Genomic DNA, 144179 nt, shown 5'->3' on the forward strand with positions numbered 1-144179 from the left:
AGTTTTGGTCTACCTCGTTTTCTTCTAGTCGGTGGAGTCCATTTTTCTAATTTTTTTGGCCATCTATTTTCAGACATTCTCTGCAGGTGTTCATACCAGCTTAGTCTTTTGGCTTCGATCGAGTCTATTATGTCTAGGTGAATTAACATTTCTCTCCTAATGTGTACGTTTCTCACTTATTCCCTGCTTTTGATATTATTTGGAGTCCCAAGTATTTAAAGGTTTCACTTGATTTTATAGTTTCCATTTCAATTTGTAACTAGCTTCCTGGTTTTTCTCCTGCAAGTAAATACTGGGTTTTTTAATATTAATTGTAAGGCTGAACTTGGTGTACCCCTCTTTCAGTTTTAGAAGCATATAGTCGATATAACTCTTGTCTTCAGCTAGAATGACTGTGCTAGATGCTTCAATGCTAGAATGAGTATACTTTTTGTTTCTTTGTATCGTTCCGAGTGCTTCATAAGCTTCTTGATTAATTTTATATATGATCTCTTGGTAATTATTCTGAGCTGAGGGGTAAATCTGGTTTGTAAATTTTGTTTTTTTCCATTGTTTGTCCATTGTTTTTAACTTAAAATGGGAATTATTCAATATTATGAAATTCTAGCTATTTAATTGAAATTTTCGGCCTTTTCGTTGGAATTTTCAAAGTACTATTAAAAAAAACTTCCAATAATTATTTTATTTTAGCTGACAGACTTTACTGACAGTTAAGTATAATATGTTTTTTTTAAGTGGAATACTTTATTATCGAACCTTTGAGGTGCGTTCGTCAGTCAATTTTATTAAAAGATAGTTCATTTCATTACAAAAATTTAATTTTATTTAAATAATGACAGTCAGACAAATAATGGTAGACGAAAAGCTTGTGATACTATACCGATACTATAATTCTCTCCATCACTTACTTTATCATCAATATCGATATCAAATTCTAATAAAACTCTTCATAATATTTGCTTTTTTTTGCACTGGTTTTTATTTCTTTTAACAACTTTAGATTGTTAAGAATACGAATAATTCGATTCTACTATATATATTTTATTGAGTAATTTCCTATGCAATTTTATTTATTTATTAAAATATAAGACCAAAGGTAAATAATCTTGGGAACGGAAACACTGGATAACATATGAAACCCTTCAAATAATTGAGAATAGAAGAAATTTTTGTCAAAGTTATGTACATAGTAAAAGGGAAAAAGCTAGTTTAAGAGACCTTAACAAAGAAATAAAACAAAAATGCAAGGCTGATATACAACAATACTATCACAATATATTTAAAGAAATTAAGAACCACAATCAAAACAACCAGTCAAAAGATTTATTTAGCAAAATACGCTACATAACAAAAGACTTCAGCCAGAACTTGGGCCGTTGAAGACCTCATAGGAACCTTGAGAACCAACAGAGAAGATATAGCAGAAACAGGGAGATAATATTGCCGGGATCTATATAAAATTATCAATACTAGGAACTTGTTCGCCAAACTCCTGAAGAAATCGAAGAAGAACCTAAAGTACTGAAGAATAAAATAAAACTGGCGACTAGTAAACTCAAGCATAACAAACCACCAGGTCTAGATATAACAACACCAGAAAATTATCACAAACCATTCGACAGGTTCAAATGGTAACACTTATGACACATACCACAGATATAGACATACCACAACAGTTAATTTGGCTTATAACTGAACTATACAAACACACAACTGGAACAGTTTAAGTGCTTGACACACTATCAAACAAATTCCATCCAGCATAGGTTGTCAGGCCAGGATGTATACTGTCTCCACAATTATTTAATATATATTGAAAGCGTACTATATACGTTTACATACGTTCATATTACATACGTTCTTTAAACTACCACCAAGACGTTTGCATACTTGGATATCTCCGCAAGATGAACCAGGAAACATAATAAGGAATCAAACTGATTACATAATGGTTAACAAGAGATTCCGTTGTCAGATCATATTCTTGTTATTGGTAAATTAAGGTTTAGATTTAAAAAGGTTACAAAAAAGGATAGTAACAAAAAATGTGATATGAACAGGAGACATATGAAGAGACAGTCGCAAGGGTTCTTTCAGAAATGCTATGTAACATGGAGCAAATATATAACCAAAAAGAATCACTCCAGAATATGTGTGAAATCCTTAACAAGATCAGAGAAGAACGTCTAATAAAATATAAAGAGAAGAAGAATAAAGAAAAGTTGTATGAATGACATTATACTGCAACTCATGAAAGAAAAAAATCAAAGAATAACAAAAGAATGTACAAAAATATTCAGAAACAAATAAGAACCGAAATACGAAAGGCCAAAGAAAATTGGTAAAAATCACAGTATGAAGAGATAGAGTTATTGGAACAAAAACACGATACATTTAATATGCATATAAAGGTAAAACAATTCAAAAATCCAACACAGCTAGCAAACTGCAAGATCAACAGGGACACATTATCACAGATAAAAATCAAGAAATATGCATATGGACCAAACACATACAAGAACTCTTTAACCGATAATAGGTCCGAACAACCTCCCTCCTATATATGTAATGACCATCTACCAATCACGTCAGATGAAGTGGAAAAAGCAATATCACAACTAAACGATGGCAAAGCTCCTGGACTTGACAATGCATATGCTAAACTCATAAACCTATTTAAAACAGACGGTACTCAACAACTAACAAAAATATTCAATGACATATATTTAAACGGAGTAATAGCAAGATCATGGCTGAAGTCAACGTTTATTGCTCTACCAAAAAAACCACAAAAGCCACATTTTAAAGTTATCTTGCCTAAAAATCATACATCAAATGATATATAGAATATGCGAAGAAAAAATCAGCCGTACACAGTTTGGTTTTCAGAACGCAGTGATGCATGCTTTATTTGATTACCATAAAGCGTTCGACACAGTAAAACATGACAAGCTGATGGAGATATTAACAAATATTGGAATAAACACCTGTGATCTAAGAATTATTAGCAATCTTGACTGAAATCAAACATCGTCTATCCGTACAGAGGCAGGAGAATCTGATGATATCAAAATCAAACTTGAGGTCCGATAAGGATATATATTATCACGCTTGATGTTTAACATATACTCTGAGGAAATCTTTCAAGAAGCAGTAGAGGATGTTGAAGCTGGAATTCGAATTAATGGAGAATATATCAATAATATCAGATACGCGGATGACACGGTGGTATTCGCTGACAATTATAAGGCCCTCCAGAAGTTAATGAATAGAATCGCAAAATTGAGTCAGAGATATGGACTTTCACTGAACATTAAGAAAACAAAATGTATGATGATCTCTAAGAAGAAACAGCAAATTGAAAGAATCTATGTGAATGGTCAACCAATAGAAAGAGTAAAAAAATACACCCAACTTGGTACGAACGTCAATGAAAATTGGGACCATTCCCTAGAAATAAAATGTAGGATTGAGAAAGCAAGATCTGTATTTTAAAAAATGGCTAAACTATTCAAATGACATCATTTATTAGTACCAATAAAAATCAGGTTACTACAATCTTATATCTTTTCTATACTGTTGTACGGAGTTGTCGTTTACTCCCGCAGACGCTACCTGCAAAAAAATTGAGGCTTTCGAAATGTGGCTTTGTCGTCGAATCCTGAAGATATACTATACCGACTACGTTACTAACCAGGACGTTTTATTAAGAATTCAAAAAGAAAAAGAGTTGTTAACCACAATAAAAACAGCCAAAATCAAATACCTCAAAGACCATGATGGTCACCAACAACCGAAACGGATAGGCACTACAAGAGAAAGAAGGAAGCATATTGTGATAAGAGCGCAGGACTTAGATCTGGGATCATTGACTAGAAACACAGGGTTACTACGGGAAGAAGTAAAACGTAGATGTGACGTAGCAAAAGTCGCCGTAGGAAAGATGGCCAAAAAAAATATGGAAACAATCTCAAATTTCACGAACTCTAAAAATGAAGTTGATCAGCTGTTTAATATTCCCAATACTGACATACAGATTTGAATCCACTACAAAGTTCTGTTGGAGAAGAATGTTAAGAATGCCATGGACCGACTACAGGAAAATCATTTAAATGAGCTAAAGGTCTACAACCGGCTTTCAAGAAAAGTTAATCTCCAACAATTAAAATACTTTCGACATGTTATGAGAGCTTACACAAAGAACATGGAAAGACTTATTATCCAAGCAAAGGTAGAATGCCAAAGATCACGAGGAAGATCCGCAACAAGATGGATCGATCAAAGTACAGGAATATGCAAAAGACCTATACATAACATCACGATGACTAGTACACTCCCTCCGTGGGGTCAGGATTGAAGAGGGAGATTAAGATATGGGCAGCTTTCCCATTTTTTTTGCTATGGATTTCACTCAAGACTATTCAACTCGTAAAGACATTTTCTAAAAATATATAAATCTGTGATCGCATGCAGTCATATACAATCTCGAGTATCTTTTTATATATCAGATAAATAAATTCAATCTTAATTTTACAAAATTATTGTATCATATTGTGCTTTTTCCCATACATTGATAATATCATTTCCAATGCTAAATTATGACGCTTTGTTTTTCAATATTTTTTGTTTTTAAGTGTTTATTATGTTAAAGAGTTGTAAAGTGGCAATGCATAAAAAAATAAAATTCGTTATTTTTATATAATTATTTATTAAGATATTGTTGACTAAATTTCAAGATAAGCTACAATTTTGACTAATAATAGATAATTTTGAGAAGTTTAAAAATTGTTTCAGTTGCTATGCAAGTAAAAGAATTTAATAATCACTTTTAAGATATACAGCATAAAATCACTATGTACGTTTCCAGTAGGATAATTTTTAAATACGTGTTATGAAAAACTTCTGTACTGTGAGAAGTTGAATACAGTGTGACGGTTTGGATTGGAAACCATAAAATATCTCTTTTCAAGTAAAAAAAACCACCGGTCAGGTCGATTTTTGAATTTAGTTTTGGTTTTATTTTGGTTAATCGCAACTGTGATGACCATGGCGACATGTGTCACCATGGCGCGACGATGACGACATTCATTTGTTTTTTAAATGGAGAGTATATTTTTTCTATCAAAATTAAATAACGGAGAATATTTATAACGATTGCTCGTATGAAATTAAGATGGGTCTTTTCTATACCAAAATTTCCTCAGCCTTGATATCACCCTTAAAAGGTGATTTAAAATTGAGTTTTTATTTATTTTTTCTTAATTTCAGTATTAGAAGCTTGAAATTCTGTAATTTTCGTGCACCGGAAAGCACTAACCACGGGTATTTTTTCAATATTCCTGTTATAATATACGGGGGTGAAATAAGCAATTCTAACTTTATACATATCAAAACTTTTTTCTAGATGAAGTTGTATGAAATAAAATTTAACTTAAAATCCTAGTTTTGTTTAAAACTTTTTTTTATTCTTAAATTTTTTTTCTAAAACCAATAGCTGCAGAAAAAAAACAAAAATTATAATTTATAATTTTTTAAATAACAGTAAAGATGTCAAATGTAATTCATGCTGGAAATGACCACCTCTACTTTAATGTTTTTAATTACAAAGTTTTAGAATAGTAGGCTGTTGTCACTTTGACAATTCATTTACCGAATTTTTTTAATGTTTAAATTTTAATAGGTGGATGTCAAACACTGTTGTTGGTAGTTACCAATCGAAGTTGGTAACTACCAACTTGGAAGTACTTGTAAGTTTTTGGGTTATTATTTTTGCGTTATCTGTGTATCGTTTTTTTTATAATATGTACATAAACGCTCAAATGGTCGACATGTATTTGGGTATTGTATGGCAAGTGTTAAGTCTCGATAAGCTAGACGTCTCTATGCTGAAAAATGTCAGCCATTCATCTGTTTGGCGAGTTTTAAAAGAGTAACAGTTACATCCTTACCACATCAAATAAACTATAAGCTTATGCGACATTTGTAATGGGTCATTTGACCCAGCATGAATCAAATATAAACCGCCAATATATGCCGCCAATTCTAATCGGGGTACAAATTAAGGGATGCGCCTTAGAATTTTTACCCCTGTCCCAGCCAAAATGTACGGCGTTGCAAAAAAATTAATTTTTATACCAAATAAAAACTTTGTGTATGAATACCGTACTGTATCAAATTACCGAAAATGGGAAAAAAATTTTCCGAGAATAAAAATTTTTCCATGCTTCTGGTACCAATATTTTTGTACGGCATTAGGTCGCAGATCATTATTTTTGTATTACCTACCTTAGTTATAAATGTCATACCAAAATGTTTGCCCAAAAAAAAAAACTTACCCCCTTCAGTAGTAACTTTATCTTACCTGTGACTTACATGTACCGCTAAGAATTGCCGGCATAGTTTCTATAGTTGTCATTACATATTTTATTATTGTTACCCAGATAGAAGTACATATAAGTACTTCTATCTGGGTCGAATGACCCAGTAAAAATCTTCCACGGGCTTGTAGACTACAACAGGTCAAGCTCCTGAACGAGCTAAATTTTGTGAATAGTTAACACACGAAATGCCACAAAATCCTTAATTTTTAAATAATGCATTGTTTACGAACGAGGCACATTTTTCAAGAGTAGCTATCATAAATTTTCACAATAATCACATATGGGTAGACGAGAATCCCCATGAGTTTATAGAGCAACATTTTTAAAATGTTTTTTCAGTGAACGTATGGATTGGTATTCTAGGTGATATCTTAATTTTTGTCATTATTTCTGCCTCAGGTATTGAATGGAGCTTATTACACCAGTTTTCTACAAAATGATCTCCCTATACTTCTTGAAGACATCGCACTCAATATTAGATAAAACATGTGGTTCATGCACGATGGTGCTCCAGGACACTTCAGTCGGACTGATAGGCAACATTCAGATGCAACGTTTTTCAATCGTTGAATCGACCGAGGACGGACCCAACATCTAGCCTCTTCGATGTCCAGAGTTAACCTTGTGATTTTTGTTTTTGGGGTTACCTTAAATAGTTATTAGTCTACACGACACCCATAGTTAAATATCAACGATTTGAAAAATCGTATTCAAATAGCGTATGACACCATTAGAAATACACCTCAAATGTTTGAACGTTTACGGCAATCCATGACACGTAGGCTACGTTCATGTATTTTGGCTAGATGTGGTTATTTCTAGCATCTATTATAAATCGTATTATATTTTAAATCTTTACTGTTTTTTTCTCAATTTATTTAAAAAATTATAAATTATGATGTTTATTTTTTTTCTCTGCAGCTACTGGTTTTGGGAAAAAATTTTAAGAACAAAAAAAAGGTTTAAATACAACAAGAATTTTTTTCCTTCAACATAAATAATGATACAATAATAAGTAATACAATTTGAATTAAAACAGTTGAAATAAGAAGTTTAATATGAGTCACCTCACTTCTTGGCAATAAGTAAACCTTTGCTTGAGTTCTCGCAGCACGTTTTCAATAGTTTTAGGTCAAAATATGGTTAATTTGACTGCTGACTTTTTTTAGTAGATGTCCCAATTATTAAATTGAGTATAGTTAATAATAACCAAACGCTTGTGACATGGCTATCTTGTTTTCCTTAAACATTTACCTTGCTAATGCGTCCATATTTTTATATTCCACTAAGTTACTTAATGTAATGAAGGGTTTTGCATTTATTTAATATAACCTAATTTTCTGTGTCATATGTTTCCTGACAGGTTTTATCTCACCATGGTTTTGGAATGTGTATTTTTTTGTAGTATTTGTGTATTGTGGTATTGCTCTATTGGTGGATAAGTAGTGGTTTTCAAGTAGATCGCTGTAAGTCCTGGGTGGGATTAGAGATTTTAAGAGTGATGAGTACAAATTACAATTTGCCTCCAGATTTCATGTGATTTCTTGGTTTCTTTTTTCTTTGAATATGCATTAAAAAGATCATTGTTAAATAGTTTGATCGGTGGTGATCTTGTAGAACATTCCAATTCATTAGTGTTATAATATCTTAAGTGTACATTGTGAGGTCTATTGCAGATGATCGTAAATGAGGTGTTAATGGAACAAGAGTGGGTGAACCGTCACTTAAAAATACTAAGTTAAACTGCTCACTATCATTTAGCAACTATTTACCAGATGTGTCATCAACTTTATAACCCAAGCAACACTGTGCGCGTTAAAGTCACCTCCCAAACTAAGGGGTTTTGGAATAATTTTAAAAAAGATAGCCTTGCTGAGGTGATGAGCTGTTTTTCGATTCATCATAGGGATACAAGATGAATAGTTTTATTTATTGACAATAATTTAAAGGAAATACATTCAGTAAAAGTCAAATTTTTTGAGACAATTAAAACAGATTAAAACCTTTTGTATATAGTGTTCCACCTCCTAAATAACATTATTTGTTGATGTATCACGTGGCAATAACTGGGATCTAAATAAAACTATACACGAGTTTTTGGAGACATAAAATAGGGTAAAGGGAGGAGAGATGGACCAGGAGGATAGTCAGAGCAGGGCAAGTCTATCTTACCCTGCTGTATCGTTTAACGTTAGTTGCTTAAGAGAAGCCAGTTGTAACGCATCGATGCGTACTTGTAGGAGTGTTATTTACGATAATTGAAACTGCCACGTGTGATAATTTTATTTGAGTTTTTTAAATGTTATTTTTTTGTAAAAACATGAGTTTGACCGGTAATTTGTTAGTTTATTATTGAACTATATTTAAAATGTGTATTATAAAGTAAGAACTACTGCTGTTATCTGCTTATTTTAAACAATACGGATCTGTCCTCTTATTTGAGAATAGATGGACCAGTTACGGGGAAGAGAGTTGGACCAGTATGTTTTGTTTTAGAATTATGCCCAATAAATATATTCGCAAACAAAATACACCTAAGAGAGGTAACTGGACCTCTAGGGAGCTAAGTGATGCTGTAGATGCTGTAAAGAATGGTGATATGAGTTTTAATGTAACAGCCAAAGCTTTTGGAATACCCAAAACGACTTTTAAACGTCGAATAAAAACAAACAGTATGGATAAGATTAACCGATTGAGTCCAGATTGTTCATTAGGAACTGCTGTCGAAGCTAAAATCGTTGGCCATAATAAAAACTACAAAAAGCAGGCTTTGCACCAACCAGAACTGAAGGAAGAATCATGGCCTTTAATTTAGCTCAGCGATTAGGAATCCCAAATAAATTTATTGTAAAAGAAGGTAAATTTTAAAATTCATAAATCTGATACAAGAGTTACTTATTGTCTACTTTTAGGTACATCTGGTAAAAAATGGTTAGAACTCTTTTTGAAACGAAGACCTGAAATTTCAAATATAAAATCTGAGAACACCTTAATTGCACGAGCTTAAGGAATGTCCAAAGAAACAGTCGATAACTAGTTTTCTAATCTCGAGAGAATTATGACCGAATATAATTTTTATGATAAACCCGGATACATATTTAATACTGACGAAACAGGACCTCAACTGAATAATAGAGCCGGTCAAGTTCTAGCAGAAAAAGGTTCAAAATGTGTTCCTGGCGTAAGCCCTGCTGTAGTGCAGAAGTGATTTTATTGCCCCCATATTGCAGTTTAAAGGGAAAAATAAAAAAGACGAGTGGCAAGATTAGGATGTCGGAAAAATCAGAAGACGTTAACAGTGACATTTTCTTAGAATGGTTACAAACACACTTTTTGCCGAGAAATCCTCTAGGTGAAACCTTTTTAATATTAGATAGCCACACATCCCATAGAACCAACTAGAACTACTACAATTTGCAGACCAAAACGAAATAATTTTATTTTGTTTGCCATCCCACACAACACATTAAGTCACTTAAAAGTGAGTTAATGTGTTTTTTTTAGGTCACTTAAAAGCAACTTTTATGCTGAATGCCGTTTTATGGTACAGAATAACACAAACAGGGTTCTAAAACGCCTTGAGTTTGGTAAACTCTTAGGTCGAGCATGGGGAAACTCAGCAACTGTCCAAAATGCGGCTTCTGCGTTTAAATCCACGGGAGAAACAATATATTTTCCAGTTAGATCAGAATCTCCTCAACCAGGTCCCTCTAAAATCAGTGGTAAAATATCTTTGCACGGTAGCCCAAACAAGTCATCAATTACTGATAAAGATATAACTCCCGGAAATGCTCTTGATGAGGTAACGCCCGTGCCTATATTGGGAGCAGCAGTAAAGGGAGTTCGTAAAAAAATAACTGGAGGGATTACTGCTCAAGACTTTATTAAAATGAAGAAGTATGCCTTGATTAAAAAAAGCTCAAAACCTATAAAAAAACAAAAATGTGTGTGTTGGGTGAGTGTGTTGGGTGCAACGAGGGCTATCGCCAAACATGTACAAAAGATGACTGGTTACAATGTATTTTTTGTAAGCGCTGGTTACATGAAACTTGTGCTGGCTTCGCAAATCTCTGTAACAAGTGCGGAAAATCTCTTGCTATTAAAAGAAAAAGGTTTAGCTTGGTCCATCTCTTCTACTCCTAGAGGCCCATCTCACCTTCACACTTGAGGAGAAATGGACCGATGACGTGCCAGTGCATTATATATTTTTTTTAGGATTAAGAATTATAATTTCTAGTTTTTACTCATACCAAAACAAATACCACATCTTTAAGAGCAACATCCCGATAGCTATGAAACGGAAGACATTTGACCAATGCGTTCTTCCTATTATGACATACGGAGCAGAAACTCTCACGCTCACAAAAAGAACAGCACTAAAAAGGCGAGTGGCACAAAGGCGCATGGAAAGATCAATTCTCGGCGTGACAAAAAAAGACAAAATAAGGAATCAAGACTTAAGGAAAAGAACAGGTATCAGTGATGTCGTCGAACGTATAGCCAAGCTGAAATGGAATTGGGCAGGTTACATAGCGAGAAGGAAAGACACAAGATGGACCAGAAAACTAATTGACTGGCGCCCACGAGAAGACAAACGCAGCAGAGGACGACCACCAGCACGCTGGATGGACGACATTAGACGAATATCGAAAAAATGGCAACAAGAAGCACAGAACCGTGAAGAGTGGCGAAAAATGGGAGAGACCTATGTCCAGCAGTGGACAGAAGAGGTTGCATGATGATGATGAAAACAAATACCAGTGTTAAGTTATGTTATACAATTTTTTTCTATTCTGATGTTTATTTAATAAAGAAACAGGCTTCAGTTTTCTAAAAGGTGGTCCATCTCTCCTCCCTTTACCTTATTTGTTTTTAATTATTTTTAATTATTCTCTCTTTATGTTTAATTCGCCGAACATTTACAACCTCATAGTTACAATGTATATCATATTGTGTAATTTTTGATTTTATATAATTTTTAGAAAATTCTGTATCAATATCATTAATTATCTCTTATCTGAACAAAATAAATTTAGGAATGTACAATTTTTATGGTTTATTAAATATATTTCATTGTTGTAATCAATTATTTTAATTTTAATCGTTTATAAAATACAATACGTTTGTATTTTGAGAACGATTTCCGAAGTGGATACCGAAACGTCAAAAAGAAATTTAAATTGTGGCTTATTCCTAATAAAAATAGTAATTGCATTAATATGCCACCAAGAGAATAGCTTCAGAACCCTACCTTAATACAATAAGAATAACAGCACAGGTAATGTGTTTTTCAACAGGCTAGTACGCCTGTCCAGTCTGGAATTGATCAGTCTACGTAAAATAAGTTGATCTAGCTTTAAATAAGACAGGCCGGATAGTAACCGAATGTATAAAGCCTGTCTCACTTAACATCCTGTATAGGGAGACAGGTTTCTTCTTAGCAGAAACAACGCCAAGCACTGTAAAACACGGAAGCCAACCGTTGGAGGCTAAAATTTAGAAAACCTCGACCCAGCAGAAAACTAACCTTTATTTCAAAAGAGAGGTCGCCCGAAACTTGAAGGACAATAAACTACATTACAACTGGCGTAGATCCAGTAAAAACCAACAAAATATGGAGCTTCTTCTATCATACCCAAATGCCTCAGCATGTACCCTCATCGATATATGGTTCGTCAGTGATGCAGCAATCGACGTTGTCCGTAATGAGTCCGAGAATCTCAACTATTAGAGTTAAATGGGAGTCCGGACTGAAAAAACTAAAAAAAGTAAGTATTGTATGGTAACGCCTCACGTAGTTGAAACAGTTAGGACCTTTTTAACTAAACAGTATATGGATGGTCTAGTGCACATATCTTGTAAATGTATTTTTAGCAAAATTGAGTTAAAACTTACATGTGGAGTTCCTCTATTTTCTCTCTAAACACCATAGTTAAGAGAGAAAGTGAAGACAAAATGTGAAGAAAAGAAGAAAGCCTTTTTACAATACAGGACACAACAAACACAACAGGCATATAACCACTAAAAACGATTTAAAAATGAAACAAATACTTTAGTTAGACAAATAAAAAGGGAACACTGACAAAGCTTCTCAAAACAGATGAAACACGACTTCTACGGAACACAAAAAGAAGTATGGAGAATAATCAGAGGACAAAGAAAAGAGATAAACGAACTAATAAAAACGAAACACATTCAGAAGGAAACACGGGTAGACTACTTTCGATCCCTATTTGCTAAAGATGACGATAATGAACAACCAACACCAGAGTTGACGACAAACAAAGAAATAAATATTGAGGAGAAAGAGATAAAGAAAGCATTCTTCTTCTTGTAGTTCCTTCTCCTGTCGGAGGTTGGCTATCATCACAGCTATCCATACCTTATTGGCGGCTACTCTAAAAAGATCTACTGAGCTGCAACTATACCACTCTCTCAGGTTTCTCAGCCAGGAAATTCTTCGTCTTCCTATGGATCTTTTACCCTTGATTTTACCTTGCATTATGAGCCTTAATATCTCATATTTTGCACCTCTGGTAATGTGGCCTAAATATTCCAGCTTTCTTGTTTTGATGTGCTTTATGACCTCGCAATCCTTTTGTAGCCTTCTTAACACTTCTGCGTTTGTATCTCGTTGGGTCCATGGTATTTTCAAAATCCTTCTATAGCACCACATCTCAAATGATTCCAACTTCTTTATATTATCCACTTTTAGTGTCCAGCTTCCCATTCCATACAACAAAGTCGAGAACACGTAGCATCTTAAGACTCTTATCCTCAGATCCAGAGGAAGGTCTCGATTAACAAACATTGTTTTCATTTTTATAAATGCTGGTCTTGCAATTTCAATGCGTGTCCTTATTTCTCTACCTTGGTCATTGTTCTTATTTACCCAGGTTACCAGATATTTGTAGTTATTCACTCTTTCTACTTGTTTTCCCTCGATATCTAGCCTTCCTACTGTATGTTGCTTAGAAATAATCATTAACTTGGTTTTCTTAATGTTCATTTGTAGTCCATATTTGATACTGACTTGATGTAATCTATTTACTAAGCATTGCAATGCTTTTAGAATGTCTGCAAAAATAACGATGCGTCTGCGAATTTTATGTTGTTTAAGATTTTTCCGTTTAATGATATACCCTGTTGTTCCTCCGATATTGCTTCCTTAAAAATAGCTTCGCTGTACAGATTGAATAACAATGGGGACAACACGCAACCCTTTCTAACACTTCTTTTAATTTCTATTGTTTGTGTTTCGACATTTTCGATTCTACCCTTTGCTTTTTGATTTCAGTACAGATTGACAATAACCCGTATATCTCGATTATCCACATTCTTTTCTTTTAACAGTTTTTCGAGTTTCTGATGTCGTACTCTATCAAAAGCCTTTTGATACCTCTAGGAATAATCAAAATAATGTAAAATATTTACCAAAACAACACAATAAAAGTAAAAGTGGAAGAAAAACTAATCGATCCTATTGAAGCTGGCAATGGGATAAGACAGGGAGATTCCCTGAGTTCTCTATTGTTCAACTTGATTATGGATGAAATAATAAAAAAAGTAAGAACTAAAAAAGGATACCAAATGGAAGAAAACCAACTTAAAATAATCTGTTATGCAGACGACGCAATACTACTCTCACCAAGTGAAGACGGTTTACGACGTATGCTGCACCAATTTAATATAACCGCCAGAAAATTTACTATGTTAATTTCCACAAAAAAGACAAAGTGCATGGTTACAACAGCAAATTTACTAGGATATAAATTGGAGCTGGAAGGTCAGATAATAGAACAAGTGATGGAGTTTAAATATCTAGATATCACATTATCAAGCTACCTAAAGCTCGAAACTGAAGTGGAAGATCAAGTGAATACAGCAAACAGAGTTTCAGGCTGCCTGAATGAAACAATATGGAGAAATAAAAATATCGGGAAATAACTGAAAGGCAGAATTTACAAAACAGTCATCAGACCAATAATGGCATACGCAGTACGGATATACGACGTAGATGCAAGGTGGAGAACATCAAGAACTGGGTAAGAAATAGAATGTAACGATCATATAAGCCGAATGACAACAAATAGAGTAGTAAAGACGACAAGAGACGGTTTCCCAATAGGAAGACGATCAGTAGGAAGACCACGAAAACGATGGAACAACTTACTGGAAGCACATTGAAAAACAGACAGAGTCATGTCTACATAAAAAGAAGTAGTACAAGAAGAAGATGATGTAAGAGTACTTAATACAGACAGTGTGTCCGTAAAGTATGAAATAAATTCGATATTTCCTAAATGAAAAGCCTTTTTAAAAAAATCTTGAAGACGTCAATTTTTAAGTTTAGTGTTCTACATTCTACAATAAAATTTCATTATAAAAGGTGATACACATTAAGGTGGTGACGTCATCGGCTCTTTTTTTAAATAGAACACCCTGTATTTTATGACATTTTTAGATCGATAAAAATGAGCTGATTCCAAAAAAGTATAATACTCGGGGTCTAATCGATATAATTTGAAAGATATACGCTCATAAAATAAATTATTTATTACCAATTGCAAAAAAGTAGCCTACTACTAGTTTTTAGCGAAATGTAATTATTTTTAGTAACGTTCAATAGTAATAAAGTAGTACAATAATTGTATTGATTGGTGAATGTTCTGTTTTATTGTTTAGAATTAATTTGAAGTAGAAACTAATTTGAGTATAAAGCAAAGAATTGAAATACTCATGATGATTGGGTATCAAATCGCGAACTCAGATGGAAGTGTATAATTTATCTAATAATAAATATCCAGAAAGACCCATAACGCAGTCAACGTTAAGAAAGATGAAAAAGAAATTTCGAGAAACTGGTACGGTTGAAAATGCACGCAAATCAGGTCGTCCCTTTGTAAATTATGTTACATTAGATGTTCTACTTGCTTTTGAAGAAGATGCGCACACTTCTGTTCCTAAGGATAGTCGTGATCTCGATGTTTAAAAAACAACGGTACACAAAGTAATAACGAGGATGTTCCAGATAAAAGAATACAATTTTTCGAAACAGTGATGGATAACTGCCACCGAAACCCTCTCTTGGTTCAAAATATTTTCGAACAGGCGGATTGGAAGACGTCGACATATTGAATGGTCAGCGAGGTCACCAGACCTCAATCCTTTGGATTATTTTATGTGGGATCATTTAAAGAATGTTGTTTATAAAACGAAACTTGCAAATATTGAAGACTTAAAAACAAGAATTTGTAAAGAAATAAACAATATTTCTCAAGAAACCATAAAGAAGAATATACAAGAATTTGTACGTTTGGATTACTGTCAAATACAACAAGGGCTACAATTCGAACATTCAAGATAAAGTCATGTCTTAATTACTGGATTACTTTTAAGTTATTTATTATAATTTATTAATATTAGAAATCAGTAAAAATTAATTTTCCCAGTGCATATATTTTAAATTATTTCTGTTACACCCCCAGTATTATACTTTTTTGGAATTAGCTCGTTTTTATCGATCTAAAAATGTCCTAAAATACAGGGTGTTACATTTAAAAAAAGAGTCGATGACGTCATCACCTTAATGTGTATCACCTTATATAATGAGATTTTATTGTAAAATGTAGAACATTAAACTTAAAAATCGGCGTATTTTAGATTTTTTTAAAAAGGCTTTTCATTTAGGAAATATCGAATTTATTCCATATTTTACGGACACACTGTATGTGCGCTGAATTAGATAGCATTAATGCAAATAACACATGTATGTCCAGTAAAAAGTAAAGTTAGTATTGCTTTAATTCCGGTGCAATTATGTCGTTTTGTAGGGGTAAAAAATTGATCAATATAGTATTATCCGGAAATATAAACTATAATAACGGTAAGTTTTCTTTTATTTTAGTATTTTAGAAATAGCTTCTGAGTTTTTGACTCCGGACGATTTTAACTTGAGGGCGATAAAGTTAGATAAAGAGAAAGGTTTATTATGCATACTATTTTTGTACCAATAAAATTATTTTTTCTAGCAGAAGGAATCGAAACCATTATACTTAACGTACCGTTCCAAGTGAAAAACATAACAAACTATCGGAAGGAAAAAGACAGCTCTTGTTTTCTGTTGAAGGTAAAGGTTAGCAATTAATTTAATGTAAACCATATTTTAACAATATCTTTTTAGAAACACCTGAACAAAAAAGTAGTGAAGTTACTATTTCAGAACCCTCAGTTGTTGAAGAGGTTGCAGAGTCTGAAGAATTGAGTGAATCCTTCCTAGGAGTCGTCAAGTTCTTACAATCCTTCTTTATACGCTAATGACTCCTTGACTAAGTCTAATAAGGAAATACTTGCAAATGTCGCGAAGTAAATGAAAAAGAAACAAAATTAGAAAAAAAGGGAACGAAAAGCGAATAGAATCAATTGGCACCGATCCGTTGTTAAGAAATTGAAATTAAATGGGAAAAAGTATATTAAATGAAGTGGGAAAGAAGTACCGCATAAAAAACCTAAGAATGTGGATTAAAGCAAATACAGATATAAATATAGTGAACATTTTTCTGGGAGTGGACAGGAATGAGGAAAGCTGAGCAACTCTTTAAAATAGCTTAAGACAGAGACAGTTTCGCCATGTTAATCGCCAACGTCAAGGGGACTTGATAGGGCACGTTAAGAAGAAGAACATTTTTCGCAAGGTGATAGAGAGTGTGTCAAAATATTACAGTATGGTTAATAATGTTCATCAGAAAATTCATTTAACATTGTTAATGCAAAAGGTACCAGTTGTTAAAAAATTAGATAACCCAAAATCTAAAAATCGACAAACATTCCAAGTTTATTATTTGAAAAACTCTGTAGAAGAAACTCACAGGGTATGTTTAAAATTTTTTGTGGTACATTTACGATTTCGCATAAAGTAATCGAAAACTGAGCAAATAGTATGATTGCAAACGGCCGTTATATCCGACGTAATAAGAAAATTGTCAAATATCACTCCTTCATCCACCTAGTACAATTAGTGAAAGAGCACATTTATTTGTTTACAAGAATAGAATCACATTATTGTAGGATTGTAGACGTGATTCACAGAAGCAGTACCTATCACCTGATCTGAATAATTGTAAAATACATAGATTATACAAGTACGATTTTTGTATACAAAACAATGTTAAAGGTGTATCACTTTCTGTTTAATAAAAAACATTTCAGGAATATGATCCGAGATAGGATTTTTACAAACCTAAGAAAGGTCAATGTTCGTTATGCAATTCGTACAATATTGCTAATGACAAAGGACAAGAAGATTACAACAGCCACAAGCAACGCAGAAAAGATGCTTTTGCAGATGAAAGAGGACGATAAACAAAGATCACGCGCAGACGAAGGCAAAGCTTTTAGGTCAATATCTTTTGACATAAAAGTAATTTTGCCTATTCCTCACGCAGGTGACAATTATTATTATAAACACCAGTTAAATGTTTATAATTCCACCATTTATGATACATCCAATTCTGTTGAGCACTATTTTGTTTGGGATGAAACACATGGAAATAAAAACAGTGTTGAAATTATTGGCAGTTGCTTATTTTAAAATACATAATGAACTTACCGGAAACTGTGACATAGTTATCTAATACATGCGCTGGTTAAAATAAAAAAAAAATTGTGACCGCAGCCATGTTATATGCTGTTAATAAGATCGATAATTTGAAGATTGTTGACCTAAAATTTATGGAGATTTGACACTCATATTTAGAGGCAGACTCGATGCACTGCACGATAAAGAGGGCCAAATGCCACTAGAAAATTTATTGTACACGTGGATGATGTTTATTAATTTCGACGGCCAGACTAAAACCTAAGGCTAAAACCTTTGCAAAAACTCAATAAAGATACTGTATTTAACACAACGCTAAATACAAATAAAGAAAAAGTTAACTGGTTCAGAATCAAGTGGCTTGGTTTGCAGAAGGAAACTCCTATCATTATAAAATACAAGTATAACCTTATATGTAGAAGAAAGCTTTTTTTAAATCGATATTTCAAACAAAGGCAACCAGGGAAGAAAAAAGAAATGGAAATCGGTTATTTTAAATAGAAAATATATATATCGCGTTTACCAAAACCTAGTGTTTCTTTTAGAAAAGAAATTTATCCCAGAGAACTATGAAAACTTTAAAAAAAAAATTCCACAAACGAAGGAACCCATGGTTCTAAATGCAAGTGACCTTGAAAATAGCGATTATTGTTTCAGAATACTTTATTAAATTTTGTTTATTTATTTACATAAAAGTATAAAATAATTGGCTCCTGTCGTTTTTTTATCAAAGAATTGTGTTACGCGAAACGTGATAAGTGCAATTAAAAAAAATAAACAGAATTGTATTACACCAAATGTGGTAAGTACAAGATCTGTGGTAAGTTTCAGATAATTTTTCAAAATTTTTAATACTGTTTAATCAAATATCACAAATTAGCATTTTCATGGTTAAGCTTATTGATTCTCTTTCACTACTACCTAATTTAGGAAAGCATATTAGATGTCCTAGAATATTACTGTGGATTATGGCCAACTAATAAATTTTTAATAATTCCAATCATATATTTTTGTAATGACAATAATTATGGCAAACTAATAAACTTTTGCATTTCCGCTTCATTTTATATGAGATATTTTATAAAACTATAACTTAACATTTTGTAGAGAATAATCAATTTGTTTTTTAAACTTTTTCCAATTACTTCTAAATATATAATATTATAGTATTAATATATAAAGATTCTTATTTATTATATTTGAGGACCTTAGAGGACAAGGGGTCTAAGTAACATTTTTGAAAAAAATAAGTTAGGTGCATGAATGAGTTGTGAAAATACTAATCTATTTGGTGGTGAATAGATCCAAGTGATTGTTTTGATAGGTGCTGACATCTATCGTGGTGCAAACCACTGAGTATTGATACTTGGAACGCTAGGGGTCCAAAGCACTTAGATCTATTCACCACGAATCCACAAACCATCACAGTTTAGTTGTAGTTGACACAAGTGTTATTAAAAACAATTTGGATCATATTTTTTTGTAAATGGTTACAATATACGTTATTTTACTGCTGGTATTTTTCAAAATAAATATATAAGTGTGTTACAATAATAAAACAATTTCTAAAACTAATACTAAATGGAAAAAAGTGAAGAAGAAGCTCAATCTAACCTACAATATGCAGATAAAGTGTAATTACTAGCTACTTTAGCTTTAGTATTTTAATAATATGGAAGAATTAATATAGCAGTAATAATAAATATAACAATGACCTATACATTTTTTTACAAAATTATTCATTTTATACATCTTATTCACAAGGAAAGTAATGAACAGGGTCATGAAGATGCAAATGATAACAATATCAGTTTTCTAAGTGGTAGCAGTGAGAGACCACTATTTGGAGATGGCCACGATTCTGAAATAGACAGAGATTATAATCCTAAGGATGATGGACAATCTCGTAATTCTTCTTTGGGTAAGCTAAAAATTATTATTTAATAAATCTGTGGTGGAATGATACACTTCGTTGTCTTATTAAATTTATATTATAAAAATATAACATTTACATGTATGATACGATTTAATTTTTGTTTTGTTGATTAACGGCGAATACTTTTCAGATAGTACAGAAGGAGAAGGGAGACCTGGACCGTCCAGTACTTTTCCTCTTAAACCTCAACAACGAAAAAAAAAGGCTAAGAAGAGAGGAAACATGGAAATGTTATAAGAAATAGAAATTAAGAAACACAGGGCATGCTTATCTGGATCGTAATATGAGGCAACACGAGTCAAAAAAGTTATGTGAATATAATCACCGGTGTAGGTTTCATTGCAACGAAAAGATTCCTTACGAACAGAGGGAATCAATATTTCATAAATATTGGGAGCTAGGTAACTGGGAGCTTCAGACATCGTTTTTAAATGGTGACTTAGAATTGCAACCTGTCATGAAGAAGAAAGCGACAGCCGTCAGTCCTAAAGACATATCATAACCTGGCTGGTCATAGAGTGTGCAAGGTTTTTTTTTTAAACTCTTGACATTTCTAACAAAAGGATAAGGAATGTTATTATCAAAAAAAAAAGATAAATCCATCTGGCGTATCACGACGGCGTGACAAACGAGGAAAGAAGGAACCGAAAAACAAAATTCCAACAAACAAAGTGGAGATAATTATAGAGCATATAAGAAACTTCCCGACTTACTCAAGTCATTACAGTAGGGCTAAATCTCCAAACCAAAGATACCTAAACCCAGGCTTGAATGTGCCAATTATGTATAAACTGTACGAAAAATTTTGTAGTAAAGAAAAAAATGTAGAACCTGAAAAAGAAAGTTTTTAAAGATTTATATTTAAAACAAAATTCAATCTAAGCTTCCTCAAACCTCACAACGACACCTGTGTCACTTGTGACAAGTTACAAATGTAAATTAGCCACGGCATCCCAGGTGAGAAGCAAACAGCTGAAGTTGAAAAAGAACTTTATTTAAGGAAGGCAGAGGCAGCTAAAGAAGCTAAAAGAATGCGCAAATTATTAAAGAATGAAAGTCAAGTTGCGATATGCTTTGATTTGCAAAAGATGATGCCGACACCTTATGCGACAAATTCAAAGGCCTATTATTTGCCCCAACTCTGGACGTAGAATTTGAATATTCACAACCTAGTAAGTGAAACCGCCCACATGTACATGTAGCATGAAGGACAGGCAGGTAGGGTCTGCCAGGAGATAGCTTCTTGTTTGTTAAAATTAGTTCAGAGTCTTCCTCTAACTGTGAAACATATCTCTGCGTTCAGTGACAACTGTGGAGGGCGAAACAAAAGTCACCTTATTGTCAAATTTTGGCTTTATATTGTTAAGAATACTCAAATTGAAACTGTTGATCACCACTTTCTAGTGGCTGGACATTCTTTTAATGAATGTGATCAAGATTTTGGAATCATAGAAATTAAAAAGAAGAAGAGCCAACGTGACATCCATGTACCAGAAGACTAGATAAATCTGGCTGCTTCAGCAAGTAGAACATTTAATGTGACTAAGTTAATGGATGCAGACTTTATTGATCTTCAATTACTAAATCAGTACTTCCAGAAAAATGTGCCAAGGATACGAGGAATCCAGATACTGCATTATGACAGACACTTTTTTTTATAAGACATCAGCAGAGGGTATTATGCCTTACGAAAAATTGCCAATGAAGAAACAACGAGCAGGTATAATTCCTTATTAGCTTCCCATGTTTCAACCGGTAATTGAAAAGCCTAAGCTTTAATACAAAAAGTATAAAGGTCTCATGGAACTCTTGCAATTCGTCCCACTGATATACCATGAATTTTACCTAAGCCTACCTCACGAAACACAGACTGGAAAGCCTTTAGCTATATGTACTTTTGTAGGCAATGAAAATGATGATAATCACTTTGGTAACAACATGTAACAGCAAATAAATAGTTTTCAAGTGCCAACATCTAATATTTTCTGATTTAATACTGTCATGTAAAAATAACATACAAAATAATTTTTTTAAATAATAATAAAACTACTTATGTATTTTTGTGCACATTGAACGTTTTCATTCTCATAAATTAATGAGAGTTAAAGGGATCCATGTACGCACCATCAATTATTTTTTATACATAAAACAATAACCGAATATTGTAATACTTTCTGCTATTGGCAATAACAACTCCTGATTATCCTTCTTACATGGTCAAAATAATGCAATTTTAAATTTCCTTCTTACAATAATCTTCCGACTTTGACTTGAGTTTTCTCAAAATGTTGATTTTGTTACTTAGACCCCTTGACTTCTAGGGGCCTCATATATTAAAACCGACTAATAAATCTTTGAACTATACTTTGAATTTTTCGATAACTTGAATTTTGAATTTATCTTTAATCTCGATCATTTTAAAAAGAACACACTTTATACCGATAAAGATCTAATTCGCAGTTTTATTTTATAAATAGATAGGTGTTTTCGTGTTTATGAGTATTCGGCAGAAGTTTTTTAATAGGGTAGATAGCAGTGAGTGACCAGCATGAAAATTGTGATATTGTTTTGCGCCTTGAGCGTTACTGTTTCCAATGTAATTGGACAGAAGGATAATCACTTCGCTGAAGGAAGAAACACTATTGTTCACCTATTTGAATGGCATTGGGATGCTATTGCTAGTGAATGCGAGAACTTCTTGGGACCTAAAGGATTTGCTGGTGTTCAGGTATTGTATACTTTTTAAACAAAATCGAAAGTTAAATATGAAGTTACATTAAAAAATACTCTAACGTTATATGTGATCAAAAATACATAATATTCGTTTAACTTAGTTTTTAGTTTTTTTTAGATATATAAATGATTCCTTTGAAATATTTTACCGGATATACCGAATAATATACATGAAAATTTAAAATAAAATAAAGACACCACAATTTCTTTATTCTATCGCTTCTACAGCTTCATATCTTGTCATATCCTAAGTGTACAGACAAATCAATGTTTGTAATAATTTCTTTCTTTTCTTCCTTATATATGATCTTCTTTAAGATTGGCAGTTATCACAGTAATTCATATTTTTAATGCCGATGCTATATACAGTTACTACAACTATGTTGGGGCCAAATACGAACAATACGAAGGCAACAAAAATATGTACAAAATAAGAAATAAATATGAAAACATTACTACGGATAGAACCAAAATCGTTGAGGTTTTCGAATCCTTTTATCGCGAAATGTATGAAAGCACCGACGAAAGACAAGATGGGCCCCTGTCCAAAGTTTGAATTTGTATATATACAATATATATATATATATATATATATATATATATATATATATATATATATTTATATAAATTTTTCGATAAAAAGCGACTCTTAAGATCTGTCATGTTTTGATCCAAAAATCTTTCCTGAATTAAAAATAGATATACAGAAAATGCCTTTATTTATTTGCTGATCAATAGCCAGATATTTCTTTATCGCTGAATAAATAATATGTGAATGAAGATTCAGATCAATCGGAAGGTAATAGTTAAAATGATTCAGAAAATAAAGATCCAATAAGGTGTTTTACAGAAAATCCATGTAAATCTTCCAATAAATGAGGTTATAAACTTATTTATCAATATAATATGTACAGTATCTTGTATACAGAGCTTATCAAAGCTTAGTCCTATAAACAATCCCTTTCACCCAATTAATTTGAGAACAAGGTTTTTGAAATTAAAACTATTAAAGATCAGATGTTTCGATCTTAAATCATAAATGATAATCTGGAGGGTCTTCTTATGATGAACCTCCAGATCTCCGGACCCTCCAGATCTTATTAATTCAAAGAGAGTATTCAATTTTTTTTCTCTTTGGGGTAACATTTTTTTCTAAATATTCCTACACGTAAATCAAAGTATTATCTCATTCATAAAATCCACAAGGAAACAAAGTTCCTGTATTTGGCTGTATACCATATATTAAAAAAAATTGAATAAAATCCTTTATAAAAAGGTATATAAAAAACCCAGTTGGGCTATGTTGCATTGACAAAACGTTTTCGGAATAAATATTCCATCATCAGTGTCTAGTTAATACATGGATGTAGCCACTAAATATGTGGGTAAAAACCCTTTAAAAATTATTAAATAAGATTTGATTTACATTATGCTTTGTCAGTTGCTTTGACAAAGTCCTCGTAGACATACCGTCTCAGGACTCGCAACTAATGTAGAGTCATATGTCGCCATGTTACCAATCCAACGGTAACTTTAACATCTTAACTGTAAATTAGACATAATGTAAATCAAATCTTATTTAATAATTTTTAAAGGGTTTTTACCTACATATTTAGTGGCTACATCCATGTATTAACTAGACACTGATGATGGAATATTTATTCCGAAAACGTTTTGTCAATGCAACATAGCCCAACTGGGTTTTTTATATACCTTTTTATAAAGGATTTTATTCAAAATTTTTATCTCATTCATCTTATAAAAAATAAAATTACTTCGGTAAAAACTATTTTTAGATAATGTAAAATACTAAAATACTTCCATTTATTTAAAACACCAATCACCATATTTTTTTGACATTTTTTAAACGACTAGATGATTCTGTATAAGCAGTTGAAAAATTACTCACACTATTGAAAATATTATTTGAGTCCCAGAGAGTACAAAAGAGTGTAACAGAGTATAAGGGACAATGAGGAACTTCTCTCCTGGGTTGATAAGTTTTATAATCAAAAATAAACCAAAAAAAAAACTCACAAATAATATTGATTTACTTACATTACATTTACATACATTAGAATTTCAAAAAATTTGGTTTTGGCGTCTTCCATTTAGAGTTAAGGTTGGCGCCTTTTTATTAACCTGGCAGAAAATTCTTTATGGTTAAAAATAGATTACTGGTGTAATAATATTTTTATGCCATAAATATTCTTTTAGGTGTCTCCACCAAATGAAAATTCCGTAATAGGGGACAGACCGTGGTGGGAACGATACCAACCAGTAAGTTATCAACTCACTACCCGATCCGGAGATGAAAGTGCGTTTGCTAATATGGTACAACGTTGTAACAACGTGGGAGTCAGGTAAAAATACGACTTAATTTTGATTTTTTCAATACAGTTATCTGTTGGTTAGTAATGTTTTTGTAGTAATGTTTTAAATCGACCGGTTTGCGCTTTGCAATTTTCATAATAGAAATATCTAACTACTATAGTTTCCTTAATCGACCGATTTGCGTTCTCTTGCAATATAATTTTAATTTCATTCTACAATAATAGTCTGGTGAACCTGCAATGAACAAACTAACATGTCAAATAAACAGAAACATCTTTTTCCTTTAGATTTTAAAAAAAATGTCAAATCAAAACTAGCAAAATTATTAATTTTTTCTAATACTGTCGAACAACAGAGTGTTCTTTAATACCTCTGTTTATAATCCTTCTACCTGGAAGTTAATTGTTTAGATATAATTAGTAACTAGAAATCCCAAAATGAGAGATCGCTGGAGGGATAGATTTTGGTTAACAGTAAGGACACTGTATTTATGGATGGAACATTCAAAAGCTGCAGTAAGCAATTTAGTCAAATATATACCGTTCATATCCATATTGGTAGTATGTCAGAGGAGACAAATACAATTTCATTGATATTTGCGTTACTTCCTAACAAAACCAAAGAGACATATGATATTTTATTTTCATCAATGAAAGAGAAACTATCTCTTATAAAACTGGATTTTGAACAGGCAGTGATTTGTGCCTTAGAAAATTATTTTCCCGAAGCCAAAATTTCTGGTTGTAATTTTCATTTCAATCAATGTATATGGAAAAATGTTCAAAATATTGGACTTGTTTCTGAATATACTGACAACGAAGAGATACGTTTGCACATAAGAATGTGTGCTGCGTTAGCGTATCTACCCATAGAAGATATCGATGATGGCTGGTTATGCATTCAAGAAACCTCTCCTATTTCTGAAAAAATGGAACAGTTTTATGACTACTTTGTCAAACAATGGTTAGAAAATAATCACATTATCAAAGAAATGTGGAATTGCCATGATCAAAGACATCGCAGTAATAACGTTTTAGAAGGTTGGAATCATCGTCTGAATACATTAATAAGACCACATCCCAATCTATTCCAATTAGTGAAGTGCCTGGTTAAAGAAGCAGAATATTGTGATCATCTTTATGATCGATTTACTTTCAATCTAGAAGGAAAGCGGCGCAAGAAAATATATAATAATCTTGATGAAAGAATATCCAAAACTTTACAGAAATATAAAGATACAAGGGACTTAAGATTGTGTTTAAGGACATTGGCATATATCCAGAAGCTGCAATAAATAGACAATTTTTTATTCTCAAGAATTTTTTGTATTTTACTGTACAAAAAGTTTGAAAAAAAAACGAAAAAAACAAACAAAAAAAAATAAAAAAAAAAACCAAAAAAAATTACTTAACAAATTAAAACAAAAAACGAAAAAAAATGAAAAAATAAAAAACACATCTTCTAAACACGCCAATGTTTATATTATGTATAAACTAAGCATGAATGAAAGTGTGAAGGGAAGATGGTTTATTTTTATTATTTTATGATTTTTTAAAACTAATTTTACTAGCCTAACCGTTACCTGATCGTTATCGTAGAATAAAATTAAACGTCGATTACAAGAGAGCGCAAAACGGTGGATATAAGAAAATAATTAGCTATACATCTCCATTAAGAAAGTTTTAGAACCGGCCGATTTCAGGTAAGGGCGCAAAACGGTCGAGCGCATATCGGCCGACACCGTTCTAAACCAACCTCGGAAGGGCAGGTTGACATGCTAAAGCCTACCTCTGTCTCCAGAGGAAATCACAACAAACTTGTACCAACAAAAATTTGGTCAATTATACTTAGCGAGAAAATCTTAATGATATTCTTTAAATGTATATCACATTTTTCCTTATTTCGTAGAAATATAAGGAAACACTTTTTCTGCCACGAAATCATCTAAATAAATTTTAAATTTTGATTAATTTGCCGCTGCCTTTCTTTTTTAATCCTAAGTATTTCTTTCTATTGTAAACATTTTGAATTAACGTTTCTTATAGTTCTAGTTTGTCTTTTTTTCTATTTTCCTCCCATCATTCTATCATTTTATTACGAAGTTAAAGTACAAAGTATTTGTTAAAGTAGTAAAAAATTAGGATTTGTATTTAAATAATTCATTTGTTTGAGTTTTTCTCTTCTTAACCATTTTTATAGTTTATGTAAGCTATTTATTTTAAGCTACACTCTGGACCAAAATTAACCGGCCACGTTAAAAATGGGTAATGTTTGATGTCTTATATCTCCTAAATCTGTTGTCCGATTTATGTGATTTTCTTAATATGTTATAGCCTTATGCCTTGACAATATCGTTATAATAATATGCTTGCTAAACAGGTAAATTTTCATTGTATACCGGGTGTACGAATTAAACTGTGTTTTTTTTCTTTAAGTTTGCATCACCCTGTAGAATATTCTAGCATTTATAAAATATTGAAATTAAAACCTAACTACAGCCTTATGTTTTCTCAACATTATATTGCTTGATTCATTCGCTTATGTTGGATAATACAAAAGTTAGGTAGTTTAATCTAAAATTTGTTTTGTGTACATTACCTGTGACAGTTTGTTTCCTAAATTTTTGTCATCGAAGGATTTTTGACATATAGCCGTTGTACAACATTGTTGCAAATCTGTTTCCGTGTTAATAACAATTCTTGAACAATTTGTAATTAAAATTAAAATTGTAATTAAAATTAACAATTAAAATTGTAATTTTGTATCACTGTGAGCGAATATTGTTTAAGTTGAAATTTTAGTGCTTATTTATTGTTTGTGATTTTAAAAATGCCACTCGTTCCAACAGATGCTGCTAGGGCAGTGGCTTTAGTTGATGCTGGTTACAGTCAACGTCATATCGCTGGTATACTCGATGTACCCAGAACTATGGTACAAGATGCCATCAGACGATTGCGGGAGACAGGATCGTACAACCGCAGGCCCGGTCAAGGCCGAAAACGATGTACTTACGGCAAGATCTACCCGTGAGTAACTTAATGAGTTCGGAAATTAAATTCTACCATGGCCAGCATACAGTCCCGATCTTAACCCAATTAAGCATATCTGGGACAACCTCAAAAGACGGGTAAGAGCAAGAGTACCAGCACCTGCATCCTTTGAATAGCTGAAGACAGCTGCGGTAGAGGAGTGGCACAATATCCCCCAATCTGATATCCAGGATATCATGAATGGATTGCCAAACCGGCTCCAAGAAGTCTTAAGGGCTAGAGGCGGCAACACTCATTATTGATACCCAATTTTTTTTCAATTAGACTTTAATTTCCAAAATATTGTTAATTTGAATTTTCTTTGAAGATTTTATTCATTGGATTTTTACTGTAACAAATGAATTTTTTTCAAAAAGATTATTTTTTCTCCGATAAAAATCGATAAATAACATGTCTAGTTGTTAAAGCACCTAACTTTTGTATTATCCAACATAAGCAAATCAATCAAAAAACAAAATATTGAGAAAGCATGAGGCTATAGTTACGGTTTAACTTCAGTATTCTACAAATGCTAGAATATTCCACAGGGTGATGCAAACTTTAAGAAAAAAATACAGTTTGATTCGTACACCCGGTATACAATAAAAATTTACCTGTTTAACAACAATATTATTATAAAGATATTGTCAAGGAATAAGGCTATAACATATTAAAAAAATCCCTTAAATCGGACAACAGGTTTAGGAGATATAAGAAATCAAAAATTACCCATTTTTAAGGTGGCCGGTTAATTTTGGCCCAGAGTGTATTTTAAGTTTAGTATTTTAAGTTCCTACATGGAATATATTTATTTTTAAATCACATCTTTAAATAATTTAAAAACTTAAGATTCGAAAAAAAAACCACTTATATAAACCGAAAGGACACATAATCCTCGTAATGCTGTAATTGTCTTTCCATTTTTTGTGAAGATCTATTAGTCCAGTCATCATATAGTTGACCCCTAAAAATCATATGAATAAGCTGAATCAAAAAGGAAAAGAGAGTAGCTTTCTTGTGCAGTTTTTGTATTTTGCCACGAATAAACTCAGTTTTTATAAAGGTGTTAAATAAATAAACGTGGCGCGATTTTTGCCATTTTTGATAATTCTTACGAGATCAATAAAATTGATCACTTTCATCTTAAGTTGTAGTAAAATTTTTATTTGTAGAGATCAATCTTTAAAACATATAATATGAAATTTCAATTTTGGTTTGTGGCAATAATTATGAGGCATTTGAAATATGAATAAAAAACGCAGAATTTAATATTTTACATTACAAACAATCGCACGTCACGGGAAATGCTTCCAAGAAGACGATCTTAAATAAAGTTTATAGTAGAAGCTTGGTTCCTTTGGAAAACGTACTAGTATTTTTGGAAAAAAAAGTTTTAAATGTTTTAGATCGTTTGTTATGTGAAAGTTTCATTTGAGCGTTTCTTAAGCATATATCAAATGCCTCACACTTGTTGCTAAAACTCAAAACTTAAATTTCATGGTATACGTTTTAAAGGTTAGTCATGAGAATCATAAAAATGGAAAAATCGAGCCTTGTTTATTTATTTAACACTTTTATAAAATCTAAGTTTATTTGCGGCAAAATACAAAAATTGCATACGAAGGTTGAACTCTTTAACTGATATTCAAAATCGACGGTCGCTTCAAGCGTTGTTTGTGATAGAACGGTTTATTCTACATAAAAAGTGCTAATAAATATTTTTATTTAATTTTCTCAGCTACATTTTTTATTTAAAATATTTTTTTCTACGGCGAACAGATTCTTGGTAAATCGATTTTTTGTAAAACGAAAGACTTTCATAGGAAATTTTATTTGTCTATTATCAACGTTTAAATAATATGAAATTCACCGTTTTTAATTTTCCTAAATTATTATGTCTATCTTGAAGATATTTTCTTCAAGAAAATATCTTTTCAGCTTGTTAAAATTAATAAATTACTTGTTTTCTACAGAATATACGTCGATGCTGTCTTCAATCACATGTCAGCGACATCTGGTGGTGGTACTGCAGGAGGTTCATGTGACGTTTGGATCAAATGACTTTCATTCTCAATGTGATGTCAACAATTATCAAGACGCGAACAATATTAGGAATTGTTGGCTCAGTGGATTACCAGATTTGGACCAGGTTTGTGCATGTTTACTATAGTATACTACAATTCCTATGCTAAAGAATGAAATAGCTAAGCCACTCTACTATATTTATCGTTTTAATAAAACCAATATTTTATGCTTCTATCATTAAACGCCATAGACTTTTATTCTTCCTCATTGCTTTTTTATCCTACCATGACTCTTCGTTCAAATGATTCTACTCCATAACTTCGGTAATACGTCATCTCAACATCATTCTTCACTTTAAATTTTTATATATTATCAAAATTTCCGCCCCATTAATTGTACTGTTTAGTTTAGTCTATAGAGTTGCCGAAATTTACCATTTTAATTTTCGTTTATTGTGCAGATCCAAGACACCGCAGACAGCAACCTTAGCAAAGACTCCTATTAACTATATACTGTGCGGATATAATATTTCCTTACTTAACTATGCTTTAGTCCTATATAGTCTATCTACATAGTCATTTGTAGCACATTAATCTTGAAACAATGAATAGTATTTTTTTTCTTTAAAAAATCTTTGTGATATTTTAATATCATATGTAATATGTGATATGATTATAGTGATATTTTTATACTATTCTGATTATAGAGTCATGATTATGTTCGTCAAAAAATTGTTGAATACCTGAACCATTTGGTAGACTTGGGAGTAGCAGGATTTAGAGTGGATGCTGCCAAGCATATGTGGCCCGCTGATCTAGAAGCTATTTATGGCAGCGTTAAGGATCTGACAGGAAACGGTTTGAGCGGAAGACCTTTCTTCTATCAAGAAGTTATAGATTTAGGTATGAGACCACAGAATATTTTTTAAGTTTATTTAAAATATTTGTGTGTGTATGTATAATTATAAACAAACGTAGATTTGATCTAAACAAATTATGCGTTATTTCTTCTCGTTAGAAATACAGATTAAAGATTACAACTAGGGTAGCCTTCGATATGATCCAGTGCCTATTATTCAGCCCTATTCTCTTAATGAGCTTTCACGGCCTTAAGAAGAGTCATTTTCATATAGAATGATGCTTTTGGTTTTTCCTTTCGAAACCGTAGCCTTGTGTTTTGTTTAGACTAATATAGGAAGTTTAGAGAGGTTTCTTCCTCTTCTAGATAGAACTAACAACTATCCTCTTCCATCAAGTTCATGTGGCTCAAATGCTTATTGAGCCTTAAGTGTCTAGTCATCACTTTGTTTACTCTATTTATTTAATCCATTCAGTCTACAGGCATAAGCAGAACATTAATCGGCTCCTTTTTTATGGGAGATTGAATCTGGATTAGCCTGTGTACTGTTAACCTAGACTCTTCCTATATGTGCAACGGTTGCAAGTTTAGCAACACCGCTAACGCATCTGTAGGGGTAATTATCATGACTCCCATGACACTCAAGCAAACAAGCCTTTGTGTGCAACTAAGCAGTCGAATCGTTTCAAATTGTTGCATCTTTGTTCACCACGCTACTAAAATGTAAGTCATCATGGACCTTATAACCCGTGTATATAACCGTGTAAAGGTTAAATTTTGAACTTAGTCCCATTTCTTTTCACATAGTCACCTACATCTGCCAAGGGTCATTGTAGCCTTTTGTGTTATAGTTTTATTGTGTGATTCCACGTCAGCTTCTGGTCAAATATTAAACCTAAGTAGTTGGTCAGACACACAGATGAAATCTCTACTTACCTGAGCACCGGTGGATGTAATTCTTGTGGTACCTTTTTCTAGTAAAAGTAAGAACTGATGTTTTTTGCAGGTTAACGGACTTCAACTTTACACTAGTTATCCACCTCTCTCAGAACAATTTATATTAGTCTTTAGACTGTCGTGGCAATACGGTCTTTGTGTGGTACTGCCAGGTAATCCACATAGCGCAGGTAGTAAAACCTATATGTCGACAGCTTTGTTCACATCTAAAACTTCTTTTTAAGTGGCTGTGACAAAATTAAGTTTTGTTTTCTGTATTGGCAATTTCTAACCTGGTACTTAAAATAAATTATAAAACGACTTACCTGTACTGTTGATGTTTGTACTTCTTTACACCAAATGATAAGCGTTAACATCTCTTTTCAGTAAAAGTTGAAGATTGTCCTTTTGGCTGTAAGCATTTATATTTTATAGTATGCCTAAAGGACAGGCTTATCTCCTACAAAGTAGGCAGAGCAGACCAACCATCTTTTAATGTTTGGTCCGTGCATACGTTCAGGATACCTGTAATAAAATCTCCGGTAAAAAGCGCTGGAATTAGTTTATAATTTTACATCATTATGATATACTAGGCAAGCTAGGGGTTAGGAATTACAAAGGAAAGAAAAGGGCAAAGGAATTACATAGTACTTCACATTGTTTTGTCGTCAGGCTTGCAATCTTTTCATTATAAAGATAAGCTTTCTGAAGTAGGGCTAAACGTAAGTTTTATTCGTCAAACCTTTTGCAAAAGCCGATGCAGCCTTGGCGTGATAACTACTGCTCGGTGAAGACTACTAATCTACCTCAATTTAGAATTCTACCTCTTCCGTGGCGATGGTTACCTCCTTAGTGGCCTCCGACCTTTTGAGCAGACTAACACTATCTCCAGTTCTAACGGTACAGACCTTATGCGAAAGATCTGCAGTATTCTTAGCTTGTACGCTCTCCCCGGACTTGGTTCCTTTAGGGAGGCCCTTTTTACTTAGAGTTTTACTTGTCCCGAATGCTGCCTTAGAGCTTTGAATTTCGAACATCTTTAGCCTATGTTGTTTGGCTTGAACCGTCAAAGTTGTAACTGCAACAGCTTGCAACATTAATGTTTCTGCGTCACTAACCTTCATACGTTTTTCGTCGTTTTTGGTATGGAAATAAATTATTTATATATCAAAATACGGACGTACGTCAAGCCTCTTGACCTTCTTAAAGGCTTTTTGTCCATAGAAAAAATTAAGAAGTGTCCTTTTTTCAAAGGAGTCATTCTCCAAATAGCTTATAGTTGAGTATTACACTAATCCATAATCGGCTTAGTATCCGCTCAGCCTTTAACCTCACTCCATTTTTATCTGCAATATATACTGTGTAAGCGCACATTTTAAGGATTTCGCTCTCGTCATTGGCCTGGAGGCGGAAGCTTGCGTTGTCCCAGCTGATTCAGACTAGGATCTCTTTGTGAGCCCTATTTATGGGTTTACCCTTGTTGCTCTCATCAAAGTTTTGAAAAAGGAAGTTTCCCCATCCTTAGGACATTAATAACAATTACAAGTAAAATTTTCGAACAGTGACTGTTACTTTTCAGGCTACTGGCCGATTGCTTAATCATAATTGAGGAAAATGCGAGTAAGTGAAATACCTGTTTATGACTATTTAATTACATTAAAAAAATTACTGAACAATAGTCACAAGTCGCTCAGATAGCCAAGCGGGGTAGGCGGTCGACTCGCATTTCGCTTCACTGCTAAAGAATCTTAGATAAACAGAAAATGAAATAACTTACGTAGTAGTTTAAAATATAAAAAGTAAATAAAGTGAATTAAATAATGATTAAATACTATACCAGAATAATTAATCAATAAAGCTCAAAATGTATCAACTCTTCCACTCTGTTTTAAACTACATTATTATTTTATATGCATAATATTCTAACATTTACTGTTAATTGTAGGAGGAGAGGCAGTGAAGAAAACTGAATATAACAGCTTTGGAGCAGTGCTAGAATTCAAATACGGTACCGAATTGGGTAATGCCTTCCAAGGCCACAACCCTCTCCACTATTTAGAGAACTGGGGTACAGAATGGGGTTTATTAGCAGGAACTGATGCAGTTGCCTTTATTGACAACCATGACAACCAAAGAGATGGATCATCAGCTATTCTTACGTATAAGAACCCCAAACCTTATAAGATGGCAATAGCTTTCATGTTGGCCCATCCATATGGTACTACGAGGATAATGTCAAGTTATGATTTTAATGGCCATGATCAAGGTAATATAAATTATATATTATAAATAGTTAGAGTATAGGGAAAAATCTGTGTCAGTATTTCTACTTCGATCTATCTTATTCCAAATAAAATGTCTTTTTGACATATTTGACCAAAATACGTAGCTGGTTTGTTAAGTGTATTGGTAATTTTGTATATTTCTCATTAATTAATTGAATATAAACTAGCCATCTAAGACCTTTTGACTCCTATTATAGCATGATAATCTTCGTAATAATAATACACTTTATCTTCATAGATAGTTCCATAGATGTTTTTAGCACCTTTGGCTCATAGGTATTTCATCATATCAACTTTAAAACACTAAAATCCCTCGTTTAAAACTTACTCTTACTAAAAACAAAAAAAAAATAAAGATAAATAATGAAACAGAATTAAAAATAGGAAAATAGGTTTTGCATATTCTACAGATATCATTTTCAGTTGCTTTCGAAACTTATGTCTTCTTAAAATTTATTTTAACCTTTATTTTTATGTCATAATGTTTTGTTTTTCGTTCTAATACTGTTTTGTGCTTAAGTTTCCCATGTGGGAGTACCTGGAAGTATTTATTTATTTTTTGGTACCGTGCGGTTTTGTGTTTTTGTAAATCTTTTTATCGCATTTGATTCTTATTCCAAAGATACATGTCTTGTCCATTATAGATAGATTTAGTTATTTGTTGTATAATCTTTTCAGGGGTAGCGAGTAGACACTTTTCTACGATCCCAGTAGGTCTACTTCAGGGAAGCGACCCTGCCCACGCAAGCCATGCTTTTCTTTTAATCCTCACTGAGAGCAAACATGTCCGTTTTCTTTATCCTTCCAAAATCTAGTGATCTTTTTCCTATAATCATCAGTATCAGCTCAATGCGCATAGGAAATGATTCTGGATCGGCTTGAAACCATACTATTACAAGCATGGATGGATGTTTAAGGTTGAGAGTTTAAATGGTTGAGAAACTGTGCTGGGGAAGACAGCGGGAAACCACCCCATTACTATACATTCATTACGTTCATACATTCATTCATAATGGCATTGGCATATAATAAGGAAAGGTATACTGATCATGGTCCTCGGAGAACAAGATGCGGCAGGAGAAGACAAGCACACAAGTCTTCCCAGGCCGTTATTTAGCGAAATCTCTGTGAAAATAGAAAAACAGAATAAGAATAAAATCAGGTATGAGAATAGGAACATGGATCGTGAGAAGTCTCTACGGACCTGGTAAGATAAAAAACACCATACGTAAAATAATAAAGCTCAATATACCAGTTCTTGAGATAAGCGAGATGCGCTGGCCGATAACTGGTAAATGTAGCATAGACGTATTCTACTTCAGAGAAGAAGGCAATAACCATCGGAATGGTATAGTATTTATTATACACAAAGAAATCTGTAGATAAATCTGTAAGTTACATTTCAGACAGAATAATGTAATTAAACTCAAACCCAGCAGGTATTATTCTGGTCCATGTTAATGCACCTAGAGCAAGCAGTAGTAAAGATGACATTTATGACAAAGATGAAATTTTGTAATAATATAAAGATGGTAATAAGTCATCTGAAAAATAAAGACATTATTATAATACTGGGGGACCTCAATGCCAAAGTCAAAAAAGGTAGACAAAAAAACATTCGAAATTCAATCAAGATAACTAAAACACTACCAGTAGCAGATGTCCCCTCAGATCATAACTTATTAATCAGCTATATAAAACTCAAACTTAAAAAAGTAAAACGCCAAAACCGACTAACCGAACACACTGACTGTATTCGAGATAATAGCCAAGCAATCATACACGAGATAAAAAAGAAGTTCGAAAAATCGGAGGAAACACATAAGATCGAAGACCACTGGAATCAGATCAAAACCATCATGCAAGTAACAACCAAAATGTATAAAATTATTAATAAACGCAACCAACAATGGTTTACTTATGAAATATTAAGACTAATGGAAATCCGACAAAAACAGAAAAATATAAACATTGAGAAATACAACAAAAGCAGTAAACAAATCAGAAGGAAAATCCGGGATGCAAAAGAAAAATGGTACTGGGGCAAATATATTGAAAAAGAAGAACTGCAGAAACAGAATGACACGTTTAATATGTACAAAAAGGTGCAAGAAATAAGTAGACCATATAGGTCAACTTCAAGTAGTTTACTTGATAAACAAGGAAATATCATAGTTAATGAATAAGACAAACAGGAGAGGTGGAGGGAATATATTGAGGAACTGTATAATGATGAAAGAACAGAAATACAAATCAAAAATATATCAACTGGTCCAAACATAACCTTCGATAAAACAAAAAGAGCTATACAACTATCAAAGAATAGGAAAGCAACCGGTCCAGATGAAATTTCCACCGAAATAATCAAATTACTCGACGATAAAGGCAAACATTCGCTTTTAAACCTCTTCAATAAAATATGCAAAATAGGGAATATACCAACAGACTGGCTACTGTCAACATTTATATTGATTCCAAAAAAATAAACGCTAAACAATGTAGCGATCATCGCACTATCAGTCAAATGACCCATGTACTAAAAATTTTCTTAAATAACTGCACTCGAGAGTTTACAACAAAATAGAAGTACCGGGTTACTCACGACATAGTGATAGGTGTCTTGAAACATGTAGGAATTGATGACCAAGACCTATGTATTATCAAACATTTGTTCTGGCATCAATGTGCGAACATACGAACTGGTTAAAATACAACGGAAGCAGTGGAAATACGAAGTGGAATGAGGCAGGGGTATATTTTATCGCTTCTACTTTTTTATATCTACTCCGTATTCATTTTCAAATAAGACTTAGATAAAGATGTAAGCATTAAAATCAACAGGATTAGTACCAACAAACTCAGATACCCAGACCACACGGTACTAATTGCGTCCAATGAAAAAGAGTTGTAACTGCTTACAAACAGGGGACCGAGACAGGTGTTGAATATGAGTTAAAGCTTAACAGTGTTAAGACAACACTTATAGTTTTCAGAAAAACAGAGTTACAACCAATGAACATCAGAGCGTATGAAATAGAGTTAGAAAGAATCCACAATATTACCTATTTGGGCGCCAATGTTAACGATAACTGAGATATAAGCGAAGACATAAAAATTTGCATTGAAAAGGCCAGAGCTGCCTTCTATAAACTAAAGAAAATTCTGATTAATAGAGATATTACATTAAACCTTGATCAAATAAATTAATTTTAAGCTGAATACAAAAGAGCACAGAAATAACAAAAAAAAAATAGAAATAAAAATTCGAAAATTACAATATTTTGGCCATGTAATGAGACGTCCAGAGAAATATAACTTTCTACACCTCATAATACAGAGCAAGATCGCTGGAAGAAAAGGCCCGGGCCAGAGAAGAACAACTTGGCTCCGAAATCTCCGAGAGTTGTACCAATAGATATCTGCTAATCCGTTTTGAGTTGCCGTAAACAAAGTTATTATTGCCAATATAATCGCAAAAGTTCGATAATCGGACAGGGTACTAAAAGAAGAATATCTTTTCAACGAACTATTTCTGTAACTTAAAGTTATTTTTGTGTCTTAATATTCTATCTTCAGAACGGCTGTAAAGATCCATTCTCTGATACATAGGTTAGAACCAGGACTATCAACGCCATGTACAGTCTTAATTGTGCTTTTTGAGATTTTAGTTTGCGACTATGTTACTTATTTTTATTTATCTAATTAGTTAATATTGGCATGGCTGGGATCAAATAAACGAATTTTTTTGAAGCCATAAAAATTAATGAGTTAAGTAAATATGAAAACAAAGAAAAATAATACAAGACAAATATTGCTTGTTCTCTTCCTTGTGCTATTATTCTTTCTAAACCATCAAACACTTTTGTTATCGCAATTTATAGCTTTCGGATAGGTTCGTGAGAACACTTTAGATATCCTGTACCTACATATAGAATATTTTTTCCTATTTGCCTTACTTTGCGATTCGTTTCAGATTTTGCCTCCTTTTCCTATTTCTCTCTGACTACTGTATGGCACTGATTGATTATTTTACGTATCCTACCTCTAAATCTTTTTCTTTAACTTATCTTTCATATTTTAATGTTTTGTCTAGTTTTAGTTTCAGTATTTTATCTTAACACTAGATCTCATTACTAATGTCCTCGTATGAAATTTATTAGTTTTTCCTAAAAAAATCTTGTATATTGTAATATTTAATAGTGCACTTAAATTTTAGGTCCACCTGGTCAACAACCTGGTTTCAATGCTGATGGCACATGCACAAATGGTTGGGTCTGTGAACACAGATGGCGTGAAATCTTCAATATGGTCGGCTTCAGAAACGCTGTAGCTGGTACAGACGTCACTAACTGGTGGAGCGACGGCAACCAACAAATCGCTTTTGGAAGAGGAAACAAAGGCTTTATAGCTTTTACTTTACAAGGAGACATTAATCAAAGCATTCAAACCTCATTACCGGCTGGTACTTACTGTGATGTTATTTCTGGTAGTTTGGAGAACGGATCTTGTACAGGAAAAACTGTAAATGTTGATGGAAGTGGTAAGGCTGCTATTTCTTTATCCACGAATGAAGATGATGGTGTTGTTGCTATTCACGTTAATGCAAAATTGTAAACTGATATTTTTTTTAAATATATTTTTTAGGAATATAATATAGTTTCATTTAAGATTATTAAACCATGCCAAATAATTAGCTACAATTTATCAAAATTAGGAATGACTTTGAAAATCTTGCAATCGTCACGCCCACTTGATGCGCCGGAAATTATTTTAGTAGGTGAAAAAACCACGACCTTTAAAAATCACATAGTCGAGTTCCCGCGTTCAGGCAATAAACGTTTTTATTTTTATTTTTTATTTTTATTTTTATTTATTTATCCCGCGTTCATTCATCTTGTTCTCGCCGAATACTTACTTCGTCTTCTGACTGCGCTGACGGCCAAAATTTCGTCATTCTTAGTCATCACGAGTACTAATTTTTCTTGTATCGTAGTTGTTAAAAAATGAGTATTTTACAGTATTAAATTCAATGGAAAAAAAAATGTCTGGCGTATTTTTATTGTAATAAAAAGTTTACCAACGTATATAAATAAAATTACATCTATTAACACATTCACTGCCTGCGCGAAAAATGTGTCAGACTAGGTGCCACGTGAATTTTTCTTATACTAAACATAATACGAGTGAATTGTGATTTAAATGATGTTTGTAAAGTTAGCATATCCATTTTATAAAGCCAAATTTAGACCAAAACTATAATTTATTGCTAATTTATTACGGAAAGAAAAAAAATTATTGCTGTAGCCGTTTCCGAGAACAAACATTCTATTTTAAACCTCTTCAATAAAATATACGAAACAGTGCATATACAAACAGACTGGCCACTGTCTACATTTGTAATGACATCGAAAAAAATAAACGCTAAACAATGTAGCCACCATCGCACTATCAGTCTAATGAGCCATGTACTGAAAATTTTCTTAAGAATATTGCACTCAAGAATTTACAACAAAATAGAAGTACTTTTAAGTGAAATACAGTTTGGTTTCAGAAACAATTTTGGAACCACAGAAGCATTATTTAGTTTACAGGTCCTGGTTCAAAGATATAGGGATATAGAAGAACCAGTATATATGTTTTATCGACTTTGAAAAGGCCTTTGACCGGGTCACCCACGACAAACTCATAGGTATCTTAAAACAACTGGGAATTAATGAACGCTAAAGCTAGCATAGCCATAGCCATATCCCGGCAAGGAAAAGGGGTATATGGCCCATCTTGGAGGCATATTTTATTGCTTAATAATTGCTGTTGATTGGTATATTAATTAATCCCCAAAAACTACCCCATCATCCCTTAGCTCAAAACACCCCCGGAAAATCGATATATCGGCCAAAAGGCGAACCGCAAATATTTAATTGCTAATTTATTGCCGAAGTTTTATTTCAAGAAGTAAGATGTTGTTGCAACTGTTACCGAGAAACAACGATTACGCTAACTTTACAGCAAAGCTAGCATAGCCATAGCTATATCCCAGCAAGGAAAATGGGTACAGGGACCATCTTGGCGGTATGTTTTATTGTTGGCGGTATGTTTTATTGCTAATTAATTGCTGTTGACTGGTAAATTAACCAATCATCAAAAACTGCCCCATCATCCCCAAGCTCAAAACACGAAAAACCAAGGTATCGACCGAAATAAGAACCGCAAGAAATTGATTGCTAATTATTGTCAAAGTTTTATGCCAAGAAACAATTTATTGCTGTAACCCCTTTCGAGACACGATGATTATGCTAACTTTACGGTAAAGCGAGCATAGCCATAGCTATATCTTGGCAATGAAAAAGACTAAAGGACCCATCTTGGTGGCATGTTTTATTGCTAATTTATTGCTACCTCATCATCCCATGAGGCAAACGTCACCACGTGAAAATCAAGATATCGGCCAAATATTTTGTCTTATTCTATCGACCCTTGCTAAAGTTACTGCAAAAGTTAAAGAATGCAATAAATTTCAATTTGATGGTTGATATACACCAAAAACTATACAGTTCTTCCTTGATTCGCCACTGATATGCCTACACAAAATTTCATTAAAATCTATGTTTATTTTTGAGTTATTGCGCCTGAAGGAAAATACTGGAAATCAAGCTGGATCAGACAAGTAAGCCTTACGCTACGCTCAGCAGAATAAGTAAATTATTGCTTATTCAATAAGCATGATTTTTGAAGGATTTTTAGTCAGTAGTGTCAATTAGTGTAAATATCACCGATCATGTTCAAAGTACTGCATGTATGCACAAAATAAATACGTACAATGTATGAATAATAAGTATTATGTTAGAGTATTTAAGATAATAGACACTATTGCTGTCTTGTACTTTTGCGTAAATTATGTTGACAAAAATTTTGACAATTTTTTAGTTTAAATTGTCTCTTGATTCTTCTTCTTTTGTGCAAGATGCATAATTAGTGTTATTAATGGGTTTTTTAATATTTATTGTTATATTAATTTTTTACTTTAGCATTACTAATTACTAGTTTTCGTAATGTCTCTTTAAAGCTTCGCAGATCCAGATTCTTGGCGTAAAACTTTGACAATAAATTAGCAATCAATTCCTTGCGGTTCGCTTTTTGGTTAAAAAAACAGTTGGCTGTATATACGGCTTTTTGATCTAAGGATGGTAGTATAAAGGTTAAAAGACTAAGATGAGCAGGACATGTAATATAAATTAATGTCAATCGCTTTAGAAACAATGTATTTTGGAAAAGACCAGATAGAAGAAGGTCTTGGAACGACCTAGAAAAAGGTAGAGAATGATATATTTTATTTTTTCCTCATTTATTTTTAATCGCTACACTCTGGCTTCTTTCTAGTGTATTAAATTTTTTTATTGCAGCGTGTCCTCTTGTGATTCAGACAAATGTAAATATTATCCTGGTATTTACTCTTTACGCGTGGTATTTGCTAGTATATGTCTCTCCTAGCATCAGAGTCTACACAACTATTATCAGACTAATAGTATGTTGTGGATGCGAGACATGGGTAATAAAAGAAAACACAAAAATAAAACGGAGTCTAGAGATAAAGGTACAACCATGAAACCTACCAAACATCTATGGACTGGTCATGGATGGTGGGAGGATGAAATACCAGCGGACGCTCAAAAATTGCTACACGTGAAATACTGAATAAACTCGGCGCGAAACCATCAAGGTTGGAGGGAGAGTTAGAGATAGTGCAAACACTACTGACCACGGCGCAGTAGACGAAATTTGGTTTACAATAGAATCTTTCTGCCTTTACGTGAATTTTGACTCCGCCTTCGTGCAGCTCCATGGTCAGGAGTGTTTACATTATCTTCACCTACCAATCTTCTCGTTTAGCATCCTGTAATAATTTCTGCATAATATGATAGTATTTTATGGTACATTTTTTAATTTGTTCATAAAAGTTATCTTTAATATCTTTATCCATATTTTTAGTGTTTTTTGGTAGCTGTCCGGTATAAACTTATCCTACTGCAACTAATTGGCTTTTTGTACAACGTTCATTTCTTCATGCTACACATTCCAAAATTCTGGACCTCTGTACCAGCTTGTAGAGCTCTAATGAATAAGTACCTTGTCATTTGAAGTCTTTTGGTAATCTGATATAAGTAGTTGCCATCGGCATCTAATGTCTCTGCATCTTAAAATGAATAAAGATGTGGTTAACTGTTTCAGGATCTCTGCTAGGAGCCTGTACATTAAGTTTTCATGAAACAGCTTTATTTTCTGTGTGGTTTTTTTCATCATTTTGCCACTGTCTTAGTTTTCTGTCATAGTTTCCTCCGTAAATCAAGAATTAAAAAAAGTAATCGGGATCAAAATTTTCTTCGCGACACTTTCTGTCTACTGCTCATTATTTTAGAGCAGAATGTGGTCAATTTGGCTTTCATTGGTTTTTGGTACTTTTTAAGTTCGTTACAGTTTCAGTCCTTTTAATTGAAAAAGAAGAAGAATAATTTAACATAAATGTAGTTATTTATAAAACAGCAGCTTACCAAAATTAACAATTATTTCGGCCGTTTATGACATCAATAATAAATGAGAGGACCTTCCGTAATACGAAATTTAGTTGTTCGTTGGAATATAGAAACATATTTTTGAGCAGACTTAAATGACGTGAGCTCCCAGCGCATTTGATTGTAGACTATTTTATAGCAACGCCGGGTGACCGATGTCTCGACAGCAGAACCATATTTTAAAAAACATTTCAACCCTTTGTTAGTATTCCTGTCTTTGCTTTCTTGAGAAGGGGTTAAAAAAATCAATAGTGTCTTGCGAATTAAAAGATGTGTACAAATAATGTACACATGATGTGTAATAGAGGTGTTACAAATTATAAAGATGTGTAGGCTATTTAACAATATAAACATAATGTAATGTAAATAAAAAAATATAGTCAGTGTTCTTCGTATATAGTATTTTACTGTTTATTTACACATTATATATATATATATATATATATATATATATATATATATATATATATATATATATATATATACATTTATATATATATATATATATGTATATATATATATATATATATATATATCTATATATATATATATATATATATATATATATATATATATATATATATATATATATATATATATATATAGAGTGGACAATTCTATACGCCTCGGTCTTTTTATGGAAAACGATTTAATATCCAAAGCTTTTTTCTTCACAGAACTATACGAGGCCATTAACACTAAAATTTAAAAATAATAGTGGTATATCAAGGTTATTACACAAAACATTCTTAATCTGATGACATTTTTGAATTGTCTATAAAAAGTAAGCTAAACTCTTATAAGGGTGTTTTAATTTATATCGATTTTTCTAAAAATTTAAGGTTTTAGAAAAAATGAAATGTCTATTAATTTAGGAATTGGAAACAAATTTTGTCTAATGCCATAGTAATAGACTATTTATCATATTTAAACAAATGTTTATTGTAACAAAATTCTTTACAAAGTGGTCAAAATATTAGATTGTTTTAGTAGCAAATTCAAGCGGTAATAACGTACTTATTTTAAATAAAACACCCTATATTTGATTAGTCTGTCGTGTGGAAAATTTACTTAGCTTTCAGTCTATATTAGGATTTTCTATACCTATCTTCCTTCATTTTTAAAATATTTAAAGATTTCCTAATGTGTAATCTTTAACAATTATAATCAAGTATGCCGTGGTACATATCACCAAAAATCGACGATATGCCTAGCCTAGATACTGTTGACAATAAGATTTAAATTATATCTCTTTAATACATAGGATGTTTTATTATTTTAGTTGAATTTGGTCTACATATCATATTGAATACTATTCTTATATCAAATCACATCATATATAATATGTTCTATACCGTTTTCTGGAAGACATTCAGCCTGTTTTTTCTTGCACGTACTAGTACAGTCTAATTTATTACATAGAAATATCATACTGAATGTTAGTCATAATTGTACATACAATTAAACTCAGTGAACACTTTCATGGAAACGATCGTCTTAACTAAAATATATCTGGACAAATATACCGTCAACTTTCACTTATTGTACCATGGAACACATATCTTAACGCCGCCAATTCAATTCACTGTCAATTTTTCTTTTACCGAAAAAAAAACTTTCTGTAAAAAAAGTTTCACATTGTACCTAGCAATGAAGTTTTCAAAGTTTCTATAATAATATAAAGTTTTTTAAAAGTGTCCTGTGATAATATTATTATTCATTTCTTAAATCAATGTTTGTTTTTTCAAAAAGAAATTGTAACTCCGCTTAACATGGTGGTTTGTTTTTTCAAGGATTTTTTTACATACCACTTCAATCTAATGGTCGTAATCTTAAATCTGTAAGTTAAATCTTTGCTTATATAATGTAACTCATCATAAACTTTTTAGCTATCACTGATTATGGTATACATCATACCGAAATATATTTGATTACTGAAAAAAAGAGTACGCTTGGCTTTATTAATTCAGCTGCATACTCATTTAACACTACGGAATCGTCTTAAAATGCCGGAGCTACGTTCTGAGGCTTAAATTAAAACTACATTTATTTTTTTCTAGAGTTCGATATTTCGTTGATTCTTTTATTTTTGTAACTTCATCAGGAACATAGAAATACTGTACATTATTTTAGGAAACAAATAATTGTATCGGAGAGACACATGCTGTTTTACAAACGTAAAGATGTGAAGAACTGGTGGTACAGGATAATAATAATAATGACAACAATAATCAATCAACCGGGACCTATTTCGAGGAGACTCGTTGAGCCCACTGTGGTTTTGTCTAGCGATGAACCCCCTATTCCAGCTACTGAAGTCAACTGACACAGATTTTAGCATAAAAAATAACAGTACTGTTGTGGCAAAGCTTAATCATCTATTGTATATGGATGATTTAAAAATATTGGCTTCTACTCGATGCCACCTGGATCAAATGCTGAAAATAGTGGAAAATTTCTGTAATGACATTAGTATGCACTTCAGCCTTGAAAGTGCCGTGTCTTAAATATAATCAAAGGAAAGGTTCAGCCAGGTGGATTCGATATGCAAAATGGCCAGAACATCGAGGCCATGAGTGAAAATGATATGTATAAATACCTCGGAATAAAGCAAGCGCGGAAGATTTACCATAAGCAAATGAAAACTGAGATAAGTATTGAGTTTATGCGAATGGTAAAACAGCCGATTCGTTCACACCTTAATAGTAAAAATTTGTTTAAGGCACCAAACACCTATGCATGTTCCGCTCTTAGCTACTTATTTGGTATTGTTAAGTGGACAAAAACGGATATAGAAAATCTTCAGCGAAAAGTACGAACACACCTTAGAAAGGCACAAAAACACCATCCTCGAAGTGCAGTAGAAAAAACGACATTACCGCGCTATTTAGGAGGACAAGGACTTATGGATATAAGTGAGCAACTTGAAAAACACATTACTAATTTAAGAACTTATTTTCAGGTGCAGGCTGAGACATCTACTCTACATCGCGCGATTTGTGCAGTAGATGATACAACACCGATCAAACTAAGGAAACCAGAAATGCGCATAAACCATCTTACTAAGGACGAAAAAATGCTCACCTGAATAGGTAAACCTCTTCACGGGCGACATCCTAATGAGATCAGCCAAGACCACGTCAATAAAGCGTCGAACTATTGGCTGACATCAGGAAAGTTGTTTCCTGAAACAGAGGGTTTATTACTCGACATTCAGGATCAGGTTATACTAACTAAAAATTACCTGAAATATATCGTCAAATATATCAAAATCTCCCATATTATCAATACGTTCCTGAAAGTTCCTTGAGAATGATAACTACAAGCTATACTGGGACCGCACTGTGCTCACAGACCAAACAGTGGCACATAATGGACTAGATTTCATACTAGTTAATAAACTTAAAAGACAAACAATACTAATTGATGTGGCGATACCCAACAACAATAATCTTTGTGTTAAACAGAACAAAGAGATCGTCAAGTACAGGGATCTGGAAATTCAAATACGAAGACAGTGGAGAGTGGAAAGTACCCAGACAATACCTATTGTTCTCTCTACTACTGGAGTCATTCCGAAGAACCTCCTAGAAAACATAAGAAAGCTAGGTCTGAATGAACATCTCTACAAGACCATGCAGAAAGCTGTAGTTCTCTCAACGTCCAGATGTGTACGAAAATTTTTGGGAGATACTCCAGCCTACCAAGTCACCTAGGGCTCGATAACACGGAAAGAGTCCCATCAGAGCTCAATCCTTTTGATACCGTAGGTATCTGGCATGAGTGAATTTTCCCCTTAGAGGGAGTGTGAGCCGTATGGCTAAATCTGGAACAAGAATAATAATAATAATGGATGAGTAAACCTCTGCATGGGCGAGATCTCTCAATGAGATCAGCCAAGAATATGTCGACAATACAGCGTCGAACTATTGGTTGACATCAGGAAAGATATTTCCCGAGACTGAGGGAGTCCTACTTGCCATTCAGGATCAAGTTATTCCAACTAAAAATTACTTAAAATATATTACTAAAGATTCTCAAGTCCAAAATGACAAATGCCGAAATGGATGCCAAGCCCAAGAAAGCATCCAACATCTTACCGGTGGCTGCCAGGCATTTGTCGGTACTGATTACAAAGAACGCCATGACTCAGTAGGAAAGATTATTCAGCAAGAACTAGCTGACCAACTGGGACTTCTCTAAACCGACCATCTTCCTTATTATTAATACGTCCCTGACAGAATGCTTGAAAATGACAACTACAAGCTATACTGGGACCCCACTGTGCTTACAGACCAACAAGTGGCGCGTAATAGACCGGATCTCATACTAGTTAATAAACTTACTAGACAAACAACACTTATTGATGTGGTGATACCCAACACCAATAATTTAAGTGGTAAATACAACGAAAATATCGCCAAGTACAGAGATCTAGAAATACAAATCAGGAGACAATGCAGAATGGAAAGTACCCAGACAGTACCTATTATTCTATCTACTACTGGTGTTATTCCCAAAAACCTTCTAGAGAACATAAAACAGCTGGGTCTAAATGAACATCACTATAAGGCCATGCACAAAGCTGTACTCCCCGCGCCGCCCAGATGTGTACGAACATTTTTGGGAGATATTCTAACATAATAAGTCACCTAGGGCTCAATAACACGAAAAGAGTCCCACCAGAGCTCAATTCTTTTGATACCGTAGGTATCTGGGATGAGTGAATTTTTCCCTTAGAGGGAGTGTGAGCTGTATGGCTAAATCTGGATAATAATAACTGATTACAAAGAACGCTATGACTAAGTAGAAAAGATTCTTCACCAAGGACTAGATAGTAAACTGGAACTTCACCAAGCCGACCTTCACCCTTATTATCAATATGTCTCTGACAGAATGCTTGAACACGACAACTATATACTTACTCGGACCACACTGTGCTCACAGACCAACTAGTGTCACACAATAGACCGGATCGCATACTAGTTAATTAACTTACTAGACAAACAACACTAATAGATGTGGCAATAGGCAATACCTAACAATAACAACCTGAGTGTTAAATACAACGAAAAAATTGTAAAGTAAAGAGATCTAGAAATAAGATACCTATTATTCTCTCTACTACTGGAGTTATTCTAAAGAGCCTCTTAGAAAACATAAAACAGCTAGGTCGGAACAGAGGAATTAATTTATTAATCACAACACTAAAATTAACAACCAAAGTGATAACAAATAAACAGAATGAAATGAAGGTTTCAGGTCGGGAAGATCATGCACCGACCCTGTATTTATAATGAGGCAAGTGCAAGAGAAATCATTAGAATATAACAAACCGGCATATCTGTGTTTTGTGGACCTTAAGAAGGCATTTGACCTGGTCAATTAAAGGACAATATTCACTTATTCTACGCAATAGAGATACCTCTAGGAATAATCAAAATAATGTAAAATATTTACCAAAACAACACAATAAAAGTAAAAGTGGAAGAAAAACTAACCGACTCTATTGAAGCTAGCAATGGGATAAGACAGGGAGAATCCCTGAGTTCTCTATTGTTCAACTTGATTACGGATGAAATAATAAAAAAAGTAAGAACTAAAAAAGGAGACCAAATGGGAGAAAAACAACTTAAAATAATCTGCTATGCAGACGACGCAATACTACTCTCACAAATTGAAGACGGTTTACGAAGTATGCTGCACCAATTTAATATAACCGCCAGAAAATTTACTATGTTAATTTCGACAAAAAAGACAAAGTGCATGGTTACAACAGCAAATTTACTAGGATATAAATTGGAGCTGGAAGGTCAGATAATAGAACAAGTGATGGAGTTTAAATATCTAGACATCACATTATCAAGCTACGTAAAGCTCGAAACTGAAGTAGAAGATCAAGTGAATACAGCAAACAGAATTGCAGGCTGCCTGAATGAAACAATATGGAGAAATAAAAATATCGGGAAAGAACTGAAAGGCAGAATTTACAAAACAGTCATCAGACCAATTATGGCATACGCGGCAGAAACACTACCTGATACAGAGAGAACAAAAAAGATGTTAGAAACAGCAGAAATGAAAACACTTAGAAAAATTGATGACAAGACACTATGAAACATAATTAGCAGTACGGATATACGACGTAGATGCAAGGTGGAGAACATCAAGAACTGGGTAAGAAATAGAATGTAACGATCATATAAGCCGAATAACAACAAATAGAGTAGTAAAGACGACAAGAGACGGTTCCCCAATAGGAAGACGATCAGTAGGAAGACCACGAAAACGATGGAACGACAACTTACTGGAAGCACATTGAAAAACAGACAGAGTCATGTCTACATAAAAAGAAGTAGTACAAGAAGAAGATGATGTAAGAGCACTTAATACAGACAGTGTGTCCGTAAAGTATGGAATAAATTCGATATTTCCTAAATGAAAAGCCTTTTTAAAAAAAATCTTAAAGACGTCGATTTTTAAGTTTAATGTTTTACATTCTACAATAAAATTTCATTATAAAAGGTGATTCACATTAAGGTGGTGACGTCATCGGCTCTTTTTTTAAATGGAACACCCTGTATTTTATGACATTTTTAGATCGATAAAAATGAGCTGATTCCAAAAAGTATAATACTCGGGGTCTAATCGACATAATTTGAAAGATATAGGCTCATAAAATAAATTATTTATTACCAATTGCAAAAAAGTAGCCTACTACTAGTTTTTAGCGAAATGTAATTATTTTTAGTAACGTTCAATAATAATAAAGTAGTACAATAATTGTATTGATTGGTGAATGTTCTGTATTATTGCTTAGAATTAATTTGAGTATAAAGCAAAGAATTGAAATACTCATGATGATTGGGTATGGACACAAATCGCGAACTCAGATGGAAGTGTGTAATTTATTTAATAATAAATATCCAGAAAGACCCATAACGCAGTCAACAGTAAGAAAGATGAAAAAGAAATTTCGAGAAACTGGTACGGTTGAAAATGCACGCAAATCAGGTCGTCCCTCTGTAAATTATGATACATTAGATGATCTACTTGCTTTTGAAGAAGATGCGCACACTTCTGTTACTAGGGTTAGTCGTGATCTCGATGTTTAAAAAACAACGGTACACAAAGTAATAACACTTGAAAAATGGCACCCCTTTAGATGCACACTTGTACGTGAATTAAACGAGGATGTTCCAGATAAAAGAATACAATTTTTCGAAACAGTGATGGATAACTGCCACCGAAACCCTCTCTTGGTTCAAAATATTATTTTTTCTGATGAGGCTACAGTCACATTAAATGGCGAGGTCAACCGTCAGAATTATAGATACTGGGCAAAAGAAAACGCCAACCGGATGCGTGAACATCATACACAATACCCGCAAAAGATAAACGTATGGGCTGGCATTGTAAGAAATAGAATCATCGGACCCTACTTTTTTTAAGGTAATTTAAACGGGCCAGCATACCTTCAGATTTTAAGGGGGTATTTTGTACCTACTTTAGTTAATTTATTCCCCAGTAGAATTAATCCTGGAGGTTTTGATGAAAGTTTATGGTTTCAACATGATGGTGCGCCTCAGTATTATGCTGTAGATGTTCGAAGGTACATAAACGAAATTTTTTCGAACAGGCGGATTGGAAGACGTCGACATATTGAATGGCCAGCGAGGTCACCAGACCTCAATCCCTTGGATTATTTTATGTGTGGTCATTTAAAGAATGTTGTTTATAAAACGAAACTTGCAAATATTGAAGACTTAAAAACAAGAATTTGTAAAGAAATCAACAATATTTCTCAAGAAACCATAATCAAGGTTCTACAAGAATTTGTACGTTGACTGTCAAATATAACAAGGGCTACAATTCGAACATTCAAGATAAAGTCATGTATTAATTAATGGATTACTTTCAAGTTATTTATTATAATTTATTAATATTAGAAATCAGTAAAAATTAATTTTCCAAGTGCATATATTTCAAATTATTTTCGTTAGACCCCCAGTATTATACTTTTTTGGAATTAGCTCATTTTTATCGATCTAAAGATGTCCTAAAATACAGGGTGTTACATTTAAAAAAAGAGTCGATGACGTCATCACCTTAATGTGTATCACCTTGTATAATGAGATTTTATTGTAAAATGTAGAACATTGAACTTAAAAATCGGCGTGTTTTCGATTTTTTTAAAAAGGCTTTTCATTTAGGAAATATCGAATTCATTCCATATTTTACGGACACACTGTATGTGCGCTGAATTAGATAGCATTAATGCAATTACCACATGTGTGTCCAGTAAAAAGTAAAGTTAGTACTGCTTTAATTCCGGTGCAATTATGTCGTTCTGTAGCGGTAAAAAATTGATAAATATAGTATTATCCGGCAATATAAACTCTAATAACGGTAAGTTTTCTTTTATTTTAGTATTTTAGAAATAGCTTCTAAGTTTTTGACTTCGGACGATTTTAACTTGAGGGCGATAAAGTTAGATAAAGAGAAAGGTTTATTATGCATACTATTTTTGTGCCAATAAAATTATTTTTTCTAGTAGAAGAAATCGAAATCATTGTACTACATAACAAACTATCGGAAGGAAAAAGACAGCTCTGGTTTTCTGTTGAAGGTAAAGGTTAGCAATTAATTTAATGTAAACCATATTTTAACAATATCTTTTTAGAAACACCTAAACAAAAAAGTAGTGAAGTTACTATTTCAGAACCCTCAGTTGTTGAAGAGGTTGCAGAGTTTGAAGAATTGAGTGAACCTTCCTAGGAGTCGTCAAGTTCTTACAATCCTTCTTTGTACGCTAATGACTCCTTGACTAAGTCTAATAAGGAAATACTTGCCAATGTCGCGAAATAAATGAAAAAGAAACAAAATTAGAAAAAAAGGGAACGAAAAGCGAATAGAATCAATTGGCACCGATCCGTTGTTAAGAAATTGAAATTAAATGGGAAAAAGTATATTAAATGAAGTGGAAAAGAAGTACCGCATAAAAAACCTAAGAATGTGGATTGAAGCAAATACAGATATAAATATAGTGAACATTTTTCTGGGAGTGGACAGGAATAAGGAAAGCTGAGCAACTCTTTAGAATAGCTCAAGACAGAGACAGTTTCACCATGTTAATCGCCAACGTCAAGGGGACTTGATAGGGCACGTTAAAAAGAAGAACATTTTTCGCAAGGTGATAGAGAGTGTGTCAAAAGTATTACAGTATGGTTAATGATGTTCATCAGAAAATTCATTTAACATTGTTAATGCAAAGGGTACCGGTTGTTAAAAAATTAGATAACCCAAAATCTAAAAATCGACAAACATTCCAAGTTTATTATTTGAAAAACTCTGTAGAAGAAACTCACAGGGTATGTTTAAAATTTTTTGTGGTACATTTACGATTTCGCATAAAGTAATCGAAAACTGAGCAAATAGTATGATTGCAAACGGCCGTTATATCGGACGTAATAAGAAAATTGGTGTTCCACTATCAAATGTCTATCCTTTATCCACCTAGTAAAATTAGTGAAAGAGCACATTAATTTGTTTACAAGAATAGAATCACACAAAATACATAGATTATACAAGTACGATTTTTGTATACAAAACAATGTTAAAGGTGTATCACTTTCTGTTTAATAAAAACATTTCAGGAATATGATCCGAGATAGGATTTTTACAAACCTAAGAAAGGTCAATGTTCGTTATGCAATTCGTACAATATTGCTAAAGACAAAGGACAAAAAGATTACAACAGCCACAAGCAACGCAGAAAAGATGCTTTTGCAGATGAAAGAGGACGATAAACAAAGATCCCGCGCAGACGAAGGCAAAGCTTTTAGGTCAATATCTTTTGACATAAAAGTAATTTTGCCTATTCCTCACGCAGGTGACAATTATTATTATAAACGCCAGTTAAATGTTTATAATTCCACCATTTATGATACATCCAATTCTGTTGAGCACTATTTTGTTTGGGATGAAACACATGGAAATAAAAACAGTGTTGAAATTATTGGCAGTTGCTTATTTTAAAATATATAATGAACTTACCGGAAACTGTGGCATAGTTATCTAATACATGCGCTGGTTAAAATCGAAAAAAAATTGTGACCGCAGCCATGTTATATGCTGTTAATAAGATCGATAATTTGAAGATTGTTGACCTAAAATTTATGGAGATTTGACACTCATATTTTAGAGGCATACTCGATGCACTGCACGATAAAGAGGGCCAAACGCCACTAGACAATTTATTGTACACGCGGATGATGTTTATTAATTTCGACGGCCAGACTAAAACCTAAGGCTAAAACCTTTACAAAAACTCTAAACGCTAAAGATACTCTATTTAACACAACGCTAAATACAAATAAAGAAAAAGTTAACTGGTTCAGAATCAAGTGGCTTGGTTTGCAGAAGGAAACTCCTATCATTATAAAATACAAGTATAACCTTATATGCAGAAGAAAGCTTTTTTTAAATCGATATTTCAAACAAAGGCAACCAGGGAAGAAAAAAGAAATGGAAATCGGTTATTTTAAATAAAAAATATATATTGCGTTTACCAAAACCTAGTGTTTCTTTTAGAAAAGAAATTTATCCCAGAGGACTATGAAAACTTTTTAAAAAAAATTCCACAAACGAAGGAACCCATGGTTCTAAATGCAAGTGACCTTGAAAATAGCGATTATTGTTTCAGAATACTTTATTAAAATTTTGTTTATTTATTTACATAAAAGTATAAAATAATTGGTTCCTGTCGTTTTTTTATCAAAGAATTGTGTTACGTGAAACGTGATAAGTGCAATTAAAAAAAATAAACAGAATTGTATTACACCAAATGTGGTAAGTACAAGATCTGTGGTAAGTTTCAGATAATTTTTCAAAATTTTTAATACTGTTTAATCAAATATCACAAATTAGCATTTTCATGGTTAAGCTTATTGATTCTCTTTCACTACTACCTAATTTAGGAAAGCATATTAGATGTCCTAGAATATTACTGTGGATTATGGCGAACTAATAAACTTAAATTTTTAATAATTTAAATCATATATTTTTGTAATGGCAATAATTATGGCAAACTAATAAACTTTTGCATTTCTGCTTCATTTTATATGAGATATTTTATAAAATTATTACTTAACATTTTGTAGAGAATAATCAATTTGTTTTTTAAACTTTTTCTAATTACTTCTAAATGTATAATATTATAGTATTAATATATAAAGATTCTTATTTATTATATTTGAGGACCTTAGAGGACAAGGGGTCTAAGTAACATTTTTGAAAAAAAAAAGTTAGGTGCATGAATGAGTTGTGAAAATACTAATCTATTTGGTGGTGAATAGATCCAAGTGATTGTTTTGATAGGTGCTGACATCTAGCGTGGTGTAAACTACTAAGTATTGATACTTGGAAAGCTAGGGGTCCAAAGCACTTAGTTCTATTCACCACGAATCTACAAACCATCAGAGTTTAGTTGTAGTTGACATAAGTGTTATTAAGAACAAGTTGGATCATATTTTTTGTAAATGGTTACAATATACGTTATTTTACTGCTGGTATTTTTCAAAGTAAATATATAAGTGTGTTACAATAATAAAATAATTTCTAAAACTAATACTAAATGGAAAAAAGTGAAGAAGAAGCTCAATCTAACCTACAATATGCAGATAAGGTGTAATTACTAGCTACTTTAGCTTTAGTATTTTATTAATATGGAAGAATTAATACAGCAGTAATAATAAATATAACAACTAAACATTTTTTTACAAAATTATTCATTTTATACATCATATTCACAAGGAAAGTAATGAACAGAATCATGACGATGCAAATGATAACAATATCAGTTTTTTAAGTGGTAGCAGTGATTCTCTTTCACTACTATCACCTCTATTTACTACTTTCTCCACTATTTGGAGATGGCCATGATTCAGAAATAGACAGAGATTATAATCCTGAGGATGATGAACAATCTCGTAATTCTTCTTTGGGTAAGCTAAAAATTATTATTTAATAAATCTGTGGTGGAATGACACACTTCGTTGTCTTATTAAATTTATATTATAAAAATCTAATATTTACATGTATGATACGATTTAGTTTTTGTTTTGTTGATTAACAGCGAATACTTTTCAGATAGTACAGAAGAAGAAGGGAGACCTGGACCGTCCACTACTTTTCCTCTTAAACCTCAACAACGAAAAAAAAAGGCTAAGAAGAGAGGAAACATGGAAATGTTATAAGAAAAAGAAATTAAGAAACACAGGGCATGCTTATCTGGATCGTAATATGAAGCAACACGAGTCAAAAAAGTTACGTGAATATAATCACCGGTGTAGGTTTCATTGCAATGAAAAGAATCCTTACGAACAGAGGGAATCAATATTTAATTTTATATTCTATCACTCTTTATCATAGAGTGTGCAAGGTTTTTTTTTTAAACTCTTGACATTTCTAACAAAAGGATAAGGAATGTTATTATATAAAAAAAAAGATAAATCCATCTGGCGTATCACGATGTGACAAACGAGGAAAGAAGGAACCGCCAGACAAAATTCCAACAAACAAAGTGTAGATAATTATGGAGTATATAAGAAACTTTCCGACTTACTCAAGTCATTACAGTAGGGCTAAATCTCCAAACCAAAGATACCTAAACCCAGGCTTGAATGTGCCAATTATGTATAAACTGTACGAAAAATTTTGTAGGAAAGAAAAAAATGTAGAACCTGAAAAAGAAAGTTTTTAAAGATTTATATTTAAAATAAAATTCAATATAAGCTTCCTCAAACCTCACAACGACACCTGTGTCACTTGTGACAAGTTACAAATGAAAATTACCCACGGCATGCCCGGTGAGAAGCAAACAGCTGAAGTTGAAAAAGAACTTCATTTAAGGAAGGCAGAGGCAGCTAGAGAAGCTAAAATAATGCGCAAATTATTAAAGAATAAAAGTCAAGTTGCGATATGCTTTGATTTGCAAAAGATGATGCCGACACCTTATGTGACAAATTCAAAGGCCTATTATTTGCCCTAACTCTGGACATAGAATTTGAATATTCACAACCTAGTAAGTGAAACCGCCCACATGTACATGTAGCATGAAGGACAGGCAGGTAGGGGCTGCCAGGAGATAGCTTCTTGTTTGTTAAAATTAGTTCAGAGTCTTCCTCTAACTGTGAAACATATCTCTGCGTTCAGTGACAACTGTGGAGGGCGAAACAAAAGTCACCTAATTGTCAAATTTTGGCTTTATATTGTTAAGAATACTCAAATTGAAACTGTTGATCACCACTTTCTAGTGGCTGGACATTCTTTTAATGAATGTGATCAAGATTTTGGAATCATAGAAATTTAAAAGAAGAAGAGCCAACGTGACATCCATGTACCAGAAGACTGGATAAATCTGGCTGCTTCAGCAAGTAGAAAATTTAATGTGACTAAGTTAATGGATGCAGACTTTATTGATCTTCAATTACTAAATCAGTACTTCCAGAAAAATGTGCCAAGAATACGAGGAATCCAGATACTGCATTATGACAAACACTCTTTTTTATAAGACATCAGCAGAGGGTATTATGCCTTACGAAAAATTGCCAATGAAGAAACAACGAGCAGGTATAATTCCTTATTAGCTTCCCATGTTTCAACCGGTAATTGAAAAGCCTAAGCTTTAATACAAAAAGTATGAAGGTCTCATGGAACTCTTGCAATTCGTCCCACTGATATACCATGAATTTTACCTAAGCCTACCTCACGAAACATAGACTGGAAAGCCTTTAGCTATAGGTTTTTTTGTAGGCAATGAAAATGATGATAATCACTTTGGTAACAACCTGGCAAGGTACGGTTAAGTTGTACTGATATCGTACTCCTAGTTTTTAATAAAAACAAGTGGTTTTATCAAATAGTTTTTTAAAATTAAAGTGTTTATCTACTAGATACTACTACGTAAGTCATCTATACGTAATTAATATTTTATTATTGTGAAAAGAAAACGTCAAATAATAAATATACACTACCGTACAATCATTTTGTGAGGTTAGCTGCTATAAGTAGCTGATAGTAGCATGCGATTGGTTTTTCATTTACCAGAGTCGGAGTAAGGCCTTCGCCACCGCAGCTTAAAATGACTTCACACAATGTAAACACACCTTCCGATCTAACCAGTCCAGTAAATCAACGTTCGAATATCACAAACAGTTATGCTTCAGCCGCTTCACATTCTTTTCCGAGTAAGACCCAAGCAATTGTATTTAGTTGTATCGATAATGCTAAACTGCAGGATTATCTCATTCCTTTGGGTACAATCATCAACCCAAAAAATATTATTTTTTCATTTAGATTATCTTATAATAGAATCTGCATGTATTTGGCAAACAAAACCATAGTAGATAACTTCATGACACAACATGGCTCTATAGAAGTACTCGGCGAAGTTGTAACAGCACGAAGACTTGTCTCTCCAGCAGAAAGACTAGTTTTGTCTGGAGTCTGCCCGTCAATTCCTCATCAAGTATTAGTTGAAGAATTACAGAATATCGGTTTAAAGCTTATTTCCCCAATAACATTTCTGAAAATTAGCTCGACTCTTCCCGAATATAGTCACATATTGAGCTTTCGGAGGCAAGTTTATATAAGCCCTATAACATCACCAATTCCAGATTCTATTCTAATAAATTTCGACCAAACACCTTACCGCATATTTTTGTCACAAGGTACACTCACCTGCTTTATTTGCAAAAATGCAGGACACATATCATCCCAATGCAAAACCAGTTCAGTAACGGAATCAACTCATATTGAGTCAAACAATGAAGTACCCAATCAAACAGCTTCAACAAGTATACTACACAAGGTACCAAACACCCAGCAGTCATCAAGTTATCCATTATCAAATCCGAGCATATCACCTACACCTACAAATCTCCACGACAAAGAAACTACTAATACTCCTACTCATAGCAACACTTTTAATCAACCTCCTTCAGCGGCAATATCGTTTTCACAAACTTCGGAAGCAATATTTTCCAATCTATCAGCTCCTTTTCCATTAGATACAACTGCAGAAAATTCTAATAAAACTGATACATCATCACAATTTTTTGAAACAACCATTTCAACCAATCTTACAAATAAAACTACAAGCTCGACTTCTGTCACTACCAATGAGTTTGCTCCAGTACTTCCAAATGTAATAAAGCCACACCATCTAAGTGAAAACTCTAATAGCAATTGCGAAAACGCAAGTTCTTCCATAAAACGCAATATTGGTGAGATCGACACGCCTCCTTCAGATTTAGCAATTTCATCAGAAAATCTGTTTGCAAAACCCAAACTCTCTAAACCAAAAAAACCACGCTCATCTAAAGTCCAATCTACACGGGAAACTCTTGAAAATTTCATTGATAATCATACCCCACCATTCGTTTTAAATTTCCACCAATTGTCCTTACTGATTGATAATGTCCAAGGCTCCCCCGACACTATTAGCGTCGTAAAAGAATTTACAACTGATATGGCTGGTTTACTCCATCTTTTACAAAGCAGCTATCAATATGCAAATGATAGATCTACAAAAAGCAAGTTTACAAAACTTCAAAAGAAACTACACAACCACTTAGGGAAAGAGATTTCTGACTTAGATAGTGACTCTTCTGTAGACAATCGTTCAGCATCATCTAACTCTCAGGTGTGAGGTTCCCTCACACGTCGGAATAACAGGAAATGAAGAAGCTGACAGGATTGCACGAGAGGCAATTTTAAGTGATTTGTCGGAGCCGATAGACAAGTGTGTTTCCACGTTTCCAGTGACTTAAAAGCTTATTTTAAAAAGTGTTGTGTTTGTGGCGAAATGAGTGGTCTCAAACTAATTCCAATTTAAATGAAATCAAATAGACGAGAACAAATTGCGGTTGCGCGTTTACGTCTATGACAGACCAGATTAACGCACTCCTACCTTTTCACAAAGAAAAATCCACCTATATGTGATCATTGTAACGTTCGATTAACAGTCGAACACTTTTTAACAATTTGTAGTAAATATGACCAAGAAAGACAGCGCTACAAGATCCACTCGCTCTACCACAGGCTTTAGGTCAAAACTGTTCCTGTGACAATATAGTAAATTATCTTAGATCCATAAACATTTTGTATAATCTGTAGGTGTTTAACTTTGTTATTTATATTTTGTTCCTTCGCTAATAACCTTTTGGTGGATGCGACATCTTTTTCTAATAAAAAAAAAACTTTGGTAACAACGTTTATGACACATGTAACAGCAAATAAATAGTTTTCAAGTGCCAACATCTAATATTTTTTGATTTAATACTGTCATGTAAAAATAACATACAAAATAGTTTTTTAAATAACAATAAAACCACTTATGTATTTTTGTGCACATTGAACGTTTTCATTCTCATAAAATTAATGAGAGGTAAAGGGATCCATGTGCGCACCATCAATTATTTTTTATACATAAAACAATAACCGAATATTGTAATACTTTCTGCTATTGGCAATAACAACTCAAAGACCTGATTATCCTTCTTACATGGTCAAAATAATGCAATTTTAAATTTCCTTCTTACAATAATCTTCCGACTTTGACTTGAGTTTTCTCAAAATGTTGATTTTGTTACTTAGACCCCTTGACTTCTAGGGGCCTCATATATTAAAACCAACTAATAAATCTTTGAACTATACTTTGAATTTTTCGATAACTTGAATTTTTATCTTTAATCTCGATCATTTTAAAATGAACACACTTTATACCGATAAAGATCTAATTCGCAGTTTTATTGTATAAATAGATAGTGTTTTCGTGTTTATGAGTATTCGGCAGAAGTTTTTTAATAGGGTAGATAGCAGTGAGTGGCCAGCATGAAAACAGTGATATTGTTTTGCGCCTTGAGCGTTACTGTTTCCAATGTAATTGGACAGAAGGATAATCACTTCGCTGAAGGAAGAAACACGATTGTTCACCTATTTGAATGGCATTGGGATGCTATTGCTAGTGAATGCGAGAACTTCTTGGGACCTAAAGGATTTGCTGGTGTTCAGGTATTGTATACTTTTTAAACAAAATCGAAAGTTAAATATGAAGTAACATTAAAAAATACTCTAACGTTATATGTGATCAAAAATACATAATATTCATTTAACTTAGTTTCTAGTTTTTTTTTAGATATATAAATGATTCCTTTGAAATATTTTAACGGATATACCGAATAATATACATGAAAATTTAAAATAAAATAAAGACACCACAATTTCTTTATTCTATCGTACAGCTTCATATCTTGTCATATCCTAAGTGTACAGACAAATCAATGTTTGTAATAATTTCTTTCTTTTCTTCCTTATATATGATCTTCTTTAAGATTGGCAGTTATCACAGTAATTCATATTTTTGATGCCGCTGCTATATACAGTTACTACAACTATGTTGAGGCCAAATACGAACAATACGAAGGCAACAAAAATATGTACAAAATAAGAAATAAATATGAAATTATTACTACGGATAGAACCGAAATCGTTGAGGTTTTCGAATCCTTTTATCGCGAAATGTATGAAAGCACCGACGAAAGACAAGATGAGCCCCTGTCCAAAGTTTAAATTTGTATATACAATATATATATATATATATATATATATATATATATATATATATATATTTATATATATATATATATATATATATATATCCGTGATAACGAATTTTACTGATTTTAATTCAAAGGTTCGAAATGAGGTAAATAGCCAACTTCAGATGTTTGCTTCTTTTAAAATTATTCTAACTACCATGATGTTTCTCTTGATGTATAAAACAACCATTCTTCTATTAGATTATTTACAAACAAAATTTTGGATTATGCAAAATCATGGAACATGGTGTATAATGCACAAAATAAATTAAAATATTAGAAATAGTTTTTCAAAAGTGCTAGATGCTGCACAAAACTTTGTTGAAGCATAGTAGAACTGCTTGACACAGAAATTATCGTAATAGTATCTTCAAAATCACATAAAATTTTCATCGAAAACAAACTACCATGCAGGAGATGAGTAACTCCTAAGATGAGTAAAAAATATAGTGAAAATCCTTATAATGATATTGAATTCAATGCTAAATTTTTTTTCAGAATCAAAACTTTTAATGTTGTCAATAATGAGATAAACACTAGCACGTCAACAAAGTTTTCGATAAAAAGCGACTCTTAAGATCTGTCATGTTTTGATTAAAAAATCTTTCCTGAATTAAAAATAGATATACAGAAAATGCTTTTATTTATTTGCTGATCAATAGCCAGATATTTATTTATCGCTGAATAAATAATATGTGAATGAAGATTCAGATCAATCGGAAGGTAATAGTTAAAATGATTCAGAAAATAAAGATCCAATAAGGTGTTTTACAGAAAATCCATGTAAATCTTCCAATAAATGAGATTATAAGCTTATTTATCAATATAATATGTACAGTATCTTGTATACAGAGCTTATTAAAGCTTAGTCCTATAAACAATTCCTTTCACCCAATTAATTTGAGAAAAAGGTTTTTTAAAATTAAACCTATTAAAGATCAGATGTTTCGATCTTAGGAGAGGTTTGTCCTATAAACAATTCCTTTCACCCAATTAATTTGAGAACAAGGTTTTTTTAAAATTAAAACTATTAAAGATCAGATGTTTCGATGTTTTCGATTAAAGATCAGATGTTTTAAATCATAAATGATAATCTGGAGGGTCTTCTTATGATGACCCTCCAGATCTTCGGACCCTCCAGATCTTATCAATTCAAAGAGAGTATTCAATGTTTTCACTCTTTGGGGTAACATTTTTTTTCTAAATATTCCCACACGTAAATCAAAGTATTATCTCATTCATCTTATAAGAAATAAAATAACGTCGGTAAAAACTATTTTTAGATAATGCAAAATACTAAAATACTTCCATTTTTTTAAAACATCAATCACCTAATTTTTTTGACATTTATTTAAACGACTAGATGATTCTGTATAAGCAGCTGAAAAATTACTCACATTATTGAAAAATTTATTTGAGTGCCCAGAGAGTACAAAAGAGTGTAACAGAGTATAAGGGACAGTTTTAGTTCTAGTTAATAAAAGTTTTATAATTAAAAATAAACCAAAATAAAAACTCACAAATAATATTGATTTACTTATATTAGATTTACATACATTAGAATTTCAAAAAAATTGATTAAAAAATCTTAGGAGAGGTTTGGCGCCTTCCATTTAGAGTTAAGGTTGGCGCCCTTTTTTAACCTGGCAAAAAATTCTTTATGGTTAAAAATAGTTTACTGGTGTAATAATATGTTTATCCCATAAATATTCTTTTAGGTATCTCCACCAAATGAAAATTCCGTAATAGGGGACAGACCGTGGTGGGAACGATACCAACCAGTAAGTTATCAACTCACTACCCGATCCGGAGATGAAAGTGCGTTTGCTAATATGGTACAACGTTGTAACAACGTGGGAGTCAGGTAAAAATACGACTTAATTTTGATTTTTTCAATACAGTTATCTGCTGGTTAGTGATGTTTTTGCTGTAGTAGAGACGTTCTAAACCAACCTCGGAAGGGCAGGTTGACATGCTAAAGCCTACCTCTGTCTCCAGAGGAAATTACAACAAACTTATACCAACAAAAAATTGGTCAATTATACTTAGCGAGAAAATCTTAATGATATTCTTTAAATGTAGATCACATTTTTCCTTATTTCGTAGAAATATAAGGAAACACTTTTTCTGTCACTAAATCATCTAAATAAATTTTAAATTTTGATATTCGCCGCTGCCTTTCTTTTTTAATCCTAAGTATTTCTTTCTATTGTAAACATTTTGACTTAACGTTTCTTATAGTTCTAGTTTGTCTTTTCTTCTCATCTCATTTTCCTCCCATCATTCTATTATTTTATTACGAAGTTAAAGTACAAAGTATTTGTTAAAAAAGTAAAAAATTAGATTTGTATTTAAATAATTCATTTGTTTGAGTTTTTCTCTTCTAAACCATTTTTATAGTCTATGTAAGCTATTTATTTTAAGCTAAACTCTGGACCAAAATTAACCGGCCACGTTAAAAATGGGTAATGTTTGATGTCTTATATCTCCTAAATCTGTTGTCCGATTTATGTGATTTTCTTAATATGTTATAGCCTTATTCCTTGACAATATCGTTATAATAATATGCTTGCTAAACAGGTAAATTTTCATTGTATACCGGGTGTACGAATTAAACTGTGTTTTTTTCTTTAAGTTTGCATCACACTGTAGAATATTCTAGCATTTATAAAATATTGAAATTAAAACCTAACTCCAGCCTTACGTTTTCTCAACATTTTGTTGCTTGATTCATTCGCTTGTGTTGGATAATACAAAAGTTAGGTAGTTTAACCTAAAATTTGTTTTGTGTACATTACCTGTGACAGTTTGTTTCCTAAATTTTTGTCATCGAAGGATTTTTGACATATAGCCATTGTACGACATTGTTGCAAATCTGTTTCCGTGTTAATAACAATTCTTGAACAATTTGTAATTAAAATTAAAATTGTAATTAAAATTAACAATTAAAATTGTAATTTTATATCACTGTGAGCGAATATTGTTTAAGTTGAAATTTTAGTGCTTATTTCTTGTCTGTGATTTTAAAAATGCCAACTGATGCTGCTAGGGCAGTGGCTTTAGTTGATGCTGGTTACAGTCAACGTCATATCGCTGGTATACTCGATGTACCCAGAACTACGGTACAAGATGCCATCAGACGATTTCGGGAGACAGGATCGTACAACCGCAGGCCCGGTCAAGGCCGAAAACGATGCACTTACAGCAAGATCTACCCGTGAGTAACTTAATGAGTTCGGAAATTAAATTCTACCATGGCCAGCACACAGTCCCGATCTTAACCCAATTGAGCATATCTGGGACAACCTCAAAAGATGGGTAAGAGCAAGAGTACCAGCCCCTGCATCCTTTGAATAGCTGAAGACAGCTGCGGCAGAGGAGTGGCACAATATCCCCCAATCTGATATCCAGGATATCATGAATAAATTGCCAAACCGGCTCCAAGAAGTCTTAAGGGCTAGAGGCGGCAACACTCATTATTGACACATATAACACAAATGAATTTTTTTCAAAAAGATTATTTTTTCTCCTCCGCGGAAATAAAAATCGATAAATAACATGTCTAGTTGTTAAAGCACCTAACTTTTGTATTATCCAACATAAGCGAATCAATTAAAAAACAAAATGTTGAGAAAGCATGAGGCTATAGTTACGGTTTAACTTAAGTATTCTACAAATGCTAGAATATTCCACAGGGTGATGCAAACTTTAAGAAAAAAACACATTTTGATTCGTACTCCCGGTATACAATGAAAATTTACCTGTTTAGCAACAAGATTATTATAAAGATATTGTCAAGGAATAAGGCTATAACATATTAAAAAAATCACTTAAATCGGATAACAGGTTTAGGAGATATAAGAAATCAAAAATTACCCATTTTTAAAATGGCTGGTTAATTTTGGCCCAGAGTGTATTTTAAGTTAAGTATTTTAAGTTCCTACATGGAATATTATATTTATTTTTAAATCACATCTTTAAATAAATTAAAAAGATCCGAAAAAAACACTTATATAAACCGAAAGGACACATAATCCTCGTAGTTAATGTAATTGTCTTTCCTTTTTTTGTGAAAATCTATTAGTCCAGTCATCAGATAGTTGACCCCTAAAAATCATATGAATAAGCTGAATTTTGCCGAAATTATTAACTTTGATACCTCAAAGCAATGCAAAAAAGGTTTACAATTTTTACCTCGGGGCTTATTTAATCTTTTCAGCTAGATTTTTTATTTAAAACATTTTTTTCTACGGCGAACAGATTCTTGGTAAATCGATTTTTTGTAAAACGCAAGACGTTCATAGTAAATTTTATTTGTCTCTTATCAACATTTAAATAATATGAAATTCACCGTTTTTTATTTTCCTGAATTATTGTGTGTATCTTGAAGATATTGTCTTCAAGAAAATATCTTTTCAGCTTGTTTTAGCTGTACGTCTTGGAAATCTCTTTTAATACATCGATTTTTTATTTGAGCAAATACAAAAAGGAATCATTTTTATATTAACAGAAATTCTTGGAATAAATTGGCAAACAAACTTCTATACTTTTTCAAATATTGTGCTAAATTTATAACTTTGCACCTTGTTCAGTAAGGGTTCTGCTGTCATCAAATCTTTTTTCTTTCTTAATTGCCTAATTTCTCAATTCTATTATCCGACGACTTCTTGGTCTATCTATCTACTACTTCCATATGGATTCCAACTTCAACTTCAGTCCAGTTATTGTCTTGTTTGCCTTTTAGTTTTCATTCATCGTATACATAATAATTTATTTTTGATTTCCTATGTTATTTATATCTTATTACTTTATTGTATTGTAATTATATCATAAAGTTTTCTTTTACATTTTATATCTATCTGTACACGTTTCAATAGTTTTTTCATAAAATTAATAAATTACTTGTTTTCTACAGAATATACGTCGATGCTGTCTTCAACCACATGTCAGCGACATCTGGTGGTGGTACTGCAGGAGGTTCTTGTGACGTTGGTTCTTTATCTTACCCATCAGTACCATTTGGATCAAATGACTTTCATTCTCAATGTGATGTCAACAATTATCAAGACGCGAACAATATTAGGAATTGTTGGCTTAGTGGATTACCAGATTTGGACCAGGTTTGTGCATGTTTACTATAGTATACTGCAATTCCTATGCTAAAGAATTAAATAGCTAAGCCACTCTACTATATTTATCTTTTTAATAAAACCAATATTTCTATTCTTCCTCATTGCTTTTTTATCCTGCCATGACTCTTCGTCCAAATAATTCTACTCCATAACTTCGGTAAATTTTTATATATTATCAAAATTTTTGCCCCATTAGTTCTACTGTTTAGTTTAGTTTATAGATTTGCCGAAATTGACTATTTTAATTTTCGTTTATTGTGCTGATCCGGGACATCGCACGCAGCAGCCTCAGCAGACTCCTATTAACTATATACTGTGCGGAAATAATATTTCCTTACTTAACTATGCTTTAGTCTTATGTAGTCTATCTACGTAGTCCTTTGTAGCACATTAATCTAGAAACAATGAATTGTATTTTTTTTTTCTTTATAAATCTTTAATATTTTTTATGTGCTATTTTAATATCATATGTAACATGTGATATGTGATAATTATAGTGTTATTTTTATACTGTTTTGATTATAGAGTCATGATTATGTTCGTCAAAAAATTGTTGAATACCTGAACCATTTAGTAGACTTGGGAGTAGCAGGATTTAGAGTGGATGCTGCCAAGCATATGTGGCCCGCTGATCTAGAAGCTATTTATGGCAGCGTTAAGGATCTGACAGGAAACGGTTTGAGCGGAAGACCTTTCTTCTATCAAGAAGTTATAGATTTAGGTATGAGACCACAGAATATTTTTCAAGTTTATTTAAAATATTTGTGTGTGTACGTATAATTATAAACAAACGTAGATTTGATCTAAACAAATTATGCGTTATTTCTTCTCGTTAGAAATACAGATTAAAGATTACAACTAGGGTAGACTTCGGTATGATCCAGTGCCTATTATTCAGCCCTATTCTCTTAATGAGCTTTCACGGCATTGAGAAGAGTATAGAATGATGAATTTTCCTTTCCAAACCGTAAGCTCGTGTTTTGTTCAGACTAATATATGTAGAAAGATCAGAGAGGTTTCTTCCTCTTCTAGATAGAACTAAAAAGTATCCTCTTTCATCAAGTCCATGTGGCTCAAATGCTTATTGAGCCTGCAGTGTCCAGTCATTACTTTGTTTGATATTACTGGAGGACCTATATTTGAGTCTTCCCTCTTTGATACTATGATATTAAAATGTTTATCAAATCTATTTCTTTGATCTATTCAGTCTACAGGCATAAGCAGAACATTGATCGGCTCCTTTCTTATGGAAGATTGAATCTGGATTAGCCTGTGTACTGTTAACCTAGACTCTCCCTATATGTGCAACGGTTGCAAGTTTATCAATACCGCTAACGCATCTGTAGAGGCAATTATCATGACACTTAAGCAAGCAAGCCTTTGTGTGCAACTAAGCAGTCGAATCGTTCCAAATTGTTGCATCTTTGTTCACCACGCTACTAAAATGTAAGTCGTCATGGATCTTATAACCCATGTATATAACCGAAGGTTAAATTTTAAACTTAGTCTCATTTTTTTCCACATAGTCACCTACATCTGTCAAGGGTCATTGTAGCCTTTTGTGTGCTATTTTTAATGTGTGATTCCACGTCAGCTTCTGGTCAAATATTAAACCTAAGTAGGTGGCCAGACACACAGATGAAATCTCTACTTACCTGAGCATCGGTGGGATGTAATCCTTGTGGTGCCTTTTTCTAGTAAAAGTAAGAACTGCTATTTTTTGCAGGTTAACGCTTATTACTTCAAATTAACACCCCTTATCCACCTCTCTTAGAACAGTTTACATTTGTTTTCAGACTGTCTTGGCATTACGTTCTTTGTGCGCTTCTTCTTCTGCTAGTGCCTATCCTCTATGGATGTTGGCTACCACAATGGCCCATCGTATTTTATTAGCAGCTGTTCGAAGTAGGTCTGTGGTGGTCATACCTGTCCACTGTCTCAAATTCTTAAGCTAGGATATTCGGCGGCGTCCTGGTCCTCTATTTCCTTCTATTTTCCCTTCTAATATCAATAGAAGGATTCTGTATTTATTTTCATTTCTCACTATATATCCGAAGTATGCTAACTTTCTTTCTTTAATGGATTTTAAGACTTCAGGTTCTTTTTGTAAACGTTGCATTACTGCGTCGTTAGTTATATGATATACATTTGAGATTTTGAGCATGCGACGATAGCACCACATCTCGAAAGACTGCAACCATCTGCAAGATGCATCAGTAAGTATCCATGCCTCTGCTTTATACATAAGAACAGAAAACACATAACAATTAATCTTTGTGGGCTACTGCCAGGTAATCCACATAGCCCAGTTAGTAAAACCTATATTTCGACAGCTTTGTTCACATCTAAAACTTCTTTTTAAGTGGCTATGAGAAAATTAGGTTTGGTTTTCTTCTGTATTGTCAATTTCTAACCTTGTACTTAAAATAAATTATAAAACAATTTACCTTTACTGTTGATGTTTGTACTTCTTCACACCAAATGATAAGCTTTAACATCTCATCTCAGTAAAAGTTGAATATTGTCCTTTTGGCTGTAAGCATTTATATTTTATACTATGCCTGAAGGACAGTCTTATCTCCTACAAAGTAGGCGAAGCAGTCTTTTACTGTGTTGCTCCGTGCATACGTTCAGGATACCTTTAATAAAATCTCCGGTAAAAAGCGCCGGAATTAGTTTACCATTTTACGCCATTACGATATACTAGGCAAGCTCGAGGTTAGGAATTACAAAGGAATTACAAAGGAAAGGAAAGGTCAAAGTCATTAGATAGTACATCACCTTATTTTGGCTTTAGGCCTGCAATCTTTTTATTATAAAGATGTGATTTCTGAAGTAGAGCTAAACATAAGCATAAACATTTTATTTGTCAAACCTTTTGCAAAAGCCGATGCAACCTTGGCGTGATAACTACTGCTCGGTGAAGACTACTAATCTACCTTAATTTAGAATTCTACCTCTTTCGTGGCGATGATTACCCCCTTAGTGGCCTCCGACCTTTTGAGCAGACTAACACTATCTCCAGTTCTGACGGTACAGACCTTGTTCGGGAGATCTGCAGTCTTCTTGCCTTGGGCACTCTCCCCGGACTTGGTTTCTTTAGGGGGGCCCTTTTTACTTAGAGTTTTACTTGTCCCGAATGCTGCCTTAGAGCTTTGAATTTCGGACGTCTGAATCCTATTTCTTTGGCTCGAACCGCCAAAGTTGTGGCTGCTACAGCTTGCAACCCTAATCTTTCTGTGTCACTAACCTTAATACCTTAATACGTTTTTCGTCGTTTTTGGTATGGAAATAAATTATTTATATATCAAAGTATGGACGTACGTCAAGCCTCTTGACCTTCTTAAAGGACTTTTTGTCCATAAAGAAAATTAAGGGGTATTCTTTTTTCAAAGGAGTCATTCTCCAAATAGCTTATAGTTGAGTATTGAGCTCGCGGTCACTAATCCATAAACGACTTAGTAATCGCTCAGCCTTTAACCTCACTTCATTTTCATCTGGAACATATGCTGTGTAAGCGCACATTTTACGAATTTCGCTCTCGTCATTGGCCTGAAGGCGGAAGCTTGCACTTTCGCAGGGGATTCAGATTAGGATCTCTTTGTGAGCCTTATTTGTGGGTCGTCCCTTGCTTCTCTCTCCAAAGTTTTGAAAAAGGAAGTTTCCTCATCCTTAGGACCTTAATAAACTACAATTACAAGTTCAATTTTCGGACAGTGACTGCTACTTTTTAGGCCACTGGCTGATTGCTTAATCATCATTGAGGAAAGTGCGAGTAAGTGAAATACCTGTTTATGACTATTTAATTACATTAACAAAATTACTTAACAATAGTCACAAGTCGCACAGATAGCCAAGCTGGGTAGGCCGTCGACTCACATTTCGCTTCACTGCGAAAATGCTTTAGTAAAAGTAAGTTAGAATCTGAGGTAAACAGAAAAAAGCTTACGTAGTAGTTTAAAATATAAAAAGTAAATAAAGTGAATTAAATAATGATTAAATACTATACCAGAATAATTAATCAATAAAGCTCAAAATTGATCAACTCTTCCACTCTATTTTAAGCTACATTATTATTTTATATGCATAATATTCTAACATTTACTGTTAATTGTAGGAGGAGAGGCAGTAAAGAAAACTGAATACAACAGCTTTGGAGCAGTGCTAGAATTTAAATACGGTACCGAATTGGGTAATGCCTTCCAAGGCCACAACGCTCTCCACTGGTTAGCCAACTGGGGTACAGAATGGGGTTTATTAGAAGGGACTGATGCAGTTGCCTTTATTGACAACCACGACAACCAAAGAGATGGATCACCAGCTATTATTACGTATAAGAACCCCAAACCTTATAAGATGGCAATAGCTTTCATGTTGGCCCATCCATATGGTACTACGAGGATAATGTCAAGTTATGATTTTAATAGCCATAATCAAGGTAATATATAAATAGTATAGAGACAAATCTGTATCAGAATTGACAAAAGCTTTCTACTCCGATCTGTCTTATTCTAAATAAAATGTCACATTTGGCTAAAATAGGTAGCTGGTTTATTTGGCGTATTGGTAATTTTGTATATTTCTTATTAACTTATTGAATATGAACTAGCCATCTAAGACCTCGCGACTCCTATTATAGCATGAGAATCTTCTTAATAATAATACACTTCATGAATTGTTCTAATACGCCGGAAAACATCTTGATCGACAGCTCTATAGGTTTTTTAGGCGCCTTGGGCTCACAGGTATTAAACTTGTTCTAAATATATTTTTCAAGAAATATGAATGAAATAGAACTGAATCAAAAATTAGGTTTTGCATATTCTACAGATATCCTTCTCAGTTGCTTTCGAAACTTATGTTTTCTTAAAATTTATTTTAACCTTATAGAATATTTTTTTCTATCTGCCTTACTTTGCGATTCGTTTCAGATTTTGTCTTCTTTTCCTATTTCTCTCTGACTACTGTATGGCACTGATTGAATATTTTACGTATTTTACCTCTAAATCTTTTTCTTTAACTTATCTTTCATATTTTAATGTTTTCTCTAGTTTTAGTTTCAGTATTTTATCTTAACACTAGATCTCATTACTAATGTCCTCGTATGAAATTTATTAGTTTTTCCTAAAAAAATCTTGTATATTGTAATATTTAATAGTGCACTTAAATTTTAGGTCCACCTGGTCAACAACCCGGTTTCAACGCTGATGGCACGTGCACAAATGGTTGGGTCTGTGAACACAGATGGCGTGAAATCTTCAATATGGTCGGCTTCAGAAACGCTGTAGCTGGCACAGACGTCACCAACTGGTGGAGCGACGGCAACCAACAAATCGCTTTTGGAAGAGGAAACAAAGGTTTTATAGCTTTTACTTTACAAGGAGACATTAATCAAAGCATTCAAACCTCATTACCGGCTGGTACTTACTGTGATGTTATTTCTGGTAGTTTGGAAAATGGATCTTGTACAGGAAAAACTGTAAATGTTGATGGAAGCGGTAAGGCTGCTATTTCTTTGTCCACCAATGAAGATGACGGTGTTGTTGCTATTCACGTTAATGCAAAATTGTAAACTGATATTTTTTTTAAATATATTATTAAGGAATATAATATACTTTCATTAAAGATTATTAAACCATGCCAAATAATTAGCTACAAGTTATCAAAATTAGGAATGACTTTGAAAATCTTACAATCGTCACGCCCACTTGATGCGCCGGAAATTATTTTAGTAGATGAAAAAAACACGACCTTTAAAAATCACATAGTCGAGTTCCCGCGTTCATTCATCTTGTTCTCGCCGAATACTTACTTCGTCTTCTGACTGCGCTGACGGCCAAAATTTCGTTATTCTTAGTCATCACGAGTACTAATTTTTCTTGTATCGTAGTTGTTAAAAAATGAGTATTTTACAGTATTAAATTCAATGGAAAGAAATGTCTGGTGTATTTTTATTGTAATAAAAAGTTTACCAACGTATATCAATAAAACCACATCTATTAACACGTTCACAGCCCGCGCTAAAAATGTGTCAGACTAGGTGCCACGTGAATTTTTCTTATACTAAACATAATACGAGTGAATTGTGATTTAAATGATGTCTGTAAAGTTAGAATATCCATTTTATAAAGCCAAATTTAGACCAAAACTATAATTTATTGCTAATTTATTACGGAAAGAAAAAATTTATTGCTGTAGCCGTTTCCGAGAAAAAACATTCTCTTTTAAACCTCTTTAATAAAATATACGAAACATTGCATATACCAACAGACTGGCTACTGTCAACATTTGTAATGATATCGAAAAAAATTAACGCTAAACAATGTAGCGATCATCGCACTATCAGTCTAATGAGCCATAACCTGAAAATTTTCTTAAGAATATTGCACTCGAGAATTTACAACAAAATAGAAGTACTTTTAAATGAAACACAGTTTGGTTTCAGAACCAATTTTGGAACCAGAAAAGCATTATTTAGTTTGCAGGTCCTGGTTCAAAGATATAGGGATATAGAACTACCAGTATATATGTTTTATCGACTTTGAAAAGACCTTTGACCGGGTCACCCACGACAAACTCATAGGTGTCTTGAAACAACGGGGAATTGATGAACGGTAAAGCTAGCATAGCCATAGCTATATCCAGGCAAGGAAAAGGGGTATATGGCCCATCTTGGCGGCATATTTTATTGCTTAATAATTGCTGTTGATTGGTATATTAATTAATCCCCAAAAACTACCCCATCATCCCTTAGCTCAAAATACACCTCCGGAAAATCGATATATCGGCCAAAAGGCGAACCTCAAATAACTAATTGCTTATTTATTGCCGAAGTTTTATTTCAAGAAGTAAGATGTCGTTGCAACTGTTACCAAGAAACAACGATTAGGCTAACTTTACGGTAAAGCTAGCATAGCCATAGCTATATCCGAGCAAGAAAAATGGGTACAGGGACCATCTTGGCGGTATGTTTTATTGCTAATTAATTGCTGTTGATCAGTAAATTAACCAATCCTCAAAAACTGCCCCACCATCCCCAAGCTCAAAACACGAAAAACCAAGGTATCGACCGAAATAAGAACCGCAAGAAATTGATTGCTAATTATTGTCAAAGTTTTATGCCAAGAAACAATTTATTGCTGTAACCCCTTTCGAGACACGATGATTATGCTAACTTTACGGTAAAGCGAGCATAGTCATAGCTATATCTTGGCAATAAAAAAGACTGAAGGACCCATCTTGGTGGCATGTTTTATTGCTAATTTATTGCTACCTCATCATCCCCTAAGGCAAACGTCACCACGTGAAAATCAAGATATCGGCCAAATATTTTGTCTTATTCTATTGACCCTTACTAAAGTTACTGCAAAAGTTAAAGAATGCAATAAATTTCCATATAATGGTTGATATACACCAAAAACTATACAGTTCTTCCTTGATTCGCCACTGATATGCCTACAAAATTTTATTAAAATCTATAAGTTTATTTTTGAGTTATTGCGCCGCCACTGATATGCCCACAAAATTTCATTAAAATCTATAAGTTTATTTTTGAGTTATTGCGCCTGAAGGAAAATACTCGAAATCAAGCTGGATCAGACAAGTAAGCCTAACGCTACGCTCAGCAGAATAAGTAAATTATTGCTTATTTATTAAGCATGATTTTTGAAGGATTTTTAGTCAATTAGTGTAAATATCACCGATCATGTTCAAAGTACTGTATGTATGCACAAAATAAATACGTACAATGTATGAATAATAAGTATTATGTTTAGAGTATTTAAGATAATAGACACTATTGCTGTCTTGTACTTTTGTGTAAATTATTTGACAAAAATTTTGACAATTTTTTAGTTTAAATTGTCTCTTGATTCTTCTTCTTTTGTGCACGATGCATAGTTATAGTGTTATTAATAAGTTTTTTAATATTTATTGTTATATTAAATTTTTACTTAAGCATTATTAATTACTAGTTTTCGTACTATCTCTTTAAAGCTTCGCAGATCCAGATTCTTGGCGTAAAACTGACAATAAATTAGCAATCAATTCCTTGCGGTTCGCTTTTAAAAAAATAGTTGGCTGTACGGCTTTTTGATTTGAGGATGGTAGTATAAAGGTTAAAAGACTAAGATGAGCAGGACATGTGATATGAATTATTGTCAATCGCCTTAGAAACAATGTATTTTGGAAAAGACCAGATAGGAGAAAGTCTTGGAACGACCTAGAAAAAGGTAGAGAAGGATATATTTTATTTTTTTCTCATTTATTTGTAATCGCTATACTCTGGCTTCTTTTTAGTGTATTAAATTTTTTTATTGCAGCGTGTCCTCTTGTGATTCAGACAAATGTAAACATTATCCTGGTATTTACTCTTTACACGTGTTATTTGCTAGTATATGTCTCTCCTAGCATCAGGGTCTCAGACTAATAGTATGTTGTGGATGCGAGACATGGGTGATAAAAGAAAACACAAAAATAAAACGGAGTCTAGAGATAAAGGTACAACCATAAACCCTATCAAACATCTATGGACTGGTCATTGATGGTGGGAGGATGAAATACCAGCGGACGCTCAAAAATTGCTACACGTGAAATACTGAATAAACTTGGCACGAAACCATCAAGATTGGAGGCAGAGTTAGAGATAGTGCAAACACTCCTGACCACGGCTCAGTAGACGAAATTTTGTTTACAATAGAATCTTTCTGCCTTTACGTGAATTTTGACTCCGCCTTCGTGCAGCTCCATGGTCAGGAGTGTTTACACTATCTTTACCTACCGATCTTCTCGTTTAGCATCCTGTAATAATTTCTGCATAATATGATAGTATTTTATGGTACATTCTTTAATTTGTTCATAAAAGTTATCTTTAATATCTTTATCCATATTTTTAGTATTTCTTGGTAGCTGTCCAGTATAAACTATTCCTACTGCAACTAATTGGCTTTTTGTACAATTTTCATTTCTTCATGCTACACATTCCAAAATTATGGACCTCTGTACCAACTTGTAGAGCTCTAATGAATAAGTTCCTTGTCATTTGGAGTCATTTGGTAATCTGAAAAAAGTAGTTGCCATCGGCGTCTTAAAATTCATAAAGATGTGGTTAACTGTTTCAGGATCTCTGCTATGAGCCTGTACTGTGAGTTTTCATAAAACAGCTTCATTTTCTGTGTCGTTTTTTTCATCCTTTTGCCACTGTCTTAGATTTCTGTCATAGTTTCCTCCGTAAATCAAGAATTAAAGAAAGTAATGGGGATCAAAATTTTCTTCGCGATACGTTCTGTCTACTGCTCATTATTTTAGAACAGAATGTGGTCAATTTGGCTTTCATTGGTTTTTGGTACTTTTTAAGTTCGTTTCAGTTTATTTCCTTTTAATTGAAAAAGAAGAAGAATAATTTAAGATAAATTTAGTTATTTATAAAACAGCAGCTTACCAAAATTAACACCTATTTCGGCCGTTTATGACATCAATAATAAATGAAAGGACCTTCCGTAATACGAAATTTAGTTGTTCGTTGGAATATAGAAACATATTTTTGAGCAGACTTCTTTTAAACTTGTAACAAATGACGTGAGCTCCCAGCGCATTTGATTGTAGACTATTTTATAGCAACGCCGGGCGACCGATGTCTCGACAGCAGAACCATATTTTAAAAAACATTTCAACCCTTTGTTAGTATTCCTGTCTTTGCTTTCTTGAGAAGGGGTTAAAAAAATCAATAGTGTCTTGCGAATTAATAGATATGTACGGTGTTACAAGTCATAAAGATGTGTAGGCTATTTAATAATATGTGTTAGAATATAAACATAATGTAATGTAAATAAAAAAATATAAAAATATAGTCAGTGTTCTTAGGATATAGTATTTTACTGTTTATTTATACATTATATATATATGCGTATATATATATATATGTATATATATATACATATATATATATATATATATATATATATATATATATATATATATATATATATATATATATATATATATATATATATATATATATATATATGGTGGACAAACCTATACGCCTCGGTCTTTGTATGGAAAACGATTTAATATCCAAAGCTTTTTTCTTCAGAGAACTATACGAGACCATTAACACTAAAATTTAAAAATAATAGTGGTATATCGAGGTTATTACACAAAACATTTTTAATCTGATGACATTTTTGAATTGTCTGTAAAAAGTAAGCTATACTCTTATAAGGGTGTTTTGATTTATATCGATTTTTCTTAAAATTTAAAATTTTAGAAAAAATTAAATGTCTATGAATTTAGGAATTGGAAACAAATTTTGTCTTCTGCCATAATAATAGACTATTTATCATATTTAAACAGATGTTTATGGTAACAAAATTCTTTACAAAGTGGTCAAAATATTAGATTGATTTATTAGCAAATTCAAGCGGTAATAACGTACTAATTTTAAATAAAACACCCTATATTTGATTAGTCTGTCGTGTGAAAAATTTACTTAGCTTTCAGTCTATATTAGGATTTTCTATACCTATCTCCCTTCATTTCTAAAATATTTAAAGATTTCCTAATTTGTAGGCTTTAACAATTATAATCAAGTATGCCGTGGTACATATTACCAAAAATCGACGATATACCTAGCCTAGATCATTCCTAGATACTGTTGACAATACATATCCTAACGCCGCCAATTCAATTCACAGTCAATTTTTCTGTTACCGAAAAAAAAATTTCTGTAAAAAAAGTTTCACATTGTACCTAGCAATGAAGTTTTCAAAGTTTCTATAATAATATAAGGTTTTTTAAAAGTGTCCTGTGATAATATTATTATTAATTTCTTAAATCAATGTTTGTTTTTTCAAAAAGAAATTGTAACTCCGCTTAACATGGTGGTTTGTTTTTTTCAAGAATTTTTTTACATACCACTTCAATCTAATCGCCGCAATCTTAAATCTGTAAGTTAAATCTTTGCTTATATAATGTAACTCATCACTAAACTTTTTAGCTATCACTGATTATGGTATACATCATACCGAAATATATTTGATTACTGAAAAAAAGAGTACGCTTGGCTTTATTAATTCAGCTGCATACTCATTTAACACTACGGAATCGTGTTAAAATGTCGGAGCTACGTTCTGATTCTTAAATTAAACCTACATTTATTTTTTTCTAGAGTTCGATATTTCGTTGAGTCTTTTATTTTTTTAACTTCATCAGGAACATAGAAATACTGTACATTATTTTATGAAACAAATAATTGTATCGGAGAGACACATGCTGTTTTACAAACGTAAAGAGATGAAGAACTGGTGGTACAGGATAATAATAATAATAACAACAATAATCAATCAACCGGGGCCTATTTCGAGGAGACTCGTTGAGCCCACTGTGGTTTTGTATAGCGATGAACCGCCATTCCCAGCTACTGAACTCAACTGACACAGATTTTAGCATCAAAAATAACACTACTGTTGTGGCAAAGCTTAATCATCTATTGTATATGGATAATTTAAAACTATTGGCTTCTACTCGATGCCACCTGGATCAAATGCTGAAAATAGTGAAAAATTTCTCTAATGTGATTAGTATGCACTTTTGCCTTGACAAGTGCCGTGTCTTAAATATAATCAAAGGAAAGGTTCAGCCCGGTGGATTCGATATGCAAAATGACCAGAACATCGAGGCCATGGGTGAAAATGATATATATAAATACCTCGGAATAAAGCAAGCATGGAAGATTTACCATAAGCAAATAAAAACTGAGATAACTATTGAGTTTATGCGAAGGGTAAAACAGCTGCTTCGTTCACACCTTAATAGTAAAAATTTGTTTAAGGCACCAAACACCTATGCATGTTCCGCTCTTAGCTACTCATTTGGTATTGTTAAGTGGAAAAAAACGGATATAGAAAATCTTCAGCGAAAAGTACGAACACACCTCACAAAGGCACAAAAACACCATCCTCGAAGTGCAGTAGAAAGAACGACATTACCGCGCTATTTAGGAGAACGAGGACTTATGGATATAATTGAGCCACTTGAAAAACACATTACTAATTTAAGAACTTATTTTCAGGTGCAGGCTGAGACATCTACTCTACATCGCGCGATTTGTGCAGTAGATGATACAACACCTATCAAACTGAGGGAACCAGAAATGCGCATAAGCCATCTTACTAAAACGAAAAAATGCGCAACCTGGATAAGTAAACCTCTTCACGGGTCACATCCTAGTTATACCAACAGGTCAGGTTATACCAACCAAAAATTACCTGAAATATATCGTCAAAGACCCTCAGGTCCAAAATGACAAATGCCGATATGGATGTCAAGCTCAAGAAACCATCCAACACCTTACCGGGGGCTGCCAGGCATTTGCTGCAACTGAATATAAGGAACGGCACGACTCAGTAGGAAAGATCCTTCATCAAGAGACAGCCATCAAACTAGGACTTCTACAAACAAACTATCTCCCATATTATCAATACGTTCCTGAAAGTTTCTTGAGAATGATAACTACAAGCTATACTGGGACCGCACTGTGCTCACTGACCAAACAGTGGCGCATAATGGACTAGATTTCATACTAGTTAATAAACTTAAAAGACAAACAATACTAATTGATGTGGCGATACCCAACAACAATAATCTTCGTGTTAAACAGAACGAAAAGATCGCCAAGTAAAGGGATCTGGAAATTCAAATACGAAGGCAGTGGAGAATGGAAAGTAGCCAGGCAATACCTATTGTTCTCTTTACTACTGGAGTCATTTCGAAGAACCTCCTAGAAAACATAAGAAAGCTAGGTCTGAATGAACATCTCTACAAGACCATGCAGAAAGCTGTACTTCTCTCAACGTCCAGATGTGTACGAAAATTTTTGGGAGATACTCCAACATACCAAGTCACCTAGGGCTCGATAACACGGAAAGAGTCCCATCAGAGCTCAATCCTTTTAATACCGTAGGTATCTGGGATAAGTGAATTTTCCAATTAGAGGGAGTGTGAGCCGTATGGCTAAATCTGGAACAACAACAATAATAATAATGGATAAGTAAACCTCTGCATGGGCGAGATCTCTAAATGAGATCAGCCAAGAATATGTCGACAATACCGCGTCAAACTATTGGTTGACATCAGGAAAGATGTTTCTAGAGACTGAGGGAGTCCTAATTACCATTCAGGATCAAGTTATTCCAACTAAAAATTACTTGAAATATATTACTAAAGATCCTCAAGTCCAAAATGACAAATGCCAATATGGATGCCAAGCCCAAGAAACCATCCAACATCTTACCGGTGGCTGCCAGGCATTTGTCGGTACTGATTACAAAGAACACCATGACTCAGTAGGAAAGATTATTCGCCAAGAACTAGCTGACAAACTGGGACTTATCCAAACCGACCATCTTCCTTATTATCAATACGTCCCTGACAGAATGCTTGAAAATGACAACTACAAGCTATACTGGGACCCCACTGTGCTTACAGACCAACCAGTGGTGCATAATAGACCAGCTCTCATACTAGTTAATAAACTTACTAGACAAACAACACTTATTGATGTGGCGATACCCAACACCAATAATTTACGTGTTAAATACAACGAAAAGATCACCAAGTACAGAGATCTAGAAATATAAATCAGGAGACAATGCAGAATATAAAGTACCCAGACAGTACCTATTATTCTATCTACTACTGGTGTTATTCCCAAAAACCTTCTGGAGAACATAAAACAGCTGGGTCTAAATGAACATCACTATAAGGCCATGCACAAAGCTGTACTCCCCGCGACGTCCAGATGTGTACGAAAATTTTTGGGATATACTCCAACATACCAAGTCACCTAGGGCTCGATAACACGAAAAGAGTTCCACCAGAGCTCAATCCTTTTGATACCGTAGGTATCTGGGATGAGTGAATTTTCCCTTTAGAGGGAGTGTGAGCCGTATGGCTATTTCTGGATAATAATAACTGATTACAAAGAACGCTTTGACTTAGTAGAAAAGATTCTTCACTAAGGACTAGATAGTAAACTGGAACTTCACCAAACCGACCTTCACCCTTATTATCAATATGTCCCTGACAGAATGCTTGAACACGACAACTATATACTTACTCGGACCATACTGTGCTCACAGAACAACTAGTGTCACACAATAGACCGGATCGCATACTAGTTAATTAACTTACTAGACAAACAACACTAATAGATGTGAGAATAGGCAATACCTAATAATAACAACCTGCGTGTTAAATACAACGAAAAAATCGCCAAGTAAAGAGATCTAGAAATAAGATACCTATTATTCTCTCTACTACTGGAGTTATTCTAAAGAGCCTCTTAGAAAACATAAAACAGCTAGGTCTTGATGAATATCTCTAGAAGACCATGCAAAAACCAGTATTACTCTCAACATCTAGATACGTAAGAACATTTTTGGGAGATACTCCAGCATACCAAGTCACCAAGGGCTCGATAACACAGAAAGAGTCTCACCGGAGCTTAATCATTTTGGTACTGTAGGTATCTGGGATAAGATGCAAGGACCATGCAAAAACCAGAACTAGTCTCAACATCTAAATACGTAAGAACATTTTTGGAAGATAATCCAGCATACCAAGTCACCAAGGGCTCGATAACACGGAAAGAGTCTCACCGGAGCTCAATCCTGTTGGTACCGGAGGTATCTGGGATGAGTGAATTTTCCTCTAAGACGGAGTGTGGACCCTATAGCTAAATCTGGATAATAATAATAAAGTTCTTTATTCATCACATAATATTATATTAACATAATTAATATACACATAAATTAATATTTAAAAAATTCCCATGGTAATCTTCTAACCTATAAACCTTTCCTTTTAAGCGATTCACAAAATATCCAATAACAAGATAATTTTGTAATCTTTTTTAAGTCTTAAGTAAAGTACTAAGTTTAAAGTAATATTGATATTAAAAAAAAATTTTGTTCGTTCACATAAAGAATATATAGGAGTCTAAGAAGGTGAAGACTCTCTATTCATGTTTTATTTATTATCATACATAGTCCAACAATATATAATTATGTAGTCGCTTCTTTATGTCAAACGTTTATTGATACGCCAATGGTGTCAAAGCCCTATTCCATTATCCCTTTTCAGACCTCGCAGCAATTTTCGTGGAAGGTCTCCATCCTCAAAGGATATCTCAGATTGCCTTGACGCTATCGCAACACCAGTTCGTTACTGTATCTCTACGGAGGTGACTAATTCGTCCAAACTTTTAAAAAAAATTTCTTTTATATGAAATACTACTTAAATTAAACACAGAAAACTATACAAAAATGTATTAAACTTATTACAGTTATTCCGGAATATATTTTAATAAGTGTAAATTTTAACAAGATGTACACATTTACTCGCAACCAAATTTACCTATATGGAATTGGCATGTATTTCAAACCAAGATTTAAATCCTTCGAGAAAAGTTGCTATTGTTACCAAGGATAAAGGTTTTTATTAAAAATAAATAAACCGATAAAGCAATTAGGCAACACCGCTCGGTACATTATGGATTATTTTCTTTAGTTGTATACCTTATGTAATGTAATGCGGATGGAACAAAATGACCCAGCTAGAAAAACGCTCCTGATAGACCCATTGGTTAGAGAAGAAGAGGAAGACCCAGAACGAGGTTCCTTAATAACATCGATGAAGACATCAAAAATATGGAAATACGTGCTTGGCAGAGGAAGGCGATGGATAGGGACGACATAGACTGAAGAGAAATTCTTAAGGAGGCTGGAACCCACGCAGGGTTGTAAATCTAGAATGATAATGTATACCTTATGTGGGGTTAACAGACGTGCAAAGGGGAAACATAATTGGTTTTGTAGAGCAAAGAATATCTTAGAGGGAGATAGCTGCAATGGTAGGAGTAACACAGGAGGTTGTGTCAAAAAATTATGGTAGGTATCAGGAACAAGGAACGCTAAAAATAAACCAAGACAAAACGCCAAGAAGTAACAAAGGCTCCTCACGATCATTTCATTATACAAGTAGCTAGATAACAACCAACAGTTTCTCATCCACAACTCAAATGGCAGCTTTTGGGGAAGCTACAGATGTAAGTGTTTTAGTTGAAATGATAAGAAAAAAACTTCGTGTCCAGGAACTATACAGCAGAAGACAGTAACTGTCGAAGGCGTCTGGAGTTGCCTGTTTGTAACTCCAGTTAAAGAGCATTGTGAAATATGCTTAAAAGAAGAATCCACAAACCACCGCACTGCTAGTACAAGTTGCTCTTGAAGAATGGAACAATCTACCACAACAAAATGTTGACAATTTGATCATGCGAACTAAAGATTACATTGCAGCTGAAGCTTATGATAGGGTAGGTGAAATTGTCTACTAAAAAAACCTAAACAAATAAAACAAATTTAAGTATTATTTGTTTTGCACTGACATCTTTTATGGTATTGACTAATAATTTTAAATTAGGATTTCAAGAATTTGTCATATGGTAATTTTTTCTCTTTAATTCGCTGAAAATAATAAGAAATATCAGATAATTTTGATATATATGATAAATGAAAAATAATAAGAAATATAAGGTTGGTGGTGTATATGCATCAGATAGTAGGTAAATACGTACCATCGATGATACGGCACTGCAACGTACGTTGAACAAAACATAGAAAACGCCGTCCTTGTTTTCACGTGTACTAATGATAAATTGGAAGCATCACCGTTACTTACACCTACAAACCACCAGTTATATCCTGGCCAGCTCAAGTCATCCACACACATCCGCACCCGTCAATATACGTGGAGGACTACAACAAGTCACCATGAGCAGTGGAAATATAAACAATGCAACAGCAATGGGAATGCACTAGTAAAATGGGCCGAGGACGAACATCTATCACTTAAGTTTGATGCCAAAGACCGACCAACATTTATGTCAGCAGCATGGAAGATGGATTACAATCCTGATCTATGTTTTGTCTTTACTAATAAAAACGAGCAACCTCTAGCAGTCTCTCGAAAAGTATTGGACAACTTCCCACACAGCCAACAATGCCCTGTGATCATAGAGGCAGGAACTCAGATTCCTATAATCCCATCCATCCCTCGCCCACGGTGGAATCTAAAGAAAGCCTTGTGGGGTAGCTTTTCTGCGGAACTGGACAAGACTCTAGAGTGGATACCCCTACCATCAGACATTACAAAAGATTCATTGGTGCCGTAATAAACATGGCCAAAAATCATATACCAAGAGGCTACCGAAAAGAATACATTCCCGGTTGGTCCCATAACAGCGAATAACTGTACTAATGTACTAATAGTCTGGAGAGAAGGTATGATATACAAGCTCCTTCGTACAATCTCCTGTAAATTCACCGCTCGAATAATCAACAGCATGCTAGCCGACCGAACTATTTAAGTAGTCATGGGAACTGACATCAGCACCCTAAGAAAACTAAACTGAAGAATGGACTGCCTCAGGAATCTGTCCTAGCTCTTCTTCTCTTTAGCCTGTACATTGCTGATATACCAGAAACTAGATGACTCCGATGACTGGGTCTTCGCAAAAATGTGTAAGTTATTTGAACAAACAGAAGAAATCCTTACGGCGGTCTTACACACAATGGGATAGTTTTTACCGTAAATGGAGGCTCCAACCAAACGCTACCAAAACATAAGCTTCCAGCTTTCCCCAAAACAACAAGCTTGCAGGAAAAACACTCAATATACAATTCGAAAACACCACACTCGCCTACAATAAAACACCAAAGTACCTTGGGGTGACTCTTGACAGAACTCTATCTTTCAAGGAACATCTGTCAAAAACAGCGGAAAAACTTAAATCCAGAAACAGCATCATCTAGAAGTTGTGCGGCACAGCGTGGGGAGCATCGGCTACCACCTTGCGATCATCTACCCTGGGCCTTCTCTTCTCTACCGCGGAATACTGCTCTTCACCCTGGCTTAACCGTCCACATATACACAAAGTAGATGCCAAATTGAACAATACAATGAGAATGATTACTGGTGTTATCAAATTCACCACTACTTTGTGGCTTTCAGTACTGAGCCACATTGCACCACCCAAACTACGGCGCATACGCTTCCCCACTAGTTAGTACAGAAAGATAATTAGTAACGAGATCCTGTTAATCCATCAAGGTATAGATGCTGCTAGCGGTAGTGTTCCAGACGACCGCCAAGGAAAACAGCACAGACTGCTGTGGAAAATGAGTTCAACTTAACGACCACTTGGACTCCAGAATGGATGGAACAAATAAATAGCAGCTTATCCTTCACACAAAAATCACTAAGTTTTGACTTACCACGCAACTCATGGACTATGCTGAACCGAATCAGAACCCAACACGGCAACACATGATGCACAAATGGGGTAAACGACCATCCCCACTCTGTGATTGCGGACAACCACAAACCATCTGTCACATTACAGAATAGTGTCCCACAAGATCCTATCAAGGCAGGTCAGAGGATTTTCTAATGGCGACTCCAGAGTCGATAGACTACATAAACAAGTTAGATGTTCGTTTATAAACATATATGTATTATGTCTTATACAAAATATATGTAAATTTAAATGTAAATATGTCAAGTGGCATACGATAAATAAAATAAAGTAGGTAAATTTATGACACGACAGACATCTTTGTTTCGAGCTAATCATTAAGATTAGTATATTATTCTTCTTTAAATATTATATTTTTATGAGATTAAGCCACAATTATTTGTTGTGATTTTGATAATAATCACATTTTTAAATAACTAATGTTTGACGTTGAGAAGAAGAACATTGTTAAGCAGGATAAGACTCACAAAGAGTTGACGTTCCGATTATTACTCCGAAATCGTTCTTAAAAAGGTGTTTTATACAAGTTGTGAAAAATGTCTAACCAAAGTTTTTGTTATTGGTTATGTCATTTCAAAATTAATACGCTTGACCGAGATTTTGTAAGCCTACAGTACATAGTGACTGCAACAAATTGGCGACAAACGGCGATGTTTTTACCCTTGCAATATTAAATTCCGAGTATTATTTGTCTATTATATGTTTAAGTTTTTTGTGAAAAAATTGTATTCTATAGTAGAAGCCACAGATAGAACGCAGTGTTATTCTTCAAGATTCATCGCGCAACGATGCCGTTCATGCCGGCACAGTGGTAGGTGTGTGGTAGTTTGTTGATAGACTGAGAAATCAGGACGGTACGCGCTTTGTTTCAAAAATTGTTACCCATAAATTAATCTGAGTTAAATAAGAGAATAAACAAAAAAAAAACAAAATAATTTTATAAAAATGCCTGTATACATAAAATAGCTAATATATATATATATATATATATATATATATATATATATATATATATATATATATATACATATGTATATATATATATATATATATATATATATATATATATTTATATACTAAAGCGTACACAGTATATATAATAAAGATTTTCAGTTCGTAATCCATCTGATTTACTTTCAGATAAGAGATAACAAAAGACTCAATTTTGTAAGACTCGTTATTTACAATAGAAAATTTAGTCGAGAAAAGAGAAGATAAAATTCTTATATTTAAAAACTGCGTTGCGGTGCTATTTATTACCATTTAGATACCACGATCGACGCCATTTCCTTATGTGTACCCTTTTGTGTGTTACTTCTTTTAAAGTGAACAAGTGAAGAATACCTATCTGAGGACCCTTTTAGAGCTATAATCTGTAGTTGGTTTTATTTTCTTGCAAGGTCTTCTTTATAATTCTCTTTTTGCTTTTCTCAGTTTTTAATATAATGTTTAGTCAGAGCTTTTTGATATTAGCTCCACGCACGAGATCTTTTATTGAAATTTAAGTTTCATCTGACTTCCGTTTTTTAATTTGCTAGATTGCCATTCCACAAGGGTAGTTTAGTGTTGGAATTCCTTACTATATTCAAACATTAAAAGTGAAACTGGAACAAAACCATGAAGAGGAGATATTCTAGAGTGGCTAGTATACCTGTTGAATACCAAGCATGTGGTGTTCGTGTGTATCAAGGTATAAAAATGCTTATTAAAAGCTTGAAACTTTTATTTTAAAGAAATCTTTTCGGAATTGAATCATTCCATCATCAGTTTACTAAAAGAGAGAGTAAATATACCAATATTAAAAACACGTAAGTTGAAATTTAAATGTATAGAAAGAACACGTTGGTTTTTTACTACTTACATAAAAAGTTATTAAAAAACATTGTTTGGTCACAGAAAAACACTGGAAGGACATCAGTAACAAAAACAATCCTCATGGAATTTACAAAGGTAAATGCAATAGACCGTTAACTTCGGTAATTAATAAAACCTAAAAATGGAGGCATCTAACATGACCACCCGGAGCTGGTGAGATTTTGTCGACTGAGAAGTCACAGTTTTAACACATTTTATTTCTATACAGTAGGTGAACTACTGTTTATAATATCAGCCGTAACGTATAAACAATAACATTATCCACCTACGCTAACTGTTATGAAATAATATTCTCATATCCTCTTACGATCCGATATATACCGTATTTATACCTATAAATATCTAAATACTTTTTTCTTTTCAATATCAGCTTAAATGTTATTCTGTATGAACCGAAGACATTATCTATGCCGCCAATATGTACTTTCAACTCCGATCAATAGATCAATTGTTAATAATATATTTATTTTTAAATTAATAGTGAATTCCTTTTGAACTGGAGAACAGTTCAAAGGATCCGTGTGTGTCAAAGGACGATGGAGCGTGCTATGTTGGGCGTTTCACTACGAGACAAGATCCCAAATCGCCAGCTACGACAAAGAACAGGAGTGGCTGATGCAGTAGAGAGAGTAGCAACACTAAAATAGAACTGGGCAGGTCACGTGGCTCGAATGACAGATAATAGATGGACAAAGCGGATACTGGAATGGAGACCAAGAGATGATGCCTACCGAAGCAGAGGTCGTCCACCAACACGTTGGACTGACGATCTAAAACGTTGCCATAGGAATTTGATGCAAGAGGCACAATATCGAAATAGATGGTAAATTATGAGGGAGATCTATGTCCAGCAGTGGATAAGCGAAGATTGAATGATGATGATGATGATGAGTAAATTCCTTCTATTATAATTTAAAAATATTTTCAGTTTTAATACTTAGGGGGTAAAACCCTACTACACTATCTCTGTTGAGAATACTAAACCAACTATCACATAAACATAACTATAGAAATATGAATGTGATATACAATACTAAATTAAAAAAATAAGAAAAGTATATTTGAAATAAGTAAAACAAACAACCATAATTTTTTCTGAAATACATATTTTATTAAAATATACAAAACTAAACTTACAGATACAAAATACATTAACTATATACAAAAATATTTGTTCAATGTATTTTTTACGATTTTATTAAGTCTTTTGCCCTAAATTAGAGTCATAAAATATGAATTTTACATCGTAAAGGCATATTTAGAAACAAAATTTCTCAAAATATATACATGTTTTTCATTTATTTTGCTTTCGTCATGAACCATGTAGGATGCATCGCTAATAAAAGGCAAGAATCAGAATTATTTATTTTATTAGAAAAATAACGAATCTGTGTTGTCAATACTATGGCGCTGTAACAATAATAATGAAAGAAAGAAATAAATATCTAAAGAAAAAATTATCCACTTTTTAGACAAGGTGAAAAGTTCAGAGTCGTTCGGAAAAATATTCTCATGAAATTTTTTTGCATAAACACTTTCATGAGATACCCCAAAATAAAGTTCAATAGGTCGCCCAGTTGTTCTTCAAGATTTGTTTTCACTTCACATAATATAAAACTAAAATTGAGACTTTAACTTTTATTTTACTGCATCTACTAAATATATATCCATATTTTGTATGTACCACTGGTGTTACCAGATGATTATGTCCAAAGAGCAACATTCATTCCTAGGGCCATAGGTGATCGGGCTGGATTATGTTGCTCTGCGGGCGTAATCATTTTAATAACACCCTTGGTGCATAAGTAACTATTAAACCATTGTTTTCTAATTAATGATGAAGCTCATATGGCAGGCCGAGCGCCCATTTGTACAATGAGAGTTTAAACCAGCAAAAATTTGTTCCATAGATCTTACTTCTCTCTTCTATAGAGCTGCGGCGCAGCTCGAGCGCCCATCCTCTCATAAGTGCTTTATTAACGAATAAAAAAAAAATGGCTTAAAATAAAATACGCCGAAAATACTTTTTACTTGTGTTTTTGAGCCTTGAAAATCGTAATTTTGCGATTTTATCAGTTTTAAATTATTTATAACTAGAAAATGATCAAGTTTACAGAAACACTACAAAGAAACTATTTTGTAAAGAATGATTAAAAAAATTAAAAAAAAATTTGCCCGGGCTGAAAAACTTGATTGTTACAATTTGTTTATAAAAAAACTTATTTAAAAAAATTTGAATAACTTTTCGCCTGATCCTTATTTTGGGGTATCTCATAAAAGTAATTATACAAAAAAGTCTCATGGGAATATTTTTCCGAACGAACCCGAATTTAGATGATGTAAATTAATTGAATTATAAATTCAATTGTTGGTTATAAAAGACGTGACCGGTTTTGTATTTTACAATATTTGCTCTCTCATCAGACCCATTAGTACAAAGTTTACAAGCTAAAATGATACTTTATTTCATTTTATATGATAATGGTCCAGCATATTCTGTTGTAATTGTGTTAGAATATTTATAAAAATAATTGTAAAAATAAAACAATATTTATAAGTTACACATTAGTACAAGAAAAAAAATATTTTAAGAATGTCCAGGGAACACACGAATCCTCCAGAGAAACCAACCTTCATTGATAAGGAAGTAGTTGAGTAGAGGAAAAATAGTTTTTAAAGTTAGAAAGGTTTTTTAGACTTAATTTTAAGTAACATATTTTTTAAGGGAATTTTTTGTCAATAAATATTACCACAGGAAATCAAAAAATACATTCACAATGCATATAACGTCAACATATTAAGAAAGAGATGTTGGAAAGATTTGAATTTAAAACATATGAATCATGTTCCCCCCGATATTTTTGTCGATTTTTTTTATTTAACAGATTTATAATCTATCAGAAAAGGGAGTTATTTTAGAAAACTAGCGATAAGTAAATAAATAATTCAAAAATAAAATATAAATATATTTTGATAGGTTTCTGTGTTATAATAATGTTATAGGCATAAACATATAATACAAATAGATTTAGTTTTGTAATACAGTCACGTTCTCCCAGTGCGACAGAGAAAACTGACGTTAAGCAGTCCCTGTGTCTCTCTCTAAATTGGCATGTTTGTCGACCTCGTTACCTAAATGACCAATGAGATGGTCACGTGGTCGATACAACCAACCAATTAGAAAGAGATTCAGGGACTGCTTTGCGTCAGTTTTCTTTGTCGCACTTAAGAAACGCGGCTGTATGGCAGTAGTGAGTCTATTTATATTATATGTCTATAGTTATAGGCATAAACATGTAATACAAATAGACAGACTGTGGCAATACAGGCCCGTTCCCTCAGTGCGACAGAGAAAACTGACGCAAACCAGTTCCTGCACATCTTTCTGATAGACAATGTTTATCGACCACGTGACCTGCCCATTGTTGGTCATTTAGATCACGTGGTTGATAAATCCGTCCCATAAGAAAGAGATGAAGGGACTGCATTGCATCAGTTTTCTCTGTCGCATTGGGGGAAATGGGCCTGTGTTGCAACAGTCAGTCTATTTGTATTATATGTCTATGGTTATAGGTAAGTATAGGTTATTTCATGTTACAATGACATAAAACTAAGGTAAGTTTCTTAGCAAAAAAACAGGGGAGGTTCATAAACAGCAGTGAATTCAAAATTTAAACCAATATGTCAAATTTTCTTTAAAAAATTGTAATTGTTTAATGTTATACCATATGTTCCCCTTTTTAATAGGTTATTTCTTAGTATATAATAGTCTGTCTACCTTTCTTAATAAATTTTTAACAAAGCTAACGAATTGTAAATAAATCATTGAAGAGAAGTTGAAAGATCACATAAAATAAAATAAATTTTGAAAAATTCCACAAAATATATTATAATTTATTATCAATCCAGCTATCTTGGGAGAGTGCCTTACTCAAGTAAGTGATCTATTTTTGGCATGAATTTACACTTTATAGTCTTCAACTGAATAAGTTGAGGAGGGGAGAACTGTTTGTCTCAAGTTAGAATTCTGAATTATGTCTATATTTTTTAAATTGTTAATTTCCACAGATTTTCATAAAGATAGCGTTGTGTACATACTATGTGCACATAAAAAAGAAAAAGTAACACCAGCTTACAAAACAAACAACAACTTAGGCAAGTATATTAAGAACAACAAGAACCAAAAGAAAAAGCACTTACACAGCGGTTTATGCAAACTTAAATATGGCGACTATCCAAAAACTTACATCGGTCAAATTGGTAGAACTTTTACCAAACGGATAGCAGAGCACAAAAGGACTTTCAATACTAGAAAAATAGATTTTACGTAGACACTTCACCTTCTAGACTATAATTATTCTTTTAATGACCAATTTAAAATTCTTTACTTTATTCTTAAAAATATAGGCCTTAAGCTATCTTTATTAGCATCTATAAAAACTTGAGACGAATAGTTCTCCCCTCCACAACTTATTTAGTTGAAGACTATACAGTGTAAATGCATGCCAAAAATAGATCAGTTGAAAAAAGTACTCTGCCGAAACAGCTGTAGTGATAACAAAGTATAATAAATTTTGTGGAAGTTTTGAAACGAAAAGTTTTCAGTATTTTACAACTTAATAAAAGTATTTTTACCTGGAAAAAGACTTAATCAATTTATCTTTGGCTTTATAAGTTTATACTTTTAAATATGCTGCAGTTTTTGAAATTCACTTAAAACAATTTATAACATTTGATGATTAAGCACATCTAAAAAGATATTTGTCTTTTACTTAACTGATGTATAAATTATTATGTTTGACATATAAGTAACATATTTAATAAAAAAAACACACTAACGAATTTCTTACAAACATAGTGGTCGTCATGACAAATTCATTGTTTCCCACTGAAAGTTACTGAGTTTGGTCTGTCATAAAGAAGCAAAATTTGTTCCTCAGTTTCACTACTAGTAATAGTGGACGATCCTTCGTCCGCTGTTTCAGTCTCACTTGATGCCTTTGTTAGTTGTGATTCTTCGTCTATTATATCATGAAAATTTAAAGCGTTGCCAGCATTCAAACATCTTGTGAGTCCATCTGAACAGGTTTGTGCACACTGATTATGCTCATAGTTGGAAAACCTCTGTATTGCCTCTCTTCTATATTTTTCTACAGCTTGTTCAAATTTCTGCTTTTCGAAATACCTCCTATACCGAAACTTTTTATGGATATACTCTTCATCCATTATGCTTCTTTTTTGTCTTTTAGTAAGTGGAGAAAATGGTATTCTAGATGTTATAGATGTATATGAGTAGCTAAAAAGATAATTGCTTTATAAGTATAAAACCTATTAAAATGAATAAAATGAACATATAAAAAAAGAAGTATGTACAGCCCGTTTCATGACGATCTTACATCTATATACCGGAAACCAGTTTCGGAAACGATATTTATGAAAATTTGTTTGTGGGAAATACAAGTTTAAATTGACAAATTAAAAAAACTATTTTGATAGACATGCCAGTTCCGGTTATACGGAAAATGAACAACAGCTTTGTTATTAAAAAAAAACACCCCGTATATTATTACATTTTTAGATTCTACGTAAAATTTTAGACAAAATTTGTAAAAGATACTCAAGGTTAACACTTGATATTTTTTTAATTTTTCAGTAGTAATAAGCAGTGAGCAAAAAGATGCGACGAATAGAACTTAATAAATCTGATGAGCCGCTCATTAAAAATTTTTCTTCGTATTATTCATGGAAAAATAAGAAATCGTTACGAAAGAGACCTAGATGAAACTCAGTTTGGATTTAGGAATGCGCTGAATCACTCGACAAGAATCTTTTAGACTATTTCCTGTGAGATCACTTAAAAAACATCGTTTATAAAACAAAACCTGCCAATATTCAGGAATCAGAAAGATAAGAATGCCACAGAGATAAGAAGAATTGAGCAGTCAGGGATAATGTAAAATTTATTGCAAACTTTTAAAAGTCACATGGCTTGTTGTATTGAAGTTAACTGACAATACTTAACACTGACAGAAACTCTGCTGTAATCACCTTTACTGGTTTTCTAAAATTCTTAATTTTTCTACTACTCAAATATTGACATGCCTCGAACATGAATTTGTTTTTAGCTGCTGTATGTTTTCTGTGTTATAATTTGGATAAACCGTTTACTGCACCAGTTTTGATAAATTTTTTGCTAATTTATTGTCAGTAGACCTTGTTATGATATTATTAGGATAAAAATTATAAAAGATTATTCAAATTTAATGAGTTTATTCGTCTAAACATATTAATTTAACTTCGGCGAAGATTATGTAAATGTAGCAATAACTTCGAAATTATGGCATTTATCTATAGGGAATATTATTTAAAAAAATATAAAAAAGAATCACTATTTCTTGAGTACTACAAAAGATAAAAATATACAGCGATATCGATTTAAAATAAGAAAGTTTATTAGATTTTCAGAAAGACGAAAGATCTAACAAAAATGTAAATACCACCATAATATTGGCCCCATCACAAGACTCTTACACACCAAAATCTATTAAAATCGTGTAAGCTGTTTTCGAGATAATTAAGGCTTTTCATAATTAAAACTCACCGTATAGATTGAGAATGAAAAAACAAAAACATTATTTTAAAACTATAAAGGAGCTCCATGTTTTTTAAAAGGTTTGTAGATGCTTTCGAACAGATTCTACAATGATTTTAAGTCAAGACATTTTTACACTACCAAAACACTATAATGTCGCTTATTCAATTTCTGAGATTTCGTAATTAACCTTGTTTCGGGTGATGGCACTATTTTTTCCTAAAGTTTTAGTCACAAGACTCTTTCTTACAGACCAAAATTTATAAAAATCGTGCAAGCCGTTTCCGATATAATTGAGGCTTTCTGTACTTGAAACTCACCCTGTAGATTGTGAATAAAGCGATAAAAAAAGGATCATTTTAAAAGTGTAAAGAAGGCCTTCATTTCTGGTTTTTTTAAGGTTTTTAGGTGCTTTTGAACAGATTCTACAGTGATTTAATTCGCGACATTTTTCACTCCAGAATCACTATAATTTGGCGCATTCAATGTTTGAAATATCACAAAAAAGGCACGATTATCCTTGGTATGAGTAGCGACACTACGTTTTTCTTTAGTTTTAAGTACCTACTAAAGAATAAAAAAAATTGGTTAAGGGTGTGTTCTCAAATTTCAAAATCAATGTTTTTGGCATTAAAAAAGTGGATATTTTCTGTAGAATTCGTCACATATGCGGAAATATTAAAAGAACTTAGGAAAGAAACACCTGAACACAAATGCAGAAGTTAGCAAAAAACACTAAAGCTGGAAAAATCGAGTCTACGTTAAAATACTAACGTTAAAAACTACTTAAATGCAGAAAAGTATATTATTGGGTTTATTTCACATATTATTTTTATTTATAATGAGGGCCTAAAGACAAATTTCACATATTATTTTTTTTTAATAAGGGCTTAAAGACAACTATAATAACTATAGAAGAATTGCATAATAAATGGGGAAATGAACTTAAAATAAAAAAGAGGTTAAATACCTATTGCAAATACTAAAGTTTGTTTATAATAAATTATCCAAAATACTAAGAAACGTTGTTTAATACATACTCTTTGAAAATTTCACCGATTAAAACATCAAAATCTTTCCAACTCATTTTAAAAAAAACTTTAATTTTAATACAACACACAAACAAGTTTAAAACATATAATAGACGAATAATTGAAGTGTACAAAATATTTTTATGTTTTAGTAGCTTTCAATAGACGACTTTTTGTGTAGTTTTAATTTAAAAAGTTCATTGGCGTACTTGCAAGTAACTTAGAGAAAATTTGATGTTTATTAACATTGTTACTGATTGGGCCTAGATTCTGAACACGTTTATAAAAAGTATATAAACCACTAATTCGTGTCTGAATATATTTTTGTAGTTTTAAAGGAATTCTGGGTTTTTTTTAACATCTAGATTTTATTTCATAAAATTTGTGGGGATACCATTTAACAGGCTTACCACAATCATCAACTAAAATATATTGAGGTACTTTGGACACATTACCAGACAAATGGAAGGCATGGAGAGGTTGGTGGTTGAAGGCAAGGTAGATAGTAAAAGAACCCGAGGAAGATTGCCACTCCGATGGTCAGATCAAATAAAGTGCGCTACCGGTTACTCTCTGTCTGAGGCAGCACACCGCGCCCAGGAGAGAGAATTTTGGAGAGCAACCATTCGTCAAATACCATAACGTCACCACATCCTTACGAAGGATAAAGAGAGGAGGAGGACCATTTACCATAAACATAAATACAATGTATGTAAGTTTTTACGTATTAATGTAATACATACGGTATTAGTTTTGATCTAATAACGCGCTCCTGTCGTCTCAGTTTGGAGCTCTGTTTGCACGTACTAGGTCTAGAATTACCACGCTTATCCAAGTAAATGTGAGTACGATCTAAGAAACCATAACTGATTTAATGAGCCTTTCGCGGTTTTACCTTAATTTAGCTTCTACTGAGACATGAATACTTAATAACATTGAAGAAAATAATATTTAACGAAGCCTTGGAAGGGCAATGTGGAGTTCGAATTGGGAGAGAAACAACTATAAACAACATCAAATATGCAGATGACATAGCGATCATGGCTAAAAGTATCGAAGATCTTTAATTCATTATAGATCAAGTCACTAGAGATTACTTCAATAACGGCCTTGGCATAAATACATCAAAGACTAAGTTACTTGTGGTTAGTTAACAAGATGTTAGCTCTATGCAACTAATTGTCAACAATGAGATGATTACAAAAGTTAACCATTTCATAAATGAAACACTAAATCCTTATGAAGAAATTAAAACTCGTATAAAAATTGCAAAAGCAGCATTTATGAAACTTCTAGGAAATCTATACTGTGCACTTCTCAACGGAACTTACAACTAAGAATCAAGTTCCTAAAATGTTATGTTTATCCTGTATTACTATATGGATGTGATACCTGGATCATGAAAGTTAATATGATAAACAAATTAGAATAGAGTAGAGTAGAGTATTTATTTAACTACATAACAGATACAAATATTGTTTGTAGCAAGTCAAAAAAATACATAGCATATAATAAAAAGAAGATAAAACGTAACTTAAATATATGCAAACCAGAACACATATTAAACAGAAAAATATTTATGGCAAAGTTACGGTAAGCAGTTCAGTGGATGTTCTGCAACGAGTCATATATTCTTCTAAGCAGTAAGAACAATGTTTTAGAAGATATATTTTGTATAATTATTATTTAAATGGGAATAAGCCACAATTAAAGGTTAAAGTACGTTTATTGACGTTTCAATTTCCACTTTGAAAATCGTTCTCAAAATACAAACATTAGTGATGTATTTTGAAAACGATTTCCGACACACCCGTTTTTTTATAACTGTTAAGGTAATAGCACTTCAGATCTGCCTGTCTTTAATGGCCAAGGTGGTTTTCTTTATCTCATCTGTCAATTGTCTTGAGACACTCACCAAATATTACCTAGCATTGATTGAAATCATACCTACATTCTTTCTTATTAGAATATTTTTAATACTGAAAATAGTCTCTTTTCCTCAAGCTAGACAGCGTTAAGGAAACTCCCTTCATTTTGTTGTTTGGATGAGTACAATATTTAGATTAATGTATTGTTTCACGCTTTATGTAATGTGTGTCATTGTCTTCAACTTGTAAACATTCTAGTGATTTTATATAATCACTAGTTTGATTACATACATCTTTTTATATATAACACCATTTTAAAAGTTATGACTATTTTCATTGGATGATGGGCGAAGTGGGTGTTTACCAATTCCCTTACAGTTGTTGTCGTGAATATCCTAGTTTCTTTCTTGTTAAGCAACATTAATATTGTATACAATGAAATCAAACACCATTTATTTTATCTGCTGTAAAATATTACTAATTTGTTCATTTAAAATCACGCAATTGTCACATAATTTCAATTGTAATTTGTATACATCCATATTGTAGGAGAGTATACACTACCAATTTTAAATTTTCGCGGCACCTGTCATCTCACTCCACCTGTTGAGCCATTGAGTTCCTTTCTGCACTGGTTCTTCTACAAATAGCTTGTTGGAATGCCACAATGACGACTGGCAATTAATACCTAAAATATGCCGTAAATCATCAATTTGCCGGTATGCACTTTTAGTGCTTTTAAAACAACTAATTATTTATTGTTTTTGTAATAATGATGTGATAGTTTTATCTATCAATTTTTTGTGTTTTTAACTACACTGGTTTTTCAACTTAAATTTAAAATAGATACGCGCCTTGAGTTGTCGGTATTTTTACTTATGTAAATTTGCAAATAATTGACAGTGGCTGTTTTCCAAGTTTCATTATCAACTAAGGCTAACAAAAGTTATAATTAAAATATACTTATTTAAATCTGATTTTTCATGGATTAAGTAATCTTACTAATACGAACACATTATGTGAATTTTAAAATTTTGACCAATTCTTTCTAAACTGGTAGCTGTAATTACTATCGATATTGTAGTACTGCTCATCTAAGTGTCATTTTACATTATTATTCTCTTTTCAATGACCATTAGAGGTCACTTATTAGCCTTCTCCTTTAATTTAAAGAGCTTCACTAATCCTTCTAGAAGTGTATTACTCTTGAAGATTTGGACTGATTCTGTTTTGTAAGTACAAAACGAAACGTTTCCACTAATACATATATGGAATATTAACATCTTGCTTTGTTTTCTTTCTCCTCTTATCTGAGACTGAGATCTTCTCAGTTTGAGGCCTTTTGTTGCGGTGACTGTTTTTGTTATTTCATTGCTTAACTTTATTCATACTTTTATTACTTTATACAGTCTTTCTGTTATACTTTCCTATTTCTCTCTAGCTTGGATTCTTCTCTGATAAATATATTATCTAGACATGATTTTTTTTGACGTGGAAGAACACGTAGACCATAATGCTCCAGGTGTTGTTCTATTTTTTCTTTTATAATTATGGAAAAGATTCTTGCTATTGAAAGCATTACACTTATTCCTCTATAGTTATTTGTTGACCTTTTGTCATCTTTTTAAAAATTGAGGGCATGTATGATAGCCTACACTAATCGGTGGTTACTTGCACATTCTGTTTGTCTGTATGCTCTTACGTTTTGTATTATTATTTTGCTAGATTTTCTTACTGTTATTACGTCGATTACTAATTTTCGGTTTCTACTAGATTCCCTCTATGTTTGTTTAGGTATGTTTTTATACTGAAATCTTGTGTTGGTTACGACCAAATCTTATTCTCAACATATTTTAATTTGCCGACTTCTATTGTCGTTTTTCATGGACTGATAGAATTACAAATAAAGAATTAATGGAGATGGTTGGTAAAGAAACAGAACTAATCACCACTATACAAACCAGAAAACTGGAATAACTAGGCCACGTGATGAGGGGACCAAAATATGAAATTTTGACTCATAATACAGAAAAAGATTTAAGGAAGAAGATCTGATGGCCAAAGGCAGAACTCATGGTTGAAGAATCTACGTGATTGGTATCAATGCAGATCAATTGATTTGTTTAGAGCAGCAAGTTCAAAAATATAAATAGCCATTATTATTGCCAATCTCCGTAGCGAAATGGAAAAAGAAGAATTATTGTCGTTTTTAATTTCGCCTTTAATTTCGTGGGATGAATCATCCCACTATATCTTTATCTTCGTTTCCTATGTGACTGTTAAAATCTCCAATTTGTAGAATATCTTCTTTTTCCTTTGTCTTGTGTAGTACATATTGCGTGGTGCGTTGTGATTCATTGTCATTCATTGTATATATTTTAACAATTGTTGTTGGTTCCCAAATATATTTATTATAATTTTCATTATTCGTTTATTCCTAATTTAACCGGTAAATTTAATGAAAGACGTATACATATTTAACTTAATTTATTTTGCGATATGTTTAACAACGGAAAATACATAATTACAAAAGATGTTTACTTTATCACTAAACTTATTGACAATAAAAACATAAATGAAATCTAAATTAAAAATATATTCACAGACAATATTTCCTCATTTTAAAATATCTTATGGATGAAATAAAAATATTTTGTAAGTGAGCTACATTTTCTCAATAGGTTACAATATTTAACATTTACGTTGTCAATTTGTTTATTAAATGATATACATAAGATATACTAAATTAACAACAGTTTTAGACATAAACAGCGTATTAAAATATTCTAACTGTTAACAATATAGCATATCCACAAACTCTCAATGTAAACTTTATAAACAATCTACGCAAAATATTCAGTTATATATGAAAAACTCAAATATATACGTTGAAGTAAGGCCAAATCAAGAAAGTGTGAAAGATCAGTAACTGTAAGTTAAAATTGCCTATAATGATATTCATAACTTTCAGTTTTCATTTAGAAAAATCATTGGTAGACATCCTTTATAAGACAATGTAGTACATTGTTGCTTGTCGCTTACTAATTTTTGTATGTTTTGTAGATTTTGTAGATTAATTAAAAGCTAAAAAAATCTGAATTAATTCTCAACGGTAATAAGACTTTCGTAAAAGAAAATACTATTTGAAAAAATAAAGTCAGTAAGAAAGTATATTATGGTTCGTACATCAAATTCTTTTGAATTATGTAAAGTGCCATTGTATTTGGGAATTGTATGCCGTGTTTTGTGAGACTCTTCTAATTCTGTAGGCTACAACAAAGAATTCAATAAAATCAGTCAATCAACTTCTATAATGAAAAAAATTGGATTCAAAGACATTAGAATTATTACCGAACTTTACTATGATCAAACAGCCATAATGAAGGAGGAAAAAAGGCTTTCAAATGCAATCTTAATAATGAGAGATATCAGACAAGGATGTACATTATCAAATATAGAGGGACAAAATATAAGCATACAAGTAAACGAAACACCTATCAATATTTTAAGATACACTGATGACACAGTACTGATAGCGAAATATCTCTAAGATCTACAGCAACTAGTAAATCGAGTGAAGAAAGAGGTCTAACTCTGAATACGAATTAATGTTGATTATTCAATTGCAACATCAACAAAAGAGCGTAATGATTTAAAGAAAATAAATAAAACACATACGTAAACAAAAATTTAGGATCAATAAAATAAACGTGAACTCATATACTTAAAAAATCAAATCAAGAATTGGACAAGCAAGATACGCATTTACCACAATGAAAAATGTTTTTTATATTGATATTGATTGTTATTGTATAAGATATTTTTGATGACCTGATTAAAAACTAGACTTTTGAAATATTATATACTCTCTGTGTTACTGTATGGAGTAGAGGCATGAACGCTAAAGTAACATATCGCCGCTAGATTGAAAGCTTTAGAAATGTGGGCTTACAGAAGAATGTTTAAAATAAGCTGGGTAGATAAAGTAACAAACGACTAGTATGAGAAAACATGATAAAACAAAAAGAAGTCCTAAACACTATTGATTGATTGATTGATTGAGTGACATGTGATTATGCAGAGAAAAATACGAAAAAAACGAAGAAGCCGAGGTGGCAGACGTGTTTCCAGAAGACGTTGTTAAATCGGCTACACGAAAAGTTATAATGCCACGGAGTCATGTATTAAAAATTTAGGAGTCAATAAATTGTGTTTATCAAATGAGATTGTAATAAACAAATTGCAAAAGTAATTTATTTGTTACTTCCTAATTAAAACTTTAGAAAAAATGATAGTTTTTTTAAAACAATTTTGTTAATAAAAGACCATAATGATTATTTAAAACAAAAAAAGCTACTCACACAATTATTAGAATATAATTTATTGCAAATTATTTTGGGTCATAGAAGTGGTTTATTTTTAACATTTTCCAGTTATTAATTCTTAATTTTGGACCGTAAGAGGTACGAATATCTTAGTAATGTTTAAGTAATTTCGACATTGTTTTTTTTAAAATACCTAATTTGTTTTATTTTTTGACCTTTGCCAACTATCAAACGTTTATATTAAATATCGATTTAATTATAAAAATATTAAATTTTTTTGTTTTTTTTTATCAATCTTTGACAAATTTTAAGTCTATTTTGACTATTTTTTTTTTTGTAAATTTTGTAGTACTTATATTTTATTTTTATTATACTTTTAAGCTCAACTGCAACCGTGAGTATGCGAACCAACATTTCTTGCTAAAATATGACTTCCTTTGTAAGTTGTCGAATTTCTTATGACGGTATGTTGTGAACACCTGGCATCCATTTAAATAGACGTACTCTTGTGCTTCTATTGTTTGTTGTTCAACAGCTGTAACAACTGGGACTGAAGTATCCATTTTGTGCTCCTCTACCACTGCAATGACTGATTCGGTTGTAACCGGTATCTGTTCATCGGTTAGAAAAAATGGATCCGTGGGATCTGTTTTTTGCTTTTGCAAGTTGAGTTCAATAGTTGGAATAACAGCAATGATTGGTTTGGTTCTAACCTGTTCCTGTTCATCATTTGGAATAATTTGATCTGTTGGGTCTGTTTTTTGCTTTTGGACAACGGCAGTTAATGTTTTTGTTGGAATAGTAATTTCAGGTAGGATTGGCGAAATGTCTTTAACCAGTTGCCGCTTTGCAGGTTTTCTAACATTCTTTGAGGTTGGTATCGTGGCATTATTGTTATTTATATTGCAAGATGATCTGCAAAGAAAATAAAAATTATTTTATTTGTGATAAAAAAGTTTACTTTTTTAAAACTAATTGTATACTTCCTTTATACAGGGTAGAAATCATTTATGGAATAAAATTATTTCTGTCCTCGTTTAAAATAAAAATTTAAATAGCTGAAACCAGTGGATTTTTATATATAAATTTGCTCTTTTTAAACACAAATTTAAATGCACATGATGATTCAGGCAAGCCTAGTGTGGGCAATAAGCTTTATTTTTAACGGAACAGCGTGTACATTTTTATATTTTTAAAAGATCCTTAATAACATGATCTTAACGAACTATATCATGTAGAATCTATTACGAATATTATAGGGTGGAATTTTGAAATTATACAGTGAGCAAACTATTTACGGAATAAAATTGTTTGTGTCTTTCTTTTCTAAAATTATAAAAACGCTGGTACATGTCAACTTTTAAATTTAAATGTGCGTCTTTTTAAACATAAATTTAAATGTACAGCATGATTCACGCAAGTCTAACATATTCTATCATCTTTATTTTTAATGGAACACCCTGTATATTTTTATGTTTTTAAAAGCTCCTGATCTTAATAAACTTGATAATGTGGGGTCTATTATGAATCATACAAAGTGAAATTTTTCTACTGCAGACAAAAAACAAAGTTTTCTAAACCTACAATGACATCCACTCTTACCATATCCATCCACTATTATGGAACACTTTTGATCGTCTTTCTCATCAAAAAGCTCAAAATATTACTCACAATAAAACTCAAACCCAGAAACGCAAACTGGACCAAATTATCTATCAGCAAAATCCACAGCCCATTTTGAATCAACAACCTTCTACTGTTGTACGCAATTCCTCAGATATTCACATATCCTATTCAGTTATTAAAGCTCTCTTAGAGGGTTTCAATTTTTCCGTTATTTATCTTTCCATTCCAACTGAGAAAATTATTTTTCAAACTGAAAAGCTATTTTTCATCTTCCTTCCGACCAATCCGAAGTTGCCAGACAGGATGTCGCAAGAATTCTTTTTACTTTCTAACATCTACCGCCAAATATCAATCTTTCATAAAGACTTACCACCAAAGAACTTTATAACAACCCTGACATTGTCATCCTTTCGGACAACAAAAGTAATGCTACCGTCATTCTCGCCTCGTTCTGTGTCAAAAATTCTTTCCAGTTCATTGATTTTCTAAAAAACATTTTTATTTGACCCTCAGATATACTAATTATTTTTGACATTGTTTCTTTATTCACCAACATTCCTATTGATGAGACCATTTCCATCTTGGACTCTAAACATCAAATCCCCCAAGATACATTATCTCTTATAAAATACTAAAGGTCTAATACATACTCTTTATTCCAAAATCATTTCTATCGTCAAATCAAAGGTGCCCTAATGGGATCCCTTCTCTTTCCCGTAATAGCTAATATCTTCATGGAATATTTTAAAACAAGAGCACTGTCCTCATCAAATCTCAAACCCACAGGCTGGTTATGGTACGTTGATGACACCTGATGATGTCATTTGTCCCCATGGCAAAGACACATTAGACCTCATCCTCTCCTACCTGAATGGAATACATTCCAGTATTTAGTTGACGATAGAAGTTGAATCTGAAGCGTCTTTGCCATTCCTTGATGTTCTTAATTAGAAACACCCACTTCACAGTTTTTTGTATTCCGTTTACTGGAAATGTGCCCAGTCACATCATCACACCTCCCAACTCAGTTCAGTTATAAACACTCTTGTTTCCCGTTCCATAAGACTTAGCGACGGCAATCACAGATTATCCGAAATCAATTTAACAAACCAAACACTCTTACAAAACGGCTACCACAAAACCTAAATCAATATGAGCATTCAAAAACATTTAAACGCCATTTCATCCAAAAAAGAAACCTTACCGCCTAATCATCCCAAGGTCTTTTTTTTATCAAAAGTGTTTTATGTTTCTTGTTTTTATCAAAGGTGATAAGATCACTACAACTCTCAACCCTCTAAACAAAAAAACCATCTTCACTACTCACTCCAAGTTGTCCAATCCCGTCAGATCCGTAAAATACCAAATCTCGAGTTTCAGAATCAAAATCGAGAATTATTCGTAAAGCTATAGAAATTGAAAAACGCCCTAACAGCTTAAAGACGCAGCGCGATGACAAACGACAAAAAATTTCATAAAAAAATTGGTCATACTATCCTCATGAAGAAGTAGAAGAACTTAAAGAAAAGAAAGAGATTTAACAAGAAAAAGGTGACTGTTGGAATTAATTTTTTAAAAATTTCCATTACAACAGCTGATCTCAGGTTCGAATAAAATATGGAGGGTGATTGGCAAGGTTAGCAACGTACCAAACGCAAAAACTAAGACTGACCTAATAAACAATATAAAGCGTCGAACCGGATTGATGATGTGATAAAGTCCACTGCAAGAAATAAAGACAAGAGAAGAATATTAAAAACTTAAATGAAAAGTGGCCAAGAAATAACTGATAGAGAAGAAAATGAATATGTGCTCTTTAAAGAAAACAAAAAAAGGGCAATAAAAACTAGGTGAATATATACCAAGTGAATAAAGTAGAGTAGCAAAAGAAGACAGAGCCAAAAAAAGGTGTAGCCTTATCAATACATCAAAGATACCAAAATCATATCAAAGAGTATTAATATGTATCCAAAGGGATTATAACAACAAACATAGGAATGGGGAAGGAAAATCTGAACATTATCAAAGTATACGGCCCAGAATATAAAAAGCCTCAAATAATAAGTGAATTATTTTATGAGAATTTACAAGTAATATACTAACTCAGAGGGAAGATGGAACTTCAATAGACAAAAGCTATGAGAGCAACTCTTGCTTTCATTAGGTCCTCGTAGGCACATCGTCTCAGGACCAGTAAATTCACGTGGAGTCATACGTCGCCATGTTACCAAATCCACTGGTAACTTTAACATCTTAGAATTTATCACAACATAATGTAAACTAAATTTATAAAAAAAATTTTAAAGGGTTTTTACCCACATATTTAGTGGCTCAATACATGTATACCCACCTAGTGCACTGATGATGGAACATGGATTCCGAAAACGTTTTGTGATATAGCCCGATTGGGTCTTTTAAATTATATACCTTTTATAAAGGATTTTTAATAAATTTTTGGTTATATGTGGTATACAGCCAAACTACAGGAACTTAGATTCCTTGTGGATACTACCCAATTGAGTCTAACAGTAGGATAACACAGGAAGGATATTTAAGCCCTCTATTGTTCAACCTGATCATGGATGAAATAGGATTAGGGATACTCAATGAGAGAAAAACAACGTAATCTGCTAGGCGAACGACGCAATACTATTCTCTACAAATAAAAATGATATTTAACATATGCTTCACCAATTTAATGTAACAGCCAGACAAGTTAACATGATCATTTCACCAAAAAAAGACAAAATGCATCACAACAAACAGCAAATCTGCATGTAAATAAAGAGTAGTAAAGATGTAAATGGGAGATAGAGGAACAGATAATAAACCAAGGGATTAAGTTTAAATATTTTAGCATCACATTGCCTAGCTACGAAAAACTCAAAAAAAAACAACGGATATTAAATAAATAGAGCAAACAGAGCTTAATGAAACACTATAAAGGAATACAAATATTGGAAAAGAAATGAAAGAGCGGTCATTAGACCGATAATGACATACGCGGCAGAAACACAAACCGATACGGAGGAAACAAAAAGAATGCTAGAAACATCAAAGATAAAAACCGTTAGAAACATTTATGGTAAGTTACCATGCATGGCAGAGTTAAAAGTACGGATTTAAGAAGAGGTGCAAAGTGGAGAACATCAAATACTGGCTATGAAAGAGAAAAGTAGAATAGAACAATCATATTAGCAGAATGACAAAAAATAGAGTAGTAAAGTCGGCAAAGAACGGTTCCCCAATAGGATGACGATCAGTGGGAAGACCACGAAAAAAAAAAATGGTACGACCACTTACCGGAGGTACATCAAAAAACAGAGACAGAGTATGGACATAACAATAATAAGAAATTTATTTTACAATTTGTTGTATCCTGGATGATGGTATAAAAACTAAAGTGACTCATATTTTTGGGTTAATATAATAGTAGCAAAGTGTATGGATATAAATCTTGGTAGAAATGTACAATCTCAAACTAAATAAATCTTGAAATCATCTGATTCGATAAAAAATATGATATTAAAAAAACAAAAATGCTTCTACAGCTATAACCAGAAAGGAAAAAATATTCTATTTCCCCGCATTCTATTTCTTTAAAGCTTACGTCTAAAATTATATGACATAGCAGTGATGACCAAAAGAAAACAAACTAAAAGCAAAAATCCAGCCAGCTGACATGAGGAAACTGAAATATTTAAGGCTTTTGTTAGGTGCTACCAGATACCATTGTACTTCTTCAAGTTTCTTTAAACGAATTTGATTGAAATGGCAACAATAACTGACAAATAATGAGCAAGGCATTAAGAAAAAAGAAATAAGTCACAAAGTTTGAAATAAATATAATAGTTTTATAAGAATTATATTCCTCCATAATCCGTAGTTTGAATAAAATGTAGAGAAAAGATAAAAATCAAAATACATCTATAGATACAGCATAAACAAGGAAAGGCCCAATCGATCTTGGTTCGATATATCAACCATCTAGTTAAATAAGACAAATACGTAAGATATAACTTAGTATATTAAACAATTTTAAAAAAAATTAGAATTAGAAATTAATAAAGTAAGTCATTAAAAAGAACAGAGGCTTAAAAGTCTATGATCAACACTGGGTATTTAAAAAATTTATCAAATGTAAAGAGACATTAATAATAAGGAAGAGAAAGAAAAATATAAAATAATAAAGATGGTCGAAGACTTTTCCAAAACCTTATACAATGAATCAACAAAGAAGAACGTCAAAAGAAAAACAAAAAACGTGGGATCAGAAGTGAGGGATGCGAAACAGAAAGCATTTTACAAAGATCTTACTGATGCTCTAGATCTTGTCAAAGCAGCAGAAAATACCATAGTCCTCGGAGATTTTAACGCTAAAGTCGGCAAAGGACGCTGTGGGGGATTATGGCTTGGGAAACGGAAACGAACGTGGAGATCGACTTGTCCAGTTCTGTCAAGAACACGATTTCGTTATATCGAATACTCACTTTAAACTACCACCGAGAAGACTCTACACCTGGAAGTCAAATGCAGAATCAGAGGACAAAATTATTAGGAACGAAATCGACTTCATTCTAATAAAAAATCGATTTAAAAACTGCATCAAATCAGTTAAAACTTATCCAGGTGCTGAGATTGGGTCTGATCACAATCCTATAGTAGCTGTAACCCAATTAAAATTATAAAAGGTGATCAAAAAGAAGTCTCGCAAAAATATTGATACAGCCCAATTATAAGACGAGAAAGTTAAGGAATCAGTTCAAAGACAACTGAACGAAAATTTAATTTGGGAAAATATTGGTGAAAATGCCGATGAGGGCTTAAATAAAATCGTAACAACAGTAAAAGAAATATGTGTGAGAAATTTACAAGCCAGGTCAAAGCTAAAAAGGCAGGCTTGCATGACAGATGACATATTGGATTTCATGGAACAACAGCGACTAGCGAAAAACAACGAAACACTTTATAACAGCATACAAAAAGAAACTCGACGTAAAATACGAGAAGCAAAGAGTCAACATCTAGCCAAACAGTGTCATGACATTGAAGAACTTGAAAACAGATACGATAAGTTTAACATGTATAAAAAAGTGAAAGAATCGGGTGGTATCTTCAATAAAAAACAAACTGCATTGCTACAGGATGAACATGGTAAAGTAATATTAAAAGTAGAGGACAAACTTAAATAATGGAAAAATTACGTCACGAACCTATTCGAAGACGATAGGAGTAGTTCACCTCCCGATATTACTAACTGCGACGGACCCCTCATAACACGCTCTGAGGTTATAAAAGCCATAAAATCATCAAAAGATGGCAGAGCGACTGGTCCTGATGAAATTCCAACTAATATATACAAGCTTATAAATTATAGCAATGTTTTAGAGGCTATACCAGCGGACAACTACCTAATGGTTGGTCTAATTCACTGTTTATACTAGCTCTACCTAAAAAGATAACAGCAAAAACCTGTGCTGATTATAGAACCATCAGTTTGTTAAACCACTTATTGAAAATTTTTCTAAAGGTAATACATGGTCGTATCTACAATAAATGCGAAGAATACCTGGATGACGCACAGTTTGGTTTCCGTAACGGGTTTGGAACGAGAGAGGCACTTTTTGGAATGAACGTACTTGTTCAAAGATGTCGAAGTATATCTGTAGACATATACTGTTGTTTTAGACATATTTACTGTAGACATATACCGAAAGAATTTTCAGAAAAGCACTTTCTGAAAAACAAGAAGGAATACTTGTGAACGGTAAAGTCATCAATAATTTGCGATATGGGGACGATACAGTACTCCTATAGTGTATTTTTATGTATGAGAGAGTAATAAAACAATAAATTATGTATGCAAATCCCTAAACTGTTGATACGGGTGACTCAATGAAAAACAGATATTTGTCAACAAGTTTACAGAAGTATATAGGAAAACAATTTTAAATTGAGTATGACCACCAGGTATAAAGGTTGGAGCAGAATAGAATACAATAGTTGTGAGGGTTACTCATCCCTAAATAAGGTTGCCAGTGTCGGAGTGATGGAGGTTAACAGGTACTAATGAATTTGCAAGAAATGTAAGATGTTTATTTTATTGGTTATATATAACCAATAAAAGTTTAATAAGTACCTACCTATTTGCAAAATAAAGTTTAATTCTTTAGATAAAATAAAACGTTTTATTTTATCTATTTGCAAAATAAAGTTTAATTCTTTGCCTATTTGCAAAATAAAGTTTAATTCTTTAGATAAAATAAAACGTTTTATTTTATCTGAAATGAGTGCATTCCACGAAGTAAGGGTTTCAACAATCAAACATTTAATTCTTTAATTCCAGGAATCTACGACAGTAATTGACTAGATAATTACCTTCTAAACTTATTCCACAGAAAATGTGATAGTGGGTTTTTCCATTTTGTAGGAAGGTCCAAGTGGCGTATTCAAAATTCTTAACAGTTCACTTAAAGTAGGTACTTCAGTTGCAAGGTGCAGTTTATTGTGTATACTAGTGTTATGGAAAATTTGGAAGTGCCGTGTAAACGCCGAAAAATTGGTCCTCTAACAGTTAATGAAAAAACATTAATATTTAATTGTTTTAAATCATTTACAGACAAACGTTTATGTGAAAGTGTTGATGAGACCGTTGAGTTAGTTAGCAGTACACTTGGTGTTGGGAAATCTACGATTTACAGAGTTATTAAAGAAGAGAAATGTGGTAGTTTTCAAATGCCACGTAATGCTCCAGGGAAACCAAAATTTCAAATAGAATATCATTTTAAAGAAGGACTTCGACGGAAAGTGCATCTTCTTTAGACAAGAATTTCTAACATTGGATAAAGTTCTTGTCTCAGTTCGAGATGATAAGGATTACCCAGAAATGAGTCGAAGTACGTTATGGAAACTTTTAAAAGAAATAGGCTTCCGCTGGAAAAAGAATCCCAGAAAGTCTATTTTATTAGAAAGAAGCGATATTGTCATATGGAGAAGACATTTTCTAAGAACCGTAAAGAAATGAGAAACCAAAAAAGAAAAATATTTTATCTTCATGAAACATGGATCAACGAGGGTCATACACCAAATAAATTTTCGCAGGATGAAACTGTTACAAGTCAAAGGCACGCTTTTGTAAATAACTTATCTACTGGTTTAAACCCACCATCAGGAAAGGGACGCAGGCTGATAATAGTACACATTGGCAGTTCAGACGGTTTTGTTGAAGGTGGTTTATTAACTTTTGAATCAACTCGTACCGGTGACTACCATGAAGACATGAACGCTGATGTCTTTCAAGAATGGTTCGAACAAATGATAGATCTTCTTCCTAAGAACTGTGTAATAGTAATGGATAATGCAAGTTATCACTCCAGACTTATAGAAGGACTGCCCACAACCAAGTGGTTAAAAAAAGACTTGCAGAATTGGATGAGTTCAAAAAATATTACGAACCATCCCGGATCTATAAGAAAGGAACTTTATTCGTTGTGTACCCTTCATAAAGAAAAATTTAAAAAATACGAAATTGATGAAATTGCCAAAAATCGTGGAATGACAGTACTTAGATCCCCACCATATCATTGTGAATTAAACCCGATTGAACTGGTATGGGCACAGATAAAGAGTGAAGTTTCAAGAAAAAATACCACTTTTAAAATTCATGATGTTAATCAGTTGTTTTTGGAGGCCGTAAATAATGTAAAACCTGAAAACTGGGAAAAGGCAGTAAATCACACTATTAAAGAAGAGGAAAAAATGTGGAAGCTGGACAATATTACTGATAAAATGATCGAGCCAGTTATTATAAATCTTGGTTCTGAAAGTTCATCTTCTGAATCTGATTTGGATTTGTAACAAGTAGCTGTAAGTTTTATATTAATATTTTTATTCATCTATTTAACATACCTTAGACGGTTTTAAAAACTCTTTTTCTCTTTTGTAATTTTTTAAAATTAAACAAAAATGTGAATTTTTTAAAACCCTTTTTAATGTAGGCCAGTCAGTTCTAATATAGTGTGTGATAAAAGAGGTCACTTTTGTTTACATACACATAACACTTTATAACACTGAAATAATTCATTTATTTTTTACAACTATTCAAAGTAATTTTTCAATTAATCTTGAGCACTCCCATGGAGTGGTCGGAGCTACCAGTTAAAATTATGCTAATTACTCTCTCGTTCATAAAAATAAATTATAGCTTCTAGTCAAGAAGATTTGCAAACACTACTTGATAGTGTCGTTGAGAGTTGTAGGAAGGCAGGTATGGATCTGAACATACAGAAAACCAAAATACTCTTAATAAGTAAACAACAGCATATAAAATCGTCTATATATGTAAATAATACCAAACTTGAGCAAGTTGAGAAAATCGTTTACCTTGGACAGCAATTAAATTGTAACGCAGAAAGTCACGGCGAAATTAGATCTAAGATAGAGTAGGCTAAAGCGGATTTTAGAAGGATGTCCAAGGTGTTATGTAACAGAGACCTAAAATTGGCATTGAGGATTTGCCTACTTCGCTGCTACGTGTTCTCGGTCTTACTTTATGGTGTCGAGTCGTGGACTGTGAATAAAATCGATCTAAATCGCCTTGAGGCTTTCGAAATGTGGTGCTATAGAAGAATTTTAAAAGTTTCCTTGGTGGAGAAGATTCGAAATTCCACAATACTAGAACGTCTCAGCAAGACTACTGAGATCATAAAAAGTATCAAGCAGAGAAAGCTGGAGTATTTCGGACATGTAATGAGAGGTCCCAAATATAGGTTGCTATAAAATATCATGCAAGGAAAAATAACAGGCAAACGCAGTCCAGGATGAAGAAGAACCTCATGGTTGAAGAACTTGCGAGATTGGTATGATGTTGATACAAGCATGCTATTTAGGGTGGCAGTCAATAAAATTAAGATAGCTATGATGGTAACCAACATTCTGAAAGGACAGGGTACATGAAGAAGAAGAAATAGAAAGAGGTTTAAAAAAGCTAAAAAATAATAAAGCTCAGTCGAACACTTGAATACAAGCAGGACAGAAATAATCTTTATACTAACAGAGATACTTAATAGATATATCAACAGCAAAATTCCTAAAGACTGGAACGAGAGTCTTGTAATACTCTTACACGAAAAAGTTGACAAATGTAACCTAAAGAATTATATTAGACCTATATGAGTGTTACTAACAATGGGTTGACTTACAAAATGGACAATTACCAACCATTACCATATTAATTGTAGAATAGATTTGAAATATGGACAAATAATACATAATATATACGCAAACGCAACTATGATAGTACAACTAAATAAAAGCACAAATACCATTCCCATTAAGAGAGGAGTTAAACAGGGCGACGGAATATCTCCAAAGCTTTTTAATCTAGTAAACAAGACGTCTTCAAAACTACAAATTTTTAAAAATATGGCATTAACGTTAATGGCAACGAGTTCAAACACCTCAGATTTACTGATGACATCATGATTATAACGAGCACATTGACGGAATTACCAATTATGATGCAGGAGCACGCAGATAGTGTCAATAGGTTGGCCTAAAAACGAATATGACACAAACCAATACAATGACCAACACAGACGATCCCAAAATTATAACTATAAATGTCAGTAAGATAAAACATGTCCACGAATATATCTACCTAGAGCAAATTTTGAAACTTGACAAAGACAACCAAAGGGACGAAATCATAAGAAGAGCAAGACTGGCGTGGAGAGGATTTGGAAAAGTTAGTTGGATAATTAAGAAATTCAAAATACTTTAATACTTGAGAAGCAAAGTGTTTAATCAGTGCATCCTTTCTATCATGACATATGGACGTCAAACCTGGACTCTAACCAAAGAAAATATGGACAAACCAGCCACAACAGAAAGGGCAATAGAAAGAGCAATGTTAGGTATACGACTATTAGATACAAAGGGGAACAACTGGGTAAGATCAAAAACAAATGTTGAGGATATCACAACAAAAATTCACAAACTAAAATGTAGCTTCGCAGGTCACACTGCTAGACAAAACGCCAACGCCACAATATAACATTGGAGACATTACAAAGGTAGATGATCAAAGGAAAAATCACAGATGAGATGGTTAGATAAAAATAAAATAAAATTAAAAGAATAGTCGGAACAAATTGGGAGAGGCCTCTGTCCAAAAAGGGACGAAGGCTAAGAAGAAAACATGAATAAAAAGGTAATATAAATAACAAGATATAAACAAACGAAATATGTTAAAAAAAGAGCAGTCAGATAGTGATATATATTATTTTCAAAATTATTCAATAAATCGTTTAAATATGTCTTTACAAAACAACGGTGTAGATCGTAGATATTCAGATACCTACTAGCAACGGAGATATATGTGACAGTCGACGATGTAATTCCAAAAAGAGAAGAACGTAATATAAGAATAACGTTTCAAGAGTTGACACTAAATTTAAGCTTGGCAATTAATCGGGCTAAAAGAAATGTTAATATACACAGGTACCTACACGGGTGCAGGACAATAGAAATAAAAGACCTGGCAGCATTTGGAAAATTAAGAGACAAATTTACAAATTGCACAATGTGGCAAAGAATAATTCAAAGGCATATATTATGGTATATGAAACTTGTTGTATATAATATACCGATCATTACTAGAATACTAAAATACAGCTGAATGTAATGTAACATGTAACAAAACAAAGATATGTTAAAGGACTTTTATTAGAACTTGAAAGTTTGCAGTTCATTTCTTTTGACATAATGAAGAACATAATAGATAACATAGCTTAACTAGTTGGATGATAACAGCACTTGATAAAGAACAATGAAGAAAAATAAGAGGATGTATATATCAAGAAATGGATAAAATATGGTACACGCCAATATAATAAAAATAAATAATAAATATAATAAAGGTGCAGATAACTTTTAAAAGATGTTTTAAATATTGTTATTAGTATTCTATCGCAGTACAATAATATTATATGTATACTTAAAAAAACAAAAATATATGGTAACTAATATGTTAATTATGCAACATAAAATTATAACCTATGGATTGACACAAAATAAAAATTGTTTAAGAAATTATTTTTTAATAATTCTGTAATTATTGACATACCTTAAGCACCTCTTCTGGACTTCCGCAGTCAACTTTACGTTTGTTTTCTGTTTTCTTGCCATTACGAACAGAAAATATTAAATAGAAAATCAGAAAATTAAAAAGTTTAACGACGAAGTTGGAGACTTTACCTTTTTTAATAGTTTGAAACACAACTACATAATAATCTAATTTTGGAAACTGACCAACTTAAATACGTACCTGAAGTACTCCCATTAATTACTCCAGGAATTACCATTCTGACCAATTACTACCCTATGTAGTACCGTACGGCGTGCTTCTATTGTTTAACTTTGATAATAATCAGTACGGCATAGTTTTGGTAATATTTGTTATCTAAGTACAAAATCTTGTGGTTTAATTGTCGTACCTGAAAAATTGCTGAAAAAATAAGTACTACAAATATGTCTGTTGTTTGTCAAATAAATAACGATATATTTATATATATCGATATATTTACTACTATTATCACTTAATATTTGCTAGATTCATACCATATGCTAGTGATTACAAAATGTAAAACTAAAACGACGAAGAATGAAAAGCGAAAAGCACAGAGAAAATGGGACGTAGATAAATTGAAAGAAAAAGAAGTAAGAAGAAGATTTGTACAATAAGTAAATACAGAGATGAAGTTCAAAGAACAACAAATGGATAAACAGTGGAATAAAATCAAACAAGGAATAAACAATGCAACAAGAAAAGTGTAAGCTCCAACAATCATAAAAACTAGGTGAATTTTGCTGAAAACGTCAACTTTAGGACCCCAAAACATATGCAAAAAAGTTTACTACTCACATCACTCGGCTTTTATCTGTACGCCGTAGAAAAAAATGCTTCAAGTAAAAATTAAAGTGAGATAATCTAGAACAAAAATGTTTATTAGCACTTTTTGTGTAAAATGAACTGTACTCTCAGAAACAATGCTTGAATCAACAGGCGATTTTGAATGTCAGTTTTGCACACGCAATTAATTTTAAATAAAATTGGTATCAACTCAGCGGTAAAAATTCGATATCTCTTGATTAAACTGTCCTATCAGCAAAAATTGAAATGCCTTTTAAAAGTTAAAAGTGCAGATTTTGTATGCAGGTTTTGTATTTTGCTGCAAATGCAGTCAGTTTTTATAAATGAGTTAAATAAATAAACGCAGGAAGATTTTTGTCATTTTTTTATGATTCTCATGAAATCAATAAAATTTATTACCAGCATTGAAAGGTTACTATGAAGTTTCCATTGTTAGAGCCCAGTCTTCAAAACCTATGGTATTAAATTTCGGTTTTATGTTTTAACATCAAATGTGAGGCATTTGAAATTTTAAACATTCACATTACACATAATAATTTAAACGTTCAACACTACTTTTTTCTCAATTACACAAATACGTTGTTTGAAACTATACAACTTCAGCAAAAAACTCCATCTAATACCGTCCTCATAGAGACAGTTGCCATGACGTGTGATGGTTTGTAATGTCAAAGTTTAAATTGAGCGTTTTTTAGGCATATTTCAAATGCCTCATATTTGTTGCCAAAACTCAAACTCAAAACTGACAAAATATATGTATTTTTAATTAAACTTGTGGGTAATTCTCATGTAATAAAGTAGATAATACGTTATACTGTTTTATACCATTTTTACAGATTTAATATTAATGATTTTTTGTGTCAGTCTAGTTTTTCAAATTATATTCTTCAATTTATAAACACTAATTTTTATAGAAACGTTATGTTATTGAGCTACATTAGCAAAGAAAGATAATGGTGGTACTCATAATTCTAAATTAATTTTTACTTTTTTGTAATAGGGGAGTGGCCGGTTTCGTAATAAAATTATGTTATTTGTTTCAATTACTAGATGTTTGAGTTAGTAGCCTACTGGATGGTTTTCTTAATTTTTGCATTCACAATCTTCACAAAAAAATGACGAACAAATGAAAACTTTAAAACATGCAAATAAAAAAAAACAAATTCTACTGCTAGAAACAATGACAGAAAGGAAGAGTACGTCTACGAAAAAGAATAGAATTGAGAAAATAGTCGAGTTAAAAGGAAACAATAGAATAAATAAGTCCAATAAGACACATTAAAAAGTGACAGAAGAAGAGAAATAGATAATAGTAACTTTTTTAACATACCGTCTCATTTACTCTTTTCGGAACTATACTGTGCATGCATAGAATCCACATCGCAATAACTTAGATGACAGATTAAATATGACTACACAATCTACGAGTAAAAAAAGACAACGTAACACAATATCTACTATATTAAAGCTTTCAGTTGATTAATTGCTTGAGCATTTCCTTTATTTCTTTTTTTATTTTCTAAAATTTATATTTCAGCCTGATTGTAACGTGATTGAGGCCTTCTCTTTTCTGTAGATTTAGAATAATGTAAAGAATACCTATACTTCTTTATTTTACTTTTATTATATATATATATATATATATATATATATATATATATATATATATTATATACACAAATATGATACATGATATACATCATGTAAGTCATTTCATGAATAAAAATAACCTTGATAAAACAATACACTAACGATGAAATAAGTTTTTTAATTTCTGGCCGTAAAAAATGTCATAAACTTTCTAAAATATTTGTACTATAGAAATTATTTCTACCTGTTTGGACCTACCGCTCTTGAAAAACAATGAAAACAATCATCCGACATATAATATTATCAAATATATAAATATTAATCCTCACTAATTACCTCCTAATGAATGACTAATGTAAAGATTTGTTATTCAATTTTAATTTTGATTAAATCCAATTCTCAGCTACCTACGTATTTATAAATTAAATAAAAATATTTTTTAATGCTAATAACATATAAAAACTGAAAACAAAAATAAATGAATAATGTCAATGTATTTAATACTTTTTTTTATTTACAAATTCGCATCAACCCGAAGGTTATTAGCGAGAATCCGATTTACAATATTAAATATAATATATTTTAACAAAATTAATAGCTTTTAAGTAGTTTAACATATTTGTGAATGAACAATTTGCACCAAGTGCTTTCTCTAAGTTTATTGAGATACCATAATTGATTCTTGCTGTGGAGAAAACTGGACAGTCTACAACAACATGTTTCACCGAGAGTTTAACCAAAGAATCTTTGGTTTAACGTTACACTGCTCACATTTTGGTTCGGATTCTTTAGTAATTAAGAACTTGTGCGTGGCACTGACTTGATCACTTGATCCCTACTTTTAGCGGGGAAACATGATGGTTTAATGTCCGGTTTAATATTCCGAAGATTGGACACTGAAAATTCCCACCGGTTTTGCCACTCACTTAGGATCCACGATTTGATAACACTTGAAACATCACTAGCTAACACGTATACTGCTTATATATATATATATATATATATATATATATATATATATATATATATATATATATATATATATATATATATATATATATATATATATATATATATATATATATATATATATATATATATATATATATCTACCAAAGACTTTTTTTTTTTTTTTTTTTTTTTTCGTCTTTATAGAGGGGGGGTCTGGAATCTTCAAAAAACATCTCAGTCCAGGGCGCCGCCTGACTAACTTTAGTGCAGGATTCGTTCTTCGTACTCCCGGCGATAGTTCCCGAGGTACTTTAAAATGCCCTCTCGTCGCCGAGTCTACGCCGAACGCCTACCTGCTAAACCAGACCCTCCTCTGTCATCCAGCGATCCGGAAGCGGAATGTCCGCTGTAAGGCCGGCATCACTTCCGAATCACTACCTTTATTCATTCATTCTCCATTCATACACATCCACACTCTATTCATCAGCAAGGAGGTTCCCTGTCTCGTTCCAGGTAGCGCGTAGAAGACACTCATCGCTCCTAGTTCGGCATTATTTCCAGATGGGCATTTCCTCCTTCCCCACAGTCTGACTCACGCATTCCAACTCACACAGTGTGACCCACTTTTCTAGCTTCACCTTTTAGCATCATTCACTCTTACCTTTAGCGTTGGTTTAGCAGTCTTTCTTCCTCTTCCTTTTTCTTGATTACCGCACGGATATAGCTGTGTATATTAGTCTAAACTAATTTATTTTCAATCATTCTCTCAATCATTTCTCTCACTGTAACAAAATTCACACCTGTCTCTCTCTCCATTCTGTTCCTTTCCACTATCCATCTGCTGCAATCTAACATCGTATGTGTCACAGTGTCCGAGTATCCACAGTATAGGCATTCATCTGTATCAGCCTTTCCGATCCTATAGAGGTAGGCCCTAAAACACCCGTGTCCTGTGAGCACCTGCGTCAGGAAATAATCCAGTCGCCTGTGGCCACAGTCCACCCAATCTCTTATGTTTGGGATCAGCATTTTCGTCCACTGTGCCACATCTTCCGTGTTGTTCCATTCTTCTTGCCATCTTTCAACTGACCTTTCCCTTTCCTGTCTTTTCTCGGCCACAGTAAGGTTTGGACCTCTTCTCTCATAAAGCTCTTCTCTTTCCACCGCCAAAACATGCAACGGAACACATCCAGTGATGGTCCATAAGGCTGCCGCAGACACAGTCCTGTAGGCGCATGCCACTCGCAACAGACTTGTTCTGTCTACTCGTGTCATGAGACTCCTACAGGCAGTTATCTCTACGGCCTCGCTCCAGACTGGTGCCGCGTAGAGGACGATCGATTGTACAACACCGTGTAAGACCCTCCTCCTTTCGGATTTGGGTCCTCCAATGTTCGGCATCACCCTCCCCAACGCAGCCGTACTATTCGCAGCCTTCCGGACCACCTCCCGCACGTGCTCTCCCCATTTTCCATTCTGGTGCAATGTCACTCCTAGATACTTTACATGTTTCTTAGGTGTTAGACATGCTCCCGCACATTTTAATTCAATATTTTTCCTATTCCTTGTCCCCTTCAGAATAATGGCTTCGGTTTTCTCTGTCGCAAGTTTCAGTCCGTGCTGCGTCATCCATTTCTTTACGACGCCGCCTGCGTTTCTAACCCGGTATTTGAGATCTGGCTCATCCCGAGCCACTACCAGTACAGCAAGGTCATCCGCGAATGCGAAGGGGGTTGTACCCTTCTCCGTATTCACAGTTCATAACCCCGTCATATGCCAGATTCCATAGCGTCGGGCCCAAGACAGATCCCTGGGGTACCCCGGCCGTCACGTCCACGATCGTGCCCTTTTCCACCATAATCCTTCTCTCGGACAGATACTCCGCCACCACATTCATCAGGTAACCAGGACATTCTCTCTCCTCCATTGCCTTCATTACCTCGTTCCACTGCAACGTATTGAATGCATTCTTAACATCAAACAACAGAAGAGCCGCCCAGCGATGTTCATCCCCTCTGTTGCGCAATGCTTCGAGTACACTCATGATTGCATCAATCGTGCTTTTCCCTTTACAAAAACCAAATTGCCTCCTTGATAAACCACCTGACCTCTCAATCATGTCGTCTATGCGTACTCGCAGCATCCTTTCATACAACTTACTGATGCATGGAAGCAGACAGATGGGGCGATACTTTTCCCTAGCTTTGGTAAGCAGTATTAACCTCGATGTCCTCCAAGGCTCAGGAAAAGTTTGTGCTTCCAGCAGTGCATTCATATGTTCCAGAAGCCACGCAGGTTCCACCCGTCCTAGACCCTTCACCGCCTCAGGTGGTATCTGATCTAGTCCTGGGGACCTACGAGTCTTCAGTGAACCCAATGCCTCGGTAAGTTCATCCATGGTAAAGGGTACAGCTCGCTCAGCTCCTTCATCCCTCCATACACCATGACATCTGCCGTCCAGAAAGAGCTCTCTTGTTACCTCAAGCTTCTTATCCATAGGCATTTCGTAAGGAGAATACGCATGGAACTTCTTCATGACGATCTTGTACCCCTGACCCCAGATGTCCTTATCCAGCTGTTCACACAACTCTTTCCAGTGCCTTCTTTTTTCTGTACGGATTTTCCTGTACAGTTCCCTCTTCCTTGCGCGGTACTCTTCCTCGATCTCCTCGATGATCTCAGGGTTGGTTCCTGCTCTACCTCTTGCTCTTGTTAACCTTCTTCTCATCGCTATACACACATTTCTTAGTGCCTCGATGTCCGCATTCCACCAATATGGCATCCTGTTGACATCTTGGCGACCAATCTTGCTTCCCTCCATCGCTTCTTTAATGACTCTCTCCAGGCTTTCCACTGTCGGTGATTGACCCTGCATTATGCTCACTAAAGATTATCTACCAAAGACTAAAACGCACGCAGAGTGCAGTATTCGTAATGTACGCAAAAAGTACATACGAATAAAAAAAAAAAGATCCGTAAACAAGAATCAGTGATACAGTTCCTTCCCCTTCCCCCGCTCCGGAAGTTTCAAAGCCGGCCGATTTTGAGGACCTCATTTAAATTATGTTGTTTCAAACGACTAATTAGATCTTGGTATATAAAAAAGCTGCTATCAATTTACAAGAAAAGGACTAATTGGTCCCAATTTTTCTAAGAAAACTTCTCTGAAATGTATAGAAAAATCCAAGCTTTCCAGACATAAAAAAATTAATTTCCGGTAGGTAACAGTTAAAAAGTTATTTTAACTGTTTATAAGCAAAAAATTGATATGTTTTGCAAAATGATTTTGATATATTTAAAATCATTTTTCTTTATTTTTTTTTTAAGTTGATATAACGATCATTCTTCTTTCATAAGCTATCCGTAGAGTTATTATTTTAAATTTAAACAATTTGACGGATCGCTTTAAAATTTTGTTCATCTTTTAGGCACTACAAGTCCCAATATTTTATGTAATATGAAGGTTCTAATTAATAGTCTTAGATGTCACTACAGGATTATTATGTTATGAACGTAGTGATCCTGCAGTGGGATCTTGTACAATAGGTTAATTTTTAAAAAAGTTATTATTCTGAAGCTATTTTCTTGTCTGCATTTTAAAGTAATTACTATTTAAATGGGAATAAGCCACAATTAAATGTTAAAGTACGTTTATTGACGTTTCAATTTCCACTTCGGAAATCGTTCTCAAAATACCGATTTCCGAAGTGGAAATTGAAACGTCAATAAACGTACTTTAACCTTTAATTGTGGCTTATTTTCATTTAAATAGTAATTACTTTAAAATGCCACAAGAAAATAGCTTTAGAACAATATTAAGAAACCGTTATGGGTCCAGCGTTATTCAAAATTTTCGGAGATTGGAAATTCTATACAAGAAAACCGACTTATTTCCGCCTTATTTCTGACTTATTTTGCAACTTTTATATTATAAGTAACAAATGAGGATAAAAACATTAAAAAACGCGATTTTAAAGGTTTTTATACAGGGTGTCCCAAAATGTATTGGACATTAGCTAATGGGTGATAGCTGACATCAAAATAAAGCGTTTGAGCTCAAATTGTTTAGGAAAAATGTTGCTAGATTTTGTTTTACAGGGTGATTCATTAATATTTTTTTAAATTATTTTTAGGGATATATTGAAAACTATTGAACCGATTCAAGTGATATCTTGCTCTTATTTAGTATGCTTAATATGAAAATTATATTAGTTTAACTATTGACACTAGGTGGCACCACCTACTATAACATTGGTTCATTAATGTGGCCATAATGTTTTGTCCGCCCTGTATAAACATTTTAGGAAAAAAACAAGAAATAACATTCAATTCTACACAAAAAAGGTATTCTTGCTTCAAATCAAAAAAAGTACACCGTTTTCGAAATAAACGTATTTTTTAGAGACATGCATAAAATGAAACAATTTTACAAAACTTATATAAATTCAAACATTATTCAAAAGGTCTTAAATATCAGTGAATATTAAATGTATTAGTAGTAGATAATTTTTGCAAATAAAATGCATATGATTGAAACAATTATTTTTATTAAACCTTTTACACAGAAGCAAATTAAAAAAAAATCGGAAATTAAATTAAATTAAACAATGCAGTGAATATAAAACAATTGACAAAGTGAATAATCCAAAACGAAACGAAAAAAATTACAATAAGTGTACAAAATGTTTACCATTAGATAAACTACATAATCTAAATCTTTTGTGTAAGTTTTGTCTTATTTTAAATAATGAGTTTCTTTGGGCCTTAATTACGTTAACTCCATCTGCCTCTACAAGTGAAAGTCTAGGGGATTTAATTCGGGACTGCTTGCTGACCATGGGTATACACTACCTATACCAATCCACCTTTGAGGATAAATTTCATCTAGATAATTTTTAACTTCTAGGCTAAAATGTGGTGGTGCATCATCATGCATGTACCAAGAGTTACGTCTAAAATTTAGGGGTATGTCTTCTAAAAGAGTTGGTAAATCTTTTCTCAAAAAATTTGGAAACGTTACTTTGTCAAGCCTAGTTGGTAATTAGAATGGTCCTACAATACAATCCCCAATTATGCCACAACAGATATTTATGGAAAACTCATGTTAAAAATTATATAATAGAAGTATAACTTCTTACTTGAGTACAAAATACACACATATTCTTTTTTTTTTACAATAATAGACTCGCACTGCACTTTGACAACAAATAGTAAACAAATTCGTACTTACGCCTTGACTTTGCCATTAAGTTCACAGCATACTTGTTTTACAAAAAATTATATAGAGACATGCATCATTAACAAAATACGTTTATTTCGAAAACGGTGTACTTTTTTGATTTAAAACAAGAATACCTTTTTTGTGTAGAATTGAATATTATTTTATGTTTTTTTTCTAGAATGTTTATACAGGGCAGACCATTTTGTAGGTACACTTATTGTAATTTTTTTGTCATTTCGTTTTGAATTATTCACTTTTTCAATTGTTTTATATTCACTTCATTGTTTAATTTAATTTAATTTCTGATTTTTTTTAAATTTTGTTACTGTGTAAAAGGTTTAATAAAAATAATTGTTTCAATCATATGCATTTTGTCTGCAAAAATTATCTACTACTAATTTATTATTCATTCGTATTTAAGACCTTTTGAATAATGTTTGAATGTACATAAGTTTTTGTAAATTTTTTTCATTTTATGCACGTCTCTAAAAAATACGTTTATTTCGAAAACGTACTCTTTTGTGATTTGAACCAAAAATACTTTTTTTGTGCAGAATTAAATGTTATTTCATGTTTTTTTTCCTAGAATGTTTATACAGGGCGGACAAAAAAATTATGGCCACATTAATGAACCAATGTTATAGTAGGTGGCGCCACCTAGTGTAAATGGTAAAACTAATATTATTTTCTTATTAAGCGTACTAAATAATAGCAAGATACCAAATTTCACTTAAATCGGTTGAATAGTTTTCAATATATTTGTAAAAATAAGATAAAAAAATATTAAAAAAAATTAAAAAAAACATAGTTTTCAATATATTCCTAAAAATAAGATAAAAAAATATTAATGAATCACCCTGTAGAACGAAAACTAGCAACATTTTGCCTAAGCAATTTGAGCTCAAACGCTTTTGATGATGTCAGATATCACCCATTAGCTAATGTCCAAATAATTATGGGACGCCCTGTATAACTTTTAGGTTTATTTCTTAAATTTGTTAAATTTTTTAAACTTAAAATTTACTGTTTTTTTTTGACGTTAATTTGTTAATAGCTAATTAAGTAAAAAAAATTGACTGTAGGAAACACAATAGGTTTTTGTTACAGATATCCAAAGTACTCAAAACAACTGTCGTTTGCCTGGCCGGTTCAGTGTCCCAAACAGGGTACTTTTTTTTGATTATTATCCTGGCCTAGTATATTTATTTCAGATTTGGAATTTTTAGAAGTTTCGTATACTTATCAAGAACCCACGTTTTTTTCTTATGAAAAATTTGTTTCAGTTAAATTGGCTGAAACTTTGCAGAGAGATAACTTTGGTCATTTGGTCAGGCTGATCAAAAGTTATCTTTGCGTTAAGACTTAGAAATCAATTCCTTTTGAGTTGCAGAGGTTTAAAGTGACAGTTTTAGTCCTTTTGAATAATGTAAATTATACAAGTTTTAGTAAATATGTTAAAATCGCTATACTTCAGGAGTATTGGATTTTAGGAAGCGTATAGCTTACAAATTTCAGAAGCACTGGAAGAGAGGTGATGCAAAATACTAAAAATATGGCTAAGCTCAGAGGAACAAATTTAAATAGCCAAAGAGACACTAAATCTCAAGTGAGGATTCGGGCTAGCTTCAATGCACTGAATCGTGGCTTTAAAGATGAACTGATGGGACAAGAAACGAAATGAGACCTGTTAATATCAAACGTGATATAACTAAAGAAGGTCACTGGGAATAAATCTATATAAAGAGGACGACAAGTAGAAAAGAAGAAGGGCTCCAACTCAACAATAGTTGAGATTTTAAAGTAACGAATGACTGGAAATAATGATACTGGAGATAATCACCTGAAATACAAATTACTAAAGACTAATCTTATCTTGCTATATCATATACTGGTTAGTAGAAACTGAAATAAAACGCAAAATACCAATGATAAATATATTGATAGCAATATGTATATATATATATATATATATACATATATATTAACAATAGACATATAATGTAAAAACTAAATAACAAAATTGTATTATATCAAAAGTGAGTTTGGTCAGTACTCCTTATATCCTCTTTAAAAAAAAACCACTTTAAATGTATTTCCTTCCCCTAATATATCAAAATTACATAATTTTTATTTACTCAGACCTGATTTAAAAAAAACAAAAACCCACTATTTATATTGATTGAAACCCTATATACTATATATATAAAGAAAATATGTATCTACTTGATCATATGCATATGAGAAGTGTACAGTCGTAAATAGAAAGTAACAAACAATAGATAACAGTTAAACAACTTATCTTTCACAGCACTAAAGTCCATAGGAAATTCCTCTTGGCACGTCTACACTAATTTGTTGCTGTGATGACAAATCCAATGGGGGTAAGAGGGTGGTCAAATCAGGCACTGGTCTATTGGATCCGATATGGCACAGCAAACTCCACGGGTAACCCAATACGCGAGTTGCTAATAATTTACTGATTTAAGTGATTAACTTTGAATATTCTTGAGTAAGAATATAATAATATTCTTTGTAAATGAATATTCCCAAGTGAATATTCTCAAGGGAATATTCTCAAACGTGGAGCAGCAGCACACCGAAAAAGATTTTCTTTTTTTTATGTGGAACTCTTGTTATAATGAATATTGATTTTTTTTTTAAATTACTTGATTATTATTATCTCTGGGTTATATAGTGTTTTATTCTTGCCCTACATTGTGTTCTTTCCTCCAACTCCATCACTTTGAACGTGAGAAAAACTTACCGGCGTGTCTGCTAATACGAGTTCTGACCAAACTGCTCCCTCGATCGTAAAATTCGATTTCTCTTTTCCAAAGCGATCCTCGCGCTTTTGCAGAAAAATTTCGTTTTAAAATTGATCGCGGGCGTGTCACAAGAAATTTATTTAGGGGTTTTATTAATACAATTTTTAAACTAAATTAATATCATCAGTAGCGTAAACGCTACAATGTGCAGCTAACAGGGAGCAATTTTGCATAAAAAATAATGACAGTTTGCTATATAGACGATCGATACACTTATTTTGTTTTTTGTTTTCCTGTTTAGCGGGACATGCCATTACATTATACCTACATTATTTACTCGCGTTAACATTTTTTATTTGTTTAAAACGTTTTAACGTTTCGCATTCCTTTGCTCAGGTAGTTGTAGCTTCCTTCGTGGTTATTGTTTCTTGTTGTATTGGAAACCATCGGGGTTTTTTAAACTATATTGCCACAAATTGGTTTATAGAAGCAAATGGGGGCTATGGTTCTAGAGTTTTCAAAATCAATTTTGTGGCCTGTATGAAAATGGTGTTGACTTAGAGCTGAAATTGAGTCGGAATTGCGAACAGAAATGAAATGTTCATAAATCTATTTTGGATTGATCGGAAAAAAAATAAAAGTTTTTGTTGGGGGGTAAATATTGTCTTCATTCCTGTTGATTTAAGAATTTTGTCAATTTTCTCAGTGACACATTTGATGTAAGAAAGAAAAACTTTTGTATGATGAGGGTCTTTTAGTCTTTGGGTTGAGAATGAGTGGGAGATTAATGCCCTTATCAATGTGATTTTCGCGGTAACCGCTTTGGATGAGAGCTTGTTTTAAACATCATCGCAGAGGCGTATTGATTTTGGAACAAGCGTATTGACTGAATTAATTTGTGAAGGGGGATAATGAAAGTTGACATGCAGTAACGCTTGGTATATGTACATATGTACACCATTCAGATGGGTTTGAAAAGACACCAAAGCATCCTTTCCATGGGGTTAATGACAAATGTATCGTCAACATATCGTAGCCAACATGTGGGTTTGAGCATTGATGTGAATAGTGCTTGGGTCTCGAAGTCTTCCATAAAGATATTTGCAATTACTGGAAATAGTGAGGAGCCCATTGGAGCACCATTTATTTGTCTGTAGAATTGATTTTGGAAGATGGAATAAGTGTTGGATATACAATGTGGTCTTGCTGGATACTGTAGTTAGTTTGCAGGATGTTTAGAGTTTTGTATATAGAAATGTTTGTGAAGAGTGAAACGATATCGAAACTTACTAAAATGCCTGCCGGTGAGATAAAGTATTGTTTAAGAAGTTCGATGAAATGAAAATAATTTTTGACGAACGATAAAGAATTTTCAGCCAGAGGTTGTAGAGTTTTGGCCAAGTACTTGGCCAGTTGTTGTGTAGGGTAGTTGTATGCACTGACAATATGACGTAGAGAAATAGCGGGTTTGTGAATTTTGGGTAGGCTAAATATTCGAGGTGTTCTAGAAGACTTTTCACAAGGAATTAGAGATTGGCTTATGTCAACAGAAAGAGAGGTTTTATTGATAATGGCTTTTGTTGTTTTCTCCAGATAGGTTCTTGGATTATTAGAAATTGGTCTGTAGTCTGAAGTATTGATGAAGTTTAAGAGTTTATTAATAAAAGAAGGAGTGTTTAAGATGACGGTGGCATTGACTTTATCGGCGGGAAGAATGACTAGATTTGGATTTTACCGAAGTTCTTTCAGGGCTTCTTTCTCGGATTGGCTAATGTTCGGAGAAGGATGCTTTGAGTTTCTAAGAACTCTACTAGCGATGTCTTGTCTAGTTATTTTAGCATCTTTGGAAGGTAAACTGGAGATGGCTTCTTCAGTTTGACAAATGATTGACTCAATTGGAATGATACTTGTAGAGTAATTGAAACCTTTTGCTAAAGAGTAAGTGACAATGGTCGAAATAGGAGTATCTTCTTCTTCTTCTTCATGTGCCTTGTCCGTTCCGAACGTTGGCAATCAACATGGCTATTCTGACTTTGTTTACGGCAGATCTGAATAGTTCAGCAGATGACAATCCGAACCATTGCCGCAAGTTTTGGAGCCACGAGTGTCTTCTCCTCCCAGGACCCCTTCTGCTGTCTATTTTCCCTTGAACGATCAGTTGTAGTACTCTATATTTATTATGTCTCATAACGTGACCCAAGTATTCCAACTTTCTTTTCTTTATACTTATTCCTACCTCTCTCTCTCTTTACCTATCCGGCGTAGTACCTCTTCGTTGGTCACGTGCTCAGTCCAGGATATACGTAATATACGTCGGTAAGCCCACATTTCAAAAGCCTCTACTTTTTTCATCAATGTTGCGGTCATTGTCCACGCCTCCATTCCATATAACAAAACCGGGAATACATAATATTTCAGAAGTCGAATTTTGAGAGGTAGGGTGAGGCTTTTAGAGGTGAAAATTTGCTTTATGCTAGTGAACGATGCTCTTGCCTTTTCTACTCTTATACGTATTTCCTTCGCTTGATCCCAATTTGAGATAACTGTTGTTTCCAAGTAGATGTACGAATCCACGTGTTCAATTTTTTCATTGTCTAATATCAGTTGCTGTGGTGGTTGTTGGGTTTTGCTTACTAACATCCATTTGGTTTTTGTGATATTTAGTCTAAGTCCGTATTGTGCACTTGTTTTTTGTATCTTACTCATTAGGCAACTCAGTTCCTCCATGCTACTTGCTAGAATCACAGTGTCATCAGCATACCTTATGTTATTAATTATTTCTCCATTTATCTTTATGAATTCTGTGCTTTCCACCAGCGCTGTCTTAACGACTTCTTCTGAGTATATATTAAAGACAATAGGAGACAAGATACAGCCCTGTTGTACCCCTATCTTGATCTCAATTTTATTGGTCAATGTAGATCCTACTTTCACTTTAGCTGTTTGGCCCCAATAGAGACTCGCTATTGTTCGAATGTCTCTGTAGTCGACTCCGATCTTATGGAGAACTTCAATTATCTTTTCGTGCTTTACGTTATCGAATGCTTTTGCGTAGTCTATAAAGCATATGTACACGTCTTTGTTCATATCTCTGCAGCGCTGGATAAGTACCTGTAGACTAAAAAGTGCTTCTCTTGTCCCAAGAGAATTCCGAAACCCAAACTGCGAATCTCCAATGTTATCCTCGCATTTTTTGCTTATTCTGTTGTAAATAACCTTGGTATATGCCTTCGAAATGTGGTTAATTAGACTTATCATCCGATGTTGATCACAAGACTTTGCTTTTGGTTTTTTCGGTATGGCAACAAAAGTTGACTCTAGCCAGTCTTCAGGAAACTCCCCGCTGTTATAAATATTGTTAAAGAGTCTGACGAGTGAGTCTAGAAATTGACTGTTTGTTTCGCACAGCATTTTCAATACTTCCCCGTATACGTTATCGTTGCCTGGTCTTTTGTTATTTTTAAGACCCTTTATAGCATTCTCCACTTCTGATTTTAGAATAGAGGGTCCAGTATCATCATTGCTCAGTGTATACCCACTAGGACGGTCATCATTAAACAGTTGTTCCAAATAAGTTTCCCAGATTCTAACTATTTTGGAAGGAGTATCAGAAAAGTTACAAACCACTGTAGTGGGTTTCAACGTTGTGACTTTTGAAAATTTGTTCGTTGAAACTCACTACAGTGGTTCAAAACTTTTAACAGAAACAGGATTCAGATAAATTACTGACGTCGCGGAACGTATGACGAGACTCAAGTGGCAATGAGGCGGACATGTTGACATGTCGAGATAACCCTAAAAATAAATGCAGAGAATAACAAACTGGAGAGCAAGAGAGAACAAAAAGAGTAGTGGACAGAAAGCAGAAAAGGTGAACGTATGACCAAGCATATCGTGGCCAACGTGGACACTAAGACACATATGAATTGCCAAGATTAGACATCAATGGAAACAAATGTAAGTGGCCTATATTCATCCATGGACGAACATAAGCTGAAGAAGAACAAAGAAGAAACTATTATCAGTATAAGGGCTGAAGAGAATTATAATAACTATCATTTAGTGTCTAAAAATATGTTTTCTTGTACATAAACATATATTATTCTTCCGTACATAATTGTTTAATACATGGTTTTATATCCTCTGTACAATATGATATAATGTACCAATTATGCACACATATTTTATATATTATATTGTTGACATTACTAGCCGTCACATTTAAAAAAGAAAGAATCTCTTTTTTATCACGAGCTACGAATCATCATTGAATCTTTTCAGACGCTGGGTTTTCCATCCAAAAGAGACAATCGATTCTTTGCGTTACCTATATCCACAAGCGCACTTGTACAGTAAAAGGATTCAAAAAAGTGTCTTTGACAGTGGGTTTAGTAATTTTTAAAGCTGTTTATTCGGAAGCCGTATATTGTTGGTATATAAATTTATTATTGTTCTGAAGCTATTTTCTTGTGGCATTTTAAATTAATTTACATTTAAATGGGAATAAGCCACAATTAAAGGTTAAAATACGTTTATTGACCTTACAATTTTCACTTCGGAAAATAAATAAATTTAAGAATAATTAATCGAAATAGAATTCCAAAACATTAAATAAACTCTAAAAAAACCGTGTAGGTAACTATTCTTCGTTCACAAATTGTTGAGAGCACGAAATATGCCTCAAACTCATAAAACGGTCGTAAATCATAGGCGTTCCTAAGGTGTTTATTCATTAAATAATAATATAATGTTTTAATACTGTTATATATAATATTGATAATATTTAAATACTAATATATTTAGCAAAAAAACAATTAAAACTTTCGCGACTAATGTTGGTTATTATATTATATTAATAAAAATAAGAATTTAACCATTAACAATTTTGTAAATAAGAATACCTTATCTCTTTGGATATTTCAATACTAATCTTCGCGTTTAATCACTTTACTAGAAAACCTGGAATTCATATCCGAAGGTACTATTCGTTGCAAGATAATTAAGATGGAATTCCCCAGATTTTTAATAATATAATTATATTCGAAACTTAACTTGAAAGGGTGAAGTTATTACGAACGAAAACAATTTTTTTGTTTAGTACGTTTTTGATCGCATGTAATTTACGGCTCGTCGGTGTTTCCGCGTCTACGACAGTAATTAGCGTCTCGAATATTTCTTTTGCGAATTATATGCAGTGCGTGAGTGATTTTTTATTCCATATACCTACGAACATATACGTACCTTTCACTCGTGCTCGTTTTGTTGGATTGTTTGTGATGGCTTCATCATCAAGTTTTACACCGGTACTGTTGCGTACAGTCAGTAAGTCTGTCTATTCACCAAGACTATTATCCTGAATGTTCACGATGCTCTGGTTTTTCAGAATCCCACAAACACTGTTCGCAACATAGTCGAAAGTTGTGCCAACATGACTGGCGTAGGAGAGTCAACTTTATATAGGTTCCTATCAGAAAGAAAAAAACACGGCATAGCTAACCCAAACACAAACAAACACTTAAAGACAGGGAAAAAGCCTATTGAAATTGATGAATTTGCCAAAAATGGTATTCGAAGAAAAATTCATGGATTTTTTTTCAAAAAAGAAGTACCAAACCTAAACAAAATTTTACAAGAAGTTAGAGACGACCCGGATTTGCCTCATATCGGACGAACTAAATTGTGGCAAGTTTTAAAAGAATTAAATTTCCGGTGGGAGAAATCAGACCGAAAATCACTTTTGATTGACCGGGAGGAGAAGATGATGTTGAAGAAGAAATTATCTAAGGTTCATACGAAAATTCCGGGCTGAAGAAAGGCCCATCTTCTACCAGGATGGAACGTGGGTAAACTCAGGTCATACTCTAAAAAAAATTTGGTCAGATAAAAATATATTAAGCTCCAGGCAAGCCTTTATGGAAGGTTGGTCTACTGGTATCTCTCCACCTTCTGGTAAAGGCAGTAGATTAATAATTTCTCACATTGGCAGTGAAAAAGGATTTGTTAAGCATGGTTTGTTGGAATTTCATTCCAAAAGCACAAAAGACTATCACGAGGACATGACAGCTGATGTTTTCGAAGAGTATTTTAAGCAAATAATTGAACACATACCACCAAATTCAATTATAGTATTAGATAATGCACGTTATTATTCACGACTAGTAGAAAGACTTTTAACGAATGCGTGGAAGAAACAGGATATTCTTGACTGGCTGCGGAATAAGTATCTGCCTTACGAAGATGGAATGGTAAAAGCAGAACTTTTAAAAATTGCCCGGCAACAAAAATCTAAGTTCAAGAAATACGTGGTTGACAAAATGGCGGAAAGGCGAAACATCACAGTTTTTAGACTTCCACTCTACCACTGCGAAATAAATCCAATTGAACTCATTTGAGCACAAATGAAAAGTTATGTGTCTAGAAAAAATACGTAATATAAAATACAAGTTGTACGTGAATTGTTATACGAGTCTTTATAACATATTACAAAACAAAACTGGAAAGATGCAGTAAGACATGTAATAGAAGAAGAACAAAAAATGTGGGATTTATAGAAGACAAACAAGTCGTAGTTCGGAATTGACAATAATCAAGAAAGCAGCTTCAGTTTTTTCTATTGTTGGATGTTGAACAGAATAATTAAAATTATAAGAAACGAACATTATATTAATGGTATAATTGTAAATATAATTTTATTTTCTAAAATTTTTATTTTAAAAAATAATTATTTTATGTTAATTATTTTCTTGTATGCAGATGACGTGGTAATGGAGGCTTTAAAAATCACGGCACGGCAAATAAAACATAATCAGTTATCAATAAAGTAAAAAATCTTGAGAACGTACTAAAAAAAATAAGGCCAGCATATGCAAAAAACATGAAAAATGAATATTCTAATCTTCGTTTATCTTAATCCTGACAATACTTGTCTCTAAAATAAAACATGGCACTCAATAAAAGCCAGCAACTTTCGTACGACGACTTTAATCATTTTTCCTGATTACACCGGTCAGATCTACAAAAGATAGAGGTTCTAAATTTCGTATCATATATCTATAATTCAGTTTCTTCTCCTAAAATTAAATCTCCTGATGTTTTGGATGTTTAACTGACTATTCTTACAACGTTTCATATGTATTCATAATTCCACAAAAATGATTGAAAACGATTGTCACATGTTTGTCTCTTTCGTGTTTATTGTTTACGTAAGTTTATTTCCATCTAAATTCATACAATACGGGCTATGGAATGTGTAACTTGGCTTCTAGTGCTGCCAATTCAATTCTATCTCGGACTTCTTGTCAAACTTCTATGCTGTCCTTCATCGGTGATCAGTTTAGAGTCCCGTATTGCCCATCGCATTGCCCATTAATTAGCAACCTACGCTATGCGGACGACACAGTGATTATAACTGATAATTTGGAAGATCAGCAGTTATTACTTGATAGGGTGAATAGCATAGGTAAAAAATATGGCCTCAAAATTAACATTTTGAAAACGAAATATATGGTCATTAGCAGAAACCCTCCAGAAAACCCGATAATATGCATAGGTGACGATCGCATAAAACTCGTGAAAACTTTTAAATACCTTGGCACCACAATCAATGACCAATCGGATCCACAACAAGAGATAAAAACCCGAATACAAATGGCAAGACAAGCTTTTGTGAAATTCAGACCGCTCCTATGTAATCAAAACCTAAATTTCGAAATACGCTACAGAATGGTCAAGTGCTACATATGGTCCATCTTGCTTTATGGCATGGAAACGTGGACTTTGAAAAAAACATCTATCAACAAACTTGAAGCATTTGAAATGTGGTCATTGAGAAGAATGATGCGCATACCTTGGGTGGATAGAGTTCGAAACGATGACGTCCTTAAGAGAGCCGGCGTGGAAAGAGAACTCTTTGAATTAATTAAAAAACGCAAGATTGGTTACCTTGGGCACATATTGAGAGGAGCAAAATATGAAATACCACAGTTAATCCTACAAGGGAAGATCGAAGGTAGGAGAGGAGCCGGCCGAAAACAATTATCCTGGTTAAGGAATATTAAAGAATGGACAGGAATACACAATACAGGCGAGCTGTGTCACGCCGCCAAGAACAGAATTCTAGTAATGAGATAGTCGCCTACGCACTTTGGTGTATGGCATGTTAAGAAGAAGATTGCCCATCATTTCCTTTATTTTATTTTCTGAGACGGGAAAATGTCACCCTAAAAAACTCATTTTTATCACTAAAAGGTGTGCAAGCACATGTTTGCCTTTATGGAGACCGTTTTTCGATAAAAACGTCACGTGTAATGTTTTTTTTTTTTTGACATACAAATTAATCCAATGCATCCGTACAGGAGGCAATTTTCTTGATAACGAGAAGCACATGGAGCTCAATCGACTTTTATTAGGGCATCTTTATAGACATTATTTCATTCTCGGACGGGTACACGTAAACTCATTACCAATTAGCATAAATGCACTTGTAGATAAAACAAACTGATCACTGCCATAAAACCAAGGATTTTAAAATAGACCCGGAAAGACTTGCAAACTGATCACTGGCCTACCTGCACCCGTGACAATTAAAGACCATAATATGCTTGCAAAACTCTACGGTTTAATAATTTGAAAGAATAATCTAAGTCTAAATGCAAATAAAATAATGACGTTGTCTCTTTCCAATATAACCAGAAATATTTTCCCCAAAAAGTTCACTACCAAAAACCTATGCAGCTGAATTTTCAGATTTCAAATCTGTTTAAAGTGGAAGATACGACCAATAGAGCATTTACTGGGAGACACAAAATATAAATTTATTAATTTAATTTTAAAGCAATTTACTTAAAATAATTTCTGAGTTAAATAGATTACCACGTCAACAAGAAGTGTAACAGCTAACAGGCAACCTTGCACATTAGAAACCAGCGCGTTGGAGCAAAAATGCCGGTGATGAGTTTACCTATCTGCGGTTATGAGTTTACCGAGGATACCGGTGATCAGTTTGCTATATCTAGGAGGGTCTTATAATTTTATGGGGGGCTATAAAGCGATAAGGGAACAAAAGAAAACGGAATATGGCGAAGACGATACAACTCTGAACTATAGAAAATATACCAGGATCCGGATATTATAACATTCATTAAAATAGGACGGCTGCTTTGGATAGGACATGTAGAAAGAATGGAAGAAGGCGAAATACCAAACAAAATATTCAAACAGATGCCAGTAGGAAAAAGAACAAGAGGAAGACCGAAACTGAGATACTTAGAACAAATAGAAAATGATATAACAACCTTAAAAATAAAAAACTGGAGAAAAAAAGCACGAAACAGATCAGAATGGAGAAGAATCCTGGAACAGGCCAAGACCCAAAAAGAGTTGTCGAGCCAGTGATGATGATGATGATAAAGCGATGAGTTCGTACAAGTCCTCTCGGACACAATTTTGTAAAGGAGGTATGTAGAAATAACTGTTGTCCTTATACCTATTAGTGCAGTTTTGTAACTTCTACAACCACAACCTCTTAGGGAAGAAGTTGTAGTTCTGGTCTTTTTTTAATCTTCTCGTCGGCAGGTATTCTGTTAGATACAGTCTACTTGCCCGCATGTGTTGCATCATTTTTACTCGAGTAGTTAAAGGTTTTCGTGGTACGATAACCTCGTTTAGTATATACAGTCCGTTCCTTCATGTTTTAAGCTTCTTTTTTTGAGCTTCGGCTAGTCATTGTGAAGATGTCTTCTGTTTTTATTAGTAGGCAACATCCAAATGCTATTTTATTCAATACTTCATTTAAAAATAATTTTAATAAGACCGAAAAATGCGATTTAACATTTTAAAATATATTTAAAAAAACACAAAAACGGACTGAAGTTGAATCATATGTTCAAGCATAACACACAGAACTACTATTATAATATCCAGTCTATCGTAACGTAATATCCATGAGACAATTTATGACTATACAAAATAGCTCTAATCCCCTATAGTATCATACAATGAAGACTCGTAATAAAAAGAAATAAAAAAAAGTAAAAAATATAAATGTAATAAATAGTTTGCTCCAATAGAGTTACTATTAGTTACCAGGTAAAAGGTACAGATTTGTAGAATAAAATTCTAAATTAGATGAAACTCTAGATTAAAAACTTATAATGATCGAAAATCTCAAAGAGTATATATAGTTAGTTCACATGGTCAAACTAAGTAAACATAATCAAACGGCAGAGATAACTAGAAGAATTCGAATGACTTGAGCAGCAGTAGGAAGACGTTTTGTATTGAAAAATAAAAGGATACCAATAAATTTAAAGAAAATAGTATTCATCACTTGTATTCTACCAGTTGTAACCTATACAAAGGAGTGGAGACCATGATATTTGCAGAGTTATTAGTAAATAGAATAAGAACAATAGATAGGGCCATCGAACGAGCTATGATAGGAGTTTCTTTGAGAGAAAATATACGAAATAAGGACGCGCGAAGCAGAAGGAAGGTGAAATATGTAATTGGAAAAATTGCGCAAATGGAATCTAGTTGGGTAGGATACATAACACGATAAAACAACAAAAGATAGACGCAAAACAAGCGAGCACAGTCCTAGTAGAGGAAGACCACAAAAACGGTGGCTAGACGACATTAAAGCAAAAGTTAGGAAAAACTGGCATCAAATAGCTCATGAGAAGCCATTTGTCCAGAAGTAAATGCAAAAAGGCTGAGCAAGATGAAAAAGAAGAAAAATAATATTGTCTATGTGTGACAATAAATAAAAGCCTTAAGACGACACAGGATATAATTTGATGACAATGATGAATTTATCTTAAGGAAATTTACAAATATCAGCTCTAGTATTATGTTGTTTTACCCATGAATATTTGGGATAGTTCCACATTGTCTTCCCGAATAGTGGATATGGGCTTATTTCTTATATATAGGTGGTTATAAGCAAATAACTTATCCACAGCAAATTAAAAAATTTACACTATACCAAGTGTTTCATTAAGGAGCGGTTACAATTAACGTATGGTATCATAAAATGAGGTGTATTGTTTTTAGAAAATTGCATGAATTTAGCTAAAATTAAATTAAATTAAATCCAAAGTGTTGTATTCAGTCTTACTGACCGAACAATTAAGCTATGTAGCCCACAATAGCATTCCAAAATCTGAAAAAAGTTAATATATAAGATATTTTAGAAAAAACAAAAATTATCCACCAGAATTTTACAACAGTCTAATTAAAAAAAAGTTGCATTATTAAAAATCAATCTAATTCCGATACCAATTCAAAATAATTCCTTATATATATTATATAATTATAATAGAAATAATAACGTAACCGTTTCAAACAAATACTATATATCCTTACCATATAAATTCTTCTTCTTGGGGTGCTGCTTCTAATAATTAAGGTTGCCGATGACTTCTGAAAATTCCTCTCTATCCTATGTTTTTCTTTTTAGGGTTTGAAGGTCTGGGAGTTTTATAGTCCTGTCCAATTCTTGATGTTACGATGCCAGCTCATTAGCCGTCTGCCAGGACCAAGCTTTCCTTCTATTTTTCTTTCCATTATTATTTGAAGAAAGTTAAATCTAATAATATCTCTTAAATCTTATAACAACAATGTTGAATATAAGTCATCAAAAACTCTAATCAAAATCTAAAATAAAATGTTCTTATTTATAACATACCGACAAATCCAGTAATTATAAAAGGTTGTAAAAGTGTAAAACAAATGTTTGTCTTGTCTTTTTTTGTGAACAGTTCTACCTCTGTAAGTAAATATTTATGTAATTTTATCTTCAGTTGCTTATCTCTTTGTTTTAATAAATTTGTAGTGCACTTCTGATTAAGCCAACAATCAGTTGGCGAAGTATTAAGTGACTAGAAAATAGAATTGTTTTATGTAATTCCAGACCGATATATGTCAGGTTCTATCGGTCTGAAATTAAAACAATTCTATTTTCTAGTCACTTAATATATATAAGTTATATACCTACTAGAGAATATTATAAAAAGTATTTATATGAGGGCATTCTTAAGAAATTAACATAATAATAAGTTAAAAAGTGTTTTATTTTGCAATGTTTTTGTTTATTTTCATAATTATGATATTGTAAATATATTTGTGTGCACCATTTTTGTAGGCAACCAAGTATACACTAAAGTATAGTTGGTTATGGATTTAAAAAATAGTGTTATTTATTAATTTAAGATGTAATTTATATATAAATTTGTATTCTGATCTGAAAAGCCTAACTTTCCATAAAATTCTCGATAGAATTTCAGTTATAATAGTAGTTTTCTAGATAGCATAAAAAGAGCTATCTAGAAATATAGAAACAAGACGTCAACAGAAAGGATTTAACCTTTGTTTGCAGTAGAATCTTTGCGAACATGGTTATGTCTATGAAATAGAAACATTCGAACGTATAATTTTTCAAGAACATTCGTGAACAGAAAAAATGATATAAATATGATGTGATTTGGATTCAAAATGGTCAGAAAGTCAGTCGGTCAGTCAGTCAGTCAGTATATAGTTGGTCAGAAAGTCAGTCAGTCAGTAAGGTCAGATGGTCAGATTTTCAATATGGTCAGTCAGTTGGTAAGATGTTCAATATACGAAGATAGTAAGTTCAGTAAGTCAGAATAGTTCAGTCAAGATACACAGTTATCAGTGATTTAGTATATTAGATGAAGAGTAAGAAACATAATTAAGAGAATATTATTAAAGATTAAAAATTATGTTACCTATGTATATTGTGATTGGAGAATGGAGAGAGTATTATTTGAAAATTAAAATTATATAATAGATATGGTGATTGGAGATTGGAAGAGAAAAAAAGATTATTAGATAGAAGAATAAATAGAAAAGAAGAAAGAACAATATTTTACTGACTTATAAATACTATTAAGAAGAAAAATATTCTAAAATGGTGGAAGCTGATAATTAAAACATTGTGGTGTATTTGGCAAGGCAAGTTTACAGAAGAAAGATAACCGAGGCTGACAACGAAGACATTGAGTGGTGATTAAAATCTTTTGGAGAAGTTTCATTTAGGCATTAAGTGACAGAAAGGTACCAAATTTTGTTAATATAATTTTAATTAGTGTCATAAGAATTTCAATTTAAAGATAGTTTGTTTTAAATTTACATTGTCTATATAATTTAATTAGTGTCATAAGAATTTCAATATAAAGATAGTTTGTTTTAAAATTTACATTGTTTATATTAGATATGTATGTGTGTTTCATAATAGATATAATAAAGATAATTTCAAAAAGTGCTTACAAACTAATTCTTTGAGAACCGCGATAAAAACTCTATATATATGTTATTTACGAACACTCATTGCTCATAAAACTATTCACAAAAAAACATCATCACAATATATATATATATATATATATATATATATATATATATAAATATGTAGATATATTGGAAGGGAAAGTTATTCCTAACATCGTCCAGTAGCTTCCAGTAAGTTTGGATTTTCAGTTCACCTAATGCGCCAGCGAAGAGAAGTCCCCTGACTTTTTATTACTTCATATAGAGGTACTAATTTATGTAATGGTTACTATACCGGCCATATGTTTGAGAGCATATCATTTTAGTATAAGCTACCACAAGTGCTAATTATAAAAATTGAATACTTTGAAACAGCCGTAGAGCAATTACTATTTAAATGGGAATAAGTCACAATTGTGGCTATATAAGTAAATATAAGTATATAATATATATATATATATATATATATATATATATATATATATATATATATATATATATATATATATATATATATTCATTTTCTTTGCACTTGTCCATATGCGGGGTTCGCTTTTCTAATTACACTTGTCCGTTAGTTTCTATCTTGGGCCATACCAATAATATAAGTCCCTTTACTGATGGAAGCACTAGACTTCCCCTAATATACCCACTTTTCATTTTATCCAGTGTGTTACTCCACTACCAAATAAAAGAGATACAGCTAGAAATGCCGAACAGACCTTTAGCATAGACCACTATAATTTTAAGGTAGTAAATAAGTTTACCTATCTGGGTCCTCTGTTAACAAGTGATAATGACACATCTGAAGAAGTAAAACGTAGGGTACTGGTAGCGAACAAATGGTATTTTGGACTTAATAAGCAGCTAAAAAACAGAAATTTAAGCAAATAAACCAAATAAACAATATATAGAACACTTATACTACCAATGCTGACATACAGGTCAGAAATATAGACCATCTCCAAAACAGACAAAAATCGTCTATTCGTCTTCGAAAGGAAGATACTACTCAGAATAATGGTTGCAATCTATGAGAATAGTATTTGAAGAAGAATTTGAATTATAGAAAAAGTATAAAGATATAGTTAATGGTAGATATGCAATATCTTTCATAAAAATAGGTAGACTTAGATGGGCTAGACATGTGTCAAGAGCAAATGAAAATTACACACCCAGACAAACTCTTTGTAGAGGTAGTAGAGATAGGCCAAGACTGAGATGGAGGGATGCTGTGGACGAGGACGCGAGGAAGATAGGCAATGATAGCGATGATAGCAATGATAGAGGCAAGATAGCAAACTGGCAATGTTTGGCGATGAATAGAAACGACTGTCGATATAGACTAGGGAAGGTCGAATCTCAACTAGGGCTGTATAACAACTGATGATCATGATTTTTACTCCACTTATTAATTTAAGCATTGTCATTTCTGCTACATGAATTGGACCTCTCTATTTTTATGACAGATCACATGAGATTTAAAATCTTTATGGTCCATTTATCTCAAAAGATTGTGAGCGCCAACAATTGAAAAGGCTGGAAAGTAATTGATTGGTTGTTTCATTGACTATAGATTTACGAGGAAATGCTGCTGACATTTTACGATCGATTGTTAGGGGCCGACAAAACCGTTATAGGCTTTACTTTAATTTATTGAAAAAGTGCAATGAAAAGGGCTTCGAAGTAGAATTTAGAACTTGCAGGAATTTGAAACAGATGTTGCAAGTATGGTGCGGTTCGCTTACCCAAAATTCGTCGATAACGTTTTAAAGAAAATAGCTATATATTCCTTAATTCATGGTTTAAAAATAGTAAAGTACAGAAAGTTGTACGATAAGCGAGACCAAAACTGTTCGAGAACTTCGAAGTATCAGGACCTTCGGGGTCCACGAAAAGTAAAGCCTTTTTTGTAGATACTATAAACATAACGTCTTCTAGTGAAGTTCACAGAATTATTGAAAAAATTAAATCAAATTTAAGACCAAGTACTTACCATGTCGGGATGATATCCTTAGTTTTTTTTTTCTATTTTTCCTGATGGTTTACAATGGAATCACTAACGAGAGAATTTAACTATAATGCTTTGGTGTTGTTGTGTTTTCAAAGTCAAATTACATGCTATGATTTTTCTGACGGGTGTTCTTAAGTTAAAGTTGATTTCATGTAATCTGATAAATTATTATCTTTAATTATCTTTAAATAAAATCGTCCCAGGAACTCACCTCAAAAATATGAATAATATAATTTTAAAAACGTCTGAGATTATATCTATCATCTATCATCCATGAATGAGATTATATACCGGGTGCGTCAAAAGATGCGAGACGGTCGATATTTTGCGAAATATACATCGGACCGAAAAACATATAAGTAGTATTCGATACTTTTTAAAAATCTACCGAATGGCAGGCACCAAATAGGACCCAGACCTACCCCCTGTAAATCTTAAGATCTTAAATGGGAACGCTAATTTTTTTGTTGCAGGTCTGGATTTCCCATAAAAATTAGTACAATAACTTTGAATCGAAACATGTTTGTCGAATTGTTGATAGATCGTGCTATCATCGAAAACAAAAAATTATGCAAAAATTCTAATATCTCGAGAAATAGACTTCTAAATAAAAATAAAAAAAAAAAAAAGTGTTTATTATTTTTTAAAAATCGATCAAATCGCTATCCGACTTCCCACCCCATCCACTGGGGTTGCGGTATCTTTTGAAATTTTGTTTGTAAAAGTTCAAGTTAAAAACCTCATTTTTATTACAGATTCGGATTCTACGTGAAAATGTAAATAACGTTTATATAATTGTTTTTTCCTCTCTTAATAGATATAGATAGGCTCTGTAATCGCCAAAACATCATAAATATATAAATAAAGACATACAGATTAGAAGTCTGCAAACAAAATAAATATGGGGTCTCTATTTAGGATTTTAAAGTCCCCTTCCCCACTCTCTCACAGTTATTATTGGCGAGGAGTCGTGTTTAGTGTCATTCGAGAAGAGATTTTAAAAAAATAGTAAACGCCAATTTTTTGGTTTTTGATTTAATAGTGTATTTCTCTAAATATTAGACCGACTCCATAATTTTCCTAGAGTATCAAATTAAATCGTATGTTTTCTATTATAGCGCCATCTATCAACAAATCTAAAAAATATCTCGAATAAAAGTTACTTATTTTTGCATAAGAAATCTAAATCTGTAATAAAACGGGGGGTTCCCATTTAAGATTTAAAAGTCACGCGTCGCCTCATCGTCTGGGGTGCCTGTGGGGGTCGTTTTGTCTTGTTATTTTATAGATTAAAAAAAAAATTAAAACATATTTTTCAGGTTTTCGATTTAATGTAAATTTCGATAAATATTCGATGCGTGTTTATGCTTCTTTTGGTATACCCGGTATAATGAAGTAATAGAAGAATTTTTTGTATTACCAAATACCAAAACCAAATTTTAAATTTTAGATTTTAGTAGTGAAAATTGAAACTACGAAAATACTTCAAAATAATCGTATTTTATTAAACTAAAATTCTTTTTAATTCCAATAAGAAAAGATCTTCAGAATAATATTGAAACATTTTAAATATATAAGATTATTAAATGTATAAGAGAAAAAAATCAAGAGCAAACGTAGTATGGAAATAAAGTAATAGTATTAACGTTTTAAAAGATACAACGAGAATAGAAGGCCTTAGAACTTTCGGAGAATGTATACACACCGCTAAAAAAGATATCAATTCATACATCCCATACCCAATATTAGTAGTGGATATGCAAACTATGATGAAGAATATGTCAACCAAATATTTTCTTAAGTATTTGTCTTTATACATAGATATTTTTACATTCAAATATACCATCAAATAAATTCCTGCTACCCCTCCGGTGTGTACGCTTAGCTGTCTATCCCTTATCATCCCTTCCAATTTTTTGCCGCACTTTTTGTTATTGCTCGGCTAGACTGCTTTCTGCGTAATAGAAAGCCCAAGCCGTCCGTTTTTGCCTCTGAGCATTTCGAAGTTAAAGAGTGTTTGGATTTCAGATGATAGAAAAACCAAAAAAAGGAGGTTAGCCGTTTCTCGTTGCTGGTAGATTAAAGAGTTTTCACTGTCAATAAAATAGGGAAAATTAACCACTGTTTTAACATGACCTTAATTTATATAGAACAATCTAAATGCCGAAATGTTCAAAAACGCTGCTTTTTAAGACATATTACTTATACTCCGTCCTCTTGAGGAGAATGATAGGCGAATTGTCTAACGTATATCATTATCTTCCATAAATCATATTCGTAGCATATTTCAGGAATGCAAAAATTAGAAATTGTATTAAACTTAAATATTTTTTTTAATATTATTTAAAATATATAAACACGATTAATTTTGGTAATATTCATAAGTAACTTTAAATGGATCACCCAGTATTTTACATCACTTTCGAAAAGTATTATTACTATTTGTCAATTTAGATATTTACAAATGCTAATGGTTTAAAATTTAGTCTGTTAGATATAAAGTATTTGACGATATATAAAATTAAAACATCTAATAAAATAACGATAAAGCGATATAGTTGGATGCTCGAATAAATGAACTTTAGTCAAATAAAAGGCAGACATCGACCACAGTTTTTTATTAAATCTTGCCAAGTACTTTCGCTCTTAGAGCATCTTCAGGGGCATCTGAAATAAGCCAAGAAACGTTTTTTTTAACTGAAGGAAAATTAATTAATTTCGAAAAAACCCTCGAAAAAAATTTGTTTTATAACGTTTTAGACTTACTTCATCAAAATTATAGACTATCCAACAATTTTGTGAATGTCATAAACGTTAAATATTACATTTACACAACACTAGACAAGGCACAAACAATTTAATTCTTTTTTTTTTTGAAGAAACTAGATAGTGGGTGACAGCAGGAGAGAGAATGGCTCCTCGCTCCTGGTCTTAATGGAAATGTTAAAGTGACATCTGACATATGACAACTTGGATGGGCAGTCACAATCTTGTTGATGTGATCTGCACATTTCAAAATTCTATGGTAAACTGAACATTGACCAAAGGTCTAACTGACACTACTATAGGAAGCCAACTGATGAAATATGAAGTTGTATAGATTACTTTATGTAGATTGCATAGTCCAGATCTCACACTCAAACCTATCAGTAATAATTTGCGTGTTAGTTGTTAAAATAATGACAGTACTTACCTGAGAATAAAATTCAATTAACTCCGAGGTACCTGCATAAAATTCCCTATGAAGACAACTTATTTCTAAGAAAATTAAGTAATCGAGGTTATTACGGAATGCACAAAATTAATAGGTATAAACAGGTATCAAAATAAGAAAGTCCTTGATTTTAGAGTCAGTAAGTTTTGATATTTATGTGCAATCGGTGCTTACAGTCAGGTGTTTATTATGATTTGTAAAATAGTGATTATTATAGTAATATTTAGTTGTGTTGTAAGTGTAGTGGTATTTACATTGTCAATTTTTTTATCCACCAATTTAAAATGAGGTGCTCTGCTATTAAACTCAAGAGGACAGAATATAGTATTCAAAAACCTAAAAATGGCTTCACAGCAAGAATTGTAATTAAAATTATTTATTTAATAATTTGTTAGGTCACTACCATTGCCCAGAATGATAGCAACATCAGATTTGACAAGCTAGTTAGTGAGGATACATCAGTAAATTAATTACAGCTGGTTCCTAAAAAATATTTGATCATTTTAAGCAGTGTATTTGATTAGTCTGACATTATATTATATTTATTATGAGAGACAAATAATAAAATAAAAAAACAAACAACTAACAATTTATTGATTACATATGTTAATTCATAAATTGTAATAATTATTAAGGTCAAAATTTTGATATTATTTTGAATTTCTGCATTTTATAAAGAGTATATAAATGATAGTTTTTACATAAAATAGGGTTTTTGTTATTATTTTTATTATCCAGATTTAGCCATACGGCTCACACTCCCTCTAAGGGGAAAATTCACTCATCTCAGATACCTACGGTATCAAAAGGATTGAGCTCTGGTGGGACTCTTTCCGTGTTATCGAGCCCTAGGTGACTTGGTTTGCAGAAGTATCTTCCAAAAATTTTCGTACACACCTGGACGTTGCGAGGAGTACAGCTTTCTGCATGGCCTTATAAAGATGTTCATTTAGACCCAGCTGTTTGATGTTCGCTAGGAGGTTTTTGGGAATAACACCAGTAGTAAATAGAATAATAGGTACTGTCTGGTTGGTCTGTGAGTACAGTGCGGTCGCAGTATAGCTTGTAGTTGTCATTTTCAAGCATTCTGTCAGGGACATATAGATAATAAGGGAGATGGTCGGTTTGGAGAAGTCCCAGTTTGTCAGCTAGTTCTTGGTAGATAATCTTTTCTACTGAGTAATGGCGTTCTTTATAATCAGTTCCGACAAACGCCTGGCAGCCCCCGGTAAGATGTTGGATGGTTTCTTGGGCTTGGCATCCATATCGGCATTTGTCATTTTGGACTTGAGGATCTTTAACAATATATTTCAGATAATTTTTAGTGGGAATAACCTGATAATAAATTGGCAAGTAGAAAGCCCTCAGTCTCGGGAAAGGTGCGCATTTTTTCTTCCTTAGTCAGATGGTTTATGCGCATTTCTTGTTCCCTCAGTTTTAGCGGCATCTACTGCGCAAATTGCTCGATGTAAGGTAGATGTCTCAGCCTGCACCTGAAAATAAGTTCTTAAATTAGCAACCTGTTTATCCAATTGCTCACCTATGTCCATAAGTCCTCTTCCCCCTTGATATCGCGGTAATGTTGTTCTCTCTACTGCACTGCGTGGATGGTGTTTTTGCGCCTTTGTGAGAAGTGTTCTTACTTTCCGCTGAAGACTCTCTATATCCGTTTTTGACCACTTTATAATACCAAATGAGTAGCTCAGCGCGGAACAGGCGTATGTATTTAATGCCTTAAACAAATTTTTACTATTAAGATATGACCGATTTAGTTGTCTTACTCTTCGTAAAAACTCAGAAGTTTGTTCGGTTTTCATTAGCTTATGGTCAATTTTTCGCGCTTGCTGTACTCCGAGATATTTTTACATATTATTTTCACCCATTGCCTTGATGTTTTGGCCATCTTGCATATCGATACCTCCGGTCTGAACCTTTCCTCTAACTATATTTAGTATACGGCACTTGTCTCGTCCAAAATGCATACTAATATCATTTGAGAAAGTTTCCCCGGTTAATAGGGTTAATTATTTTTATTATTATT

The 144179-nt window shown here is 32.8% G+C and overlaps 2 protein-coding genes, 1 long non-coding RNA gene and 1 pseudogene across 3 annotated transcripts; 2 read left to right on the top strand and 2 right to left on the bottom strand.

Moving 5' to 3' along the window:
• Nucleotides 1-22393: 22393 nt before the first annotated feature.
• On the top strand, nt 22394-38764 carry LOC140439575 (alpha-amylase-like; annotated as a pseudogene).
• A 20748-nt stretch (nt 38765-59512) lies between these two features.
• Nucleotides 59513-71084, top strand: LOC140439574 (alpha-amylase-like). The gene is made up of 6 exons (XM_072529573.1): nt 59513-59755; nt 62061-62206; nt 65258-65462; nt 66000-66195; nt 69592-69912; nt 70649-71084. The coding sequence occupies exons 1-6, from the start codon at nt 59576-59578 to the stop codon at nt 71044-71046; spliced, it is 1446 nt and encodes a 481-aa protein (XP_072385674.1). The 5' UTR covers nt 59513-59575; the 3' UTR covers nt 71047-71084.
• A 15763-nt stretch (nt 71085-86847) lies between these two features.
• Nucleotides 86848-93472, bottom strand: LOC140439576 (uncharacterized). Its single transcript, XR_011950654.1, has 2 exons — nt 93355-93472; nt 86848-91018 (listed from the first exon to the last, which is right to left on the bottom strand). It is a non-coding gene; the product is annotated as an uncharacterized lncRNA (long non-coding RNA).
• A 6149-nt stretch (nt 93473-99621) lies between these two features.
• Nucleotides 99622-112427, bottom strand: LOC140438248 (uncharacterized). Its single transcript, XM_072527943.1, has 2 exons — nt 112290-112427; nt 99622-100453 (listed from the first exon to the last, which is right to left on the bottom strand). The coding sequence occupies exons 1-2, from the start codon at nt 112349-112351 to the stop codon at nt 99907-99909; spliced, it is 609 nt and encodes a 202-aa protein (XP_072384044.1). The 5' UTR covers nt 112352-112427; the 3' UTR covers nt 99622-99906.
• Nucleotides 112428-144179: the final 31752 nt, after the last annotated feature.

The sequence above is a fragment of the Diabrotica undecimpunctata genome, chromosome 4 (genome assembly GCF_040954645.1).
Source record: "Diabrotica undecimpunctata isolate CICGRU chromosome 4, icDiaUnde3, whole genome shotgun sequence".
NCBI classification, from domain to species: domain Eukaryota; kingdom Metazoa; phylum Arthropoda; class Insecta; order Coleoptera; family Chrysomelidae; genus Diabrotica; species Diabrotica undecimpunctata.

Bases quoted from the DNA above. Each gene is read 5' to 3' on its own strand.
- LOC140439574 (XM_072529573.1), top strand. From the start codon at position 59,576: ATGAAAACAGTGATATTGTTTTGCGCCTTGAGCGTTACTGTTTCCAAT. The intron at 62,207-65,257 runs GTAAAAATACGA...TGTTTTCTACAG, and splicing joins TGTAACAACGTGGGAGTCAG to AATATACGTCGATGCTGTCT. The intron at 65,463-65,999 runs GTTTGTGCATGT...TTTTGATTATAG, and splicing joins GATTACCAGATTTGGACCAG to AGTCATGATTATGTTCGTCA.
- LOC140438248 (XM_072527943.1), bottom strand. From the start codon at position 112,351: ATGGCAAGAAAACAGAAAACAAACGTAAAGTTGACTGCGGAAGTCCAG. The intron at 100,454-112,289 runs GTATGTCAATAA...TTTTCTTTGCAG, and splicing joins GTCCAGAAGAGGTGCTTAAG to ATCATCTTGCAATATAAATA.